Genomic DNA, 144,179 nt, shown 5'->3' with positions numbered 1-144,179 from the left:
TGAGGGACGTTGAATTTCAAGCCAGAATGCTTCTTCAGTTCCCAGAGGCCATACCTCCTAAATTTCAGTGAGTCACGTGTAATATACAGTTATTAACCCTGTAAGACCCAACCCATCAAAAAATAGCCAGAAAATTCAGATTTTTTTGGAACTGAGATGTTTATTAACCCTTTAAACAAAATCCACAAATTTGTTTTTTAACAACAAAACAACACGACAACAAACGTCATGTTGTGTATGATATACTTTTATTATGTATTTATTATATTTTTTTGTATCGCATTTGATACATTGGGTGTTTTGGCAACTTTTTGTTAACAACAATGTTAATTTTAGACAAAAAAAAGAAGAGTTTTGTCCATAACATTTAGAAATTATGGAAAGTATTGATCATGTTGATGAGATAGAGCTCCCAGAAACTCATGTATGATACAAAGGCGGTTATAGGGTTAACAGTCCAGCTACAGTGTTTCAATATTTAAATGATGCTTTGAATATGTTTAAAAGATAACTCTTATAATGTTTTTCTACAGAGCACAAATGAAGAACGCTCCTCTGACGGTCTTTCAATGGCAAATGTTCCACCAGCCGAAGGAGCTCTTTCAGAAAGTGTGCCAGTGGCTGACATTCCCTGTGAGGAACCCTATGCTGAGTCCAAATCCAGTGTTGAAGGCGAAGATCATAAGATCAAAGGATCTCGTTCGGAAATTGGGCCAGTTCCTGATGTTCCCTGTGAAGAACCTTTTCCTGAACCTGAATCCAGTATGAAGTCCAAAGACCTTCAGATCAAGAAGAAGAAGAAGAAGAAGACGGGCTTCTTCAAAAGACTTAAAAGTCTGTTCTGCTGTTGTTGCAGACCAAAAGACACTGACTGACATTGAAACTGAAATTGTCACCGTACTGAGTCTGCGGCCCAGTATTGGTGTTCCAGTAACTGTAAATATGTAAATAGTATGTTCCTTGATGATTGTTGTTCATGTTTTGGGGGTTTCTTTAGTTTTCAGTGGGCTGGGTGTTTTTTTCCCCTTCGTGTTCTTTACTTAATTTTTGTTCATAGTTCCTGATTTGTTTTCCTAGTTCTTGTTTCTTAGTTCTTGATTCCAGTTGAGTTTCTATATGAGTTTTGAGTTTTTGGTTTGTTTTTTGTGACATTTATCCCTTTTTTTTTTTTTTTTTTTTTTATGTCCCGTTTGGATCTTTAGCCATCAGAATTGTTGTCTTAAGGCCAAGAAAGATGCCAAGCGGATTTATTTTACCAAGTGGATCATCATGGCCTTGCCATATTGGTCCATTTGATTGACCTTTATTATAATTATGAATTTATTTTATTTACAGTTGCTACAAACGGGACAGACATGACTGGGGGATAGGACAGGGAGAAAGAATGAAAGAAAGAGAGGGAGAGAAAGAAAACCAAAGGGGAGAAGAGACGGTGAGAAGGGGGGGAAGAAAGAAAAAAACAAACAAACACCTGGGTCACCTGTATGGAGAAAAAAAACAGAAGAGAAAGCAAACAACAAAGAGCAACATAATAAAAAAAAAAAACGGCACCATCACAATAAACTAGCTAGCAGTAGATATCAGTAGATACTAAATAATAAACGATATTGTGCAGCACGCAAGATAGACAGTGCAGAATGTGCTTTGAGGCAGCAGCCAAGAAAGCTGTAGTCCGCGTCTGTGAATACCCGTGTGTACACCTGTGTGCATACCTGTGTGGATCAGCATGCTTGCATTCCAAAGGTTTCTCCATGTAACGATCTGCTAGGGAGTGTGGGGAGCCACAGCCCCGTCCTCCAGGGTGTGAAGCAGGTATGGAGGAGATCAAAACTCCAGACATCCAGAGGCCCCCAGAACACAAGAGACCAAGGAAGACCAACAGAGGGGCAGCCGCGCCACTGTCCCAGAAAGAGCTGAGGAGAGTCCCAGATGAGGGCTCACTCAGCAGCCGCGGAGCAGAAGCCAGGGGGAGTTGCAGTGACGCGCCCGTGAGCTCCGCCGGCAGCCAGCTGCGCCTGAGTGACCGAGCCCCAGGCCGAGAGGCCGGGGGCACCCCACCCCCGAAGTGGCCCGAGCGAGCCCCAGGCTCCAGGCCCCGATAAGCGGCCGCCAAGGAGTGAGCCGGTGTGTACCCGGACGCCCACCCCCAGACACAAAGAACCACCAACGCACCGACACCTGAGGGAGTCCGCCACTGGCAGGGGAAGTGGTGGTGGGTGGAGATAGGCCTCCAAACCTTGGAGGGCCTGAGATGTCCCCAGAGAGGTGGCGTCTGATACCCAACCTGACATATAGACACAGACATACAGGCACACACAGACACAAACATCCATTCCCACCCTCATGCTCTCATATGCACTTACTCCACACTCAACCAACGTGGAGACAGACATAAAGAGACGCTGTACACACGATCACACTCCCCAAGCGTACTCTACGAACCGGGTCTAGGTACCCTTGCCCCTGGAGGGGGGAACTGCACCCAGACCCAGGTGGTGTTACTCTTTCCCTGCGGTGGGGAGAGGCAGACCGCCCCGACTCCGCAGCAGCAGGGAGGCCCCACACTCCAGAACGCAGTCGGACGGCCAACTCCTCCTCCTAGCCCCCCCGCTCCAGCAGGCCGCAGAGAACGGGGGTGAGAGAATGGGCCGCAGAGAATGGGTGTGTGTGTGTGTGTGTGACATTTATCCCTAATGAAAATATTTTTCCGCAATAAAAGCTGCCAATTTAAGTTTCATTCCACATAAGAGTCCTATGTTTGGGTCCGACTATACCTGTCACAACACACCATGACAGAAATCAAACTTTATAAACTCATTCATATTTCTACATGAGTCTTCATCTATATTAAAGATTTTTTTCTTTCAAACTTTTGTAAGAGTCTCTTATGGTTCTCAAAATATTTATAGTCCAGTAGGTGTAGTCGGGTAAACATAACATATTGATGGTATTATTTTTAATACAATTTGAACTTATTCTGTTAACATATGAACAACAGTAACTGAAACTGGTATATAAAATGCATTTCCTGTAGAAAATGCAGTGTGAATGCTAATAGCTGAATAGTTTGAGTTGAATTTTGATAATTGCTGATATCTTTGGTAAAAAACATGTTCAATGGGCTGAAATACAGCGAAACATTCACCTGACAGCCAAAGCACAGAACGGAAATTCACACAGAAGAACTTGGAAACTAGCTGAACAGCTTGAAAATGTACATAAGAAAAACTGTCTAATGGCAAAAGAAAATCTAGAACTAGAATACATCTGAATGAATATTAATAGCTCATATTCTTTAAATCACTGGAAGAGTGGAATTATGTATTTTAAATGTCTAAACTCAACAATCTCAAATGAAAAAAACAGAATATTTTCAGAATATCTGCTGTGTGTGTGTGTGTGTGTGTGTGTGTGTGTGTGTGTGTGTGTGTGTGTGTGTGTGTGTGAGAGAGAGAGATCCAATTTTTATTCTTCGGGGGCAGCATTTCATTGGTGGATTCAAATTGAGCATTTTCAGACTGGTTGACTGGCATAGACACACGCAGGACACTCCATGCTCTGTGTGTGTCTCTTTGTGCCCCTGTCTGTGTATGTTTGTACGTCTGTGTTTATGTTTGCATCCATGTTTGTAAACATTGCATTCTGGATGTAGGTTATGTGTCACTGCATTTCTGTGTGGGTGTGTCCATATTTGTAAACATTGTTAGGCATGTCATTTTTGCCTTACCCTTGTGTATCTGCCATTTGTTCGAGGGGAATCCTCTGCAGAAATACACTGCAGAAAGCTTGTGTCTCTCTTTGTCTGAGTGTGTAAGGGCTGCAGCAGGTGCAGCTGTTTGGGCAGGAAAAAGTACACAGCCTCTCTGTTTGGTGGATTCAGAGTTCAGACTCATTGACTGGTAGGGATGGGTACCGGTTCTGACATAAACATAAACGGTAGTAACCAGACCAAAAAGTAGCGCACATTTCGGTGCTTTATTTCGGTGCGTTTTTTCCTGAGCTGTGATACACTTTAGATTCTAGCCAATCATTTTACGTTTCCGAGGATAGTAGGCGGGTCCAGGTACGTACGTTCTTTTAGAGCAGAGCTACAGATTAAAAATGCCCAAGGCAAAGCGGTCAAAGTCTGGCTGTACTTCACAGCAAAATATGCAAACTCAGCAGCCTGCAACAAGTGCTTTAAGCTGATACTGTGATACAGTCAAAGGAAGTAACACCTCAAATCCGATAAAAGCGTTTTTTTTTTAAGCCGAAAAATGCGCCGTATTTGATAGCTTGCTGCGAGACCTCACACCGAGCGCATCTACTGCGGGTGTGTTGCCTGTTATCGGACCGGAGTTAGCAACATCCCCCAAAAACACGAAGAGTAGAGTCCTGGCCCCTAGCCCTGCCAGTGTAGCAGAAATGATGACAGATGATGATGCAGCAGCTGCTGTTCTTCTCTGCGTGAGTAGCTTAATGTTGTTTGTATGTAATTTACATTGATAAGGCTAAACACGTTATTAAATTAACGCCTGTAAGGTGAACTAGCAAACACCGTCGTAGTTACATGCGGCTGTCTTCTTGTTTGATGGCAGATACTCCCTTCACCCTGGCCAAAAAGGCTAAAATGACCAAAGAAAAAGTGGAAAACAGCTAAACATGAGAGGTTTTTGGACAAAGTTTGTGTTTTTTCCACTGTTTAAGCACTGCTTCCAGCCAAGAGTTTATTTGTTTATTTGTTTATTTATAAGGAACCCCATTAGCTTCCACAACAGTGGTTGCTAGTCTTCCTGGGGCCCAAACCATCAAATACCACCAAATAAAATGATACACAATGAGTTGGATGCAAATTGTCCACATAATTTGGCTCTTACATCCACAATAAGGTTTTACAATTCTGAAAATGTAAACATGTGAATATTAAAAATTATATTAAAACAAACCAAAAAAAAAACCCAAAACAAAACACTCGAACAAAATACACAATTTCCATTACAAGTGACATTACCCTCTACAATTTTTACAAATAAATTAAAAACTGCCTAAATAGGCTTTTAGGTGATTTTTAAAATTATGAATAGAAGCCAATTCTCTAATTGCATAAGGAAACTTATTCCATTGAAAAGGTGCTCTAAATATAACAGTGTTTTTCAAAAAGTTACTTTTAACTCGAGGAGTTACTAAATTGTGGTTAGTTGAAAATCGTGTGGCATGATTATGTATTTCATCTGGATACTGCAACTGAGCATAAAAAAAGTGTGGTGTGTTTACCAGTATTGCTTTCTTTAAAAATACAAGTAAGCCATAGTATAATTTAGCTTGTACAGAAAGCCAAGAAAGTTTATCATGCATTTTATCAATACTTGTATAATATGAACACCTTAAGAGTGATACCATATATGCCCTATAGCTGCAGAAAAGGCTAACATTGTTATTATTTTACAAAAAAAACCCAGCTGAACGTGAGAGGTTTTTGGACCAATTTTGTGTTCTCCATTCTTTAAGCACCAGTTTGAGCACCGTTTAAGCACCGGCACCGTTTCAAAAGTACCAGTTTGGTACTGGTATCGGATAAAACCTTAACGATACCCATCCCTATTGACTGACATTTCTACTACGTTATACTATTATACTACTGTATATTAAGTTATACTGTTACACCACTTCTTCCAAGTTGTTATATGTGTGCTAAATATTAACATTTCTGCTTGATTACAATACTTCTGCTATGTTGTACTATTTCTGCCAAGTGATTACATTTTTGCTAAGTTGTTATGCTTAAGCAAAATGATTACAAGTTCAACTACTTTTCAAATACTGACTTCAGCTTCTTCAGCTATTTTCAGCTGTTTTCAGCAGACAGCTTCAGCTTTACAGCATTCACACAGCATTTTCGCAGGAAATGCAAATTTTTCTAGTTGAGAATAATGTTTCTTTTTACCTGAACTCAGTACAGAAAATGTATTAGTAACAAACTGAGACACTGACTTGAACCTGAAACTGAAACAGTCTGCGAGTGAAGAATCCAGTGGCGGACTCCCTCAGACATCGGTGCGTTGGTGGTTCTTTGTGTCCGGGGATGGGCGTCCAGGTACACACCGGCTCACTCCTTGGCGGCCGCTTATTGGGGCCTGGAGCCTGGGGCTCGCTCGGGCCACTTCGGAGGTGGGGTGCCCCCGGCCTCTCGGCCTGGGGCTCGGTCACTCGGGCACGGCTGGCTGCCGGCGGAGCTCACGGGCGCGTCACTGCAACTCCCCCTGGCTTCTGCTCCGCGGCTGCTGAGTGAGCCCTCATCTGGGACTCTCCTCAGCTCTTTCTGGGACAGTGGCGTGGCTGCCCCTCTGTTGGTCTTCCTTGGTCTCTTGTGTTCTGGGGGCCTCTGGATGTCTGGAGTTTTGATCTCCTCCATACCCGTTTCATGCCCTGGAGGACGGGGCTGTGGCCCCCCCACACCCTCTAGCAGATCATTACATGGAGGAACCTTTTAAAAAAAAACAAGCGCGTCCATGCTCACACGTGTACACACGGGTGATCACACCCACAAACTACACCCTTTTTGGCTCCTACCTCAAAGCACACTGTGCTCTGTTGATCTTATGTGCTGCACAATAATGTTTAATATTTAGTATTTACTGTCATATTCCCATATATCATTGTGATGCTGTTTATTCTATTACTCTTGTTCTCTTCTGCTTGTTTTCTTTTTTCTTTCTCAGCAGGTGATCCAGGTGATTGATATATGCATTTTTTTCTCTTTTTCTCTGCTCATTCTGTTGGTTTTTGTCTTTTGCCCTTCTCCCCCATCCCTCTTCTCAGCTGTTTCTCTTTCCCTCTTTCTTTCTCCCCTTCTTTCCCCCAGTCAAGTCTGTCCCGTATTCAGTAAGTGAAAATAAAATAAACAATAAAAGGTGAATCAAATGGACCATTATGGCAAGGCTGGGATGGTCAATTTGGTAAAGTAAATCCAATGGGCATCTTTCTTTGCCTTTAGACAACAATTCTGATGGCAAAAGAGCCAAACGGGACAGGCAAAAAAAAAAAAAAAAAAAAAAAAGAATCCTGTGAGAACATTTTCACCTTCAATTAAAACTCCATTAAATCTGCTGTTAATGATTAACGAGGGGTTACTGAAGTGTTTCTGTCCTTACAGATGTGGAGACAGAAACATGCTGCTGTTTGTACATATTTAATAATTAGCTCTGCACAGGAGCTGAAGATAAGTCCAGCCTGTTATTCTTGCAGTATTATAATAAAAGCACAATAATGATTGGTAGTGAGTGAGTAAGCAGCCTGGGGATTTTCTCCATTGTTCATGTTAACCGTTTCACTGCCTCATCTTCAGCTGTGAGTCTGAACATCCTTCAGTTCAGTCAGAGCAGCAGAGTTCATGTCTGAACTACAGCACTGACTTTAATGAACATTCAAGCACAGAGTGATTGCTTCAGTCAGGGTATATTCACTCATGTGCACTGATTAGCTACCTATCACACCTTGCACAGACAGCTAACTGCTCATCTTAGTAAGGTGGCCAAGGAGTTACTAATCAGCTTACAAGCACACATTTCACTTACCGAGAAAATGCGGTGCCTCAGGTCCTTCTGTCAGTTATTTCAGTTACTGCAGAGTACCTCACATTGTTAGTTTGAAACATATAGTCCTGGTCTCTCAGCGTCCCTGCTGTTCTGGAACAGATCTCTCTCTCTCTCGGGTTATGGACTGAAAGTATCAGTGACTAAAAATTGTGTTTTACCCTATTTTAGACCATTTAGCAATTTTATTTTATTTAATTCCTAAATCTCCATCTTCTGAGAGGGGAAAATCGCCCCTCGGGTTCTCTCGTCATATTAGCCCTGAAGCATTGCTTTAAATCATGTGTTGGATCACATTTTTACCCATGAATTGTGTGTGGAAACTTTGACTGTGAACTTTAATAACGTACTTCTTGAATTATTGGACTCTGTTGCTCCTGTAAAGAAGTTAAGACTTGTCCAAAGTAGAAGCTTGTCTATCTGCATTCCCTGCTTCTTAATGCTGATAAGACAGATTTGACAGCCATTGGACCACAAAAATTATATTACTACTACTACTACTACAAGGACTGCCTTTTATCACCTACAGCTAAAATCAGACACGTTTTATCACTTGATGCTGCAGAGGTTCTTGTCCATGCATTTGTGTCTTTGCACTTTGCTTATTGTAACACTCTTCGTTCTGGGTTACCAAAGAAAAGTTTTAGAGGTTTACAGATGGTAGAAAATGCAGCTGCTTGCACTTAAACCAAAAGTGAGAAATGTGAGCACATTACTCCAGCACTGAAGTCTCTTCACTGGTTGCCTTGTCAGGTTTGAGCCGATTTAAAGATGGCGCCGGTGAGGTCGGCTGCCGTCACGACTGCTCCGACCACTTTTTCTTTGTCTTTGTTTTTTAAGTTAGTTTTCAGCGTTTCTAAATCGGCAAAATCATCACCATTGGGTACATTAGGTATGACAGTGACACTCTTGTTTCTATTGGTATACAATGTACTCACAATTCGAAGTTTTTAACTCCGGATCCGAGCTGGCCGAGTGAGATCTCGAGGGAGAACAAAGGGAAGCGGCGGCGGCCTAGAGGGAAGCGAGCCGGCGTCAGGAACAGGCTGAGAGCTCGTGCACACCGCACACCTCTGCCTAGCATCCTGCTCGCCAACGTCCAGTCACTGGAGAACAAGCTTGACGACCTCAGGGCCAGGATAAAGTTCCAGAGAGACATTCGGGACTGCAATCTCCTCTGCTTCACCGAGACATGGCTGAACCCAGCGGTGCCGGACCACGCCATCCAGCCGGCCGAGTTCTTCTCGGTTCACCGCATGGACAGGACACGGGACTCGGGGAAGTCAAGGGGAGGCGGTGTGTGTTTAATGGTGAACAACAACTGGTGCAACAGTGCGAACGTTGTTCCTCTCACACGCTCCTGCACACCAAATCTGGAACTACTGTCCATCATGTGTCGTCCTTTTTATCTACCTCGGGAATTTACATCGGTCATTGTAAGTGCCGTTTATATTCCACCACAAGCGGACACGGTCACCGCCTTATGCGAGCTGCATGAGGCACTCACACAGCACCAGACACAACACCGGGACGCTGCGCTTATTGTGACGGGGGACTTTAATAGCGCCAACCTCAAACGCGCAGCGCCGAACTTTTATCAACACATCACCTGCCCCACCAGGGGTGAAAGGACACTGGACCACTGCTACACTACGGTCAAGGACGGCTACAAGGCACAATCCCGCCCCCCGTTTGGCAAATCTGATCACGCCGCCATCTTCCTCATGCCAAAATACAAACAAAGGCTGAAACAGGAAGTTCCGGTTCAGAGGAAGGTCGCGCGCTGGACGGATCAATCGGTGGCCACGTTACAGGACGCACTCGATGACGCAGACTGGGGCATGTTCAGAAACAGCTCCGACGATGACGTCAACGTGTTTACGGAAGCGGTTGTGGGATTCATCGGGAAACTAGCGGATGATACCGTGGAGACAAAGACTATCACAACGTTTCCCAACCAGAAGCCGTGGGTGGATAAAACCATCCGCGACGCTCTGAGATCCCGCACCGCTGCCTACAACACGGGACTCATGACGGGGGACATGGACCCGTACAAAGCCGCGTCATATAACGTGCGGAGGGCGGTGAAAGAGGCGAAGCAGCGCTACGGGAGGAAACTAGAGTCACAACTCCAACAGAGTGACTCTAGGAGCCTGTGGCGGGGACTAAGGACAATAACGGACTATAAAGCACCAACAACCGGTATGACGAACGCGGCCGTGACTCTGGCAGACGAGCTGAACACTTTCTATGCTCGCTTCGAGGCTGCAGCTAAGGTCTCCAACAATGCTAGTGTTAGCGGCGCTAACGGCTGCAGACAGGAAGATACTGCCAGCACCGGAAACGTGCTCGTCATCTCCGAGCATGAAGTAAGGAGAGCCTTCAAGAGAGTGAACACCAGGAAAGCAGCAGGACCAGACGGCATCCCAGGTCGTATCCTAAGAGACTGCGCATACCAGCTAGCTCCTGTGTTCACTGAGATATTCAACATCTCTTTATCTCAGTCGGTGATCCCCACATGCTTCAAAGAGTCCATCATTGTTCCTGTCCCGAAGAAACCCCACCCTGCTTCTCTCAATGACTATCGCCCTGTAGCCCTCACCTCAGTAGTGATGAAGTGCTTTGAACGCCTGGTCAGAGACTTCATCATTTCTTCACTACCAGACACACTGGACCCACTACAGTTCGCTTACCGTCCAAATCGTTCCACAGACGATGCCATCTCTCATCTCCTCCACACATCACTCACTCACTTGGACACTAGAAGGGGGAATTATGTTAAAATGCTCTTCATAGACTACAGCTCTGCATTTAATACCATAATTCCCTCCACACTCACCACCAAGCTGGAGCATCTGGGACTCAGCTCATCTATGTGTCAGTGGATCTCCAACTTCCTAACTGGCAGACCACAGGCAGTAAGGATGGGCGGACATATCTCAGCCTCCACCACTCTCAGCACTGGAGCCCCCCAGGGGTGTGTTCTGAGCCCCCTGCTGTACTCTTTGTACACATATGACTGTGTGGCCACTACCAGCTCCACCACCATCATCAAGTTTGCTGACGACACCGTCGTGGTGGGCCTGATCTCTGATAACAACGAGACAGCCTACCTGAAGGAGATTAGGAATCTGGAGAACTGGTGCCAGAGGAACAACCTCCTTCTAAACGTCAGTAAGACAAAGGAGCTGATAGTGGACTTCAGCACTAAGCAGGAGAGGAACTACCAGACCCCCGTCATCAACGAGTGCCCAGTGGAGAGAGTGGACAGCTTCAAATACCTCGGAGTTCACATCACGCAGGACCTGTCATGGTCCTGTCACATCAACACCGTGGTGAAAAAGGCCCGACAGCGTCTCTACCACCTCAGACGCTTGAGAGACTTCCAACTGCCCTCCAAGGTGCTCAGGAACTTTTACTCGTGCACCATAGAGAGCATCCTGGCGGGAAACATCTTAACCTGGTTCGGGAACAGCACCATGCAGGACAGACGAGCTCTACAGAGGGTTGTGCGGTCAGCTGAGCGCACCATCCGCTCCGAGCTCCCTGACCTGCACTCAATCTACAGCAGGCGGTGCTGGACCAAGGCCAGGAAGATCGTGAAGGACCTCAGCCATCCCAACAACAGACTGTTCTCTCTGTTGAGGTCAGGAAAGCGATTCCGCTCCCTGAAGACCAACACAGAGAGACTGAGGAGGAGCTTCTTCCCGCAGGCGATACGGTCTCTCAATCACACCACCACACAGTACTGACCCACACATATGGTTCTTACACACACACTGGACTTTCTGGACATTGTTTTTGCACAACACTGGTCACTATATTCTTCATTTCCAGTTAATACTTGTACAGCTGCTGTTATTGTGTATATATTTATTTATATTTAGATTTCTTCATACATTCTTATATAGTTCTATATTGTGTATTGTGTATTTTGTTGTAGTTATTTTATTTTCAACTTTAATTTATATATTTTATCTTATTCTTCCCAGTTAAATTTACCCTTCATTCTAATTTGTGTTGTACAGTTATTTCATTTTTAACCTTAATTTATATTTTATTCCTTCCTAGTTAAATTTACCCTTTTTAATTTTGCATATTTATTTCCTATCTTATTCATAGCCTTTCCTTTTTTTGTTTTCTTTAGGTCACGAGTAGTTGTCCAAGCATTTCACTACATATCGTACTGTGTATGACTGTGTACGTGACAAATAAAATTTGAATTTGAATTTTTAAGGTCCTGTTGCTCACCTACAAGGCTTTAAAATAGTTTTGCACTTTCATATCTCTCTGCCTTTTTGCACCCCTATATTCCATCCTGTGCGCTCTGGTCTCAGGATATTGGCCTTCTAAGGGTTCCTAAAGCGAGAAGAAAAACCATTTTCTTCTCGTGCCCCATCTTTGGGGCAGGCATGCTCTGTGGGGGGGTTTCAAAGCTAAGTTAAAGACCCACATGTTCACCCTATCCTATGTGTCTTAATTGTATGCCTAAAGTTTTTACTGGTTCTTATTGCTATTCCCTTTTGTTTTATCTTTTTTTTAAAGTGTAGTTTTCTTTTCGTGTTGTTTTATTTATCTTCAAATAGCTGTTCAGCACTATGTTTGAAAGCATATATATCATTAAGAATCTCTGCTTTGGGGTATTATTGGATCATTGCTACTTGTTTAAAAAATAAATAAATAAAAATCACAGTATCTTCAAGCATGTAAGGCATCTTTATTTAGGCTGGTACCATATATACAACAATTTGCTGATGGACGACAGATTAACTACATTCAAATGCCATTCGCTCAACTTAAGCTCACATGAAATCATGACAACTTATAGACTGAAGGTCTGAAAATGGAAAAGTTACTTGTGTTTTAAAATGTCAAAGGAAAACATTAAATTTCAATCACAACATCTTATGATGTCTCATGTATCGTTATAAATGACAGCACCTGCTGCTGCCCAGTGTCGTGTTTCAGTTGAATGCATAACAATCATCCCCCAGGCACACCAAGTACAAATTCAACATTTTCCATCTACTGACCTATTTGTCCATCCATGGCATGCATTTCAATTACAGAGTTCCTGTGGTCCAAAACACACTTTGTCTTTTTCAAAGAAAAGCGGGTCTCCACATTAATGGACAAACATCTAAGTGTGACAGCTGAAGTGCTGTTTCAGTCCCATTCATGTTTTCACTTTAGCCTCATAAAGCAGAGCTGTACTTTCATCCTTCTCTCACTTTGGCAGCGAGTGAAGCGTTCTCCTGTCGAATCGCTTTGTAGTCTTCCAGAATCCTCTCCAGGTTAGCCACAGTTTTGTTTCCGTTTTCTGTCTCAATCTAACAGAGAATAACACAAAATGACCAAAAGACCAAAGATTTTTTTAAAAGACATGTTGCCTGTGGTGACTAAAGACAAACATGGATAAAAATATAATTACTGTGTGCCTACTATGGACCTGCTACAGGTATAATGTAGCTTAGCAAATACAACAACAAACAAAAAGACCTCAGCAATCTGTGACTGTTGCTGGTCAACTAATAGCCCTCAAATTTCAAGTCTAATACTTTTTCCTTGTTGGTTTGTTTTCATAAATACAGTATTGAATAAAACTCTCAGCTAAGACTAAATATTTAAACTAAAGAGAAAAATCTGTAAACCTCTTTGACAGCATTGTCTGTGGGGATTGGTGGGTAGAGGTTTGAGGCAATAACCCACAGGAAGAACATCCTCGGGGAAAAGGGTGACCTGAGCAGGAGATTTCTAAGTTTATAAAGGAGAGGCAGCTACTTTGGGTCCAAATCAAGAGCAGGTTTTAACCTTGAGGAGGGCAGAGCGGATCCACAAGCACGGAAACAAGAAAGAGAAAGGAGCGGATGAGGTTCTTTCAGGACACTTTTTAATACGTGTAAAAGTCTACTGGAGGAGAAAAATAACAGAAAGCTGCCACCCAGCAGGACCTTGAAGAGCACACCAAGACTCAATTATGTGACCCTGAGAACACCCCACTTCGCACAAGCATGTGCCTCGTCTCACTGAGCCAGTCTTCAGGTTTGATACTGCGCCTCCCAAATGGTCTGAAATTAATCTTGTGGTAAATAAAGCTGCCTTGGCACCAGGACCAAATGGCATGCCTCATAAGGTGTACAAGAACTGTCCCATGGTGCTGAAGCTCCTCTGGAAACTGATGAGAATAGCCTGGAAGTCCCAAGCCATCCCCTCAGAGTACAGCCAAGCAGTCGCCACCTTTACACTTCAAGAGGCCACAACCAGCTGGCATCAGCTTGGAAAAGGCATTGCAATGGGTTGCTCAACCTCACCTATCCTTTCTACCACGGCCTTCAACATCCTGCTCATCGGGTCACAGTTAACTACATCCCGCAGCTCTTTCCAGGCTGGACAACTTTGACTTTTGATTCTATTCCAATGTAACACAGCAATCAACACTGCAGCAGTCGAACTATAAATCCTACCTGCTCCTCGAGATCTCGAATCTCTCTCAGGATTGTACCGGTGTCTTCAATGGTTTGGATTAGCTGATTACAGTTCTACAGAAGAATCAAAGATGATGAAAGCATTTGTTGTTGATAGTCATCAAGGGTATAGTAATATATGATACACAGACAAACAGTGACATACTTCATGCAAGGCTGCCAGGTACTTGTAGGATTTGCGGACGGTTTCGTCTTTTTTGGCATCCTAGACAAATCATACATGACAAATATTTATTGACAAAATAAACACAGGAGCAACTGATTTCTCTGGAAAAAAAGAAAACAATCAAGTCAGGGAATGACAAGATTAAAGAGCATCTATCCCATCGCTGGGAAGAACTCAAACCTCTTTTTACTAAACATTTGTTCAATGAAGAAAAAAAATTTGCTGAGAAATGGTAAAATGCTAAAAAGAAATCATCCTCATAATTATGCATAACATTTCTGAACAATGAGACAGAAGAGTTCCAATCCTGTGAAAATAAAAATTCTCTACTACCTTAAAGACCAGCTCATCAGTCACAGCAAATGTCCTGTCTAGTTTTCCAGTCAGATTATTGATCTCTTTCTGGAGCTCCTTAGTGTCTGATAAAATCTGAAAGGAAAGTGAACAGTGTTAAATCTGAATTTTTAAGGTGCAAGATTTTCAAATCACCAGGATTTGAACTTGTCTGAGATTTTAGCAGATGCACACATGGTGCGAATGTGAAAGTCCTACATGACTTCCCTTCTTGAGATCTTGCATTCAGAAGATTTTCAGAAAACTTGACCTCGACTGAAATTCAAACGTATGAGATTTTTAGTAGATGCACATATGGTCTGTCTAAGGAGCTTGGAAAGAAAAGAGTCTGGACTTCTTTAAGTTTCTTGAAGATGTTTCACCTCTCATCCGAGAAGCTTCTTCAGTTCTAAGAGCAACTGGTAGAGAGTCTCAGATTTTTAAGCCCTATGGGAGTGTCCTTACTGATCCTCTGCCTAGTCACACGAGCCAGGGTGTATACCCACACCCGTTTTTAAACCTTGGCTCGTGTGTGATTGCTCTTTCTACCAACTGCTCTTAGAAATGAAGAAGTTTCTCGGATAAGAGGTGAAACGTCTTCAAGAAACTTAAAGTCCAGACGCTTCTCTTTCCAAACTCCTTAGACTGCGATGACCTGGATGACTGAAAACCTTCACTCTAGGATTTTGGTACACGTTTCAAAATTTCTGCGTCGCCTCGTTCTAGAGTTATCGCATTCACAAACTTGAGTGTTCACGCCACCTGCCAGCCTGTACACCAGACCTCATCAACCTTTTATGGCTGAGGGGTAAAAACAGAGAGAAAACCCAAACAATCAAAAGACCTCATGAGGACACGGTGACTCCTACAAACCGGGCTCAGAGAGAAGCAAACATTTGCCATTACTTGTTGTGGGTGAGGGGAAAAGAAGAGAGCAGAGGACAAAAAGTACACTATGGAAGCAAGACAGAATTTAACTACAAAAAGTTGTATTTCCTGCGAAAATGCAGTGTGAATGTCTTGTAGTAGAAACTGCTAAAAACAGCAGAGGAAGCAGAACTTTCTGCTGAAAAGAGTTGTAAAAGCTGAACTGCTTGCTAAAGATGGCTGTATTTGAAAGGGTACAGTGAAGAGTGTCGAGAAAGCTGAGTGTATGCAAGCAGGCTAACATGTGTGGCAATCGCCACAGGTAGGATTCAAACCTTCGCCACGGCGGCTGCTCATACTACTGAGCCAAACCAGTTCTGATGCCAACCAAAGATATAATGAAAAAATCAATTTGCACTGATAAGAGCAGAAGAAACAAAAATTGTGCTGAAAAGAGGTGAACTTTTGAACTTTGTGCTGAAAACAGCAGAAGAAACAGAAAATTGTGTTGAAAATAGTGAAAAAGCTCAACTTTCTGCTGGAAAGAGTTGAAAAACTGAATATTCTGCTGAAGAGGGGTGAAGAAGCTGAAATTTGTGTTGAAAAGAGTTTAAAAAAAAGTTGAACTGTTTACTGAATTTTTTTTTTTTTTTGTCCTAAGCGGGATTTGAACCCGGGCCTCCCGCTCTGAGAACGGCTGCTCATCTTACTGAGCTAAAACAAGGCTCAGCTCAGCGAGCTAAGCTGGTGATCACACTGATAATGTGGTCCCATTCAGTAAAATGGGCCAAAAGAATGGCATAAAAAGCTTAATATCTCAAAAAGTATAAAAGTTATGAGTACCAAAAGATATAGCTGGCATTAGCAGAAAGAGCAGAACAGTTGAAAATTTGAATGGTGAAAATCGGCTGAAAACTGAAGAAGTAGTTAACCAGCAAAGGTCGGAGCAACTAGAACTAGAAAAAGTTGCATTTCCTGCGAAAATGCAGTGTGAATGCCTTGTACTGGAATATAAGAGTACACTAAGCAGTGTCAATAAAGCAGAGTACATGCAAGCAGGGAAGATGTGCAGCAAATGTCACATGTAGGATTTGAACCTGCGCCACTAGATCTCACAGCTGCTGCTCTTCCTATTGAGCCAAACCAGCTCTGATCTCAAACAAAGATATGATGAGAGAAAAAATGTTCACTGTGCAGAAGAAGCTAAATGGTGCTGAAAAGAGGTGAAAATGCTGAAGGTTCAGCAAACAAAAAAAGATAAGGAACCTGAAAATTGCGCTGAAAAGAGGTGAAAAAGCTGAAAATTGTGCTGAAAAGAGCAGAAGAGGCTAAAAATTGTGCCGAAAAGAGGTGAAAAAGCTGAAAATTGTGCTGAAAAGAGCAGAAGAGGCTAAAAGTTGTGCCGAAAAGAGGTGAAAAAGCTGAAAATTGTACTCAAAAGAGGTGAATCAGCAGAATTCTTTTGCTGAAAAGAGGTTAAGAAGTAGAACTTTGCGCTGAAAACAGGTGAATTAGCAGAATTTCTGCTGAAAAGAGGTAAAGAAGCTGAAGTTTGTGCTAAAAACAGCTGAAGAAGCTGGAATTTGTGCTGAAAAGTAGTGAAAAACTGAAAATTCTGCTAAAAAGAGGTGAAAAAGCTGAAATTTGCATGGAAAAGAGTTAAAACTGTTGAAATGTTAACTGAAGAAAATGTTGCCATAAGCGGGATTCGAACCCGGCCCGCCTGCTCTGAGAGCGGCTGCTCATCTCACTGAGCTAAAACATGGCTCAGCTCGGCGAGCTAAGCTGGTGATCACACTGATAATGTGGTCCCATTCAGCAAAATGGCATAAAAAGCTTAATATCTCAAAAAGTATAAAAGGTATGAGCGCCAAAAGATATAGCACGCTTCAGCGGAAAGAGCTGAACAGTTTAAAGTTTGAATGGTGAAAATCAGCTGAAAACTAAGGGAGTAGTTAACCAGCAAAGGTCTGAGCAACTAGAATAGTAAGGTAGAAGAACTAGAAAAAATTGCATTTCCTGCGAAAATGCTGTGTGGATGCCTTACGCTGAAGATTTCTGCTGAAAAAAGCAGAAAAAGTTGAAAAAACAAAAAACATTGCCCTGAGCGAGATTCGAACCTGGCCTTTCTGATCTATAGGCGGCGTCTCACCTTACTGGACCAAACTGATTCTTACAAAGAAGAGGTGGAGAGACTGACAATTCTGGTGAAATTAGCAGAAGCTGCTTAGTATTGTGCTAATAAGAGGTGAAAAGGCTAAACATTTAGCAGAAAAGAGGTGAATCAGAAGAAGTTCTGCTGAAAAGAGGTAAAGAAGCAAAAAGATGAGTTGAAAAGAGGTGTAGAAGTGCTTGCTGAAGATGGCTGTATGTGTAATGACACACTGGAGAGTGTCAAGAAAGCAGAGCGCATGCAAGCAGGGAACATGTGTAGCAACTGTCACAGGTAGGATTCGAAACTCTGCCCCCGGGTCTCACGGCAGCTGCCCTACCCTCTGAGCCAAATGAGTTCTGGTCTCAAGCAAATATATGATGAGAGAGAAAATGTGCACTGTGGAGCAGAAGCTCAAATTAGCAGAAAAGAGGTGAAGAGGAAGAACTTTGTTGTGAAATGAGGTAAAGAAACTGAAATTTGTGCTTAAAACAAGTGAAAAAGCTGAACTCTGAAATCCTGCTAAAACAGTAGTAGAGGCTGATATTTTTCAGCTACTCACTGAGCCAAACTGGTTCTCACGTAACTGAAAAAAGGTGGAAAAGCTTAAAATTCTAATGAAAACAGCAGAAGAGGCTAAGTGCACTGTGGAGCAGGAGCTCTAATTAGCAGAAAAGAGGTGAAGAGGAATAATTTCTGCTGAAAAGAGGTAAAGAAGCAAAAAGCCGAGTTGAAAAGAAGTGTAGAAGCAGAAGTGCTTGCTGAAGATGGCTGTATGTGTAATGACACACTGGAGAGTGTCAAGAAAGCAGAGCGCATGCAAGCAGTGAACATGTGTAGCAGCTGTCACAGGTAGGATTCGAACCTCTGCCACCGGGTCTCACGACAGATGCCCTACCCTCTGAGCCAAATGAGTTCTGGTCACAAGCAAAGATATGATGAGAGGGAAAATGTGCACTGTGGAGCAGCAGCTCAAATTAGCAGAAAAGAGGTGAAGAGGAAGAACTTTGTTGTGAAATGAGGTAAAGAAACTGAAATTTGTGCTTAAAACAAGTGAAAAAGCTGAACTCTGAAATCCTGCTAAAACAGCAGAAGAGGCTGATATTTTTCAGCTACTCATTGAGCCAAACTGGTTCTCACGTAACTGAAAAAAGGTGGAAAAGCTTAAAATTCTAATGAAAACAGCAGAAGAGGCTGAGTGCACTGTGGAACAGAAGCTCAAATTAGCAGAAAAGAGGTGAAAACAGCAGAAGAGGGTGAGATTTGTGCTGATAAGAGGTGAAACTGCGGAACCAATCAGAGGTACTGCTTCTGTCTGCTTCATCAGGCTGTGTACTTGTATGTATTTCTGCCATAGACTGTTAACCAGAATCTGAGGTCCATATTAGAAAAGCTGCTAAAATCATTAAACTTTGCAGAATTGTAATAAATTATCAATATGAATTACCGGTCTGTGATAGTGTATAAATTTGTAGTTAAAAAAAAAACATGTGGGCCAAGGTGGAATCGAACCCACGACCTCTGGTCTGAAGAGCGGTGTCATTACCAATCGCGCCACCTCTAAGGGGGCGGGCGCTTTGAAAAAAAGGGTGATGAGGAGTCAGAATTAGATCGCGGTGAGACGCGAAAAACGCCGTTTTTTGGAGTTACAAAACGTCGTGTAACTCAAAAACTAGGTGGGATAGAAGCATAATTCTTGCACTGGGTGAATCAGCGGACTTTGGTGTACTTTGACTGCGATTTACATAGCTCTTTGTATCTCCGTCGCGGAGATATGACGAGAGAAGAAACGGCTTCATTTTCGGAATTTGAAAAATGAGAGGAGGACAGATTTCCACCCCTCAAACAAGTCTAACTCATCTCAGAACGGTAATAGGTGAGAAAATAATTCTTGAATTGTGAGTGTCAGGAGTGTCTGAAGATATACAGGGACAAGCCTCATGTCTTAACTTTGCTTCGTTAAGGAGATATGACGATTTGAAAATGCCTTCAGTTTCAGTATTTCAGCTCTGAGTTTCACAACCTCCCCATAGACTTTGAATGGGGAGTTTTTAGACCATGTGTCACTTCGAGGCAAATTGTGAAAAAAACGTAACTCTCACAATAATTATAGTGACACTGTCTTAAAGCCAGCAAAAATACCTACGTTTTGATGTATAATTTGTGGAAGTTGAGTGGAAATTGAGCGAGTAGCAAGGAGTTGTTCAGACATGAAGAGAAAATTCAGAACGGACGAGTGTGCAGTGGGAGTTAATTGCATAGCAACCATAGCAACACATGTATTTTCTGAAAAATCACAAAGTTGTAACTGAAAACTTAAAGAGTCATTACATGAAAACGGTAACAGATATGAAAAAGCTGAATCACACAGGAATAGCCCAATCATCTGAGAACGTTTTAAAGTTTGAATGGAGTTTCTAGGTGAAAGTATGAGGAAGTAGTTAAGTTTCAAAGACAAGCAAGTTTTAGCAGAATTGTAGAAGTTTCCCATTCATTTCAATGGGACAAATTAAAGGAAAAAAGTGTAATATTTTAAAAAGTATAATAGTAATAAGTACCAAAAGATATAGCAGTCGAAAGCAGAAATAGCAGAACAGTTTAGAGTTTGAATGGTAAAAATCGGCTGAAAACTGAGGGAGTAGTTAAGCGGCAAAGAAACGGAGCAACTAGAATAATAAAGGATAAAGAATAAAGAGAAACAGGATCTCAATAGTGTGGATGCCTACGGCATCCACCCAATAAAGTATAAAGAGAAACAGGAACTCAATAGTGTGAATGCCTGTGAAGCATTCACACAATAAGGTAGAAGAACAAAGTTTAAAGAGAAACAGGATCTCAATAGTGTGAATGCCTCGAGGCATTCACACTATTATAACTAGATGAGTGAAGAAGAAATGGTGAGTGAGCCTGCAGCAGCCCAGGCGTACTGCTTCAGGGTTACCTGATCCAGCCCTAACAAGTACTCTGCTAGGGTGATAAGATATGGGGTGATATCTGAGGACATTAAGTTAAGATCGGGCCTGTTTATTCAAGATCTTGTATTATAGGGTGGCTGTAGCTCAGGTGGCAGAGCAGGTCAGCCACTAATCAGAAGGTCGGTGGTTCGATCCCAGGCTGCCTCCTGGCTGCATGCCAAATATCCTTGGGCAAGATACTAACCCCATGTTTGCCTACTGGTGGTGGTCAGAGGGCCCGGTGGCGCCAGTGTCCGGCAGCCTCGCCTCTGTCAGTGCGCCCCAGGGCAGCTGTGGCTACAATGTAGCTTGCCATCGCCAGTGTGTGAATGTGTGTGTGAATGGGTGAATGACTGAATGTAGTGTGAAGCGCTTTGGGGTCCTTAGGGACTAGAAAAGCGCTATACAAATGCAGGCCATTTACCATTTACCATTTGTATTATGTGCAAAGGACTTTAAATCCTAGATATCCCAGGGAGCCAATAAACAGAAGCTGGGAGAAATACACTATATTGCCAAAATTATTCACGCACCATCCAAATAATCGAATTCATGCAGCTCAATAATTTCTATGGCCACAGGTGTATAAAAATCAGGAACCTAGGTATGCAGACTGCTGGTCTGGTCATAGGACATGTAAAAATCACTAATTAAGATTCCTTCAGTTCTTGGTTTTAAACATACCTTTGTAATTTCCTCCTTCTGTTTCTTGATGTTGCTGACAATCTCTAGAATTCTCTGAGTGTACGCTGAGCGAGACGCATCTTGAGGAAGATTTTCTAACTCTGTTACCTACGTTAGAAGCAAACGGGGACAAAAGACCAGCACATTTATTACATTCAGCAGCCAAAACACATATTTTGCAAACTAATCCTTCCAACTACTTGCCATAACCATTATAAACCTTATATTACGAAACAAGCTTCAAAGAATGAATGACCTAATTTGATGTATTGGAGATGCACTACTTTAGAAAAGGGATCTGTGGAGCAAATTTCCTTGCCTTTTCTCATGACATTTTTTTCAGGCTTAGAAAATACAATTTTCACGTTATTTAAAGGTATATCAACCACTCAACGTTACAAATTAAAATCATTTTTAATGTTTTTAAATTTGTCTATGTCAACCCCAATAAAAATGTAATTAGTATCTTCAATACCAGCTGTTTGTATGCATCTTCCTTCTTCTTGGCCTCCTCTGTAGAAACACGGATCTTTTCATGCAAAGACTTGATTTCGGACAGCTTCTTGGATGATTCCACCTGCGGAAAATACACAAAAATGATCAAACTGTACATTTATTGTTAAAGAAAAGCAAAAGGCCTGTTACACGACATACATCTTTGCTGGTGCAGATGTCTTTGAGTCTGCGATATTCATCAACGAGTGGAGCACGGTGTTTCTCCCACTGAGATGCCAGGTTCACGACTCGCTTGGCACTGGCCTCTACCAGAGCCTGCAGAGAGGAAGGCACATATATATAGTGGATCTGTGAGACCTGCTTGGCTGGGTGACATCAAGCATCAGCTCCTACCTGAAGTTTCAGCAGGTTATTATCTGCATCTGGCAGAAGATCAATTGTTTTCTTCTTCACTTGGATTTTCTCTTCTTTTTCAGAGTTTCTCAGTTCTCTCTGTTTCAGCTCATCCAACACCTGCACCACACCACAAATAAATAAAAATGATATTATTATATGCATCTACAGGTTATTCTGTTACATCATTAGCCACGTCGCCGTGCATATTTGTGAATCTTGAATCAGGAAACAATCATTTGTGCTCATTTTGCTCTTTTCAGAGATTGTGACAATTCATATCCTCCACAGGTTCTTACATTTCTGTCAGCACCTTTCAGTATACTGTCACTTCTGTCTGTGAGATGAACAGACTGACAGTGTCAGGAGTAAAGAAAAGGAAGCAGAACAAGAAGTGGTAACGAAGAATTTACCACTCCTACGCATGTTGCAACCCATAACTCTCACCATGCTATGGATTACAGACCTCAAACCGCCAAGACAGATCTGTTTAACTCCCCTGACCTCTAGACTGGTGTAGACTTCCCATTGAGATGTTGCTGGGAACAAAGGAAATATGAAATATCCTATTTAGCCTTCTGCTACTGCAACCTGACTCCAGATAAGCAAAAGATTATAGAGAGAACGACAGATGGATTTTGTCATCCTTGTTGATCTTTGTCTTACTTTATAAATCTAGAGCAAACCTGGGCATTGTACGGCCACATTCAGCCCTTTGGTTATGTCTGACTGAACCAGTTGAGATCAATGGGAAGTATAGCTCATGCAGTTTGTCCAGCTTTTCAGCCACCAAACACTCTGATGCATGTTACATCTCATAATGACTCAAATTGTAATCCTTAAATACAGGAATCATCTCTCTACAAGCTTTACATCTGACGTCGTGTTAAAAAAAACCCTCTACACTCTCTCTCTCTCTTTAATGTAAGATGACATCATTTGGCCCTTGCAACTCGCAGGACTCATCAACGTCTGTTCCAACAGTGAGGGTTTTGTTCTTGGAGGTAACTGAATGTTTGGATATGCTCGAGCTGAAACAAGACAAACTGGGAAGTGTCATATTTTTCAAATTCTTCATTCCATACTTAGTGTTGAGTTGAACAAAAGTCCACTGCCATAACATTTTGGTGATTGTTAAGTTACGTACAGGCGACTTGCCATATGAAACAAATGCAAATGGAGAATGTGAAGTTGCTTTTACATGCACAGTGCCAGAGCAGTGCTCTCTGCCTGCCCATCTGTATAGCATTACTTGCTGGGTGTTGCAACATCCATCAATTAACGAATTCACGTTACGTTTTGATTTTGCATTTTATATAAGAACATTAGCAGTGGAGGTAAATAACTGTTCTACGCTTTCATGTTCAGAAATATAAATCAGCAACAATCACAGAGTGCAAGCGTCACTTCCCATCTTCTGTCTTGCTCGTTCGGTGTGGACAAGCTCTATTTTAATTGCTGCAATCAAATACGTATGTTTTATAGAAAGGCTCAACGTTATGATTCTATTATAATTATAATATAAAATGTAAATATGATTATATAATTACAGAATCCTTGAACAAATTTAAAAGGTCTAAGCATATAGTGTAGCAAGCCTGCAAATGAATGTACGTCCATGCTGCTCCCCCTGGTGGATACACAAGACATTACCGTCGACGTTCCTAGATGCTGCTTAGGGGCATTTAGCCCTCGTGATTACATCACCCACGTCACCAGCTTTTAAAGCCTACTGAAGACAACCTGAGAAAAACACTTCTTTTATTCCAAAATGCTGGGACAGCACTGAGGTACATGAAAAACAACTTAGAATAAAGTAAAAAACAAAAACAAAAATAAATTAAAACGCTTAAATGTCTAAGTGGGCATTACATAATTCAAAATAAAGGGTGACAAACGAGCTCTTTGGAGCAACTCTTTAAAAATCACTTACAAGTTTTGCCTTCTGTCCCTCGTTCCTCTAATTGAAACCTTTCACCAAATGTTTTCTATCATTAGTAGCAATACTTAAGTGAAAAAATGAAGTAAGATATGAAAGACACATTTGTAACATGAACAATTCAATCAACTTAGTCAATAATGACTTCTCCATTTCAGATAAGTAGGAAAAACAGCTATACACTCCAGTTTCCTCTCAGGAGAAAGAGACTAGAGTAAATGACATCTTTGCAGTGTATTCAGTTCTTATTTATGAATGAAAACGGGAGAAAGAGAAAAAAGTAACTATTGACTGCCACCAGTCCATCAGGTTCATCTTAGGTGAGCTTACCTGAGCGCTGGTAACACTCATGTGCTTCATGTCTGCTGCTAGATGGTCAACCTCACTGCAAAGCTGCTGGAATTGCTGCTGAAGGTAAGCCAACTCCTCCTGCTGACCCAGCTGTACATCCCCCTCTGACTGATGATTAGTCGGGATGGTTTTTGCTACTGGAGGCAATTCCTGTAGAACACACACACACACACACACACACACACACACACACACACACACACACACACACACACACACACACACACACACACACACACTTTAAGGGGGAAGTAGGTTACACCCTGGACAGGTTGCCCATGCTAACACAGAGACAAACAACTACTGACAGCTATGGGCAATTTAAAATCTCCAGTTAATTAACAACTACTAATTAACAAAAACATGTAGTTGGTGCATGTCTTTAGAAAAAACTAGGGTACCTGGAGGCACGGGGAGAACATGTAAACTCTACAGAGCAAAGGCCAAGTCTATTTGTTGTAACAATGCGTACTTTCACAGAACAAACTTTGCATTAAAATTTCCTGTTTGAATCTGTAAACATACGGAGTCACAGACAGGATCCATCAGGAAGTTGCTCAACTCAGGAGCTATTAGAACTACAGTGAAAATCTTTCTTGTTATAAGAAACAAAAGCAATTCTAAAGAGTTTTCAGGCACTTAGTTTGCAGCATTACTGAAATAAAACTTCATTTCAATTTACTGAGCCCAAAGTAATGACGTGTAAAGGTAAGTTTATTGTTATCTGTATCTAATTTAGTAGTGGAAAGAGAGGCTGTGTGGTAGAAGTAAACCACACAATCATTCAACTTTTAAGTTTCTTTTTTCAGTGAAATTTCTTACACAGGCTGAAGGATGTGATGTAGGCTTTGTGAGACCTGAGAGATACATTCAGGACCAAACTTACAGATTCAAAGACAGGATGTGTTAAATGCCCCACAAAAAAAGAATTCAAACTGTCAAGCAGGTTGTTTTAGGTTTGCTGAGGTGGTCAAACTTCAATCAGAATGCATTCATTTGTTGGACAAAGTGTAAATTAGGCTGAAAAAAATGTTTTCACTGGTTAAGAGTTTTGTGAGGATCAAACTGTATGTATGCAGTTGTTTTAAACAATGCTGAGGTCTCTACCTGTGTGAAGTTGAACTTCTGTGTGTGGGTGAAGTGTGTGCCCTTGGTCAGGATGTGGCCGGGTTGAACGGAGCCTTTGAAGGCCTGCAGGAGCTCACACAGGTCAGAGGTGGAGCGAGAAACACCAAAGGCACTATGAGAAGAGGGCAGGGCAGCAGAACGCAGTTGGTCCTCGATCCGTTTATGCAACCGGGTGAATTTCCGTAAGCAATATTCCTGTTACACAACATCCAATAAACATGTTCATACAGAGGTGTACAAGGAGTTAACACTTTCAAATTTGGTGCATTTAGACAGAGCATACTCAACAGGGTATAGTTAATACTATATCGACTCATGTGATTCAAAAGATTAGAAATCTGTGAAAAACCTTCATAGTTTCATTCAAAAAGACATTACTTACTGACTTACTACAAGCCAATAATGAAACAAAAAGGGCATGAATATTTTTAAATGTTGATACAATATATCCAAGTTAACTTTTTTGATTTAAATTACAAAATAATGAACTTTTGGACATTTTTTTGTACTGGCATTAGTAACATTAGGTTAATAGGAAGCAAATAACTCTAAGATTCAAATAGGACTGTGTGAATATTTGCCTGTGGAGTAAAGCGGGACAACAATCCCTGATTGTTCCACTCGTTGTCCCACTCCTGAGCAGCACTTATTTCAGCTGTGTGCTGCTCCAGTATGGACGCCACCACAGAAGCTTGACTGGAAATCTGGGCGGTGACAGGGGAGAGAACGTCCCGCTGGTAGTCCTTCACTTCTGCAAACACAGCACACCTTACATTTCACTCACACTTTCTCTTTTGTAAAAACTTTTCAGAAGTGATTTCACTGCAAGTGTGATGGCAAACTGAACATTTTCATTATTCATAATTAGTAGGAAAAAACACACTGTGTGTGTGTGTGTGTGTGTGTGTGTGTGTGTGTGTGTGTGTGTGTGTGTGTGTACAGTAAGAGGACTACCTTTTGTGTGCCTCTTGCTTGAGCCTTTAGTGCAGTTTGTTAGGCTGAGGGGCTGGACGTGGAAGCTGTGCATGACTCCTTGTCTCTATACATGTGAAAATAGAAGTAAAACATTTTATAAACAAAACTGATCTTTACCTGGCTGTCTGTTAACTCAGGAAACATAGCTATGTTTAGCTCCACTTTATTATTATTTATAAGAATATTATAAATTATTTCATAGTTTATACGTTGTACTGATGCCATGAAGACACAAAAAATGTAATTCAAAAGTCTCACTCACTGCCAGTCATAATTATACACATACATTCAAAAACAAAATTAAAACTATAGCATATAACAACGAGCAGAATGGGGCATTAGTTAACCTGTGTTTCACAGTTTAGTGGTAGTCTGCATTTTGGAGGCAGCCAAGGTACAGCAAGATGGGCTTTGATCGCAGCAGCTATGGTTCTCTCCAGTACCACTGATTTCCCTAAAGGAAGACAAAAACCAAAGCTTTGGGTGACTTAAATGCATCGTCCTTGATGAAAAGTGCCCCGGTCATGTCCACATCATGATCACATCACTTTTTTTAAACAATCCACAGCAGAAAAATGTGTCGTCTTCTACAGCTGTGGTTCCCAAAGTGTGAGCCAGGGCCCTTGTTGGGCCACAAAGTTACTACAGGTGGGTCGCAGAAATTCACTTTAAAATTACTCACTAGTACGTACAGTTATGTATCTATACAAACTAACTGGCATAAAAAAGTGAAATAAAACTGGTAATAGGAGGTAGGTAGTTTATGATTTTACTCGTGTTGAATTTTGCCCCGATCCACCTGCCAATCTCCCCTCTCTTCTCACATGAACAAGACAAGTTTACAAGATTAAACACAGTTCTCCACTTAACCTGTCCCCATCCAAGAGTGGGAGGGGCACCCTTTAGGGGCACCCTAAGAGTGTTATTTTAGGTTCTAATTCTCATTACTGCCACTTCCCACTCGACTACGGACCACTCCAGTACGAGCTGGAGGGGACCACCTGATGAAGCCAGCACTTCCACATTATCTGCAAAAAGCAGAGATTCTGAGTGGAAGTCTTCTCCCACTTGGCTACGCCTAAAAATTCTGTCCATAAAATTTATTATAAACAAATCCCTGGCAGAGTGCAACACCCACTGAGAACAACTCCAACTTATGGCTGACAATGCAGACCAAGCTCTGTACCAGGACCAAATGGTCTGTAACAACATGCCAAATACCCCTCAGAGGGTATCTCAGGGGGATTTGGTCCCAGGTTCACAAAACAGGTAGACTGGTTAGATAAACTCTAAAACACATCCTCGAATATCGTCAAGAGAATAAATAGCTGGTCTAGCACTCCAGGACCAGAATGTTCCTTCTAGATCTGGAGTTCAACTGACTGGACAAACTTCCACTCTCACTCCAGGACTCAGCTGCCACCAGTTACCCACAGTTGGCACCTTGGCTCACTCAATAATTAGCCGTCAGACATTATACAGGCCACAGATCCACCTGCAAGCATTGTTGCTGGTTATCTTTCCTGCTCCTGGTCCTGCTTTAATTTTGTGTGTGTTAAACCAAGTAGAGATATTATCTTTGACACTGAAGCCCGAGGTCTGTCCTGAGTAAAGGGGGCGTGTCCAAATAAAGCCCGTGTCAAGGCCCGAATCATTCTTCAGAATATTATATGATCAAAGATAAACAAGGTCCTGATTCTCTGAAATGACATGACTGCCTTGTTAAGTGATACAAGCTTTTGAAAAGACGCTGACATTGTTTTTTTTTGTGTGAACTGGACCTGAGGTTATTCTGAGGATTATTATGAGCTTGCAAGGAGATCGTAAGCACACTATAAATCCACCGAAAAAGATCAGCAGTCAGGGAGCATTTGGACATGATATCTCCAATAACAACTTAAATCAATCTCAGAGAGGATGGTTAGAGGTGTAATATAAAAAATGTAACAGTATACAGGAACAGATGTTTCAGCTTTGTCCAGCCACTAGCAGGATTTCTGGATGTCAGCCACTTCTACCTGCCGCTTGTCGTGCAGGGACCTGTCCTTCCATCATGGCTCCTCTTCTCTCTCTGGTGTCTGCTACCTGAGGTATTCACTAAGCACAAGGTCATTTGTGACCTTTCTGAACCTTTAATGAATACGTTATTGTCCCATCACATAGATCTGCAAACGCCTATTAAACCAGATATGTACGGTGGCCCCTGGAGACAAAGCACGTACAAACTCCAAAACACATGCAAATTCCAAAAAAACAACGGAAGTGCTCCAGGACGCTAGGGGCAGTGTTGAGCTTTTGTTACCTAGTAACATGTCTGTGAAGGTTCTCAGTCATCCAGGTCATCGTAGTCAACGTTACCTAGTAACAACCTACTACACAAGCCAGGAAGTACCAATGACCGGATTTGGGGTCTGCAGCCTTGAAGGCCGCATTTTAAGGTCACACATGTGTCCACTGTACCATCTGGGAACTCTTCTTGATTCGTAATAACACAAACACTAAATCCTCCTTCTTTTGTGCTGTTTTGTAGCAGTGTATACACCCGAGACTGTCACCTGTCTGTCTGTCCTGCACTCTCTCTCTCTTTTTCTTTCTCTCTGATTGTGGAATAAAAGTATGAACATGTATTTATAAGTTACACTTGTGTTTGAATCCTGCAGCTTATCACACATTTGATTTCCATGTGTGACAACTGCAAGTGTCCAGAGTGAGGACAGACTGAGGGACCCACTGCTGCACATCATCTGTGAGGCTTTGCACCCCTGATGATCCACCAGGACAAACTCAACAGTGTGTGAGGAAGAGGAGGAGGAAGAGCCAGCTGACAGATGGAGAGAATAGACAGACTGTTCCCTGTTTGTGAAGGACTGCTAGAAAAGTTTGAAATAACTAATTGTCTGTCCTGAATCAGTCTTATTAGGTAATGTTCAAATAATTATATCATTCCAGTGTTTCCAGTGTGGGAGAAAGTACTCAGGGCCTTCAAGTTACACACTATGAAAGGCAGCAACAAGTGTAATATTCAGAAACCTAAAGTATGTATCAGCAGCAGAATGGACCTAAAAATAAATGTTTGTTTCAGTTCTATGAAGCTTTGAGTATTTTGGATCAGTAGCACTGCTGTGTTTGCTGCATCATATTGCTGTAATTGTTTATATGCTTTATATATTCTGAGGTAAGTTGATCTATAGTGTTACATCATATTCTATAAGGATGTTATGTGTTTGTATACTTTCTGCCCAGTTTGACCCATTTAGCAGAAGCCAGCCTGTTTAAAGCTCTGATATCTATTCTGTATGACTTAAAGCAGTTATGACATGGTATGATTTTCTCACCCAATAAAGGAATATTTCATATATCAGTCTACTCTTCATTTTATCAGAAACAGTTATTACAGCCCGTACATTTTCTTTTTATAAATATATGTAAGCAATGAGCCAAATTTAGTAATGCCAACATACTGAAGGAACAACATTTGTCTCTTATATATGATACACCTATATACACACTGTCAAAGATACTTGTCTTTGAGTGAAGATTTAAGGTGATAAGACATATAAATAACTGCAACTTGAATCTGTACTGAAGCTCAGTATTTGGCACTAGGGCTGCTCGATTATGGCAAAAATGATAATCACGATTATTTTCACTGAAATTGAGATCACGATTATTTGACGATATTTATTTAACCCTTTAAGATCTACCATAGAACCAAGTCCGCCAGAGCTTATAATATTTTTTTTACATGCTGTAGTGCCATTTGTGGGAGCATTTCAAGTTGCTATACATCAATACAACTGTTATAGCCCATATTTTAAAAATGTGTATGTATTAAGTCCATAGTAACTACATTAATTGCAAAAAAGTGCAATAAACTACAAAAAAATTGAAAATCGTTTTTGTTTTTTTTACATATATTTCTACTTGGAGAAATTTAAGAGGCTTATCCCTCAAAACTTTAAATACAAAAAAGTTGCAAAAAATAGTTTACAACAACAGGAAATTTATTTTGAGTGTCTTCATAGTTTTATTTTTGGAGATACAGCAATTTTTATATACTGCAGGAAAAACAAAAAAACAATCCTATGATGCAAATTTGCAAAGAATGTGCATGTGCATCAAAATAAACTATTTCCAGCAGTGCAATTCGAGTTCTAAGGCCTACAAGTAAAAAACTACATTTTCCGCGAAAATGACGTCACTTGCGATAGTTCGCGTTGACGTCTTTTTCAATGTGGGAAGTGTTAAGAACAGCTGATCGGATCGGCAAAGCGTGTTTCTGGAATATTATGTTTTTGTTCCTGCAAGCGCTTTTTATGCAATTTTTGCAAAGCTATATGTGGAAGGAAACCGTGACCTAGGACAAGCTGATGGCATAAGATGTAAGTACAACTCCTCTGGTTTCATATGGAAAAAAATTTATTGTGCTAGCTTAGCGGTTCAGGTTCTACAGGGATTTAAAAATAGTTATACAAAACTAGCATGCTGCTCTGACCGGCTTTAAAGGGTTAACAATAACAATGTATTGAATAATTACTTTAAAAAATAATATAAAATAGTGTGCAAATACTGATAACAGTGCAAATGTTTGCAATAAAAGAAATAAATGAAAAATGTAAACTTTGCAGTGTTGCTCTGTGGTGCAGCTACGACACCATAGCAAAGTTTACACACTGTGTCTACTTGATCCACGTCTGACTCCGCGAACCCATAATGTTTCCACACCACTGAAGTTTTTTGTTTTTTTTTACCTCTCTTTTCAACCAACGGCAGTCCACTCCTCTCCAAATAACTTCTGCTTAGCTTTCCGAGCTTCCCTCGGGTCCTCTTAATTGTTGTGACGCGTGTTCGAAATGCAGAGCAGTGCGCTTGATTTGCCACACGGAGCAGCGCGAGAGTAAAGCATGAGGGAGGGGCTAATAATCGGCTCAGTCATTTTTAATGATCGTTGAAAGCCCAGATCGTAATCGTGATTAAAATTCGATTAATTGAGCAGCCCTATTTGGCACAGAGTTCATGTTCACTGCTGTAATAGCTAATAATGATTAATATAATAACTATAATATTGGCCATATTATATTTACATTACCAAAGTGATATGACTTTAGTCTCATGAACAACATCAGCTAATTCTTATTTACTAACTAATCTTAAATGACTGTTCAGTACAGAAATGAAGCCCAAAAATCATGTTTTACTGTCCTGTAGTCTCAGCCTCAGATACTTATCAAATCACACAAAGCTCTTGTAGAAACAAACAAACAAATGAACAAAATATGTTCTCCTTCATTTCTGTCAAACCAAGTTGTATGACACGTTTCTAGCGGTTAGTATCATGGTTGCTAGGCAACCTGGGAAGCGCGACGGAGACTAGACCGTCCCATACAGACAAACTTGCCGTTTATTTTGCAAATCGAGCTCAACACTGCCCCTAGTTGCAAGTGTTTTGGGGTTTGCAAGTGTTTTGGGGTTTGTACGTGCTTTGTCTCTAGGGGCCACCGTAGATATGTCCCTGTGTCTATATTAACCAATTGTTGTTAAAAGAGGAGAGCATGCTACACAGGGGTAAACATGGCCCCGTCCTAGCTTTTGATACATGCTACTGTCATCAATTTCAAATTGATCCAATATTCAAAATAAGAAAATGTAGCATTTCACAAATGAATCATTGAATTCCAGGATGCCGCCTGCACAAATAAATATTCCACAGTCAACTGTTTGTGGTATTTTAATAAAGTGGAAGCGATTAGGAATGACAGCAATCCCACCACAACGTAATAATGCTAGTAATAATCACAAAGGCTCAGGCAACCCCCCTCGCCCCCAAGATTTCAGACAGAGGAGCTAAAACAAGAACCACTGGACAGAAAAACAACGTTTCAAAGATGACAACAGGTGATGCACTCCACCGCCATGACCTGCATGCATGCTCCATCATGCAATACTCCACTGCTGAAGAAAGAGCACGTTGAAGCACATTCAAAGTTTAGACATTTAAACAAGCCTGTGAAATACTGGGAGCATATTCCCTGTTGATGGGACCAAAATAGAACTCTTTGGATGTCATAATATACCATAAAGTCTGGAGGTCAAACGACACTGCATATGACCCCAAAATGCCATACTAACAGTGATATTTGGAGGTGGGAACATCATGAGGGCTGTTTTTCAGCTACAGGATTTCACATAACTAAAGGAATGATGAATGGAAAAATGTACCAAGACGTTCTTGATAAAAATCTGCTGCCATCTACCAGGATGATGGAAATGAAACGAGGTGAACGTTTCAGTAAGATAATGATCCCAAACACAGCCGAGGAAAACTCGGCTAATAGAATGGCCCAGACAATCATCTCATCTGAATCTACTGAAAATTTTAAGAACTAAAGCTCAGAGTTCATAGAAGACTGGGCCAAAATCACACCTGAGCAATGCTGCAACTAGCCTCTCCAATCAGGAGGCATCTTGAAGCTATCAGCACCAACAAATGCTACTTTATGATGTATTCAATAAGTTTCAGTAAATTCAGTCCCTGTGTTATTTCTCATTATTACAGAACTTAATTGTTGGACATCTAAGGTTTGATTTCCTTGCATGTGGTGATTGGATGGGTTGTTACCAACATCTGGTGAGAATTCCATGTCAAAGTCACCTTTAGAAATATACTTACTTAGAAACTTGGCGACAGGGCAGAGCAACCAACCCTAAATGGTCTTTCTGCATAACCGTTATTCAAAGACCTCTTCTCGCTTCAGGGCATATCTCAGCCTTCTTAGGCTAGCTAGCTTAGCATTCCACAGAGTGTTAACTATTTAGCTATTTCCTGTCACTGGGCGCTAGCTACCTTTGCTCATGTCTCCCGAACCCAAAACTTCCCTATAGATCGGGCGTCATACCACTTACCCTCCAGTAAGGCGGTCCTATCTGCACCTGTATATACATATATATGTAAATGATTTTTTTTTTAAAAACCAAGATATGTTTGATCTCAAGAACAACCATTTTTTGTTTGTTTGGCTTTTTTCACACATATTTGTTCTTCATTACGGGTGGGAATTGATAAGAATTTGGCGATTCTGAGTCCATTATCAATATCATTTATCAATAACTTATCAATTAACAAATCAAAGATGTAAAACCAGAACAAAGACACTTCAAAGTAGGTGATTCTACTGTAGAAACACGACCAGGTAGAAACACAGGCTGCAATCTGTCTGCTCATCAAAAGCTGAAGTTGTGTTGCCACTATTTTTCTCCTCTGACACAGACTGAAATCAGCTGACTGTAAGAACCAATAAGTGGGATTGATATGCAGGCATATTAACAATTACAAGGAATTGGACTACTGGGAATCTATTTTTGTAGAGAACCAGCTCTCAATTTCCATCCCTAGTCCTCACAGGATCGCCACTACAAACGTGGTTTATAGATATAACAGCAAGGAAAATACTGGTGGCAGCCAGCAGTACCCCTCAGCCTTCTAGAAGATGCACCTATGGTATCAATTTGAAACTCCTCCGTTACTTAGTTCTCGAGTTATCGCATCCACAAGATTTTCATAAAACGTGACCTCTGAACCCTGACCTTGAGGTGGAGGTCACTGAGCTTCATACTTGTCAAAGTTGTATGTTCTAGCTATTAGTAGACAAAACTACGGCATCAATTTGAAACTCCTACATCGCTTTAATCTCAAGTTATCACAAACTGGGTTGTTTATGTCAGCCACCTGTCTGCCTGCCCGGCAGGATGACAACATTCAACAACTTGGCTGAATTGGCAAATCACTTCTGTTGTGGCTTCCAGCGAAATGTAGAATTAATTTGAAAATGTTATTAATAAGATATAAAGCCTTTTATGGCCTTGCCCCTGTTCATATAGCCTGTAGTGCCAAGACCTTATTCTATCAGTTCTCTTTTTAGCCATTTGATCAGGGCCTCGTGCTTTTCAGGCAGTTAACACAACAACAGCCTTTGTCTGTCCATCAGGTTGCCTGGGTCAGTGGGTTGTTTTAATGTCTGCTGAATGTCAGAGACATTTTCTACTCGAGTGTCTCAAAAAGATTTGCACTGACAGAAAAAAAATTCACAAAATAAGACCTTTGAATTTACCTGTAGCTGTATCTCATAATACTCTAATTACATCTAACATTAGAGGCTAAAGTAAAACAACAATTACTAGACAATATAGTCTATATCTCCAATATTATATGAAACTATGTGTATGCCAGAGATAAACTGTGTCAGTGCACCTGTCGGCTGGTCTGAAGTCTCAGCACTTTCTCTGGGCAGCTTCTCCACCAGAAACATGAGCAGGGAGCGGATCTCTGGTTCACTGCTGTACAGAAAAGTCTGGTATCCTAGCTCTCCTTTGTATCCAATGTCCTGAAAAATAAGAATTTACTTTGAGACAACAGAAAGCTAATTTTGTACTTTTCTAATAATACGCAATTTTGCTCTTATATCTTCGGTGAACATTATTTGCTTCATCACTCACTGAATTTCTCAGTTGTCATTAACAATTTAGAAATTTCACCTGATGAGAAAGATAAGCCAAAACTCCAGTACAGGCTATAACTTGTTAAGCTGTGCAATAAATCATTTGAAGCCTATATTAAATTTAAAATAGTACAAAGACAATACTGGCAGCAGCCAGCAGTACCCCTCAGCCTCCGAGTAGATTCACCTGTGGTATACTTTTAAAATCTTATGTCACCTCATACTCAAGTTATCGCACTCACAAGATTTTCAGAAACTTTAACCTCTGACCTTGTCCTTGAGGTCGAGGTCACTCAAATTCAAATTCATCTGAGATTTTTAGTAGATACACTGATGTTATCAATTTCAACTCAGACGGCACCTGATTCTCAAGTTATTGCATTGACAAACTTGGATAACCACGTCGCTCATCTGCCCAACAGGGTCACGAGTCGACAATACCCATAAACATCAGTGTTTTACAGCTGAGGTGAAAAACATCTTCTTTCATCTTTTATTTGGTAAATATTTACATCGCATGTCCTTCCTGATGGAACACTTCCAAGGATTCACGTCTTCATTCATAATGTGTTAACTACCACAGGAGACACTGAGGTACAAGCAACAAGGGAATTAAATTTGTGTAACGCTCAGCCAAAAATAAATAATGCACTCATGACTGGGTGTAAAAAGAGGATCCCAGGAAGGTAGAATCTTTCAAAAGTAAAGACAGAACAGGTTCATCACTCAGAAAGAAATAATTTCACAATTTAAGAAAAATATTTATTGATACAAATTTTAGTAATGAGAAGAATGAAAAATAGAAATATCTGTATACAACAGACAATGCTGACAAAACCAAACTCAGTGGGTTCAAGTGAGAAAAGATCATGTAACTTGGAAACTGTAAAATTAATCATTTATTTTATTAAGGATCCATTCATGAAAGGAAGGTCAAATTCAACCATGCAAGAAAAACCCCGAAAAGATCCACACAGTAACTAATTCTAATTCTTCAAGGACAATCCTTTATGAAAGGGGGAGAGAAAGCTCCATCCCACTGCAAAGGATCATCTGACCATTCATAAAAACATCAATAAAATAAGCATTTTCATTGTTATTCCTTTTTCATTTCCTGTCATAACTGCCTGATATATTTATATATATATAAAAAAAAAAAAACAGCCTGTTAAACTCACAGCTGAACATCATACAGCTGGATTATGGAGTCGTTGCTCCATAAAGAGCACAGACCGCCGTATAAGCTCTATAATAATGATCAATATTAACTAAGTGTGCTCAAGCATTATCAGTGTTCATCAGTACTGTCCATTGAAGTACTGCAGTCCTTAGGATTCATTCTATATCCTATGAGGCAAAGTGGGCCAAAATTTGCAAGGTGATCTACAAACAATGTGCTGTAGTTTACATACAAAGATGCAGGCAGTTCACTTCAGTAAAAACCAACATTCTCCCAGGAGCAGCGTGAAAAATCTAGAGGGAGTGTGAGGGAGCCGCTGCAGGCCTGCTAACCAAAATAATTCAGTGTAAGCTCAGACTTCACACAAATGTTTTTCTCTGAAAACAGTGCGTCAGCTCAGATAAAGGAAAATCAATATGCTTCTGATAGAAATCATTCCGCACTGAGCACAGGGTTCAGAGGATTAGGATTCAGGTGTGATGCAAGATTTATCTAAAGGAGGAGATTTTCCCTACAAACCTGACATCTATGTGGAACAGCTGGATTGTACAATATAAAGAAGAACCCAAAACTGTATTTACCGTCAGATCACTTATTGTGCCACATTTTGTTGTTACAGATTCAGCAGAGAGAAGCCGCTCAGTGTGTGCACAGTGCCGAGAAAAAGCTCATTTCAGTTCATTTCTGCAGTGTTTCATGAAAACTGCGGCATTAAATTGCAGTAAGTGGGGCTCACCTCACCTCTCAGCATGAGAAATGAGCGAAGAGTTTTAGGACAGAGCCAATGTTATGGCACTGCGCTCACAGCTTAGAGCTGATCACATTCTCGTTCTGATAACATCTCCCATCCTAAAAATAAACTAGCTCTGTAATTGGAGCCAGACTGGACACACTGGGGGAAGTGGTGGAAAGATGCACACTAACGATGTTAGAAGTCATCTTGAATAACTTTGATCAATCCCTTACTCACAGCATCTTTACAGAACAAAAAAAAACATCACTACTAGAAGATGACTCTTTCTCTCTTGTAAAACAAAGAGACAGAAAATCATTGGGACCCAGAGCTATCACACTTTTTAATTCTCATACAAACAGCAGATAAGCTATGGCATTAAAACCATCAGGGTCTATCACTGCGTTTTATTTACATTGAACTGTTTTGGAAAAAACTAGGTTGTCAGCTTTTTTCACATTCTTCTTTCCATGGTGAAAAGAGAAACAACGTGTAGGTGGGGTTCCTAATTGTACTTTCTCTACCAGTTAATGATTCCTGTTGCGAAGAACTAGTTGTGCACAAACTCTTTAAGTAGACAACTGCTTACAGTGTTTGTGTCTGAACACTGCCAATTGCCTGACTGGATTCAGCCAGTGATAACAGGGGACAACAGTTCCATTCAGATATCTTACCTGACAGGCCTGTGCCAGGCTCATGCCCACTCTGAAGCGGGCAGACATACCCGGAGGGAGGGAGGTGGCCAGCGTGCTGCTCAGACCAGGATCGATCACCCGAATACATCTGACCACCGCCTCTACTATCAGCTCACTACTGAACTGTTTCACGCTATTAATTTCTTCAGGCACTTCCCTGCGGGACACGAAGACAAAAAAAAATAACTCTTAGCTGCTACAAAGCTGGTCGTATCCACACAAGCTTCAAATAACCCACATACAGCATGATCATATGACTGGGGCTGGTTCAACACAGGACTGAGCGGAAAACTTCCCATTAGCCTGTAAACATGTCAGCTCGGTAACTTATGCTTACTTTTAAGATCACAGTGCACTGCTTGGCATTTATGAAACCCTGTTGTTGATACTTACGTCCCAACCTGTTTTAGGGCGTGAATCAGAATTTTATCAACTTCCTCCATGGCCGGAGCTTCTCTGAAAGAAGCTAAACTAGCTAACCAACTGGATAACAGCAAAGCATCCGGTGACAGTGAGGCGAAATATGAACATCGACTTCGCTGGTACTGGTTAAAGTTAAAGTATTAGCATCATTTCCATGCATAAAACACAGTTAAGGTACATTCCATCTTCTGCTAGCTTGAAAATAGAGACCAGTTACTTAGCACGACTGCCACTCCTTATATCGGCAAAACGCATTGTAATTATCCGCTGCGTTGGAGACCATTCGCTACAAAACAGCTTCTTTTGTAATTAGTTTTCTTCATTCCCTGCAAACTGAACCTGACCGGGGATTTCTCTATCAAACTAAATAAATCTGACACTTCTGTGTCTCCTACAGTGTGGAAACGAAGTACCAAGCCAATCGAATAATGTGTGAACGCGGTGTTTCTGGGAGGTTGAGTTTTATTCTAGACTTACTGTCAGCGAGAATGAATGAGAAATGAAAACTCGCCAAAATACAGTTCCCAGAATGCACCATAAAGACAGTCTCATGACTATGATAACGTTTTTTTTTCTTCAACTTTATTTAAAATATATATATCATACATAGCCGTGTCCCAATTCAGGGGCTGCAGCCTTCGAAGGGCGCATTCAAAAGCCTCGATGTGTAGCCTCCTTTTTCCTTCGTGGCCCAAACCATCCCAAGATTCACAGCGCGGCGGTGGTGGAATATTTTCTAAATAATGGCGCACGGCTCAAGAGTAAATTTCTAAAATTGATTACTGGGTTTTATCTAGTGAATGGCAAAGCGAGGCTTTGTGACACTCTGAAACAAAGCAGTTGTGTCGAAACTTTATTGAGGCTTCGAAACCCAACCCCATCCCCGCAGACATGCCCTGCACAATTTCAAGCAAAGCTACTTATTATATCAGACTGTCAGTAATTGTGATCAGCAGATGTTTTCATACAAACAAGGGGGAAAAAATAATGAGACTGTTAAAGACAGATCTGTGACTATAGTGATCGATGTGCTTCAGCAAATTTCTCCATCTGTTAATATTCCTGCTGCTCACAATAAATCAATTTATATAGTAAAACAAACAGAGAAAAGTCTGCGATGTTCACTGTAACGACCACACTGATTTACAGCTGTTTTGGGGCTCAGACGTTTTGTTTGTGCTCACAGCCCTGAAACTTTGAATGTGTTTGTTTGACTTTTAGGTTTTCTGGAAGTTCATGTCATCAGGTTGGTTTTACACTGTCAACCAAAGTGAGAAGCTGGCATAGCGTTAGCTTTGATTTTAATTAACTTAAAAATATACATTTAAATGAAAAGACTACATGTGTTTTCCTTCTTTATAAAAAAAAAGTTAACATTTTCATGGGATAATTCTGACCAATCGTAACAGTCCATTTCACGCACATCTTCATCCTCTGCTGAGCAGCCTCTGAACTATGCAGAAACTTTCCTGAACTTTATCTTGTGACACTGGCGTGATGTTTTACTGGGAGTCTGGAGTTTTGGTCATAGTGAACCTGCATAAGAAAAAGAAAAAAACCCACACATCTGTCATGAAAATTGTTAAGAAATAGATCGCCTGTAATTGATGAATTAGTTTTATTGGCGCCTCTTTTTATAGTATAAACATATTCTTTATGGCGGCGCATGTGTAAGTATACGGATTGTAGTGAGGATGAAGTCACTTAATGCTGCAAATGACATTTTCTGTTGAAAGCAGACAAAACTAAATGTTCTCCTTAAAGCAGGCGTATTGTTGTTATTGAGATCTTTTAATGATTTTACAGCCCAGTGTGCCGCTCGCTCTCTCGCTCTCTCTCTCTCTCTGCTGATAGGAGTGAATGGAGCTCACCCACCAGCCTCTGTCTCTCGCTTTCTCTCCAGTAATCATTAAAATAAGCTATTTATATATTATTTATAGATCTATATAATGTTTATTTCATTATCCTTTAGATTCCAGTGTTTAAGAGATTGGATAGTCTAGTCTTCACAATCCACAGCAAAAATAATAATGACAGAGACGGTATTATTGCGCATATAATTGAAACGGTAGTATCAAAAATATGAAGTCAATAATTACAAGCCTCAGTCCAAAAGACTGGGTATGGTACGCCACCAGTCGAAACTGGGGTACCAAAACCTGGGTTTGTCGTGGTCACGTGATCTCGGTGTTGTGGACCACGTTTTGGAGCAGTGTTTCGAAACATCTGCACTTCGGGATGTCGAAATGTCTTCTTGGAGCTTCCCATCTCTAGTTTTATCCTAATTTACTAAACTAGCGACACAAATATTCCAGTATCGAAGAACATGAAAAAATTACTTTTGGTCACATGTGGGCAACGTTACCTGACATCTCAGGTAAAAAAAAATCTGATCTTACTTAGTAACCCTCACACGACAAACAGTAAATGTCACTTAGAATCCCAACTTTATTAGAGAACAGATTTTGTTCTCTAATAAAGAACAAAATACTGCCTGCTGTTATTTCAGCGGTTGAATGTTAGGTTTTGTTTGACAACACAAACTAATAAATATATTTATGTTCAGTTCTGTTCTTTTTTATTTCAAACATATACATTCACCAACGTTTCATAAAATCATTCCATACAGTTGTTTGAAAAGGAGTAGGCAGAAGTATATACTTACTTAGCCCTACCCCCCCAGGTTTACATCCTCATCATCTAAATTTGAACAACAAAAACGTATACATCTCAAAAAAATATTTTCACATGTTCAAGTAAAACTATATTTAGATTTGCTAATTTGCAGAAGAAAATAAACACGTATAAACACACACACACACACACACACACACACACACATATATATATATATATATATATATATATACACGTATCTTGACAGAAGCAGATTTGGTGATATGAACTAGTATCACCAAATATCACAGGAGAATCCGTACAAGAATAAGGTTAACCACTGACACAGACCGTCCATGTTACATTTTAATAAGCTATCCAGTCATGAGGTTGCACAAAAACTCATAGATAATATTATATTGAACTACAGACACAAGCGCGTCTGTGTACTACCAAGGGGTTTTCACAAAGCGAGTGGCTAATTTGAGTACCCCGAACACCGGAACTGAACTGATCATTGAACTGGAAGTTCTTTCATTTTAGCTGAAGACTGAAAATTGTTTCCTTATTTTCCCACGGTGTCAGGCTGAAGACCAAAACCATTAAACGAACTCGTATCTGAAACTCACCCTGAAAGCAGCAGTGCCGCATGTTAATAGGGTGGGAACCTATGTCTTTAACAAATATCGTGCAGTTGACCAAAACATTAAACGTAGCTAAACTTGGTTTCTACCTTCAAAGAAGCGTTGCTATTACATCCCGAGAAGCTAACTTACCGTTAGCTGCCTACTGAAGTTTGATAGCTTCGGACTCATCAGGACACATTAAAGGTAACATAAATGTATCTTTGATAATTATGTATATCTTTTGTTTCGTTGTAATTTTTTTACTGATCTTATTACTGTAGGTAGGTGACGTTACAGCTTACATGAAATCATGACTAAATCGATGAGGAGTCACAACAAATAACGTAATTCATAAAGATCGGTGTAGCATTGTATTGCGTAATCTTTACATATTAGTGGTTATTAAGCTAGAGAACAATAACAGGGATGTGGCAATCATACGAAAAACAAACAAACTGCAGTTTCTTTAAATCTATTTAAATGTAGTTAGCTTTCTAGCTAACTTCCGTTTGGTACGTGGCTAGCTGTTAACCTGTTTTGTGGTTTGCTGCTCAGATGGAAGTGGTTCTTGTTTATTTTATTTTAGAAACTATTCAAGTGAGTTGGGCTCGTGAATTTATATAAATGCTAACAAGACTTTGAATTACAGTCGCCACAACATAAGCAGACATTTTCGTATTTGACTAGTGATTTATAATGCTTGTTGTTTTCGCAGGCATTGGGACCGTGATGTAACGGCCATTTATATTGATATTTTACTTGCATTCAGTCTGAATGTTCCCAGAATGCAGTATGGAATGTAATTGTCATTAAAGTATTTTTATTTTAGGTATTTTTAGGGTATGATATACTCTGTCAGAAACCCTTTTCCTTGCTTTGGTTTAGAAATTCTCATCTCACATTATCTCACCTAGTGGATTGCTTGATTGTATAAGTGAGGAAAAGTGAACATCAGATGTAAATGAAGGCGTCTGTGACATTAAAAATGTATGAAACCTCTAATAAAGAAAGGGAAGAACAAACAACCCAACATCTGGCATCTAAATAATTCAACTTTTTGTAAAAGTATAAAAGTTAAACTTTCTTATCTTGTCCGCACCCACAAAGAGTTGATGTTTACAGAATATGCAATCACAGGGGTTAGCAAAGCACATATTTTGTAAATGAAGAATGAACTGTAGTGTAAAATATTAGGAGAGGAAATAAATGTAGATTATATATTATACAGTTTAAGCGCAAGATATCTGCTGCAGCCCAGGTAGCGGTATGAGACGGCTGCTGGTCAGTAGCGTCACTCGGTCTCGTTCGTGAAAATTAAAACCGCCATTTTTTGAAACCCGGAAACAAGGGAATGGTTATAAAAAGGGAATGGTTATAAAAAAGCAACGGCGTGGTCCACGAAGCACCAGGCTTCTTTTTTTTTTTTTTTTTACACACAAAAAAGCAAGATAGTGGCAGGTTAAATGCTTGAGTGGCTGATAAATTTTAATTTCCACCCGTGACTGTAATTATGAAATGCCTTCCCAAAAGTAAGATGTGAGTGATCCTATTTGTTTGTTTGTATCATGTTAACGTTTGGTTATTCATGTTTATGTTCACTAACGGTAAGCTTTATCAGAAGTGCTTGAAAATTTATGTCTTTGTTCCTTTCCTTATTTGTAGTTCATCAATTGATTGGAAGGAGGAGTTGCAGGGATTCTCGCATCCCTCGTCACCATTGGCCCCTGAGATGACATCACAACAACCTCAACTCCCTAATGCTCTTATACCTCCCCAGCTTGCTCAGAACTCCAATGCTCAGCAGATCCGACCTCACATTCACCCGAATCAGCTGGAGTCGAGTCAGAGCAGTGCAAATGCTGGGCTTCTTGAACATAGGCCTCTGACAGGCAGGCCAGGCTGCCCTGGTGCTTTAGCCACTACTGGGGAGTTGGTCAACAGGAATGTTTCTGTTTCCTCCACCAACTCTAGCTTGACCAGAAGAGATGGGGGCTTTGAACCATGGCCCGAGGAAGCAGTGGATAACTCCCATGGGCTGTACTCACTCCACCGTATGTTTGACATAGTTGGAGCCCAGCTAACACATCGGGATGTAAGGGTACTGTCATTCCTGTTTGTTGATGTGATTGACGAGTATGAGCGAGGTGGCATCAGGAGTGGAAGAGATTTTCTGCTGGCGTTAGAGCGCCAGGGTCGCTGTGATGAGACAAACTTCAGACACGTGCTGCAGCTTCTAAGGATTATCACCCGCCATGACCTTTTGCCTTATGTCACACTCAGGAAACGGCAGGCCGGTGAGTTAATCTAACCAATTCCATGTTGTCCTATAAATGACTACAAAAATAAGTTGCACATTCATGCAGGAATTTACATTAGAGTGGTGTGAAGCAGGAAAAACTGGAAAAATGGATTTTAGTTAGGTTGACGAGGGCCAAATTGTCATAGGTAGACAACTGGATTGGGACATCTCAGTGCCCCAGTCTGCAGTAGGTAGTATCTATCAAAAGTGATCCAAGGAAGAAACAGTTGTAAACTATTGACCGGGTCATGGGCAGCCAAGGCTCACTGATGCATGTGGAAAATGAAGGCTTGCCCATGTGGTCAGATCCAACAGACAAGGTACTGTAGCTAAACAAAAAAAAAAGTGGACGCTGGTTTTGATAGAAATGTGTCAGAATACACAGTACATCACAACTTGTTGCATATGGGGCTGCATAGCTGCAGGCCAGTCAGGGTGCCCATGCTGGTCTCGTCCACTGCTAAAAGTACCAACAGTGGCCAAGTAAGCGTCAACATTGGACCATGGAGGAATGGAAAGCTGTGCCTAGTCTGATGAATTGCAATTTTTTTTACATCACATGTGCATCTCCATCACTAAACTGGGGACCACCTGGCACCAGGATGCACTATGGTAAGAAGGCAAGCTGGCAGAGGCAGTGTGATGTTTGGGTAATGTTCTGCTGGGAAACTTTAGGTCTTCTGGATGTTACTTTGACATATAACTTAAGCATTGTTGCAGACCAGTTCACTTCAGTAAGTTATATAGCACCAAGTCACAACAATAGTTGCCTCACAGTGTTTGTATTGTAAGGTAAAGACCATACAATTAAACAGAAAAACCACAACAATTAGATGACCTCCCATGAGCAAGCACTTTGTGATGGTGATAAGGAAAAACTCCCCCTAAACAGGAAGTAACCGCTAGCAGAACCAGGCTCCGGTAGGGGCAGCCATCTGCAACTCACCCCGTGTTAGCTTAACGGTGCACTTAATCCAAGACTGACACTGCAGTCGATGTTTGGAGACAGGATGTTTGCCTGACGACCACACAGGAGCAGTAATGACAGCCAGAGGCCTCAGGGAAGCGCTTGTGTGACTGTGTGCGTCATCTAGTGGGTTTTACTGTGGGATAATGCTACTTAAGGCCCAGTCTTTACTTCATTTTGATTGTTTAATATAAGTGTAAAAATAAATGGTATTTTTGATGTGGTGATTAAATAAGCTGTTCACTGAATTTACAGAAAATGCACAGAATTTTGTTATAATACATCATTATCGGGATAAGAAATTACTTTTGGTAATATTGCACAGCCCTAGCTCTATATAGTTTATCAAAAGGAAATTTTTAAGTCTAACCTTAAAAGTAGAAGAGGGTGTCTGTTTCACAAATCCAAACCACAGAAGAGGGCCCTGAAAGCTGAAGGCACCGCCTCCCATTCTACTTTTAAATACCCCGGTGACACAAGTAAACCAGCAGTCTGAGGACGCGTCCTGTTGGGGTGATATGGTACTATGAGGTATACCATATCATCCTAAGATAAAATGGGATGTGAACTCACTAATAATGCTAGTTTCTGATTATTTTTTTTCTTTTTTTCTGTTGCAAATATCATCTTTCTCTTTGCTTTCCTCTGCCAGCACAATAGACACCATGGGGAGAAGAAGTTAAGGAGACAATATACAGTAAATGCAGTAATGTTAAACAGTAATACCCAATGCTGTAATTTAAGCTCTAGCTTTAAAAAACAAAACAATCCAGCAGTCAGAAATATCATCCAGTGTCACCGGCTCACTAACATGAATTTCAAGCCTTTTTACTTTTTACATTTTTTTAACATGATTTTTTTTTTAAAATTTAATTCTGTTCCATTTTCATTCAAAGCCTTTGTTTATAACCATGTTGCTTGGAGTAAAGACATCATTCTAGAACCGTCACCTTATTTGTGTATTGTCTTAATGCAAACATTAAAATGATACATATAAAGCTAATTTAATCCGTTCTTTACATAAATGTTGATTGCTGCATGTCATCTTTGCATTATGTGTGACTGATTCCTGTAGTTTGAAGAGGATTAAATGGTAAATGGCCTGTATTTGTATAGCGCTTTACTACTACTAGGACCCCAAAGCGCTTTACACAACCAGTCATTCACACACACATTAGCTTTTGAAATAAAATAATATCAGAAATCATTTCTTTTCAGTGTGCCCAGACCCTGTTGATAAATACCTGGAAGAGACATCAGTACGATATATATTACCAAGAGGAAGAGTACAGAACAAAGACACTGTACCGTACAGAAGAACAGGTGGGTTCTGACATCTGAGTGCACGCTTATGTCTTCCTATTCACATTTTGTAGTACGATTCAGATGACTAAAAAACATAATAAAAATAATGTTGTTTTCTAGGTCCCCAGCCAGTCATTTGTTGTTCCCCATCAGCACCACACGTGGGTCCTACACAAACAAAGCCAACTCCTCCTGTACCAAACCGCAAACGGAAGAGAATTCACTCTTCGGCTGACTGCAGAGAGAAGCAAACATGCGGTAAGAAGAAACTGCATATACTGCGTTATCTGATTTGATTTGTTATACCTTTATTAGTCCCACAAAGTGAAATATCAGTGTTTCTATTCTACTATCTTATGTGTGTGTGTGTGCACACATACACCAAACATATCCAATCACAGCCCTGCATCGTTTTGTTTTGGGGTTTTTTACAAATATATATTCATTCTCCAAAGTTGAAAGAGCTGTCAATAGTCCCACTCAAGTTTTTATCAGATTCAAGTAGCCAAAAGAGGCAGCACAGTCTATCAGCTGGTTAGCACACCAAATATAACAATTTCTGTTTTGCTTTCATTAATGAAAATGACGAAAAGTATTGCTTTAACCAATTCATTAGGTTTTTAAGGCAGTTTAACAAGAACCGCAGTGAATATCATATGATTATAAATCTGGATCTCATCAGCAAAACGATGAAAAGACAGATTATGTTTCCTCAAAGCAAACCTAATGGGCCCAAAATAGAGGTACACAAAATAGAGGACCCTTGAGGTACACCGCAAGAGGGCAAAGGCAAATTTTAACAGAGAAACTTCTGTTAGTTTGACTTTAAATCAATCCAAAGATTCACCTTTAATGTCCACACGCAGTTCAAAGAGATAAAAGAGTAGAAACAAAGCAGTCTTTTGTATTAACTAAAGCAGTGCAATTAGTTTTGCAATGAAAGTCATGGTCTCGAACTACCTTTTGTTTTTTAATCTAGCCTTGTTGCTTATTATTGCCTTTCAGAACTTAACATTTTGGGTGGGATATATTTAAATGGTAAATGGCCTGTATTTATATAGTGCTTTACTAGTCCCTAAGGACCCCAAAGCGCTTTACAGATCCAGTCATCCACCCATTCACACACACATTCACACACTGGTGATGGCAAGCTACATTGTAGCCGCAGCCACCCTGGGGCGCACTGACAGAGGCGAGGCTGCTGGACACTGGCGCCACCGGGCCCTCTGACCACCACCTGTAGGCAACGGGTGAAGTGTCTTGCCCAAGGACACAACGACCGAGACTGTCCGAGCCGGGCTCGAACCGGCAACCTTCCGATTACAAGGCGAACTCCCAACTCTTGAGCCACGATCGCCCCTAAATAAACTACACATGTGGTTTATGAGCTCTGTAGCTCTCAATTTACTGCAAATTGCACTGAACAGAAAAAAGCATGTGGTAATTTGTAGTTGATATGACTGCTGCTTTTAGGAGTGTTGCTTTATTTGGAATATCAGGAAGGGTATAGTATAGAAGCGATGTGTGAGTTTGAAGCATATCTTCTGTTGTTTGTTTGTTTTAACACTGTAATGATTGAAATAATCATTATCTTGTACAACATTTACAAGACAATTAATGACAAAGAAGTTGCCCAGAATACTTTGACAGTCTCTTGTTTTTTGTGTTTTTGTTCAATCCTTTCAGATATTCGTCTACGAGTTCGTGCTGAGTACTGCCAGCATGAATCTGCACTTCAGGGCAACGTCTTCTCCAACAAGCAAGAGGCAGTGGAGCGGCAATTTGAGCGCTTCAACCAGGCCAACACTATCCTAAAATCGCGAGACTTGGGCTCCATCATCTGTGACATCAAATTTTCTGAGCTCACCTACTTGGATGCCTTTTGGAGGGACTACATCAATGGATCATTGTTAGAGGCCCTCAAAGGGGTCTTTATCACAGATTCCCTAAAACAGGCTGTAGGCCACGAGGCTATAAAACTGTTAGTCAATGTTGATGAGGAGGACTACCAAGCTGGTCGACGCAAACTGCTCCGTAATTTGGTCACAAGTGGAGGGAGCTCAGCAGTGGGTAACAAAGACTCTGTATCTTAGAAACATTCTCCAGGTGGTAGGGAGTAGAGTGAGATGTGATTGTTGTTTAAGGTGCCTGAAAGGAACTGAAGAACTTCCAGCCAACCCCATTAAATATTTGAGAACTAAGTTCATATGTTATCTACTTGGCATCCCTTTCCATAGCATGTACAGAGAAATGGAACTGTGTTGGCAAAAACAAAGGGGTGATGCAAACAAGTTGGTATTATTGTTCATTTTCTTCAAGGATGGAATCAAACAAGTGCATTGAATTTAACCAATTTCTTGTTTGTGGTATGTTAGCTCAGCTCATTTAAAACTTTTAACCTAAAGATACTGTTCAATCCTGTTTTAAGGTGAAGTTATTTTGAATGCAGGAAACACTTAATTCTCACAAGTTACTCCCAGTGGGAGATGTACTTATTTTTAGACTTGTTTTGTGGTTTTTTTCCCAGGTTTTTCCAGGTAGAATTGTTTGGCATACCCAACGAGAGAATGTTCTGTGAACACTTTTGCAAGGATCAAGCTTCTCTTTCCCTGTCACCTTTACTGTGCCTGGCATTCTTTAACACATTCTGTCTGCCAACAGCTGTGAATTCAAATTCAATTGTAAAGTCACTGCCAGTTTATGGAAACAATGTAAGAGAATAATTCTAATGTGTTCAATTATTTCCAGTGAGAAATGGACTTTTGTGGTGTTCTTAATATGTATGGATTTGAAAGTGTGTCAGTTCCTTTGTCACCCTGTACCTACTTGCTGTGTTAATTATGAAGCAAGACTGATGTTGAATAAATTTTATAATGACACTAAACACAAATCTGCAAAACAGCAGGGAAATTCACACCAGTATGTGCAGTCACGTCAGTAGGTGCAGGAAGCAAGATGCCAGACCAAAGTGATGTGGGTGACAGAGAGTCAGTGATTGTCTGTGATTGGTTACAAATCTCTCATCTAGCTTTAGCTTTAGAATTGGTATAAAGAGCAATCTCTTCTATGGATACAACATGAGCATGTAGTTAAACTTGTCTCCTCTAATAGTGCTACAGGAGGTGTTGAAATAACATCACATCTCATTTCATCCCATCCCTTAAAAAGCAGTTGTCACAGGTATGGTAACTTTCAAACAGAAAATAAAGCGTAAAAAAATAGCACTGTAGAAGCCAAAATAATATAATAGCAAGATGTAAAGCATGTTGATCCTCCACAATTTAAGTTGCACAATTATATGCTTCTAGTAGGAGGCTTTCACAGTGTAACATGAAACTAATAATGGATGGGTGCCTGTGAAAACCACATGTGGCCCCCCGCCCCTAAAATTATAACCACTTGTTATGTTTAATAAATCCAAGTGTAAGACAGGACTAAGAATGTATCAATGTCTGACATATACATGCCCTTTCATCACGCCAAACTATACTTTACTACTTTGCAAAGTAGGCCCTATTTCTTGCAGTGACATGTAATGTTAATGTTAGTGTTCACCATCAAATGTTGATATGCAGAATCATCTTTTTGGATGCAATTCATCAGGATAAATGACTAATTGACATTGATGTCAGGCCAATGCAAGCTCAGTTAGAAAATGTGTAATAGCAGTATATCGAGGATGAAGTAGATCGGAGGCTGAATATCATTTCAGTGCGTACTGTTACCTGGAACATCAATCTGTAATTCTGCTATTTTACATTTTCCTTTGTTTTTCTGTATGCCTACCCTAAAATCTCCTACGACATGAACAGGCCAGTACTCAAGAGAAGCAAATGTGTACTGTGTAATCAGCAAACTATGTTTTTAATGCAGTTGTTCACTTTCCAGCTTAATATTTTCTCTTAATGCATTACAGATATGCATTTTTTTTTTTTGTCAAATGTTGTAATGAAATTTTACTTGTGTTAAAAATGTAACTGAATCTTGTCTAGCTTCTCATCAGTTAGTTAAATGGTGACCTGAATTTAGCATTTGGTTTTATGTAACCTTATAAAAATTCCGTGTGTTTTTATTATGATTTTTGATCCTAGGAAAGAAAGAAATAAAAGCCCCGTATTGTGTTGGCCATAATGGCATCTTTTGGGACATATCAGAACATGCAAGTTTGACAGGCCACTGTGAATGATATAGAAGAGGCATACATTTTATATTTTTATCCAGTGGAATTTCATGTTAAGGTTAAAAGTTCGTATCTAGGAAATAGGTAGGTGTATGTTGACTGTATTTTATGGTAGTTGTTAAATCCAGCTTTTACATTAAATTGCATGCAACCTGTTATGGTGTCAGTGTCTCAAGTCACAATGTAACCATTTTGTAAATATTTTTGTGGGTCACATTTTCTTACTTCAGTTTTGCATTTCTTTCAGAAAATAGGCCTGTAGAAAGTTTTGATTTTACGTGGCACTGCAAATATTACAAAAAAAAAAAAAAAAGAATAATCCAAACTCACCCCTGAAGGCGCTCTTTATCCTTCGATCATGGGTCCTGTATTAGAGGCCTGGGAGTTTGAGGGTCTTGTGCAATAATTTTGCTGTTCATAGGACTGCATTCTTCTGGACAGAGATCTCGGATGTCGTTCCCTGAATCTGCTTGAACCACTCACCCAGTTTGGCGGTCACTGCCCCAAGTAATCTGATTACCACAGGGACTACTGTTGCCTTCACCCTCCGCATCTTCTCAAGCTCCTGTCTCAGCCCTTGGTTATTCTTGAGCTACAGCCATCTTCCTCTGCCTGTCCACTTCTACCACTATTCCTCATGGTTCATGGCTCCTGTTTGCTCGTGGGATTCCAAGGTACATGTAGCTACCTTCAATGTCTGCCTTCTGTTACTAAATGGCAAATTGTTCTGGTTCTTATATGTACTTTTCTACTCTTCATGCTTGAGAGTTTTGAACATTGTTGTTATGTGTTGTGTCCTTCAGCCCATTATGCTCTTCCAGTATTTCTGCATCTCCAGCCTTGGTGGGGCTGTTCTCATATCGTCCCCTGCCACTGAGAGTACACCTGGGATGGTTCATTGGAGAACATGTAGTTTATTGACCTGGCTTCTATCGCTCTGGTATCACAACCAGTCCAACGTTTGGACACACTTTCTGATTTAAAGGGTTTTCTTTATTTTGACTACTTTCTACATTGTAGATACCGAAGACATCAAATATATGAAGCAAGATATATGGAATTATGTAGCAAAGAAAAAAATTATAAATAATTCTTAATATGTCATCTTTTAGACAGAGCTCCAGTAGCAGACACATCTCTACATGTTCAGAGGAGACTGTGTGAATCAGGCCTTTATGGTCAAATAGCTGCTAAGAAACCACGACTGAGGAAAAGCAACAAGCAGAAGAGATTTGTTTGGGCCAATAAAAACACGGAATGGACATTAGACCAGTGGACATCTGTGCTTTAGTCTGATAAGTCTTTGTCTTTGTGTGACGCAGAAAAGGTGAATGATGGTCTCTACATTCATGGTTCTTACTGTGAAGCATGGAGGAGGTGTGAGGGTGTCAGGGGGCTTTGCTGGTGACACTGTTGGAGATTTATTCAAAATTGAAGGCACACTGAACCAGCATGGCTACCACAGCATCCTGCAGCAACATGCCATCCCATCATTGATTTTTCAACAGCATACCCATAGTAGTTCTTATTTTCTTCAATCAATCATCAAAAGCAAGATGTTCTAGCTTTACCAATGGCTTTTTTTTTTATAGAGCAGCGAATTCTTTTTCCAGGCTAAATGGTAACTTCTAGTGAGATGCCATTTCCTCTACAGCTTACAAGTGATCTGCTTTAACGTGCATGTTTGAAAGTTACACTGGAGAGGCAAGAACTTCTGATTTGAGGCTTTCATTTTCAGAGGACCAAGAGTATCCAGAGTTGTGTTAATAATCCTAAAATTATTAACAATATAATCAACATCTGTAGGAGTGGAGTTCAGTGAGCTGCTCTGCTCTGTTGGCACTGAAATTGATAACAGTAGATGAATTATGTCCTTAAACCTGTTGCAGCACTTTCAGAAAGACATGTACTGCGATTAAATCTACTCCCCACTGCTGTGTAATCCATTATTGTAAATTTAAATGTCATTAGGGATCGATCAGACAAAAGAGGGTTATCAGACAACTGTTTGCAGGCTTAATTTATCTGATGGACAGTTTCTTTCCATCATCACAATATAACTCAATTGTGCAGTGTGTGTGTTCATAAGGGAATGGTGTTGTTGCAATGTAATTTTTAAATTAATTATATTGCCTAAGATATTAAAACTGCATTCTATATTACAGGACAAATCAGGCTCATTCATTTGTGACTCATGTTTTTATCACACAGGATACAGACATGGAGGCTGAAAAACAGGGAATGGGGCTGCATGTGAGAGAGGAGATGTGCAGCCAGAAGACATTCAGTTGGAAAAAAGTGTCTTCATTTAAGCTGTGGTGGTCCTCACTGGCTCGGCTAGCACTGCACGGCTGTGGTGGTCTGCTGTTTGGACTTAAGTTACCCACCAGAGCTCATATACATGTTTTGATTTTTTTTTCTGATGGACACAAACTGTCATCTAATGCACAAACTCTCAAAAACAAGTTTGTGTGACAAGTAGAACAAGAGTGGCGGCAGCCAGCACCCTTTAATGTTAGGTTTAAGATAGTTATAATTAAGCTAGCATGGAATTTTTAAAAACATGTTTAGTCTTGGAAACTGTTGTGCAAAAGTCTTGAACCACCTGTTTATTTGCTTTTGCTAGGGAAATGGGTGCACATTTTAATAACATGGTATAGTAAGGTATATAGTGTATATTAAAATTATATGGTATACAAGACAAAAACAGTTTTTCACAATTCTAATGACCTTGAAAGTCAATATTTTGTATGAGCAGCTTTAGTCTTCAACACAGCCAACTTTCTGAGGCAGCTTTCTGCTAGTAACAAAGTGCCTACATATGAAGTTACATGTACAAATGAGTTCTTTGCTAAGTTGACTGTTATGTGTAGATTGGTTGATCCTTTGGACTCAAATAGACTGAAAAAGCAGCCAATATAAAACACTAAAGATACAAACACACAACCTGTAAAACTACTGCTCAAGATCACTTTTAAAAAATTACCTTTGGCCCACGCCGAAGGTGGGAGCCTTTGGGAAACAGAAGCAGTTAAATTCACCCCTCCACAGAGAGCGATAATGGAAACAGCCAGCTGTACAGATTCTCAGCACAAAATCACCTGTAACTACATCGTAGAAAAACAGAAAATGTGCTGGTAATTTTCTGCCAGGACGTTTTCTGTTTTTTTCCAGACGTTAACAGACTTTTCCATAAATGGTAAAACAAAAAATCCTGTAGATATAGAGTACACTCTCTGTTCTATTTAGGGAACAGTTCCTTCAACTCTAAAATGGAAAATTCATTTTTTTTTCACAGCATATTTCCTGTATTATTAATGGATATTTTGCATATATAGACTGAGGCGCCCAGACTGAGGAAGATCTTAGTCTGGGCGTCTATTGTCTTGTGTAGTCTGGAAGATGAGTGGGTGCAGTTTTCTCAGTGGTGGGGTCGGGTGGGCTGTCCCGGGCTCTGTGGGGCCGGGCGGCGCTGCTGTTCTGGGCCCCGGTCCGGATGGGCCTGGTGTGTCACCAGGGTGCAGGGGAGGCATCCCCCCGTCTGTCCCCTTCTGGCTGCCTGTGCCTCAATTTTATCTCACAACTTAGACATTCACATTACTCACACCCTCATTACACATACATATAGGACCTTGGGGGTGGGCACGCTACACGGAATACAAAAGACCATCAGGGTGTACAACCTCACCCCTGGTGTCGTTGCCCACCTCTCAATTTTAAATACATGTAGACATTGAGGGCTAGCAGGAGGGGCTATGCGCGTCCCTGCTGCTCTCTGGCAGGTAGCTCCATGCCCTCCTGGGTTTTAAAGGCACCTTAGAACACACATGCATCAACACTACATATGAGCGGGCGGAGGGAGGCTTGGAGTCTTCTCACACCCCCATTCTCTGCGACCTGCTGGAGCGGGGGGGCTAGGAGGAGGAGTTGGCCGTCCGACTGGGGTCTGGAGTGTGGGGCCTCCCTGCTGCTGCGGAGTCAGGGCGGTCTGCCTCTCCCCACCGCAGGAAAAAGGGTAGCACCACCTGGGTCTGGGTGCAGTTTTCCCCTCCAGGGGCAAGGGTACCTAGACCTGGGGCTTAGAGTACGCTTGGGGAGTGTGATTGTCTGTACAGTGTCTCTCTATGTCTGTCTCCACGTTGGGTGAGTGTTGAGTAATTGCATATGAGAGCAGAGGGTGGGAATGGATGTCTGTATCTGTGTGTGCCTGTTTGTCTGTGTCTATATGTCAGGTTGGGTATCAGATGCCACCTCTCTAGGGACATCTCAGGCCCTCCAAGATTTGGAGGCCTATCTCCCCCTACCACCACTTCCCCTGCCAGTGGCGGACTCCCTCAGACATCGGTGCATTGGTGGTTCTTTGTGTCCAGGGATGGGCGTCCAGGTACACACCGGCTCACTCCTTGGTGGCTGCTTGTCGGGGCCTGGAGCCTGGGGCTCGCTCGGGCCACTTCGGGGGTGGGGTGCCCTCGGCCTCTCGGCCTGGGGCTCGGTCACTCAGGCGCGGCTGGCTGCCGGCGGAGCTCACGAGCACGTCACTGCAACTCCCCCTGGCTTCTGCGCCGCGGCTGCTGAGTGAGCCCTCATCTGGGACTCTCCTCAGCTCTTTCTGGGATGGTGGCGCGGCTGCCCCTCTGTTGGTCTTCCTTGGTCTCGTGTTCTGGGGGCCTCTGAATGTCTGGAGCCTGGATCTCCTCCATACCTGCTTCATGCCCTGGAGGACGGGGCTGTGGCCTCCCCACACCCTCTAGCAGATCATTACATGAAGGAACCTTTTAAAAACAAGTGCGTTCATGCTCACAGGTGTACACATGGGTGCTCACACACACAAACTACACCCTTTTTGACTGCTACCTCAAAGCACACTGTGCGCTGTCGATCTTGCATGTTGCACAATAATGTTTAATATTTACTATTTACTTTTTTCTTTCTCAACAGGTGATCCTGTTGTACAAGACCAATTTCAGGCACTTTTTTTCACTGTAAATCAATAAATGTACTTTTTTATATCCTAAACCATACATTCCTATAATTGCTACCTAATATATCATTTGCTCAAAACTTCTTAAACTAAAACGTCTTAATTTAATCTGTGCCAAGTACACAACAACATTGGTACAATTAATGTTAGGCATTATTTGATTCTCCTCAACTCAAAAAAACGAAATTTTTATTGACTAAACAGCTAATACATACAACCAACCAAATAACTCACAATCTTTCAAATTTGAGCATTTTAATTTTCCATTAAATAAGTTTGTAGTCATGTAAATGTGTTCATGTATATAAGGGATGGGTATTCACTAACTGATATGATTCTGATTCACAGGGTCCTGATTCAAGTCAATTCAATTTTACTCAGACAGTCAAAAATATTATAATTCTGATCATTTACAGTACATATCCATATTTGTATATCTATGTATAAAAACAAAGCTGACACTGTGAGACTTCATCAGAGGTGTGAGCGTCACAGCAGATGCCTTTGTGTCAAAGTAACTGAGGATAAAACACAGAAAAACATGAAGGATTTTCCTGGCCTGGCTTTTTATAGCAGATAACCTAAAAATATTCTGCAGGAGATCAAAAACTGAAGAAAACCATGAATCAACATCTGAACATTACCTGATGCTGAAGTGAAACAGAGCAGACCTCTTGTCAGAGGTTATTTTTGAAAAAACAAAACAAAACTGTGGGCAACAATTCTGAACTGCAGGAAACCGATTTTTTATGGTGAGCTGGTTTTGAAGTACACTCAGAGAAATGACCTGCTCAGCATTACATAAATCCTATTTTCAGTATATGCTGGTCAGCTAGCTAAGTCTTTTCTTTACTTTACCTTTGTATTTCTCAAGCTTCTCGTGTTCCTTCTTCCTGATGTTGCTGTCATTGGGAACCGCTACATCGATCACTACAGCCACGTTCTTCTGCTTGTCCACCACTATGTCTGGTTGGTTAGCCACCACCATTTTGTCCGTCTGTATCTGGAAGTCCCACAGGATCTTAGCTCGGTCATTCTCCACCACCCTTGGGGGCGTCTCCCATTTTGACCTCGGGACTTCCAGTTTATACTCAGCACAGATGTTCCTGTACACTATGCCGGCCACTTGGTTATGGCGTTCCATGTATGCCTTGCCTGCTAGCATCTTACACCCTGCTGTTATGTGCTGGATTGTCTCTGGGGCATCTTTACACAGCCTGCACCTGGGGTCTTGCCTGGTGTGATAGACCCCAGCCTCAATGGATCTTGTACTCAGAGCTTGTTCCTGTGCTGCCATGATTAGTGCCTCTGTACTGTATTTCAGTCCAGCTTTGTTCAGCCACTGGTAGGATTTCTGGATGTCAGCCACTTCCTCTATCTGCTCGTGGTACATACCGTGCAGGGGCCTGTCCTTCCATGATGGTTCCTCCTCTTTCTTGGGTTTCTGCTGCCTGAGGTATTCACTGAGCACGTGGTCAGTTGGGGCCATCTTCGTGATGTAATCGTGGATGTTTGTTGTCTCATCCTGGACCGTGGTGGTGGTGTGGATCAGTGAATCAATGTCTCGTTCACTCTTGATGTCATCCATGTAGAGAAGGTGACTGACAACTGCTCCGTTCCGTAGTTGGTATCCGTAGCCAGCCTTGTCAATGATCTCACTACGTCATACCCAGCCCAGGGGCTCAATATCTTTCATGTTTGTTGGAGGTGATACTGAGCATTTTTGCCCAACCGCATGTCTGAAACCAAATTTTCACCAGACCTGACACGTGTGCAAAATTTCACGAGTTTTTGAACATGTTTAGGCCCTCAAAAAGCCAATTCATTTGCAGAAATGATAATAATAACAATAAAAGCTGCAAGCAGCGATGGGTGGGCCCTCGCACACATGAAAATGGCACAAAATGTTAACAAATTCCTGTTGCACATGGCTCCAAGAAACTTTTTTGTACATCTTGATAGCTTACATGTGGGTGCCAAAATTCAGACTCACAGATCAAGCAGGGGCTTCGGTTTTGAAATTGTCTAGGAGGAGCTGTGGATTTATTTTGAAATACTCAGTGAAAATGACCATATAACATGAGAGCCTTCGTCAAGTTGGAGGTCTGTGACAGGTTACATGAATTTTTTAAGCTTAAAGCACAAAGCTGCTGTAACTCCAAGACACATTTGTCCAATCTCCACCAAACTTCACAGGCATGGTGAGAGTCCAGCCCTGAACAGACTGATATGCAGTTTGTATGCAATACTGAGAGCGCCACCTACTGGGAACAGGAAATACTCAGACGGGTATAATCATAATCTAATTGAGACAAATTTGTCCCAGCAGTCAGCTAATATGACAAATTCTCAAATTTAGATAAATATAAGAACACATTGTTGACTTAAAATGACATTTTATTGGTATTGGGGTGAGTGTAGTAAACTAATAAGACAAATAGACGAGGAAAAAGCAGTGATGCTGGCACATTTGGGAAGAACTGTAACTTCAACTGATTGGTCATTTAACAATGATTTCCTTATCTGTTCATCTTTAATCTGACGTTATCATGGCAGTTTACCTGGTAAGAAGTAAACCATCTTCCTTACGTGGTTAACCCGTAAGGTTTATCCAAAGTTGCCTGGATAAGCCAAAATCCTGCTCTGTAGTATTTGGCTCTGGTGAGTCATTTCAACACGTTTATAAACTAAAGCATTAATTTCAGTTTATTAACTGTGTGTCTATCATGTCCTTCCTGATGCTGAAAAACAAACATTTTCCAAAGTACAGGGTAAAATTGCTCATACTGGAGATTTCAAAACCTTATTCTTTTAAAATGTGCATGCAAGTATCCAAGCTGGGTTTTTTCAGCAGTTTAGGTTGTTGGGTAATTTTCACTTTGTGCCCCCTAATACCAAATGATGGCTGCTTCCAGCTGGGTAAAGGCACCACATAGAGCACCTGTGGGAAGTGATTTGGTGGTTTTTTTTCTCCCAGCTGGATGGCAGGTTGGACGAAACACAGCGTAGCTCCATTAGATTATTTTTCAACAATGTGCCTCATACAGTATAAAACAGCCTCTTTAAAAGTATTAATGCTTGTACTACACTAAAAGAGCTGCAAAAGCACAACAGTAATCCAGCTGTTAAACATGTCATTCCAATTGAAAAAAATATTTAAGAACCAATCTGTTTCAATAGTCCCGTATGAAGAATAAGAAAAGTATATGAACAAATCACTTAACTAGACGCCCCAAAAATACTTTACGAAGAAAGGGCATTGTATCAGAATTACATACATCTTGCAATCACAGTTCACATTATAAGCCATGTAGGACAGTAATTTGGAAATGTGAGCAGAAACCCATACTAACATCATGAATACGCACCTCAGACCATAAATGATTCATGTGAACAAATGTCACACGATAAATTAAGTCTTTTTAATCAAAATATACCAGGGATGTGTATGAATAAATGAATGCTAATTCATTTGAGAAAACAATTTAAAGAGTAATTTGAGTAGGTGAACTTGGGCTGTAGCACCAAGTTTAACTTTACTTCACATATTGGAAGTTTAACAGAAAAAAAAGAAAAGAAAAAAATGCAATCAACTAATTTAGCAACGCAAGAATTATAAAAATAAAATAAAAATTAAGAACACAAACACACAGGCCTAGAGACTGCTCGACAACCCAGAAACCAGCGATCGCAGTATTCCCCAACCAGTCTGGGGTGGTCGCTGGCAGTAGTTAGATTTGTCACAAAGCCTTGTATAAGGCTTGATTATTATAGTTTACTGGGCTCCACTTGGTTCCAAGTAACATATCCTTTGCGAATCATATGGCGAGTGTGGACTTCAAAGAAGTATAACCAGACAGCTCAGCCATGATGTCTGCAGCTGTCCGTCTCCACAACAGGCTTTAGACTCTGACGGAGACGATGACTGATTACTTATTCCTGTTATACAGTCTGCTGCCTGGAGCGCATGTTAGTGCATTAAATTCTCCACAGACGAGTCTGTGTGGTCACAAAAAAAATCTGGCAAGTGCCCAGATGTCTGCTTGGCCCCCATCTGATGATGACATTTACAGAGCTCTGACCAATCACCTGTGGATAAGGTGATGCACTGAAACCTTCCTTGTGATTGGTCACTAACAGGTCTCTACAGTCTTACATCGTTACCTTGGAAGAAACAGAGCTGTCTACTAAAAGCAAACTACTTGCCAAGAAGCAGTGAAACTGTACAAGGGTGACACAACTTAGAACCAGACGTTCAAAGCAGAAGCTGCACCTTTGAAACATGTTTTAGCATTAAGGCACAATTTTTATCAGTTTTTGGTTGCGTCACATTTTTAAGTTTCACTAAGACTTGGTGAGTCGCAGTATGAACCAGGAAAGATATTTATATGATACACACTTTATCATGAACCTGGTTTTTGTTCTTATGCCTTTCATTTACACTTCAGGATAAATCATTTTGATAGTCTGATGGCACATGTGGTTAAATCAAAGCAGAATACAGTAAGGTCACATCATTCACAGCGGTTAGCAGCAAAGTTGGTGAATAAAACAAAGAAGGCTGATTGAATGAAAAAAAAAAAAAAAAATAGTGCTACAAAAATATTACCTAATTTCTAAAATAACTTCATTTTAAATCTCTGTAGTACACGAAGCATGACACTAAGGAATGATGACCACTACAGCTGTCCCGAGGCTTCTCAAGACCAAGTTACAACCCTGGTATTGGACCATACGACTCTTTGTGCAGTAAAAAAAAAAAAAAATGTAGAGCATTACATTGAGTGTCTCTCTTCTAAGACTGTGCAGTACTGAGTGTGGAAATTATGACAAATGTTAGAACTGTGTTTAGTAACTTGAAATTTTGATGTTTAAGAGGCTTAAGAGACTGATTTTAAGAGGGCAATACTGATATTTCATATTGTAGGATTTCTATTATTATTATTAAGACTAAGAGTCTTCAATCTACCAATTTGAAAACTGACAGCATTAGTGATTTAAAGGTCTTGAAGGAGTTATTTGAAAGCTGACTGCAGTTCTTTGAATGCGGCTCGTCTTTGTTTCTGCTCCTCAGCTTGCTTTTTCTTGACCTCTTGTTCCTGGCGGATCTCTGACTCAAATCGGTTGGATTCATTGATGGCCTTGACCTGTTCAACAGAAAAACACAAAGCTGCCTTAGTAAAGAAGTGAGAATCACAAAATAAAGAAGAGAATCCTCTGACCTCTAAACAACAGCTTTCAGGGTTTTCATCAATCTACTATTAATTTGTACCTTTAGTTTTTAATCAGTGAGTGAAACGCATACACATGTGACATAAATGCTGAGTCATGTCAAGATGAGGTGATAGACTCAACCACTGGAAAATATTCTACTTCCTTGCTTGAAATGCTTTTGCAGCACATCTTGGATTACTGCCAACACTTATTACCACACACCAGTGTGTGAATGGGTGGATGACTGGATATGTAAAGCGCTTTGGGGTCCTCAGGGACTAGTAAAGCGCTATATAAATACAGGCCATTTACCATTTATTACAAAGCACAGTCCAATCAGTAGCAGAGGATCAGTTTTTCATATTGGTGTGTAGAACTCACACAGTCAAACTCACACAGCCACTAATCACAACGTTGCATGTTAAGGCAGAGATCAACAACAAGGTCAAAAAATAAACACATTAAAAGTAAGATAAAAAAAAATAAAACAAGGAGAAATGTCTTAAAATGAACAACTACAGGAAGATTAATCTACACGAGGTCTGTCAGCTTTAAGCGACCTGAGGTACGAGGTAACGGCCTGAGACCAACTTCCTGAATTCAGATGACAAAACATGTCCAGGATGGATAATAAGGCAGAGGCCAGCCACCCTTTGGAGAAAGCTCATATCTGCAATCTCATCCTCTCAGTCACTACCCAAAGCTTGTCACCATAGGTGAGGGGCATAGATCGACTGGTAAATCCAGAGCTTCGCTTTTACTCAGCTCTCTCTTCACCACAAGAACCGATCCTCAATCGGTGAACAAGACTCGGAGATACTTAAACTCCTCCACTTGGTCAGGGATGAGTTCCTGCCCCAGAGTGGGCACTCCACCCTATTCAGCTGAGGACCATGGATATAATAATAATACTTTAAATATTTTCCAAGGGTCTCTTGTGTTCAATGTGGAAACAAGATTGCCCACAAATAACGCTCTCGCCAAATAATTAGTCTTGATTTCAATTATTTGTATGTTTTTAGGAGGTGCAATGCATCCCTGTTTCTCTGTGCCACTAATGAAATGATGTGTTTTTCACTAGAAAGTTGGGAATCATCTGGTTCAAATTTCTGTGTAGAGTTTGCACAGTTTCTCTCTGAGTTTGCTCCAGGTACTCTGGATTCTTCCCATAGTTTAAAGAAATACATACTAGGTTAATTGGTGATAAACTAAATTGACAAAAGACGTTGATGAAAGTTAAGTGCAATGACGAGGTGACATGCAATGATCAGAAAGACTAGGAAAATTCTATAGAATAAATCCTACTCTATTCCATTTCAACTTACTTTAGCTTCAAAAAAGGTCTTGGCTCCTTTGACCCCCTCTGTAGAGACGTCAATTTCAGAGAGGCGAGCAAGGGCACAGAGGCCGCTGTCCTCTGCCAGCTCTCCTGCTGCTGCCTTCCTGAAAATCAGTAGGAACTGTGGAAGACAAGAACAACAAACAGATACTGATAGAACAGGAACTTCGATTCTGACTTTTAATTTAATTTAAAAAAAAACTAAAAAAAAACAACTCTCTTGCTTCACCTCTCTGAAGCTGAGCTTGTTGTCGAGGTCTTCATCCACCTCTTTGATCATATTCTTCAAGCCGATGTGCGTCTGCGGAGCTCCAAGCTTCTCCATCATCAGCTTCAGCTCCATTAGGTCAATGTAGTTGTCCTTACCAGCATCATACCTTGACAGAATTAAACAGAAGAACAACTGTTGCTACATTTGCTGAAAGAGTTCATGCTGGTTCTGACAGAAAGATGACAGAATACGCAGTGCATCACAGTCAGGGAGGAAATTATTTGAACCCCTGCTGATTTTGTAAGTTTGTCCACTAACCAGTCTACAATTTCAGTGGTAGGTTTATTTGAACAGAAAAAAAATCCAGAAAAATGCATTGCAAAAAAGTCATAAATTGATTTGAATTTTCATGAATGAAATAAGTATTTGATCCCCCATCAATCTGCAAGTTTTCTGGCTCCCAGGTGTATTTTATACAGGTAACAAGCTGACATTTGGAGCCTTTTCAGCTCGTTACCTGTATAAAAGACAGCTGTCCATAGAAGCAATCAATCGATCCAGATTCCAAACTCTGCACCATGGCCAAGACCAGAGTTTTCCATGGATGTCAGGGACAAGATTGTTGACCTACACAAGGCTGGAATGGGCTACAAGACCATCGCCAAGCAGTTGGGTGAGAAGGTGACAACAATTGGTGCGATTATTCGCATATGGAAGAATCATATAATAACTGCCAGTCTCCCTCGGTCTGGAGCTCCACACAAGATCTCACCTCGTGGAGTTTATGATAATAAGAACTGTGAGGAACCAGCTCAGAACTACTCGGAAGGAACTCCATCAAACATGGAGGTAGAAACGTGTTTTGGGGGTGTTTTTCTGCCAAGGGGACAGAACAACTGCATCACATCAAAGGGAGGATGGATGGGGTGAGAACCACCTTCCTTTAGCCAGGGTACTGATAATGGGTCGTGGGCGGTTATTCCAGCATAACAATGATCCAAAACACACGACCAAGGCAACAAAGGATTGGCTCAAGAAGAATGTTAAGGTCAATATTAAGGTCTCGGAGTGGCCTAGTCAGTCTCCAATCCCACAGAAAATCTGTGGAGGGAGCTGAAGGTTAGAGTTGCCAAACATCAGCCATGAAACATTGATGTCTTTGCAGAGGATCTGCAAAGACGAGTGGGACAAAATCCCTCCTGAGATATGTGCAAAGAAAAAAAAAAAAAAAAAAAAAAATCTGACCTCTATGATTACCAGCAAAGAGGGGCAGCCATCTGGCATAGCCGGTTGAGGGTAAAAGAAGACAACCAGAGATTAATAATAAATAATTATTAAATGCAGAGTGGTGGATAAGCTAGGGATGTTCCTAGTGATCAATCACTTTGTCAACTAAACAAAGAAAAAAGTTTTAGTCGTCTAAAACTAGGAGGCACTCAGATATTAAGGTGCACTTGAGAACCGTCTAATAGAGCATATGAACAAACTAATAACCAAAGGTATTTAAAACTATTTATCACATTTTTCAGTAATGACTTTGTCGCACCGTGACTTAAATGAGGGGCTTATCTGGAGTCAGGTCCAAGGGGCAGCAGCAGGGAATGAGGCGACATTTGGTGAAATGCAGAGAAGGCTGGACATATTGCTAATCCATCACCCAATGAGCAAGTGGTTTGGTGATGGTGGGAAGGAAAAACTCCTTTTTAACAGGAAGAAACCTCCAGAACAACCAGGCTCAGGGAGGGGCGGGGCCATTTGGCGCAACCAATTAGGGATGAGGGGAAGAAGACAGGGGCAGCAGGGTGGCACGGTGGTTAGCACTGTTGCCTCACAGCAGGTCCTGAGTTCAATTCCACCATCAGGCCGGGGTCTTTTTGTGTGGAGTTTGCATGTTCTACCTGTGTTTGCATGGGTTCTCCCACAGTCCAAAGACATGCACTTAGTAGGGGATAGGTTAATTGGAAACTCTAAATTGCTCATAGGTGTGAATGCAGGAGTGAGCGGGAATGTTTGTCTCTGTCTACGTGTTAGCCCTGCGACAGACTGGTGAGACTTGCAGGCCATACCTAACCTTCCTGTATACCAGGGGTGTCCAACTCGAGGCCTCGAGAGCCGGTGTCCTGCAGGTTTTAGATCTCACCCTGGGTCAACACCCCTCAATCACATGATTAGTTCGTTACCAGGCCTCTGGAGAACTTTAGGACATGTTGAGGAGATCATTTAGCCATTTCAATCAGCTGTATTGGATCAAGGACATATCTAAAACCTGCAGGACACCGGCCCTTGAGGCCTGGAGTTGCCCACCCCTGCTGTATACTGTGCCAGCCACTTGGTTATGGCATTGCTAGGGACATCGTTACACAGCCTGCACCTGGTTTCTTGCCTGGTGTGCTAGAGCCCAGCCTCTATCAATCTTGTGCTTAGGGCTTGTTCCTATCTTTCATTCCAGCCATTGGTAGGATTTCTCAATATCAGCCACTTCTTCTATCTGCTGATGCTGCATGCCGTGCAGGGGCTTGTCCTCCTATGATGGTTCCTGTTCTTGCTCCTCTTCTTTCTCAGTTTCAGCTGCCTAAAGTATTCACTAAGCACATAATCAGTTATAGCCATCTTTCTGATGTACTCATGGATCTTTGTTCTGTGGTTCTGAACCCCTAATGTGTTTTAATTTGCTGTAAGAAGAGACATGGTGATATTCATAGGGGAGCACAGTTAGGGGGCAAGTTAAACATGCACTGGAGCCTGGAATAGGAGGTATGCCCACAGGGAGCAGAAACTGAAGGAGTGTCAGAAATAGTTGTTGACTAATTGACTTTGTTTAAAAATAATAATAAAAAAAAAAAAAAAAAAACCTGACAGATTAGTTGACTGCCAAACAATCCTTAGTTGCAGCCCTACTCTGCACCTTACTAAATATCCCCTAAATAAGTTAAAATTACATTGTTAATTTGTTGTACAACGATCTCATAAAAGCAACAAGATGAAACATGTTGTTAAAACAAAGGTTTTCTATGGAATTATGTTTCTTCACCCTGAGTTGTAAAAGAATTTAACTTTCTCCGTCTCCAAAAAGGAACACCGTTGATGATAACTGTAACAAATGTGCAGTAGGGGGAAGTGGCACACACCGTTTAAACTAAACACATTTACACAGCAGCTTATCAGTTCAAACTGGAATGTTTGAACTGATAAGAACTAATCCATTAGTTCTCACAGCTAGAATTACTCATGAATGGGGAAACGTCTTCTCAGTTTTTTAATCAATTTAGAGAATCCTGCAAACATGTAGTTGTTCCTTAGTGTGTTAAGAGGGTAAATACACTGTTAAATGTAATTAAACTGTTAAATCTTAAACTAACTGTTAAATTGCAGTTAATGTCAGAGTAGAACGCTTGCATGTACACGCCAGCCTCTATCAACTTGTATAGTGGGTGCAAGTTTTCTTCCTGCAACATACAAATGTGATTTTGTTTCAGGAGAATGTATTTTCCTTATGTTGATGGCATGAAAATGTTTGGACATTCTGCAAAATTACGTGATTTGATTACGTGACCATCTCACAAAAAAGCGGAACAGCACCCCCATCGTGTTTCTACGTCAGTACGTCCGGTCATTTCATGTCATTTTTAACCTTCATTGTAACTGCATCCAGTTAAGGAGAGCACCACTCTTTAAACAAAAATGTTTTTAACTCCCAAGACAAATTTACAAGAACAAACTGTAAAGCCCTGATGTCTCAGGAACAGTAAAGAGTTTATGCCGTAAGCAAAAAGCACTTAAGTGGCCTAGACAGGCCGAGACAAGATAGAAACTTGAAGAATCTGGGTTGGGCATTGCAAAGAAGCAGCCATGACTTGTGAACATGCAAACATTTCTACCCCGATCTGATTTTTACTGTACTACAAAATTCTTAAACTATGTTTTCTTTGTTCTTTTAAAACAAAGTAGCAAAAAACAAAACTTGATAAATGTTATGAGCTTGAAACAATCTTTGAATGTGGTGTTGGAATGACCATGTCAAGATTCTTCCTGCTGAGAATTTTAAATGTGATTTCTGGCATTTGCAGCAGGCAAATGGCATTTAGTTTAATTACATCTAAGAGAAGACGGACAGTTCTACACTACATTTCCAAAACAGGGCAACTCAATCAAAATCATCAAGGATTAACATTTCAGAGGAGGCTGCTGCAAAGTACATTTCATGAAGAAAGAGTAGTTGAGTTTACTGAAATTAAATGTTTGCAACATCTGGAAGAGGGTTCAGGCCAGCACACGTGAGACTGCCATGGGCTCCTGATGTCTTCCATAGGCAGAACTTCCTTTTTATTTTAGGTAAATCTCTTATTTGCAAAGACTCATAAAATGAGGACTGGTCTCCTAATACACCTCATAACGGTCAGACCTGCATGTAACAGGTTATTAACAAGACTCATGCAAAGCTGTGTTTGTGGTTTAGCCATTTATAGTCTTCTGTAAAACAACATTACCATTAACTGTAAATAACAACTAATTATCAGTCAGCACTATGTCAGACAACAACAACTAAAAATGAACTTCTTAACCTGACTTGAGTTGCCTCCATGTTTCTTCTTTACAGTGATGATGTGACATTTTTTTAATTGTTCTTTTGCAAATGTGTGAGTGTAGGCATTACTGTTCACCCTGGAAATCACATATGAAGGATAATGCAGACAGCCAAAGAAACAGCGCGCATATATCTATATCCATATTTATATCCATAGGGAGGAAGACAGACACAGTTGTTTATTCTGTCATTTGTAGTAGATGGATAAGGCAAGTTATTTCCTGTTTAATTACGATTTGAGCTACACCAGCAAACTGTCAAGTCAACTTCCTTAATCTCAGTGCGTAATCTCAATGCTACTTCCTTGAAAACCAGTGCCCAGTAAAATGACATTAAAATGGGGGCAGCGCTGTCTATAGGCATTTCCAAATTATAGCTCAATCTAACAGGGGGATATTGTGAAACACTCACGTTTTGAACAAAGTTTCCATATCTTTGATCTGCTTTCGAGAGAACTCCTTAAACTCAGTGTAGGGGTTGAAGACCTTCATGCTGGGTAGGGAGTGTTCACCAATCCCCTCGTTCAGCTCTTCTCGCCGCAACAGTTTAGCGCCCAGCTCCGAGTTTGCGTTGGCCGTATTCGCTTTCTCTTCCGAACCAGTTTGCTGTCCGGGAGCATCCACGGCGACAGGATCCTCGGATCCTTCTTCTATCTGCAGCCGACGGCTGAGTTTGGACGAGAGCTCATCTGTGGCCATTTTCAAACCAGGAAACTAATAATCAAGAGACGGACACATGTCTGATAAACGTTTTACAGCCAGAGAATACAGAAACAATACAGAATGTATGTCAAAATCACAAAAACACTCACCTTTCTTTATTTTTCTGTCAAATAATGCAAAGTTAACATAAATATCTCCACTCCAGAATGTACAGGACGCCAGATAACTGTTCAGTACGCTGTCACGTTTATCACCACACCTTTTAAAGTGGCAGTTAGCGTAGTTGTAGGACGGGCGTGTTTTCAGACTGTCGTGCTCAGAAGCCACTAAAGCCTTTTAAGCCTCGAATAGTGTCCTGAATTTTACAAAAACACAGGCAGCCCCTGTGTTCTTTTCTTTAAAAAAAAAAAAAAAAAAAGTAAAAGAAAAGAACATTAAAACACACCTGGCTGTATTTCATTATCTCACCATGTTGCTCCACTCCTGCGTGTCTTCACCTTTCTGCACTCCTAGTTATCCTTCTTATCTATGTTTTATTTATTAGTTTTAATAACATAACATCCGACAATGTACCACACCGGGAAAAGTCCCATAGTCCTTTTAACCAATGGGAAAAAATGACTTATGATTATTTTAAACGTAACTCAAGCAATAAACCAGTGTTGTGTTTACACATATAAACAACTTAGCAGAGAACCAATTTTGGAACTTGTAACTATGGTACTGACGACAAACAACACATAGTTGTTCCACTTTCTTTAGCTGAATGGTGTTATCTCTGGTATTTCAGTTTGACAGGCGTTAAACGGTATTTTTGCACCAACGAGTTGATTTACAAAAAGAACTTGGCATATCTCGGCCTGGTGTGCAGTGTGAGCTTAAAAGCAAAACTGCCCACTGCACACAAACAAATAAACAATAATAAGAATTGTAAGACACACCTAGACACAGTCAATATGTTCAAATTTGCTCATTTATTTACACAAGCTTTTCCACGGCACAAGCCTGTGAAATGACATTCACTACCCATGTGTATGCTTTGCACACTTTGTTTCTCCTTCGCACAGCATGTCCTGCTTGCGCTGTCACACTCCCACTCTCCTCTTCCACAGACCAGCTTCTGACACTGCTTTTTAGCCTCGTCATAAGCTGCTCTGCCACCTACTCTCTTACCAGATACTAAAAATAAGGGAGGCATGATTAGAAAGATAGTCCAATCTCACTCATAAATGTAGACATTAAAATACTTTGCAAAGCCCTTGCAAGAAGATTAGAAAAACTCACTCCATTCATAAATACATGCTGATCAAACAGGTTTTATCAAGGCAGACACTCAGCCAATAATACACAGAAATTAATTAAGGTAATAGATTATTGCTTTGATTCATTATTCATAAATTGGATCAAAACACTATACAGCTCTCTAAATACATCTGTTAAGACAAATTATGTTACATCCCAGAGCTGTCTAAATCTAAAGAGGTGCACCAGACAGTGGTCCATTTTCATCAAACCACTAGCAGCAGCAAAATGTAGATATTAAAGGAATTTAAACTGAAAATACAGACCATAAGATAAGCCTATATGCTGATGATGTATTGCCTTTCCTTCTGAAGACAATAACATTCATAGATAAGTTCTCATCCATATCAGACTACCCCATTAGCTGGAGTAGATCAACAGTTCTACATCTGAGCTGCGAATTTCAGAACACCTCCACCAGTCCACTACAATTAGGTAACATTAGATAATTAGGTATAGATTTTTCGACCAGGCTCTCACACTTGGTACAATTGAATCATATTCTCCCACTAAGAAGAAGAAGAAGATCCCACGCATTGGAATACTTTACTCATATCACTCATGGGAAGAGTCGCACCACTTAAAATGATGGTTCTGTTTCAAATAGACAACTGGTTCTTGCTGATCTCGAATAAACTCTTTACTGCCTGGTTTAAGTCACTAGAAAAAAAACATCACGTATAAGTTTGAAAACTCTATTAAAGCCAAAAAAACCAAAACAAACAATGGTGGTCTACAACTACCAAAATTGTATTACTCCTTCTTGACCAATAGATTGCTTTATCTTTCGAAATGGATCAAATCAAGCTCGCCTGTGGCTGCACCTAGAAGAAGCATTGTGTGGGAAAGTGAAAATCTCTAGTCTGCCTTTCATAAGCCTAGAAAGCATTAAGCATCATAACTGCTTTAAAAGCCTTAACATAAACACCTCTCTGACAGCCTGGTGGGAATTTTTAATAAATAGCTCATTCTTGACTTATCCCATGTAAACTAACATCTATTTAACAATCCAGACATCTGCCAGAAACTTGCTGGTCTGCGTCCTTTGAAAGCTCTGAGGAGGGGAGGTCCATGGAGGTTTCCAGAATGTCTGGGGTATAATAGCAGGCCAGAGGGCAGGCAAGCAGACAAGGAGGTGAAGCAGATGTCCAGGTGAGACCAAACTGTGAGAAACAACAACCTCTAAATTCAAGGAGAACAAGGTTACACAGGGAAAAGCAGGTAGAGGAGGTCTACAAGTCCAGAGGTTCTGGCAGAGGTTATGTGAAGACTATCCACATGGTTTAGTTGCTGTATCCCAACCTCACTGAAGCTGAGCATCTTGGCTGACGTAAGTGAATTAGATAGGGAAACAAAAACATCACATATAGTCCTTACTGCCCTATGCATTGCTAAGAAAATTATCCTCATAACTGCAAATGAAAAAAAAAAACAGTTTGTGTATTACTCAATGCAGAATTTTACTTCTAGATCACATTAGTTTGGAAAAAACGTCTGTCTCCTCGAAAAAACAAAAAAACAAAAAAACAAACTACTGGATGAATTTATTTCTTATTGGTCTGCACTGATCAGTTCCTTTACTCAGTTGGGGGTGGTCGGCTATAGTCACATTTCCCTGTGTGGCTTGCAGGTGGCTGGGGGTGAACTCTAGGTCTAAGGAAGTCTGGCAGTTTTCTGGGGTCCTAAAGGTTGCAGCTGCTGTTTTGTGGCATACGTATGTCTGCTTTGGTCGGTGGTGGTGGGTGGCTGTGAGGAGTGCTGCCTTGTAGTCTTGGGATGTGGGGCCTGGGGTGGCGGGTGGCTGGTCTCCCTTGCGCAGGTCTGGGTGCAGGGCCCAGGATGGACCAGTTGAGCGGATGGCGTCACAACGGGACCCACACACAGATTCAATCACAGACACCAAGGATACAGTTCTCACACAAGCTTTAGTGCAAAACGTAAAAGTAAACAATGGCACAAGGAGAGATTGCTTAATGTGCTGGGAGGAGAAGACTAGGGAGAATCTTGTGGCTTACTTGGCAGGAGGAGCGGAAGAAGCTCCTGGGAGAAGTAATATTGACCGGGTGAGTGTCCAGAGAGATGGGAGTGTGAAGTGAATCCAACCTGGTTTGTACAGTGATCCAGAGCAGTGGAAGGCAGGAAGGCGGTGAAGCATGATCCAGAAAACCTGAAGCAGCCTGAGAATTTCCAAAATGGTGACCAGCATCCGGGTAGAGATGCAAACTGCACACAATGTGAGAACAAGGTAAGTTAATTATAGACGTGACTTGTGAAGCAAAGGTGGCCTGTTACTAACACGGGTTAGATAACAAACTGGCGAGGAACAGATGTGGACATTGGTCTTAAATACTGCCTGTTGATACTCCTGGATCAATGACAGGTGAGCATAACGGCCACCGTGCAGGGGAAAGCACAGCGTTCGATAATGTCGACCTTAATATCCTATTAGAGCCATTAGAGCACGCTGTAGGTATTACAGGTACTGCGCTGCAATGGTTTGTATCATATCTACAGTGGGGCAAAAAAGTATTTAGTCAGCCACCGATTGTGCAAGTTCCCCCACTCAAAATGATGACAGAGGTCAGTAATTTGCACCAGAGGTACACTTCAACTGTGAGAGACAGAATGTGAAAAAAAAAATCCATGAATCCACATGGTAGGATTTGTAAAGAATTTATTCGTAAATTAGGGTGGAAAATAAGTATTTGGTCACCTCAAACAAGGAAAATCTCTGGCTCTCACAGACCTGTAACGTCTTCTGTAAGAAGCTTTTCTGTCCCCCACTCGTTACCTGTATGAATGGCACCTGTTTGAACTCATCATCTGTATAAAAGACACCTGTCCACAGCCTCAAACAGTCAGACTCCAAACTCTGCCATGGCCAAGACCAAAGAGCTTTCGAAGGACACCAGGAAAAGTATTGTAGACCTGCACCAGACTGGGAAGAGTGAATCTACAATAGGCAAGCAGCTTGGTGTGAAAAAATCAACTGTGGGAGCAATCATCAGAAAATGGAAGACATACAAGACCACTGATAATCTCCCTCGATCTGGGGCTCCACGCAAGATCTCATCCCGTGGGGTCAAAATGATCATGAGAACGGTGAGCAAAGATCCCAGAACCACATGGGGGGACCTGGTGAATGACCTGCAGAGAGCTGGGACCAAAGTAACAAAGGTCACCATCAGTAACACACTACAACGGCAGGGAATCAAATCCCGCAGTGCCAGACGTGTTCCACTGCTGAAGCCAGTGCATGTCCAGGCCCGTCTGAAGTTTGCCAGAGAGCACATGGATGATACAGCAGAGGATTGGGAGAATGTCATGTGGTCAGATGAAACCAAAGTAGAACTTTTTGGTATAAACTCAACTCGTCGTGTTTGGAGGACGAAGAATACTGAGTTGCATCCCAAGAACACCATACCTACTGTGAAGCATGGGGGTGGAAACATCATGCTATGGGGCTGTTTTTCTGCCAAGGGGACAGGACGACTGATCCGTGTTAAGGACAGAATGAATGGGGCCATGTATCGTGAGATTTTGAGCCAAAACCTCCTTCCATCAGTGAGAACTTTGAAGATGAAACGAGGCTGGGTCTTCCAACATGACAATGATCCAAAACACACCGCCCGGGCAACAAAGGAGTGGCTCCGTAAGAAGCATTTGAAAGTCCTGGAGTGGCCTAGCCAGTCTCCAGACCTCAACCCCATAGAAAATCTGTGGCGGGAGTTGAAAGTCCGTGTTGCTCGGCGACAGCCCCAAAACATCACTGCTCTCGAGAAGATCTGCATGGAGGAATGGGCCAAAATACCAGCTACTGTGTGTGCAAACCTGGTAAAGACCTATAGTAAACGTTTGACCTCTGTTATTGCCAACAAAGGTTATGTTACAAAGTATTGAGTTGTATTTTTGTTATTGACCAAATACTTATTTTCCACCCTTACGAATAAATTCTTTACAAATCCTACCATGTGGATTCATGGATTTTTTTTTTTTCACATTCTGTCTCTCACAGTTGAAGTGTACCTCTGGTGCAAATTACTGACCTCTGTCATCATTTTAGGTGGGGGAACTTGCACAATCGGTGGCTGACTAAATACTTTTTTGCCCCACTGTATCTAATAGACTCCAGTTTGTTGGAGAGTCTTCTTCACACACTGACGTTAATTATGGAGTTCCACAGGGTTCAGTGCTAGGACCAATTCTGTTTACATTATACTGCCTCGGGGAAGCATGTATGATCAGATTATTATGCATGCTTCCCATTAATGGCCTCATATTACCACATCACCCTATTAGAGCACATCACTCTCACACTGCAGGTTTCTTCTGTTAATTTGTGCATTTTACTCTGTGAGAGGAAGTTCTCACTCACTTCCTGTATTTATAGCTTCCTGTTTATTGTTGACTTCACAGAAAGGGAAAAGATGAAGAGAGGGAAGAAAACTGTTGTCATTTAATAGAAGTGCATTTTAGGGTTTTGTTTGCTTTAGTGTTGTATGTAATATTGTAAAATGTAATGTACACTTTAGAAGTGTGTGTTTTGTTGCTGGTGAAAAGTGAGTAAGAGGATGATTATAATATTTAGTCTCATGTATGTGTCTTACATGGATGACTGTATTCTATTTGTATGGACTAGCCCATTGGAGGCAATTTTGTTTGTATAGCTTGAGAGTATTTAAACAGAAGAACTTAGTTGTTCAAGAGACGAGGACCAGGTCAGTGTGCATGTGAGATTCATTTTGATTGGTTTAAGTTTAGTTATGTTTATTTGTCCAAGGCAGCTTTTGAGTTATTGATTCTTGTAAATATTTTTTGTCACAATGTTTGCAAATAAATCACCTGCTACATTGGACAGCATCTGTTTCCTGATCTTCTTCAGCCACTTTGGCCAAGCCATCTCAGTCATTTTGCAGAATTTAATTTCCTGCTCTTTTAGTTGTTCGGCTGTTTTGCAGGGTTATACAAAAATGTTTTCATGAGCTTTTGACTGAGATTCTGAGGTTTCTAAAGCTACGACTGATGTCTGTATTTAAAAAGACTTTGTGTCACATCATACTAAACCTGTTCCCAGGGGCAAGAGGGACTTAAGAAGTTAATAAGTTGTATTTGGGGAACTCCTGACTGAGGTTTCCCTGAGTCAAATCACCAAGAACAATGACTAAGGAGTCCCTGTTTCTCTGCTCCACACAGCATTTGCTGAGCAAACAAGCACTGGGCTTGAGGTTGCATGTACACACAGACCAGAATAAATTAATAAAACTCATGTGGGGAGATTGCAGTGAATGAAAAAAAATATTCCAGATGACTGTCACCAAAGCAGTTGCTAACAGGAAGTCATATGATTGTTGGGTTCTCTGTTGTATTACTGTAGGGTCTACCTTACAATACAAAGCACCTTTTGGCGACTGTTGTTGTGATTTGGTGCTGTATAAATAAAAATGAAACTGAGCTGAAAGCAGTGTTTCTGAATAACACTGAGCATCTTCTTCAGTGTTATTCAGTCCCATCTTTGTTGAGTCCTCCAGCAGTTCCTAGAAAACAAGTTAGATGCGTAAAGGTAGCATGTGTCAATTTCATGCTGACAATGTTTCCATCCTTGGCTACAGCTCTGAGAAGAGTCAAATCAGAGCCAACCCAGCTAAGGTCCAAGCAGTTCTGGATTGGCCAGAGCTAACCACTTGAAAACATCTTCAGCGCTGCCTCGGCTTCTCTATGTCTTTTATGTTGCTTCAGTTGTCCAGTCTTAGAATATACATTGGCCACGCATGTCAAAATTCACCTGTCATCCAGCCAAAGTTCAAGTTGCTACAATGTTGTCATATACAGACAACATTGTAGCAACATTTACCCATAATGTGAATCCTTAGACAAACAAAAGTCTCAGAGACGTCTGAGTGGCTGTCTGCCACCTGTCTTCAAAACAAAACTTCTCCCACTCTCCCAGTTGGTCTGCTGCATCATACCTGGAAGTGCCACGGGTCCCATATTGCACTGGATTTTGCTACCTGACTGCCTCCATCTGCAGGTAACACTGTCGTTCTCACAACTGACCGTTTTTCACACGCTGTGTACTTCATTACTCTCCCTAAGTTCCTCTCTGGCCATGAAACCCCCCACATCGGTTTACTTAGAAATAACTCAGGAAGTAAAAGTTATCAGCAATATTTTATTATCTTAGACAAATGCATTTATATGATATTCCGGTGCATACTCCATACCAGTTTTGAGTGTTCAAAAATCAGGCAGGTGGTAGTGTGCTCTGACTCGGCAGCTGTTCTTTCAAGTCTACAATCATTTTGTTCGAAGACAAGGCAGGGCATGCTGTATGCTATTCTGGAGACTATAAGAAGGATAAGGTGTTGTGGTGGCAATATTCACTTTCTTTGGGTGCCAGCTCATGTAGGGATCAGTGGAAATGAAAAGGTGGATAGGTTGGAAAAAAAGAGCGTTGACTAAAAATAGGACTGAGATGGCAATTACAAGCAGTGGATCTGAAGCAAAAGCTATTGTTTGGAGGCAGGTTGTTAAGGAGTGGCAGACGCGGTGGGACTCGGGAAGTAAGGGCAGACAATTGTATCATCTTAAGAAGGAGGTGGCAGAGAGTAGGTTGTATAGGGGTAATAGGAGAGATGAGGTGGTCATTACCAGGCTTAGACTGGGACATTGTGCATTAAATAAAACACTACAGATGATAGGAGAACATGAGACGGGGCTTTGTGGAGTGTGCCAGGAGGAGGTGGAGACAGTAGAGCATGTAATACTGCGGTGCAAGGGTTATGATGTGGAGAGGTCAGTTCTGCAGAATAGGTTGACGGAGCGAGGAATTGGGGAATTTAATCTAAAGAGTGTGTTGGAGGGTAGTAGGGCACAGGTGAGGGAACTGGTGGGGTTTCTGAAGGATATAGGTGTTTATGAAAGAGTGTAGGGTTTTTTTGTTTTTGTTTTTGTTTTGATACAAATTGTAAACTCACTGTCTGACCCATACTCCGGAACAGTAGGAGGCGGTAATGCTCCTTTACGTTGGTTGCCAACCGCCGTTAAACACAAAGAAGAAGAAGAAGACTCCATACCAATTGGTGGCGGTAATGCACCAATTCGTTGTTTGTCAACAGCCAATGAATACAAAGAAGAAGAAAAAGAATCAGCAGAATATCGTCAAGCATAGGAACTCGGCTGGAGCCACTTCCATCATGTCAGGATAGAAAAGCAAACAAACAGCAGACAAAGCTCGGTCGAACCATCCTTTTCCGAAACGGAGTCTTTACGATGGAAGGCGAGGAGGAGAGGGGTGTTGTTCGTGTCAAAGTCAAGGTGGGAGAATGATGGTTTCTTTGACTTCCACATAGGCTGCCAAAGACTGCTAACAGCGAGCAATCATATTATCGCATAGGTTAAATTGGCTGTTTAGACAGACACGCTCCCGCGTTAATGTTAAACATCGAAAATATGCACTCCGTAAACTGGATGTTTAGCAGTGTGCCATAACAGAGGGGGCCTCTTCTATTTATTTGGGGGTTTTCGGTAGAATTGCTTCTTCTCGATGCCGATCAGTCATTGTCCCTGTCAGTTTACACTGAGTAAACCTGTAATGTACACCTGACACGGTTATCGGTCATAACACGTTGACAATATCCAATGCAAACATCGGGCTGTCACAGAGGTGAGCTGACGTCACTTGCCTGCACAGAAAATGTGTGCGTATTGTGCCTGTAGGTATCCCCGGCGGTGTTGTTTCCCCTGCGTCGGGAGCACGTCCGGTTGACTCCGCCTCCATTACAAACAGCGAGACGTGGAAGTAGCGATGTTTACTTTAGTGCAAAACTGAAAGATGACTGTCGTTACAAACAGAAAATGATACATTTATTGTTCTCACTTTATGAGATTATTTTAACAAACCGACGACCTTTTGCCCGATAATCATTTTTATCCTCCTGTACCTTCACTGCATAAAGAGCTAAAACTCCAAAATTTCAGGAGTAGCTGGTCATTAGAAGAAGTGTTTGTGAACTAAAAATCAAGAATGAGGGAAACTCTTTGTCCGTGATTTGGAGAGCCCAGTGGGAAGTCTGCCGGGGATGCCGTGGCAGGACAGGTGCACCAGCATTTTTGTTGTGTCAATTGTTATCTGCATCAAAGACATAACAGCTTATAATGTTACGAACCTTTTTGCTGTATGTTGCACAATACTTCAAAGTTTAAAGGTCATAATATGACAAACTTCATGCAGAGGAAAGAAATGTACACTGTATACCCTGCATCATTTAATTATACTGTTAAATTAATGGCCTTTTTGTGACACAAAAGAAATTCATAATACTGTTATAGTTGCATAAATAAAAGTAGGGTAGAATGTGTAGAAACTAAAAAGCTAGTTTCTACACATTATTTCTATCACATTATCAGATATCAAAAAGGTTTAATATTCGAATGCACATTTGAACAAAATGTATTCAAATATTGAACCAAATAATAATGTTGATTGATATAAAAACCAGAAAAAAAATCCCTTCATCCTTCAAGCTCGAGTCCTCTACCAGAGTCTTGGGAGCTCAAGGGTCCTGCACGGTATCTTTGCTGTTCCTAGTACTGCGCTCTGCTGGACACCACTACTGTATCCGGTTGGTCAGCCATCACCAGTTTATCCGCCTGTATCTGAAAGTCCCACAGAATCTTAACTCGGTCATGCTCAACCACCCTAGGGGGCGTATCCAATTTTGACCTCGTGACGTCCAGGACATACAGATGTTCCTGTACACTATGCCGGCCACTTGGTTATGGCGTTCCATGTATGCCCTGCCTGCTAGCATCTTACACCCTGCTGTTATGTGCTGGATTGTCTCAGGGGCATCTTTACACAGCCTGCACCTGGGGTCTTGTCTGGTGTGACAGACCCCAGCCTCTATGTGCTCAGTTCTTGTTCCTGTGCTGCCATGATTAGTGTCTATGTGCTGTCACTCCAGCTTTGTCCAGCCACTGGTAGGATTTCCAGCCACTTCGTCTATCTGCCGGTGGTACATACAGGGGCCTTTCCTTCATGATGGTTCTTCTTGCTCCACTTCTTTCTTAGGTTTCTGCTGCCTGAGCTGTTCACTAAGCACACAGTCAGTTGTGGCCAACTTCCTGATGTACTCATGGATGTTTGTTGTCTCATCCTGGACGGTGGTTCAGACACTCACTTGCCCTCTGCCTCCTTCCTTCCGCTTAGTGTACAGTCTCAAGGTGGTGGATTTGGGTTGAAACCCTCCACACATGGTAAGGAGATTGATGTAATCTCTCCAGCATGTCTTGGGTTTGCCTCGGTGCCTCCGTCTGGTGGGCCGTGCCCAGAACACCTCACCCAGAAGGCGCCGAGGAGGCATCCTAATCAGATACCCAAACCACCTCAACTGGTCGTGCTCCTTTTCCAGCTGAGGACCACAACCTCAGATTTGGAGATGCTTGTTCTCATTCCCGCTGCTTTACACTTGGCTCCGAACTGCTTTAGTGCAAGCTGGAGGCAACCACCAAGGCCACATCATCTGCAAACACTGTTTTTCCCATGTGAGCGTTGAAGTTTTCCAGTAGAATGACAGAAACACTAGATGGATCACCCTAAAGCATCCCACTCAGTGACCCCAAGAAGGCTGGCTAGTCTGAACTGTCCATTGGTGCATAAGCACAGATGACAGTCAGGACCCATTCCCCGACCCAAAGGTGCAGGGAAGCAATCATCTCATCCACCAGCAAAAACCCCAGCATACTGGCAGCAAGGTGAGAGAATACAAGAATACCCATACCTGCCTACCACCTGTCACTGAGACCGGAACAGAGTCCAGCCCCAAGCTGTGCATTGAAGTGAGGCTACTGTAGCTTTATGTATCTGTTAACCTCAGGCTTCTTATTCACCACAGAGGTTACATTCCATGAGTGTGGTCCCATGACGCTTCTTTGGGCTGTGCCTGCCAGCACAGATGGCATAAGGCCCGACCCCCCCAGACGCTCACCTTTGAGCTCCCTCTCCAGGCCTGGTTTCAGGGTGAGACCCCAGTAACCCTTTTGCAGATAGAATAAACAGTCCCTTGATTTCTATTCTTTTCATAGGGGTCGACTTAATCGTGCTTTGTCTGGCCCCTCATCCAGGACAAATTTGCCCTGAGAGACTGTAGCACCCCCTAGGCAACCCCCCACCCCCCAACAACAGAGGATGATGTGGAGCATTATTCCATTAATTTTATGTGTTTTGTATGCTTTACATTCAAATAGACGAATTATTATGTATTTTGTTTTATAATTATTTTACAGTTATGGTCTAGTAACAATGCATTGTTTTTTATTTTATTATAGGGTGGTATAGTATCCCATTGACTTGGTTTGTATCTCTTATTCTCCTACCATGGTTTAACCACACCAAGAATGTTTGTATGTTTACATGTTTGTCAGTGATGAGATTGTAATATGATTTTTATTTATTTATTTATTTTTTCCCAGAAATGTGATGGGGCACTTCCTGTGGAGTTTCGCTCCTTTGCTGTTGATCCCCAAATAACATCGCTGGAGGTTTTGCAGCACATACTTATCAGAGCCTTTGATTTGAATGGGTAAGAATAGTCAGAATGGCCAAACAGACTTATAAACAGAGAAGTGCCCAAAGAATTTATCTAACATTGTTTAAATATCTTTCTTGAATTAGGAAGAGAAATTTCAGCGTTGGTTACCTGTCTCGCGATCGCAGCGGGGCTGAAATGTATATGTCTCTGGTCTCTGACTGGGATTTGGATGTTGCGTTTGTCAGTGCAGCCAGACCATTTCTGCAGCTCAAGATGGATATAAAACCTTCTGAGGACAGTAAGAACACCAGCAACTTAAATCAAGACTGAAAGCAAAAATGTTATAGATTTCTAATTTATGATGTAAATAATATAAATTTTAAAGATCAAAACTACAGTCTGTGGTAGAACATTTTGTTACCCATCACATCCAAACTTTTAAAAGTCTGTTTGCAGAAGAGAAATGATTACAACAAAGAATACCTCTTTCAGATTGAAACCAGGCATCAAAACGTGACACAGGAAGGACTAAAACACTGTTGCTGTTAAATCTGCTTGTCATTATTTCACTGCAGGCCCTGTTTTGGAAGACTGGGACATCATAAGCCCCAAAGACGTGATTGGCTCTGAGCAGCTTCTCACAGAGAAGACTAGATCCTTGGCATCTGCAGCTCTTCCCTTCACCCAGTCTCTACTGTCCCAGGTTCCTTTACCTTTCCTCACTCTGTTTAACCTAACCACACTCTCTGAGCCACGTTTTTGCTGATGCACCTGTTTCTATTCTGTTTAGGTGGGCCGGACCCTGTCGAAGGTCCAGCAGGCCTTCAGCTGGTCTTATGGGGAGGAGATCAAGCCTTTCAAGCCCCCTCTAAGTGACGCTGAGTTTCACAGTTACCTTAACGGACAGGGACAGTTGACCCGGCCTGAGGAACTCAGACTGCGAATCTACCATGGGGGTGTGGAGCCGTCGCTGCGGAAGGTTTAGCACCTGTGTTTGATTAATATTGTATATGAGCACCTTGTACGCTCTAAACAAAATAATCTGGTTATTATTTCTGGTTATTATTTAAACTGAACAAATTCTCGTGCTAATTCTAGCTATCCTGCTATCCTAGCTCTCCCTCTTGGCTGAGAGTTTTAACAGTCAGCCAGCTTGCAACCAGATTTGAACTGATACGTTCAGTCATTTGCGATTTTTGGATGAAAAGATGGAACTTGAAGGACAATTAAGAACATATATGTGCAATTATAGAATTTGTATTTTATGACTTACATTTCTCAAGGATTAACTCCTCTGTTGTCCTCTGTTGGGTTAGGTGGTTTGGCGTTACCTCCTGAATGTCTATCCAGATGGACTTAGCGGACAGGAGAGAATGGACTACATGAAGAGGAAGACGAGAGAGTATGACCAGCTAAAGAGAGAGTGGACAACCCGGGTTAGTCATGAGGACCTTGAATTTATCCGTGGAAATGTTCTCAAAGACGTCCTGAGGACGGATCGAGCTCATCCATACTATGCAGGCTCTGAGGATAGTCCCCATTTGACTGCCCTCACAGATCTACTCACCACATTTGCCATCACTCATCCACAGGTTTGTATTGGCGCATTATCTGGAACGCAAATCTTCTCCTGCAGTCTGAATCTCTTAACCCTCTGTATCCACAGAAACGCCAGAATCTTGGCTAAAAGCTCAACAAACAAATAGAAGAGCATGTAAACACAAATAACATAAACACAAAGCACGGATTCCCTGTTTGCAGAGTCGCAGACAAGTATGTAACATTGAAAGCCGGCATCTCGCAGATTCCAAAACTGCAAGTTTCATCACGCTCCGACCAAAATTCACTGAACCAGCAGCAAAAGAAAACCAGACCACGCTTCGAGTTTGAAAAATAGTAGCATGAATTTTGTCTTACCTTTGCTGTTTTTCATCTAAAACCTATTTTGTCACTGTTAAAGTTCATTAACTAAATAACTCCTTCTCCTACAATGCCTCAGAGAAGTTTTTCATCAAAGGAAAATCACAATTTTCTGCCCGTTACAGAGATTACTGTCTGATAGTGACGGCACGTATGAGAAGAAAAGGAACAAACCAAGACAAAATAACAAGGCTGATATTTTTCTTTAAGAAAAGACTGATTTGCATGACTTTAGCTTTTCTAATGGTTTGCTCAAAGCAATCCAGTTTTGATTCCTTTAAAAGTATTTTAATGTCGGCTGTTTTAAGGAAGAAAGACCACAGTCTTAAATGATACATTTGATGATTGTGACATGACATATAACGTGATATAGAAATGTGTTCTTTGTGCAAACTGTCATCTTTTGTAACGTTTTGCCATTGTGTTGTTTTTCCAGATCTCTTACTGTCAAGGCATGAGTGACATTGCCTCCCCAATACTTGCAGTAATGGACAACGAGGCACACGCCTTCATTTGCTTTTGTGGCATCATGAAACGCTTAGAAGGAAACTTCCGGCCAGACGGGCAGCTCATGTCTGTTAAGTTCCAGCATCTGAAGCTCCTCCTGCAGTACTCCGATCCTGAATTCTACTCTTACCTAGTGTCCCGAGGAGCTGACGACCTCTTCTTCTGCTACCGTTGGCTTCTTCTGGAGCTTAAACGAGAGTTTGCGTTTGATGATGCTCTAAGGATGCTGGAAGTTACTTGGAGCTCTCTGCCCCCAGATCCTCCTGAAACTGAAGTGGAGCTTCTGGGACCACCTCTGGAAGCCAACGAAACAATGTTCAGCAACTTTGAGGACAAGACGGTTGAGGACTACTTTCAAGATAAGGAACAAAAAGAGAAGCAGCGTCGACGGCACATGCTGCGACCTTCAAGAGAAGAAGCAGACATGAACATAAATGCCATCGCTGATGAAATGGACAGGCAAAGCGTGAGCTCGGACAAAGCAAATGTGGGTGACGAGTGTGATATCCCTCAGGTAACCATGGCAAAGACAGATTTGAAAGGTGCTCCCTTCGAGAGGCAGACTAGTTTTGGGGAGTTTAAATATTATACTGCCCGAAATGAAGACAGCTTTGATATGGAGGAGGTTGAACAGCATCCTCCATGTCAACAGGGTGCAGTGGTTTCAGAGTCGATAACGAGCATCCCGAGGCGCCAATCCACAACTGACACTGAGGAGGACACGGGAGAGCAAACACCACTGTTTAAAAATTTTGATAATGATGTTTCTCCACCTCTTTTCCCAAGCAGCCAACCCGTCTGGAAAACTGGCTCCTCTGTCTCTCCCATGTCTTCAGTGTCACCATCGAGTTGGCCTGGTGTTTCTCCAGACTCTCCTCCAAAGTCCACATCACTATACGTGAGCAACGAAAGTGAGGCCTTACCAAGAGCTGGCCTAAACGTGTCAGCTTCTTCTACTCAGTTGCCCAGCAGTACACGCATCAGTTCACCCACAACCCCCACTGCACGGACATCCGTCAGCTCTCTTTCTACTGCTCAAAACAGATCCCTGCTGTCTTCACCCATTTTGTCCTTTGGAAGAGGAACATCTTTGTCTGGTTCCAGGTTGTACTCAAACAGTCTCCTCTCACCTGGCAACAAATCCCCCAGCAGCGCTGCTAATACGCCCAGTTCTCTAAAAGCCGAGACCACTGGCATCAAGCCGTGCTCCTTGCCACCTCCTCAAGAGTTTGGTAAAGGCAACCCGTTCATGCTGTTCCTGTGCTTGTCCATCCTGTTGGAGCACAGAGACCATATCATCAAGAACAGTTTGGATTACAATGAGCTAGCCATGCACTTTGATCGCCTTGTGCGACGCCACAACCTGAGCAGAGTGCTGCAAAGAGCCAAGGCCCTGTTTGCAGAGTACTTGCAAAGTGAGGTGTGGGACTCAGAAGAAGGGGATGAGGTTAGCTCAGACTCTCCAACAACAGCTACTGCTACTCAGCACTCCCCTTCTTCAGCCATCTCTGCTAAGCCCATTTACAGCCCTTTAGCATCTCCACAGTTGTCATCTCCAAACTCAACCTATAATTTGGCAAACACCATTCCTTCTCTGATAGCTCAAAATTCCTTTTCCACCAGTTCCTGATTCTGTTGTACATCACTGGCCTCCTTTTCCGGACTGCTTAGTGGATTCAGCTCTTTCAATTCTGTCTCTAATTAAATACATATATTCCTTAAGGTCAGTGTAATATTTTTCATTTTTCTTGCTTGTTCTCTGGAAGTCGGGATAAAGAACCTAAGAAGCCTTTTTTCCATTGGGGTTGCTGATTCTTGAAGCTCAGTAATTTGGGGATCTGATATTTGACCCTGAGCCTGTCTGAATCATACACTTGGTGCATTTAACCCGTGTTGCCACTTTTATCATGTTTGTTTACAATCTGATTTCCTCTCCAGGAAGCCATGGAAGTATGTTAATTAAAACACGGGAGTTCAATTATTTAAAAACATAATGGGATGGTGGTTTCTTGAACTCATGAGTCAAGTCTTTGCTTTCACTCATCCCGAGTGCACGAACCACTGAATAATTGCAGAATTTGTATGTTTTGTTTTGTTTTTTGTTTGTTTGTTTGTTTGCTTGTTTATTGTTTTTTTTTTTTTAAAATAACCTCAAGTGTGACTTGTTACTCATAAAATAACATGCTCGATAGGGATGTGACCCTGTGACCCCAATAATTTAATCCGATAATCTAAATTCTTTTAGTTTGGATATTTTAAATAAGTGTGTGTGTGAACAAGGAGCCACTCGCTGACTATTGAGTTGGCATGTTGTTTCATTTCTTTGTATCTTCAAAGCAAACATGCAGAAAGGCATTTGCAGTGACATTCACTGTGCTCGGGAGCACATGGTACACCATCCAGGACTCATTTCTGCCTGAAATTGCTTCCTGTTGAAAGTAGGTTGTCCTCTAAAACACTCACTTGAGGCAACTAGTTGTGAACTGGTGCCATACAAATAATATTGAATTGAAAACATACTTGGCAATATTTGACACATAACACGACCATAGCTGCATACTTATTGGCCAGTAGTTCCTCATAGAGTAGCTATGGTCCAGATGAACTGGTTTACTTATTACAAACATATAGCTGCTGCGTATGGTCCAGTCTCTGCTCTTTAGACGTTTTCCAGTCAATTTCTAGTTCTTTCTAATTCATCTTGGAGTTGTAAGACTAGCTCACCATAACCACAACCTACCCTATACTGGAGCAGACAGTATGAAGGCGTAGGTTCTGATGTTGAAACTGAGATGGGGCCGCTGTCTCTGATCCAACCTCTGCTAAGCCGCTGTTAAAACAAACAGCTGTGACGTCTCTTTAAAACATGTTAGCCCAGGACAAAAACTGGCTGCCATGCTGTGAACATCAGTGTGGTTTCAGTCTACTTTGTACAAATGCCTTTTTATTAAGAGACCTTGTGCTGGGGTCACAAATTAAAACTACATCAGTAGTAAAGTAAGTACTGCACACTGTAAATGTGTTTATTGAGTAATGTTTAATTTTAGCACTTTGCTCATTGCTCTTTTCCAAAGACAGTGTTTTATGAATGTACAGCTCGCATCTTCTTTTGTCCTTTTTGGAGGGAAACTAAGATCTCACAGAGTGAACGCGACTAACAGCAATCAATCAAAAAGCAGCTGAAAGCTGTCAGGACACGCCCAGGAGGATTGGCCCTATTTTGTTGTTTTGGTTTTTTTTGAGTTGATTCACAGATTTATTGATCACATTAGATATGTGCCTGTGAAATCAAAGCTTGCATTGTGCTAGCTCTGATATAAACTCCACTTTAACAAAGCTTACATTCATCATTTTCTGTTATTGTTTGTGTCAAAGCAGTTATGCTCATGCTGTGGTTATAAAAGGTGGTGATGATATTCTGGTCTTATTTTTTACCAGCTCAACATAGGTGAAGGGAAGCAAAATACATATTTATGTTTTAGGCCATGACACTGTCAATAAGCTGGGCAGCTGGAGAAATGCTTACTCTGGATGGGTTTTGGCCCCGGTCACATGAATCCATCCTTAGACCACATGCTCGACGTTCCAGACCTCAGCTCAGTTGTGTGCCATCTGTTAGGGATATGAAGGCACAACTACAAATTTTGGGAGTAGATCTTAAAACATTCTTCTTCTTAGCATGGTTTACCTTACCTATTCTTACTTTTTAAGGGATAGGTATTCTGCAAACACAGTACTCATGCAAAAGTAACGCTTATTTGAGAATTACCTTCTGAGGACTGTTTCTGTTTAAACAGAATTTGAAGTGACTGATATCGTTGGAGAAGCTCGTATGGTTCTGATTCTGGGGTTCTGTTTTGCCTCCTTTTGTATGTCAGTATTTAATATCAAAATAAACCAATCTGAAGTAACTGTACTCACTGGACTGTGAGCTAGCAATATGTACATTTATTTAAAAAGATTTATCTCAAGTTATCTATGTAAACAAAAGTTAAAACACAATGTTACTGATTGTATATTGGACACAAATAAATATTCAGTGCAGCTGATTGCATGGAGGATGATTGTTTTTGAACTGATTCATGAAGGCTACAAAAGTCCAAGTGTAGAATTTGAAATACAATCCTGTTCTCAAAACTGCCTCAATTTTAATTTTACTTGGGTGGATCTAGTACTTCTTTGTTAATTCATTTAAAGCAATTAAGCATTTTAAGAAGTTAGTCTAACTGATGCACACATGAGGTTCACGCCTGATTATAAATTCTGCTTCACACCCACCATCTGATGACAAAGTTGAGTTGTAGACACAGTAGGGTTGAATTCGATGTCAGCACATCCGTTGCAGCTGTAACAGCATCAGCTCTTCTTGGAAGGCTTTCTACAACGTTTAAGAGTTTAATTATGTCAATTCTGACCATTCTTCCGAAAGCACATTTATGAAATCGGACACTGACGTTGGACCAGAAGGCCTGGCCTATTCATCCCAAAGGTGTTCTGTCAAGTTGAGGCCAGGACTCTGGCGTGGAAGAGCTTGACTAGCCAGAACAAACTCCCTCATATATGTCTTTGACTTTGATTTGTACATTGATGCACAGTCATGTTGGCACAGGAGGGGCCATCTCCAAACTGTTCCTACAAAGGTGAGAGCATGAAATTGTCCAAAATGCCTTGGTATACTGACGCATTAAGAGTTCCTTTGACTGGAACAAAGGTGCATCTGACAGTTTGCATTAAGGTTTGGATGCAGCTGCTCAGCCATGGAAATCCATTCCATAAAGCTCTGTATGTGCTGAGCTAATCTGAAGGCCAGGCGAAGTTTGCAGGTGTGTATCCATTTACTCTACAGAAAAGCTCCGTGTTGCTGTCATTCCCAGTTGCTTCACTGTTATATTACCTGTATCAGTTGACTAAGGAATTTTTAATGAGGAAATTTAAGATCTGGAATTGTTACACAGGTGGCATCCCGTGTAACAGGGTACTGCTCTGTCACAAGGAGCAGTCTGCAGACTTAGGTCCTTGCTTTTATACACCTGTGGCCAATGAAGTGATTGGAAAACCTGAATTCAATGATTTGGATGGGTGTGTGAATTATTTTGGCAACAGCATCATTTATATTGCTCATGTTATGTTTGAGCAGGGGTAGCTTGTCGGCTATCACGATTGGCTTTCTACCTGCAGAGAGTGTTGTCAGTGGAGGGAGTGTGCAAAATAATCAGCCCACCGCGTCTGTGGGCTTCACTTCCTGTTGTTGTAGCCAATTGTAGACATGAGCAAAGTTGTAACTTACAAAAGAGTTGAAGTGAAATCAAGTGGAGGACTATACAGGAGCACATTTGCAGTGGTTGAAAACATGTACATGGACCCTATGACAATGACAGATTTGCAGGATCATAAACCTTTAATACTTATTTTATGCTTGAACATGGATAGTTCAAAGGTAGCCTGTCGGCACTCACAGACTGATAAAAACGTAATACATCTGGTCTTTAGGCTACTCGTAATTGTTTTTGTCGGTCCATCAGCAAACTGCTGAGAAGATTAAAGTTATAACTTACAAACAGCTCAAGTAAAACGGAATTTTAAAACAATAAAAAATGGTCATTGCAGCTACTGTCTGTTATTTCCATCCTTTATTTTTCATCATTTATGATTATTTTTACATTTCAACTCTCTTCCCCTTTCAGTGTCACACAGTCAGCATTTTACTGAAAAATAGATGATCTGCGTCCAGCAACATGAATGCAAAACTGTTGAAAACATGACAAAATCAAAGCTGAAGAAATGTTTTAATCTTGGGATTTATCAAAGAACATTAAAAAAAAACAAAAAAACAAGCAGAGGACGAGGCTGTAGTGACAGATGTAGCTGTACTGAATGTCAGCAGCGTCAGGAAGAAGGAACACGAGAAGCTGGAGAAGAACCAAGAGCTGAGAGGAGAACAGGGAGAGCTGTGGAGCGTGTAGGGGTATGATATGGATCAGCCAGTTTGTGTTAGCGCTCTTTTAATCTTAGCAAACAAAATAGTTAAAGCAGATTAATGAACTTGCAGATATGCTAGGTGGTTAGTGATGTGTGGAACTGTGTATACACACGTAAATGTTGCCTGACATTTTTTTCCGAGTGTCATTTCGGTCCACACTCCATCACAGTTGGTGGCGGTAATGCAGCGTTTCGGTTTTTGGTAACCGTAAACAAAAAAAGAAGAAGAAGAAGAGTTGAAACCGTAGTTTCCGGTTCCGGGCTAACAGTATCCTTCACAAGTGGCAAAATGTTGACCCGAATTTCGCGGTTTGGGCTGACTTTGCCCCGGTTACTTTATAATCCACCAGCCCGGTTGGTCTCCCAGTCTAAAGCGAACAGTGCTACAGGCTCAACCGCGGTGACGGAGCTCCACCCCGAGGTCCAGCATTCTGGTCACGGTGAGGTCAGCCCGTATGTCAAGGTGAGTTCTGCTCGATCAGATTTGAGGACAGCATGCTAATGTTATTTTTACACAGTAAAGGGCTTTACACACCGGACGCGTTCAATTCTGTGGTTTAAATTATTCTCGGACACCCCCATTAATGCAGCCGTTCACGCCGACCGCGTATTTTCACTGGACGAATTTACGGCATTTATTTTTTCCCAACCAGGCTCGATTTTTGCGGTTCTTCAGATCCAAATAAACCGATCTGATTGGTCAGATCGGTTTATTTTGCAACAAGTGCGCTGAGAGTTTAAATTGCGCACCAGTTCTGAATATACAATAGTATCGCAATGATTAAAAATAAAAATTCATTGATTAAAAAATACTATTTTTACCGCAGACATACAGCTAGCCTGCTCTGGCTCAGTCGGTTCTCTGAAATGATTTGTCTGCCCGTGAGATTTGATCAGGTGTTCGTTTTGTTTCTGTTTGTTTGTTTGTTTTGTTTCTGTTTGTTTGTTTGTTTTAAGCAGTGTATTTTGTGTGAGAACCATTGAATCTTACAAGGCCGCTATTAATTTAAAATAAAACACGAATATGCCTATCAGAAAAACAATTAATATTTCACAAATGTGTAAATATCAAAAACTGTCCATAATATTAGACTGATTTTAAAAGCTGCTTTAAGCTATTCCCTGTCAGAAGAGGTCACCTGATAATGCAGGAAAATGTCTGTGGGACATTTAAGCGTTTGCAAATTCTTCAGTTTATTCCTCAGGTTCAACTTTCCTCTGGCTTGTCTAGATGTAGTCAGATAAGGCGGTTTTAAGTCAGATTCTCCTGAATAAAACAAAGAACTTTAGTTGTTCTGTTAACATACAAATCATATCAGAAAGTGTAGACAGGCCAGTATCATCCTTCCAGTACTGACTGAAAACATGTTGGATACTTAAACTGGTCCCCTTTTGTGGGTTTTTTTCAGAATCCGGAATACCATGGCTTCTCCAGCGATCCAGTGGAGGACGAGTGGAATATGAAAGTGGGCTTCTTCTTCGGCATTTCAGTTGCTCTCGTCATTGGAGGAACTTTTATCCACTATTTACCCGACCATGGGTGAGTTCTCAATTTATCTTTTCATATCAGCTCATTTATATGGTGGCTAGACTTAGCTATGGTTCTTTGTCAAAGGACAGAGTGAAAATGTCAGATGTCTTGTCCTAAGTTAAAATAGGATTATATACACTACTCGTCAAAAGTTTCAGAACACCACAACTTTTTTCTTTTATTGAAAATTATTCAGTTTAATGTCTCATTGCACTCTGAAATGAAAGCATGCTACAAATAAGTAATTGGAGTTTAAAAAACAAAAAAACAAGTCATGGAAGCAGTTTATAGACCAAAATTCTAAACCTTTACTCATCAAAGTAGCACCTGATATAACAGCTGAACACACCGGCTGCATTCTTTCTACAATGGAAATCAAATATTCTCCAGAAAGTTCTTCCCATATTCCCATCTTCCTTTTTTCCCCAACATAGTTCTGGCACAGCTTGGACTTGTGTTTTGGGTCATTATCTTGCTGTAGGATGTATTGCACTGCAGAATGCTGTTGTAGCTGTTTTGGTTCAGGGAGCCTCTCACGCTGTACAAGTCACTGACCCTGGATCCAGCAAACAGCCCCAGACCATTACACTTCCTCCTCCATGTTTGACAGACGATGCCACACACTGTGGAACCATCCTTCACCTACTCCACCGCAAAGATTCTGTGTGATGAACCCAAGATTTCAAATGTTGATCCATCAGCCCATAATACCTTCTTCTTCAGTAGTCCAATGGTGGTGTTTCATGTCCCAGCCAAGCCTCTTTGTCTTATTCTGACGTCTGGCTTTCTTGCTGCAACTCGTCCTGTCAAACCTGCAGCTCAAAGTCTTCTCTTCACAGCTGAAACTGAGACTTTCTTACTACGACCACTATTAAGCTGCTTGAAGCTGTTGTCCTGTGAGCCGCCTATCACACAGCTGTTAACTTGGCCTCTGATTGAGTCGTGTCTTTGGGTCTGCAGACCTCTTCCTGTCACAGTTTCTGAGCCTTTGGATGGTGAAGGAAACTGGACTCACTGACACCTTGACTTTCTTTTCAGTTTCTCTGTAGGACAGACCGACATTTATACGTGTTATGATGGTCTGTCTCTCTTCCATTGTTAATCACCTTTTTTTCACCATTTGTGTACCATCACACTGCTTTCTGCAGTACAACACTGTTCAACTGATGCTGACGAGCATATGATACCACAGTGTGTTGCAACACTTCTTTAATGCAGACACAGGGGGAAGTAATCCAGAAAAGTCGGAACAGCTGTAGAAATTAGTAGCACCAGCTTTCAAGGCTTGATCAAGCTCCATTGTTGCAGAACAGATTAAATTTTTAATCTGTTTTTGTATAATTCTGAAATGTACATGATATTTCCCCTTTTTTTTAACCTCTGGCAGTTCACCGCTTTGTACCATTTCAAGCTATTTATTGGACTTGAATTGCAATAAATAACTGGATAAATGTGGGTGTTCTAAAACCACGCGTGTGTGCGTTATGTGTGTACACGGATTCTCTGTCACCATACCACCAACAACGGCGGGCTCCCAGCACACAATTTCAAAACCCCTGCTGACCCTGACCTCTCAGCATAGGTTGAACTTGGGATATAATTCAGTTTTACTAGAGTAAAAATAAAATCAGCTTAACACCTGATTTGATTGTGGCCCATCGAACCATTGACCCAGTAATGGCCAAGAAAAAGACTAAAGGCAGCGAGGTGTCCTTTCAATGTAAAGGTATGATCAATAATTGTCGGCACCACCAAGACTTATATCCAAGTTCATTTGTATGCACTTGTATGTTACTGATATATTAAGTGTGATTATATTTCAGTATAGTGGTGTGCAATTCTTTACCAGTTTGTACCAGTTCCTACTTGGAAAGTCCACTGGTGTCTGCTCAGATCTGCAAACACTTTAAACAACATTCTTTTAGTTATTATCCTGAGAAATGTGTGTTTTGTTTTGGCTTTTTTTCATGTTTTTATTTTTTTATTTTTGGTAAAGCGTCATGGTCAGAGGACGCTCCAAACTAGTAGAGCAGGGCGATATGACCAAAAATATTTATCTATGTCATTTTCTTATCGTTGCCCGACATTATACCAGTATTACCGTGAACGGTATGGCCCAGCTCTACAAACTAGTCACCAGTTCTTGAAATTGTCCCCATTTTGGCCTCATCAGAGTACCTTGGGATTAAGAACACTATGAATGCTGCAAAGTGAGCCGTCGTTTCTGAGCCGTGGTTAAGCCAGCCGCTTACATTTTCTCACCAGGGTGGAAATTGGCACCTGCCGCTGGCCAAATGTGGGTAAATTTCTGAAGTGGTGTGTAAATGTGAACAATGCACAAGCCACTGTGGTGGGTTTCACAGGAGGCTGTTGCTAGCATCAGCCTTGAAGAAGTGCAGTCCCTATAAGAGAGTGAGGAAGATGAAGGTGGAATTCACGTAAGAAAATCGACAATTCGGGCAAAATGAGTGGCTGCTTTGAACATGAGCCACCCTCAGTATCTAAAGTGTAGCAATTAATCCCCACATGCTGCCCTGCTGAGGAAACTAAGATGTCCTAACCAAGCAATAACTGTACCAGCCCGAATAAAAAGGAAAACTTTCAGTAATCAAACAAAATGAAATAAACTTATGTTTGCATGATGGCTTGATTCATAGTTAATCATCCAGGTAAAGAAATCCCCACAATGTTGATTCTGTTTATCTCCCCCTGAAAACACTACATCCAGTTGAATGAACTTCCTGTCATTAAATGTAATTGTTTGAGCGATCACGAAGGGCCGATTTTATTTTTGTTTTTGAATCCCCTCCCTGATCAGCTGTGTTCTTAGGACTGTGGTTAGAGGCGTAGCTGCCACTGACACGTTACATGAAAGGACTTTGAAATCTTTCTGATTCCATTCTGGCCCCTTTGAGCGCGTCCGTACTCGAGGCTCGTCTGTTTTTAACAGTTCACATCATCTTTGTCGCGTTCGTGTAATACAAAGCAGCAGAGGAATAGCGTGAGTGAAAACACTTTCTACATCCTTTTTGTGAAAATGTTATTTTTCACACCCTCCTGCATACACTCAGTATTTTGTTCTCATGTATTTTTTTTATTTATTTTTTTGGGTTAAAAATACAACTGCTTAGATCATCTGTGTTCTTGTCTCGTAGTTTGTGTGTGAGCACCCGTGTGTACACCTGTGAGCATGAGCTAGCTTTTATTCAAAAGGTTCCTTCATGTAATGACTGCTAGAGGGTGTGGGGGGGCCACAGCCCCGTCCTCCAGGGCATGAAGCAGGTATGGAGGAGATCCAGGCTCCAGACATCCAGAGGCCCTCAGAACACAGGAGACCAAGGAAGACCAACGCTTATCAATATATTAATAAGCAATACTTGGGAGCACAGCAGACGCTAACTGAATATCAAGTTAATAACACTTTATTTTTTTTTAAACAGTGACTTGAGATTAAGAAACTTAAATTTACAGTTGGAATATTTTTAAAATGTAAATAGAATGAAAGTATTTGCGAAACTCTTTAGAATTGCCTCACATAGAGGATTTAAAGTATAACATGAGGCTTGCAGACAGCAGCGTTTGTAATTGTAAATTCATGAAGGAAATTGTCCCTTTTCCAATCAGTTATTGTCATTAATAACACAGTAATTTAAACTGTGGCTCTACTGAAGCAAGGTGCGAGCAGCATTATTGTGCATTAGTGATTTTGCATTATATCCATTCAAACAGCATAAATTAAAAGTAGCATGTATGTAACCAGATCAGTAATTTTCCCCCACTGTTTGCATCGGCAGCTGCTCTCCTCCTTAGCTGGGTTGTACTGGATGGCCTTTTTGTTTTTGTTTTTTTTGTAATTTTCTCAAAAAGAAGTTTGTTTCCATCTTTAGCGTGAACGGTTTTCTTGCATATTTTACAAAGTGCTGCTTTGTTGGAGGCAGCTGAGGCAGCTGAGGCAGCTTCCTTTTTAGGTACTAGCTCATCGTAGGCTGGCACATGGCTCTTACTCTCTGACATGCTCAGGTTTGTTTCTATTTTACACTAGAGAACAATAATGCAAAACCTTACAATAGTAATGACATCACTATGACATTTTTATATTGCATAAAAACATAGACTGATATTATTGTGGACAATATGATATAGGCACAGCCCTCGTCTATGGTACATCACTAAAACATCCAGACGGTCTGGACAAATCTCATCGGTCTTTGTTCTGCTGGAGATTTTGTAAATGTTCTTGTTCCTGTTGTTGTCAGAGTTTGTCCATAACAAACACAATGTCTGAATCTGAGTGTGTTCTTAGGTTGTCCAGGAGACTTGTGCATTTATGTCGCAGGTTGATTGATTGATTTTTGTATCACTGGATCTGCGGCGTGTGTTCTAGACACTCACGTAAAGAGAGAGGGTGAGCTCTTACTTGATGACTGCCCGGTGGTGAGCTGGATGGGTTGGTGGGGGAGGATCCAAGACACCATGCAAAGAAAAGATCCAAAAATGTACCCATCAACTCTGATTTAACATGGACGGATGAAAGTTGTCCTGTTGACAAAACATCACAATTGAATATTCTTTCTGGAATTCATGAGGGTCTAAGTGGAATAATGAAATGTTTACACCTAAACTTGAGTTAATTATTGTTTAATTATAGGTTTCATTCTGATTTTCTCACCGTCCATATCTGGTGTATTTTTGTGTTCCAGCATGCGGCAGTGGGCCAGAAGAGAGGCCGAACATTTGATTCAGCAGCGCGAGGCCGATGGTGGCCCTCTCATAGAGGAGAACTACTATGACACAAACAAAATCATTCTTCCCACAGCTGGAGGACAGTAACCTGTCCACTGTAATACCTGATTATTGTATTTCACTGATAAAAATAAAATATGTGTGTTGAATTTTGTTGTTATTTTTTGTGGACAGTGATGACGTACAGTGGCATTTTACTCAAAGCCCTGCTTGTGTCGTGGATGTCGATTTAGATGTCAGCCAGTCGTCACCTCTGTTTTTTGTAATGGGATTGTTATGTACTGTAAGTATTGTAAGATGGTGACAGAAATCTTACAGTAGGAGGTGTAAGACATATTAATCCGAGCCAATAAAAACATAGAATATGTTTGACCGTACCTGTCAACCCTCAGCCTCTTCTATTTAAAAAATACACTGTAACTTCAGACACCACATATCAGTATGTAACCATAATAACTGGGTACTTCTACGTTACATGACTTGTATAAAGCTCCTAGCCTGATATAATTCTGAAAATGAAAGACAATGAGGGAATATAATAACTACTCTGAAACATTTTTACAAACAAACCACTCATCCATTGATGAGAGTAATCGCACTACTACACATATTACACAAGTCATAGTTACTGTTGGGACCAAGTAGTGTTAATTATATTAATATTAATGAAAGACCTGAAATAAAACTGTATTCATGAAATAGACTAGAACTTACAGCTAGAGTTTCATAATCTGCATCTTATACACTTTGTTCACTCCACAGACATGCAGAGTGAACTAACAATGTCAAGCCTTTGTGTTTTCCCCAAACACTAAGGATTTGAAAGAAAAGCTCTTTCCATGATGACTTTGTAGTCACTTTGGTGTACTAGTGAGTTACACGATTTGTATAAAAGTCTTTGCCAAGAGGGCAACAGAAGTCACTACATAGTATAACACATAACAATATTCAGTACAGACAAGTGAATCAACGCAATAGCAAACATTCAACATTGTTACAGAAGAGCGATTCTCTCGCTCCTTTAACCTGGACCTAAACTCCCCCACTGTGGCGGCCCAACACTCCCACGTTTTGTTTAAACGTAAGTACTGAGTGTGTAATCCATGTTTTGTATAAATACATTTGACAGCACGGGTAAACCTTTACACAAAGTAGCTATGTAGCCGTCACTCACACATCACGGAGCCGTTGGTATTATGGTTTGTTTTTGATCATAGTGAATTTCATCACGCAAGCAGTTCATTAGGCATAAAGAAAGCTCAGACAGGACCACTCGAGCTACAATTCGAGGAGACTTGTTTATACCCCACAGACGGACAGCATTTGGGCAGAACGTCCTTTCTGTCCAGGGTGGCCATCTGTGGAACAGTCTTCCTCAACCCATTAGAGAATGCTCGACATTCAATTTGTTTAAGGCAAAGGTTAAAAACTGGTTATGGACAAATCAAGTGTGTGATGTATGAGTTGTATAGTTTTAATGTTTTATTTGGGAACAGAATGGTGTGTATGTGTAAGTTTGGTGATGGAGTTTTTATTATGAATGAATGATGAATTTTTATGAATTATTATGTCTATTTTTATGCTTAAGGACAACAGATGGAAATTAGCCCTTGGCTATAATCTGGTATGTTTACATTCATGTAATTTTCTTTTTTACATTTATGTTCATTAACATGCACTGTCCTAAATAAATAAATAAATAAATCAGTCTGTTAGTTAAAAGTGGATTCTGAAATTAAGTAAAAAAAAAATGCTGGCCAAGTTTTGGGGGGATTGTTGAGAGAAGATGAAGAGTTCAGCAGATTGGTGAGACACTGGAAGAGCAGAAAGATGAAGAAAGTGTGAGAACACCTGCTTTAAGGAGAAAATATAGTTTTGTCTGCTTTCAACAGAAAATGTAATTTGCAGCATTAAGTGACTTCATCCTCACTACAATCCGTTACTTAAAGAATATGTTTATACTATAAAAAGAGACGCCAATAAAACTCTTTCATTAATTACAGGCGATCTATTTCTTAACAATTTTCATGACAGATGTGTGGGGTTCTTTTTCTTATGCAGGTTCACTATGACCAAAACTCCAGACTCCCAGTAAAACATCACGCCAGTGTCACAAGATAAAGTTCAGGAAAGTTTCTGCATAGTTCAGAGGCTGCTCAGCAGAGGATGAAGATGTGCGTGAAATGGACTGTTACGATTGGTCAGAATTATCCCATGAAAATGTTAACTTTTTTTTTTATAAAGAAGGAAAACACATGTAGTCTTTTCATTTAAATGTATATTTTTAAGTTAATTAAAATCAAAGCTAACGCTATGCCAGCTTCTCACTTTGGTTGACAGTGTAAAACCAACCTGATGACATGAACTTCCAGAAAACCTAAAAGTCAAACAAACACATTCAAAGTTTCAGGGCTGTGAGCACAAACGAAGCCGTCTGAGCCCAAAAACAGCTGTAAATCAGTGTGGTCGTTACAGTGAACATCGCAGACTTTTCTCTGTTTGTTTTACTATATAAATTGATTTATTGTGAGCAGCAGGAATATTAACAGATGGAGAAATTTGCTGAAGCACATCGATCACTATAGTCACAGATCTGTCTTTAACAGTCTCATTATTTTTTTCCCCTTGTTTGTATGAAAACATCTGCTGATCACAATTACTGACAGTCTGATATAATAAGTAGCTTTGTTTGGAATTGTGCAGGGCATGTCTGCATCATTGTTTCACAGAAAGATGTAGTGATAGCCAAATTGGTCAGTAGATGTCACTGTGGAGATGAGTTTCAGATTATTTTAAAGCCTCGCTCATTTCCTTTGCGGCACTTTTAGGTACAACACCGGCATCGACGCGCGTTTTGTAGTCCATCTTCTGCACGTTGTAGTTTTAGCGTGGCAGACATCAATACTTTGGAGACTGTAAAAAGTCGTTGCGATTCTCAGTGCACTGCTTTTCTCCTTATGAGTTATCCTACCCATTTTCCCCGGACCTGCTCACTTTTTCCATTGAAGGCGAGAAAAGTGGTTTAGAAAATTAAAGGTTGTTGTTGGAGTGTTCAGGATTCCGTGACCCTTTGAACGCACCAGTCGTCAGCGTCACAGTGCGCATGGGCAAGTTAACAGAAAGCTGGCGCGAAACAACAAGAGTTGGGAACTCCTTTCTACTGAGTCTAAATGAGCCAGTGTTAAAAGTACATTATACCACAGTTCAGCCATTTTAACGGGTCAAACAGTAGAAGGGACTACAGCGCTAGAAGAAGTACCTCTCTAAACAAGAACAACTACTCTTGCTGCTGCCGACTGACGCCAGATGACAGAATGCCTTCACTGACTCTTAGCGGAGTGGCTGTAAATTTCCCTTTTTCTCCCTACGAATGTCAGAAGGCATACATGAACAAAGTGATCGAATGTCTTCAGAAGGTAAGAATCGACTGACATGTGTATGTCTGTTAATGGAAACGAGCTGCAAAGGGCAGTACTGAGTAGCCACAGCTATGCGGCCACCATGCTCACCGTTTGCCGCATGACAGAAGTGATCTCGCATCTGCTCGCGCAAAACGCCGCTTCCCAGAAAGCACAACGGCGTATTGCCGACATATATCTGCTGTGTCTGTCGGGATAGGCGCCGTTTCCTCTTTGGGAACAGGTCGTTTAGTGCTGCTTTGCCTGCGTTTCAGGTGGCAGTCGCATCTACGTATTGCTTTAGCGACTTCCTCCTGCTCTCTGTGCCATACTCATACAGGCTGATCTTCTCACTCAGGTCGTGGTGTAATGTGTGCATTAAAATACAGCAAGCATTCCTATATTCTTTAGTGATAGAACAGAGCCAGACAGATACACACGTTAGCTGTTTACATTCCGTCTTCTTCTCTTTATTATCCTATACCTGAAGAAGTTACACACACACACATAACATGGCGTGGTGCCCACTACTGGCGATAGCTTTTATAACACACAATATACCTCGGCTCATACATAACATTATGAATTAAGCAAAAAAGAAAAGCACGTGGATACTTAGTTCCTTTCTAAAATTCAGTGTAGACTACTGCAAACATCTGCTTAGGAATGAAAAGTGATCCAGGCACATGTATGACCTCTTTTTGAAACCTCAAAACACATTGAAGATGACAGAAAGACAACATATCCTTAATAAAGGTGAAAGTAATGGTTTTGCATCTTGATTTATTTTCAACATATACATTCATGCACAGCAAGACTGTGACTGAAGAAGATTCTGATGCAGCAGATTTAAAAATAAAGTAATCGAGTGCAGCTGAATGCACAGATATCTTTCAGGACTGTACAAATACACAAAATGAATGCATTTTAAACAGCTTTATCCAAGAAAAGACATTTCAGCAGGTCCAGAGTAAGCAAGACTTTACATCTTCTTCTTGCAGAAGATTTTTCATCATCTTCAGGTGTGTGTGTTTTGATATGAATTTTACCCCTAAGATTGCAACCATTAGAGGAACTGATTGTAATCAGAATCCACAACATTCAGCTAAAGAGGTTTCCTCCAGGTGAATGTGTTAATGGAGTTACCCTTTGGTAAAAAACAAAATGCTGGAAAATAATTTATTTTAATATACTTTGACTTTTATGTTTGAGGAACGCTGGCATGAAATGTGTTATCTGCCCAACATAGCAGCTAAGCACAGTTTTCTAACAGGGCGCCATCCGCAACAGGACATAATCATTAGGCGATCGTGGCTCAAGAGTTGGGAGTTCGCCTTGTAATTGGAAGGTTGCCGGTTCGAGCCCCGGCTCGGACAGTCTCGGTCGTTGTGTGCTTGGGCAAGACACTTCACCCGTTGCCTACTGGTGGTGGTCAGAGGGCCCGGTGGCGCCAGTGTCCGGCAGCCTCGCCTCTGTCAGTGCGCCCCAGGGTGGCTGCGGCTACAATGTAGCTTGCCAGCACCAGTGTGTGAATGGGTGGATGACTGAATGTAGTGTGAAGCGCTTTGGGGTCCTTAGGGACTAGAAAAGCGCTATACAAATGCAGGCCATTTACCATTAGCTAATGTTAGTAAACTCTCTGTAGTTTTTCAGACAAACACGTTAATATGATATGAAAATTCACATTATTTTATGTAGATGACTGTTCATCTTCTGTGTCTTCTATTTTCAAACTGTTAGCTTCATTCAAAATCCACACTCTATTTTCAAGACACACTAAATCACCAGGATGGATTGCCCGGAGAGTTAAAAAGCGTTGGTGAAATGGGGGTAAATTATGTTGGCAGTATGTCGCTGTGCTATACTGGATGAAGTGTGATTTATCGAATACGTTCCTATGTAATGCTGGTGTTGCAGTGATGTGCACCACTGGATTTTTGTAACCTCTTCCATTGTGTTGCTACAGTTACAGCTGGTTGAAGAAATGAGTGTACAATCATATTGGTTTTTAATTCAAGTTCACTTTTATTTATACAGCACTAAATCACAACAACAGTCACCTCAAGGTGCTTTATATCGTAAGGTAGACCCTACAATAATACAACAGAGAAAACCCAACAATCATATGACCCCCTATCAGCAAGCACTTTGGCGACAGTGGGAAGGAAAAACTCCCTTTTAACAGGAAGAAACCTCCGGAAGAACCAGGCTCAGGGAGGGGCGGGGCCATCTGCTGCGACCGGTTGGGGTGAGAGAAGGAAGACAGGATAAAGACATGCTGTGGAAGAGAGACGGAGGTTAATAATGATTCATAATTAACAGCAGAGTGCCTAACACCACTCATCACAGTGAGTCAAAAGGGGTGAGAGATGTTGAAACACAGTGCATCATGGGAAGCTTCCAGCAGCCTAAGTCTATTGAAGCATAACTAAGGGTGGATTCAGAATCACGTGACCTAAAGTCAAAAGTCAAATTTATTTATATAGCACATTTAAAACAACAACTGTTGACCAAGGTGTTGTACAATTAAGATAATTAAAAGAAATAAAAGCATAGGGAGATATGATAAGAGTTAAGAAAGAGAATCACGAAATTAGAAGATTTGAGTGAGAAAGAAGATAAATAAAAGTAATACAAACTCATTCTGATTTAAAAGCCAAGGAATAAAAGTGTGTTTTCAGACGGGTTTTAAAAGTGTCCAATGTTGGGGAGGTCCTGATGTGAAGCGGCAGTTCGTTCCACAGTTTAGGAGCAGTCACAGCAAAGGCCCGATCTCCTCTTTGCTTTAATCTGGACCTCGGGACAGCCAGGAGCAATTGATCCGCAGACTTCAGTGATCTTGCAGGAATGTACCAGTTTAAAAGATCAGAAAGGTATGAGGGTGACCTAGCCCTGACAAAAAAGGAACCTGACTTTTTAACAGTGGCACCAAAAGGCAGCACACACAATAATGTGTTTCAGTGTGTTGTTTCACGTAAACCAGACACTAATTTTCAGCATGCCTCCATAATAAAAGAGATTGGTGATAAACTGACTTGCTTATGGTCCAGATCTGTTTTAATACTTGATGGGGAAAAAGACATGACAAAGGAGGCTTCATGTCATGGGTCTGTCCTTACAATTGCTGTATAGTTTCTATGTAAGAATAAATAAATAAATAAAATAAATAGCACTCTGGTGACCTGTCTGGGGTGTACTCTGGCTCTTGACTGCTGACAAACAGCTGAAATAGCCCCCATGTTAAGTTGAGAACTGATTTTAAAATCAATCTTGAATGTTTTTGAATGATAACATATTACCCAAGCAGGGCATTTTGCTCTGACAGTGAAAGCTTACTTGTGCTTCTTAGTCTAAATTTACCAGGCTCTTCTATTATTGAACTACCTCTAAGTTTGGGTTCTGGAGCCAGACGCCTTCCCTGCTTTTAACATTGGGCTTCAAACAATCCTCTTTGAACTGGATCAGGTGACCCTGAACCATCCTTAGATTAGGCTGCTGGGGAATGTCCCATCTTTGCACTGAACATTCTGGTTGTCTAGTTGCTCTGATAGTTTGCTTTGTGCCATGGCGAGGTGTATGTCTTACCGTTCAGCTGATCTGTGCAGATAACTGCCCTGATAACTGAACCTGGTTCTGCTAGAGATTTCTTCCTGTTAAAAGGGAGATCTTCCTCCACACTGCCAAGTGTTTGCTCATAGAAGCATAGTCTAATACCTGGAAGTCTCTAATACTGCAATATTGTCACTATCACAATGTGGGGTTTTTCTGTTTAGCTTTATCTGTCTGGTTATTTCAGAAAGTCAATGGTGTTCTGGAGAGCCCCACAGGCACAGGTAAGACTTTGTGCCTACTGTGCGCCACCCTGGCCTGGAGGGAGAACTTCAAGGACACCATCTCTGCTCGGAAGATAGCAGAGAGGCTGGGCAAGGAGATGTTTCCAAACACACCTCTGTCTTCCTGGGGGACAGCTGCCACTGACGGTGACAAACCAAGTATGTTTGTATCATCTGCACATCACGAGTCATTTCTAATTTTACCGGGCAGAAAAGAATAACAGATGCATATGCACACATACAGACATGCTGTGTGCTACATTACTGTGCAAAATAAAATGAGCTGGCACTGATTTCTTTATATTTTGGTAAATGGACTGTTTCCTATGTAGTGCTTTTCTACTCTATTTGAGTGTTCAAACCACTTTATATTTTGTTAGGAAAATAGGATTTAACAATTTACTGAAACATGTATATGTGTCCAAACATACACAGAAATATTGTACATAAGGCAAAATCAGCATTTGTACAAGTTTAACAAGGTGGAAGTCAATATTTGGTATGATGACCATTATTCTTCAACATCGTCTAAACTCCCTCTTTGTGATTTCTTCAGGAATAGTTCCTTTTGACTTTCAGTGGATGTTCCAAAGCTGTTCTTTGGTTGTCGGCTACTTTGTGTTCCATTCCCTGTCAATATGATCCCACACTTTTGAGTTATGGTGAGATCTTGGGAGGTCAACCATGACTGATGGTCTTCCATTGTGACTTTCTTCTATTCAAGTATGCTTTTAAAGCATTGGCAGTATGTTTGGGATCATTGGGAATGGCTTAAATTTTCATAACCAGATGTCTTTAAGATGGGATTGCATGCTGGAGCAAAGTCTGTATTAGAGCAGGGCGATATGACCAAAAATATTTATCACGATATACATTTGAAAATTTGTGATAACGATATAACTGACACTAGATAAAATACTTTACAACTCCACAACTTTATTAGTGAAAAAAAACATCTATGTATTTTCACTTAAACAAGCAGCTGTTGTTTTTTTTTAATGTGCATTAAAGTTATATAAAATTTAACAGTGCAAATGCAAATTCCTTGCTCACAGTTTAACCAAAAGGCATTTCCAGTGGAAATTGGCCAACATATCCTCAGCATAACCATGTATAATATCCACAAAACTTAAAAAGAGGTTATACACACACAATACGGTAATATTATGTTGAAGCACAGTACGTATCACTCCGCCAGGCTCCTGACTACGATAGCTGTAATGCTCCGACAATCCATCAAGCGGTGCGGGTTCGTAGCTTAGCAAAGTCGTACTAAAACATTTGACAGATTTTCGAGCGCCGTGTACATAAAATCGTTTCGAGGTCAGTAAACACAACCAGAGTTCATACATAAGGCCCATTGGATTATAAGGGGCACTGTCGATTTTCAGAAAAATCAAAGGATTGATTTTAAGTGTGCCGTATTTTCCAAAGAACACGGTAATAACGACAGCCCACTAGCATGCTCTACCAAAAATAGTGCTTTGTTGTGTATCTGACGGACGAAAGCCAAACCAGTTCCACACTGAAGTTGCAGCATTTTTACAAACCAATTCTGGTTCATCTGTTTCATTCAACGATTTGCTTTTTCCGACATGTGCGTATGAAAACAAAGGCACTGCGCATGCGCGTTTTACCCATAATCTATCGCAATATTTCATTTTGCTATCGTTGCCCAAAATTATACCGGTGTTACCGTGAATGGCATGATATGGCCCCGCCCTAGTCTGTATTCATAAGTTCACCAGTTCTGACAAAAGTCCAACACCACTTGTTGAAATACAGTCCTAAGCCATAAAGCCTCGACTGTGCTTTACAGATGACTGTAGACTCTTACGTTGTACTTCTCTCCTGACATCCTCCAAACATATTGACAATAATTTGAACCAGAACTTTGATATTTTGATTCATCAGACCCGTCACCATTGATTGTCATTGATTGTGTAATTTGGAATACTTTGTCCTTTTCTCTGTATCATGTGTACACAGAATGTAGTGTAATTCAGTTCAGTTTTATTCATATAGCACCAAATTACAACAACAGTTCCTCAAAGTGCTTTTTATTGTAAAGACCCTACAATAATACAAGGAAATGGAGAAAACCCCAACAATCACATGACCCCCTATGAGCAAACACTTTGGTAGGGATGGAAATGGATAAGAATTTAGCAATTCCAGTTCCATAATCGATATCACTTATTGTTTCGATTCCTTATCGATTCTCAATGGCTCTACTTTGAGGAATATATCAAAGACCTTGCCTTCATGCAAATCAGTTACATCCTGCATGGTCAAATGTTTGTGCATGTTGGAGATATTTGCTCTCTTTGCTGTGATCAGTGTTGGTGTCATTACTCCAAAAGAGTAAAGTTAAAAAAAGTTACTACACAACACTTTTCGTAAAAGTAATGCAGTACCTTACTTAATTACACCCAGGACAAAGACATTTGTTATATTACTCTGTTACAGTCGTACAGAAGCTTTGTGACCAGGCTGCTGACAGTAATAGCAATCGAGGTTGTACCTTTGACTGCAATGTATAGGTTTCTTACCACACCTAGGGTCCAAGCTTTCAGCACTAGTTGCCCATGGAGGTTTTACCTCCACAAACCTTGGTCTCCCCACAGTTACAGTGGGGCAAAAAAGTATTTAGTCAGCCACCGATTGTGCAAGTTCCCCCACTTAAAATGATGACAGAGGTCAGTAATTTGCACCAGAGGTACACTTCAACTGTGAGAGACAGAATGTGAAAAAAAAATCCATGAATCCACATGGTAGGATTTGTAAAGAATTTATTCGTAAATTAGGGTGGAAAATAAGTATTTGGTCACCTCAAACAAGGAAAATCTCTGGCTCTCACAGACCTGTAACGTCTTCTGTAAGAAGCTTCTCTGTCCCCCACTCGTTACCTGTATGAATGGCACCTGTTTGAACTCATCATCTGTATAAAAGACACCTGTCCACAGCCTCAAACAGTCAGACTCCAAACTCCGCCATGGCCAAGACCAAAGAGCTTTCGAAGGACACCAGGAAAAGTATTGTAGACCTGCACCAGACTGGGAAGAGTGAATCTACAATAGGCAAGCAGCTTGGTGTGAAAAAATCAACTGTGGGAGCAATCATCAGAAAATGGAAGACATACAAGACCACTGATAATCTCCCTCGATCTGGGGCTCCACGCAAGATCTCATCCCGTGGGGTCAAAATGATCATGAGAACGGTGAGCAAAGATCCCAGAACCACACGGGGGGACCTGGTGAATGACCTGCAGAGAGCTGGGACCAAAGTAACAAAGGTCACCATCAGTAACACACTACAACGGCAGGGAATCAAATCCCGCAGTGCCAGACGTGTTCCGCTGCTGAAGCCAGTGCATGTCCAGGCCCGTCTGAAGTTTGCCAGAGAGCACATGGATGATACAGCAGAGGATTGGGAGAATGTCATGTGGTCAGATGAAACCAAAGTAGAACTTTTTGGTATAAACTCAACTCGTCGTGTTTGGAGGAAGAAGAATACTGAGTTGCATCCCAAGAACACCATACCTACTGTGAAGCATGGGGGTGGAAACATCATGCTATGGGGCTGTTTTTCTGCCAAGGGGACAGGACGACTGATCCGTGTTAAGGACAGAATGAATGGGGCCATGTATCGTGAGATTTTGAGCCAAAACCTCCTTCCATCAGTGAGAACTTTGAAGATGGAACGAGGCTGGGTCTTCCAACATGACAATGATCCAAAACACACCGCCCGGGCAACAAAGGAGTGGCTCCGTAAGAAGCATTTGAAAGTCCTGGAGTGGCCTAGCCAGTCTCCAGACCTCAACCCCATAGAAAATCTGTGGCGGGAGTTGAAAGTCCGTGTTGCTCGGCGACAGCCCCAAAACATCACTGCTCTCGAGAAGATCTGCATGGAGGAATGGGCCAAAATACCAGCTACTGTGTGTGCAAACCTGGTAAAGACCTATAGTAAACGTTTGACCTCTGTTATTGCCAACAAAGGTTATGTTACAAAGTATTGAGTTGTATTTTTGTTATTGACCAAATACTTATTTTCCACCCTGATTTACGAATAAATTCTTTACAAATCCTACCATGTGGATTCATGGATTTTTTTTTTTTTTCACATTCTGTCTCTCACAGTTGAAGTGTACCTCTGGTGCAAATTACTGACCTCTGTCATCATTTTAAGTGGGGGAACTTGCACAATCGGTGGCTGACTAAATACTTTTTTGCCCCACTGTATCTATAGGGAGCTAGGTAACATTCAGCCAGATTTGCAGCTTCCTCTTCTGTCTTTGGATTGTTCTCCTTCACCCATGTGCAGACATCTGGATGAAGCATGTGAAGAAACTGCTCTAAGATGACGGTTTCCGCAATCTCTTCTTTACTCCGACTGTCACGTCGCGTCCATCGCTTATAGAGCCCCTTTATCCAGTTGAAGGTTTCTCTAACACACAGTTCCTCTGGTGCTCTGGAACTGGTATTTGTAGGTCTCCTCTGCCACATTAAAATTAGATAACACTGCAGCTTTAATAGCATCATAAGAGTCAGACTGTTGTTAATCCATGTCAGCATAAGCCTCAAGGGCTTTGCCATCCCTGTGTTTTAGCTATGCGTTCAAATCGTACAAAGAAACTTTCAGGATGCTCACCTTCCTTAAAGTCTGGTATTCTTGTTGAGGCTGTGCACGGAGTGGTTGAGATGGAGGAGGGAGCTCAGCTTGGTGCTCAGTGGCTCCATGAGGTGGCTGCACAGCTGATAGCTGAGGCAGCTGTTGTAAAAATGTCACTCTGGACAGAAGGTCGATAGAGAAGTTCAGAATAGACATCATGTTGCAGCTTTGGTATGTTATTGCTCAGCTGTTTAATCTGTTCAAGCAGTATTGTTTTTGTTCTTTTGGTCATTGAATGAATTCTCTAATTTCATCAAAGATATCAGGTTCAGAAAGTTCTTTACCACTGGCTCAAAATCATCCTTGTCAGCCATCGCTCCTTCTGTTGGTGGATCTAGCTTATATGTTTTTCCACCTTCTCTTTCTTCAATGTCAGGAAGGGAACTTTTCCTTGTCCCACGGGTTTTTCCACATCTTACTGCTCTCATTTAGTGTGTTTTCCTCTTTAATTCACTTCTGACACCACAGTTACGCAGAGAGGTCTGGTGAGGATAACAGCAGACAGCACTCTGACTTAACAGAGAACAAGGGTAGTTTATTGGCCCATCTTTGGCACACACAGCAACTTCCTAAATAACAGCCTATCCATCTCTCTCTCCCACATTCTGCATCCTGAAATATATTTGTTTAATCTGCCCATTGAAGTACATATCTTGTTCAAAAATGACTCCAAGATTCCTCAGTGTTACCGGAGAAGAAGATAATGGCATCTGGTTAGACACCATATTTTCAGAGCTGAGTACACTGAACTCTATTTGATCTGAATTTAGAAGCAGAAAGTTAGAGGTCAAGAGGTTAACTAATTGGTGTGTGTTATTTGTGGCGTTATTTTTGTGCCACTATTCTGAGCGCACGTAAAAAAAAAATTGCAGGTGCAAGTGTTGCATTTATCCGCACACACACACACAATAGCAGCCCCTCTCGCTCAGTTTTTGCATTTGCGCTCGCTCGCAATGTGTTGCTCGCGCTCTCAACATTTCTGCCTGTGCGCGTTCAACTCTTTCTGTACACCGTTATATTTGTGCCACAAAACCAGCCAATCACAGACTTGGATGCAAAAAAATCTGATTGGCTGTTTTGGTCTCCAATCAGCTCAAAATGATGAAATGCAATATCCCAGAATCCATTTCGTCCAAAAATCAAACGAGGCAGTGGCGGAGGAACACAGCGTGGTGGAGTTTGAAATATTACTCTGTCTGGGTCACAAAATAAACTTTTAAGATATTTTCATGCGAGAATGGTGCTGTGTAAACTTCAAATATCTGCTTGATTTATCAAGACATCACATATTTGCATAAGTTAACGTTTTCTGAGATGCCTGTTACCCACCAGCTGATCGCATAGCTGGACTGGCCATTGGGCATAGTGGACATTTGGCGGTGGGCCGATGGTGATTTTTCATTTTTATGTTTGTTTGTTTGTTTTTCTAACGGTATAAACAATGAAAGGTGGTGGATTAGCCAATTGGTCATGATCAGCTCTGGGCTGGACCAATTACAATACATCTGTATTGAGGGGAAAAGGAACGTGATTTGTCACGTACTTCAGCGAGAATGAAAAAGACACAAAGCTGGAGTTATTCTGTCTTTACGCTGTCAGCTGCTTCTTCTTCTCTCATTCTCTCCCCTCTCTCTCCTGTTGCTACTTCAATCATGAAACTGCTTAATGATCAGCTGATCGTCTCTCTTGTTTGTTTATCGCCCACTTTGCGCCAGAAAGACGAAATCAGCGGATGTCGCGCTAAACAACAGTAGCACGTTCAAGCTTGATAAGCTGTTAGAATTTATTTTATATTACTTTCTAGGATCAGCTTATGTTTGCTGGAGCCACAGCTGTTAAAGCTGCTGCTCATGATATCGGTTTGGATATGTGGTGAGAGGGAAACAAATACATATATACCAACAAGACAGTGTACATCACTGTCACAACAGCGTTTGTTTTAGTTCAAAGGCTTTATGGTTTTTCCTGTAATACCTGGTGGTGTAGTCTGTGATTTATTTTTTTATTTTTATTTTTGTCAGTTCAGCCTTATATATTACATTTAACCCGAGTGACCACCCGGTCAGCTGGTGGGTAACAGGCATCTCAGAAAACATTAGAGCACTTATGCAAATATGTGATGTCTTGATAAATTGAGCAGATATTTGACGGCAAAGTATAACTGATTTGCAAGATGGCGCCGGTGTGCATGGCTGACCGTCTCCGACCACGTCTTCGCCTTGGCGTTGTACTTCTCGTTGTTTTATCTTTGGTTTTATGTTCTCTAGGTGATTGTACACTAATAACTTATGACAGAGACACGCTCCTGAATCTTCGGTTTTCCTGTTCTCAACGACCTGACTGCCTTGGGACCGCCGGTGCCGCTATCCCCCTGATGCCTGTCTCCCCTACCTATGTGACCTATCCTCCTCTTCCCATGCTCCGTAGGAAACGCTTCAGGAAACGGGGTAGGAGGAGCGGCGTCCGTGTCCGCGTTAAGGCTTATATCAGAGCCATGGCTATGGACTTCCCTTCTACAAGCCGTGAGCTATCCTGTTTCTTCCACTATCTCAGCAGCCACTCTGCGGCTAGATTGCTAACCCACCGTTGGATTTGCTCCGTCGGCCTTCAAACCTACCCTGCTCGCCCAGTGGCTTACCACTCTGCCCGATTTTGGATAACACCGCCTGGCCGCGGTGTTCAACATAACAACCTTTGCTCCTTGCGACGGGCTACTACAAAGGTCCTGGCCCCCCGGATTCGGATGGCCTTATTTAATGTCAGGTCTCTTTCAAATAAGGCCTTCCTCCTTAATGACTTTTTTCGCACCTTGGGACTGGATGTCCTATTTCTAACGGAGACCTGGACTTCTCCGGGTGAGTTCATCCCCTTCTCTGAGCTTCTACCTCCTGACTGTGCCTTCTTTAGCTCACCTAGGCTAACTGGTAGAGGTGGTGGCTTAGCCTCGGTTTTCAATAATAAACATGATGCACGGCTGCTATCCTCTCCAACCTATTCCAGTTTTGAAGTTCAGCTATTGGAACTGACGGGCTCTCGGACCACTTTGTGTGTCGTGGTCTATCGTCCGCCTAAATATCATAAGATGTTTATCTCTGAATTTGCTGATTTTTTTGGGATCCGTTCTTTTTAAATATGATTCTGTTACTGTTTCTGGAGATTTTAACATTCATGTCTGCTGTATGAATGACCAATTGGCTAAAGACTTTCTTGTGCTGACTGATTCTTTTAATCTTATTCAGTGGGTGAATGAGCCTACCCATGTTCAAGGCCACACCCTTGATTTGGTTTTTTCATTCAATGTGGACATTTGCATTAAGGAAATCAGGAATACTGGTCTCTCTGATCATTCCCCGGTCATCTTCGATGTAGACCTGGGTGATACTGGACAATACCTAAACTCTCCTCTTTATCCTACGCGCACTATTAATGCCAATACTGTGGTCAACTTTACTACGTCTTTTGTTAACTCCCCATTTAGTATGCTGGATTGTTCTTCCCCACACACACTTGAGAACTCTACTAATACTCTTTTTACCACCTGTTCCTCGATTCTTAACATTGTTGCACCCATCAAAATGAAACGCCCTAGAACTTTCTCACAATGCTGGTTAAATGATTCTGTTCGTGCCCTACGACGTATATGTCGGCGTGATGAGAGGAAGTGGAGGAGTGATAGACTTCAGTCTTCTTATGATATTTTACGTATTAGCCGCTCGAAGTTCCAAACTGCTGCCAGAACGGCTAAAGCGGCTTTTCTCTCTAAAATTATTACCACTAATGGTGATAATCCACGAATTCTATTTAAAATTTTTAACTCTGTGGTGAACCCCCGTCCCTCTATGCCACTGCTGTCTTCCCCGGGTCTTTGTGGAAAATTCTCAAACTATTTTTTAGATAAAGTTTTATCCCTTAGATCTACTCTTCCTCTGGTGACTGATTGTATGTCTACTCCTGATTGTTCGGCCACTTTTTATCAATTTGTACCCGTTTCTCTCTCCACTCTGAAGCGTCTAATTGATAAACTGAACAATACTAACTGTGTACATGATGCTCTCCCATCCCGTATTGTTAAGGATTGTTTCAGTGTAATTGGACCTTGTTTATTATCCATATTGAACTTCTCCTTGCTTTCTGGCTATGTACCTTCAGCTCTCAAGCATGCCATAATCCAACCTGTTCTAAAAAAAAGGAACCTTGAGCTTAGTGATTTTGCCAATTTTAGGCCAATTTCTAAGCTTCCCTTTCTGGCTAAAATACTTGAGAAGGTGGTTCTGCTCCAACTGCAGACCTACCTTGATGAGAATAATATAAATGATAAATTTCAATCGGCCTTCAAACAACATCACAGCACAGAATCAGCATTGCTTCGTGTTTTCAATGATCTCCTACTAATGGCTGACAACGGACGCCCCTCAGTCTTAGTGCTTTTGGATCTATCATCGGCATTTGACATGGTTGACCATAATATCTTATTAGAGAGACTTGAGCACACTGTAGGCATCAAGGGCGCTGCCCTGGATTGGTTTAAATCCTATCTCTCCAATCGGCTCTCTACGGTACATCTGGCTACATCCTCTTCCTCGGCTGTACCTGTTTGCTGTGGTGTCCCCCAGGGATCTGTGCTGGGCCCTACCCTTTTCTCATTATACTTGCTTCCTTTAAGTGCCATCTTTGAGAAATACCATATTGCTTATCACTATTATGCAGATGATATCCAGCTCTATTTTGAGCTAAACGACGATCTTGCTCTGTCTCTGAATAGCCTCCGAGAATGCATGTCTGAGGCCAAGAAGTGGTTGTTGTCGAATTCTCTTATCCTTAATGAGAAGAAAACCGAGATTATGATTTTTGGTAGTAATGCCCTTCGTGCCAAACTCCGGGATGCCTTTGGTTTTCTTAGTTGTTCTCTCTCTGATACTGTCAGGAATCTGGGTGTCTTATTTGACAGCTCCTTTTCACTTGACAAACAAGTGTCTGCTGTTGTCAGATCTAGTTTTTACCAGCTTCGTCTTATCTCTAAGGCTAGGCGCTATATCCCGCATAAAGATCTCGAAAAGCTCATCCACGCCTTTGTAACGTCGAGGCTAGACTATTGTAATTCACTTTATTGTGGTCTCCACTCTTCCCTTTTACAGAGATTACAGACAGTTCAGAATGCTGCAGCTCGCATTCTAACCAAAACCAGCAAGTTTGCCCACATTACTCCTGTCCTTGCCGATCTGCACTGGTTGCCTGTCAAATATCGTATTCAATTTAAAATTTTGTTGTTTACTTTTAAAATTACTAACAACACTGCACCCAGCTACCTTAAGGACCTTTTAAACCCTTATGCTCCTGCTAGGGCTTTAAGGTCATCGTCACAGTTACTGCTGGCTCAGCCCAGATCTCGACTTAAGACTAGAGGTGATCGATCGTTTGCTCTTGTTGCACCTGTGCTGTGGAACAATCTCCCGATTGGCATCCGGGCATCTGATTCTATTCATTCTTTTAAATCACAGCTTAAAACATATCTTTTTAAACTTGCCTTCTCCACCTTTTAATTGCTGGTTTGTTTGTTTGTTTGTTTGGTTGCTGTGACCTATTGACCTCTTGTATTAATTCCCTCCTATCTTTCTATTGGTGTCTTTTATTATGGTGGTACAGCTTTTATCTTGCTATTACCCATGTGCTGTAGTCATTCTTATTGGTAGCTTTTATCTATGAACATAACTCGTTATTTTTTATTTATCCGTTATCAATGTTTGAACCTTTTATTGTTTTATGTAAAGCACTTTGGTATGCCCAAGGCTTTTAAATGTGCTCTATAAATAAAGATTGTTGTTGTTGTTGTATACACAGCACCATTCTCGCATGAAAATATCTTAAAAGTTTATTTTGTGACCCAGTAAGAATAATATTTCAAACTCCACCACTCTGTGTTCCTCCGCCACTGCCTCGTTTGAGTTTTGGACGAAATGGATTCTGGGATATTGCATTTTGTCATTTTGAGCTGATTGGAGACCAGAACAGCCAGTCAGATTTTTTTTTGCATCCAAGTCTGTGATTGGCTGGTTGTGTGGCACAAATATAATGGTGTACAGAAAGAGCTGAGCGCGCGCGAGCAACACGTTGAGAGCGCGAGCAACACGTTGAGAGCGCGAGCAACACGTTGAGAGCGCGAGCAACACGTTGAGAGCGAGCGCAAATGCAAAAACTGAGCGAGAGGGGCTGCTAGTGTGTGTGTGTGTGTGTGTGTGTGTGTGTGTGTGTGTGTGTGTGGATAATAGCAAACACTGAAATACAGTTTTTGCACGCAGCAATGAATTTTGTTCACTCAAATTTAGCTTTTCTTCGCTCAAAATAAATTTCTCCTCAAAATGCAACACTTGCACCTGCAAATATTTTTTACATGCACTCAGAATAGTGGCACAAAAATAACGCTATAGTTATCTGGCTTCACGGAGAGATAGAGTTGGGTATAGCAGTGAAGATGTATGCTATGCCTTCTAATGATACTGCCTAAGGGAAGCATGTATAATGTGAACAGAATTGGTCCTAGCACTGAACCCTGTGGAACACCATACTTAACCTCAGCTTGTGAAGAAGACTCTCCATTTACATGCACAAATTGGAGTCTATTAAATAGATATGATATAAACCACTGCAGCACAGTACCTGTAATACCTACAGCGTGCTCTAATCACTCTAATAGGATATTATGGTCGACAGTATCGAACGCTGCACTGAGGTCTAGCAGGACAAGCACAGAGATGAGTCCACTGTCAGAGGCCATAAGAAGATAATTTGTAACCTTCACTAATGTGATTGTTGTACTGTGATGAGTTTAGAAATTTGACTGAAAGTCTTCAAATAAACTATTCCTCTGCAGATGATCAGGTAGCTGTTTTACCACTAATATTGTTTGTTTTGTTTTGGTTTTTTTATTTGTTTTTTTTTGTTTGTTTGTTTTAGATAAAAGGAAAGTTAGAGATTGGCTCATAATTAGCTAAGACCTCTGGGTTAAGTGATGGCGTTTTAATTAATGGTTTAATCATTGACACTTCTGATGAATAGTTGATAGAACAGCTGAAGGGCCAGATGCAGTTCTGCTGTGTCCTGTACTAGGTCTTTGATGGATTTCTTTCCCATTTCTCAAGGACATGACATTTAAATATTCTTAATATTTAAACGCAATGGAGGTGCTGAACATGGTCCACTCGGACTGAATGTCCCCAGTCTCCTCGAAATGCTGTCTAAGTTCAGATGCGGCAGGCTGTTCCAGCAACACCCCTGCAGGTCTCGTTGCCCAGTAGGATGAAGAAATTCAGAAACGAAAATACTGATAAATCAGATCAGTGCGTGAAATGTTCATACACACGATTTGTGCATACACACTGTTAGTAAATGATGCCTAATATCCCAGAAGTTTGACTTGATGCTATACGATGTTAATAGGTGTTCTATTAGGTTTTTTCAGCAGTGTATAAAGCCCTAATTGTCTTTTCTTCTTGTTCTCAAGCTTACTACACTGATGTCCCCAAGATTGTATACGCATCGAGGACACATTCTCAGCTTGCACACGTTATTAGTGAATTAAAGAACACTTCATACAGGTAAGCATTTCTAAAAACTACTGGATATAAGTTTTTGATTATGCATGATTGTCTGAATTAGAGCTGTTCACAATATAAAACAGTTTTATTTTATACAATTTGGGGAGGAATTCAAAACAGCTGCAAATTTCAAGGTCATCAGTTCTTGAAACAATTGTACATAAGTAAGTTATTTGTCACTGCTGGCAAGACCCTGTTAAAACGGTTACCCTCCGATGAGAGGAAACTTGGTTAGGATGGACAACCCAGGAACCACAAAAGCTGGAGCCTACCATAACCTGGAAACTTCTACAGCATCAGCTTCACTGTTCAGTGAAGCGACTTTTACATTACCATGCACTGAGGCTGTCAACCAATATGCTCTTAAATCAGCATTTTCAAGCTCATCTGCAATTTTCAGCTACCTACATAGATGGGTCGAAACCCAAATCCATTTAAATTGTACATTGCACAAAGTTACAAAATTATCAACTTGCTAAGTGGCATTTGACCAAATATTAGTGGGGCTTTAAAGGGTTATTACATATGCTACAATCATTTTGAGGCCTTACTGAGTCCAGCACCTCTTGTCTGTTCTGGTTTTGTTGACTATTTATGGTAATTCAGTTCTCCAATGTCTCTGTTGATTCAGGCCAAAGGTGTGTGTGCTGGGCTCAAGAGAGCAGTTGTGTATTAACCAGGAAGTCATGCGTCAGGAGAGCAACCACGTCAAAGTAAGTTATAAATGCAGTTATAAAGATATAAATATAATGGGATGTTTTAATTGTTATGTCCAATGAATTGTATTAAACACAAAACACTGAATGTTTGCAACCTCACTACTGATTTACCAAAAAATATCTACTTTTGACAGACTCACAAAGACCAAACATCAGTTGTACCAACTCTACTCTATTGGACTTACGCTCAGAACAGTAGCTTCACTCTTGTTCTGCTCAGCGGCCTAAAACTATAGCATTACATAAACCAGTTCTCCATCTGCTGCAGGGTCTGGTTGGTGTGGGCCAGTGTGCAGTAGATCTCAAGAACAGAGGTGCTACTATCACCAGCTCTAGTTCAAGACGGTGGAGTTGCATTATATCTGAGGCTGCTCAATGAAATCAACGACCATCTCAACAGCAACTTTAGATAATCTGTAGATAAGCTTTGTTGTCACTGTTGCAGGAAAACTGAAAAATAGTTTCTTTGTTCAAACTCATTGTTGGATCTCTTCAGTTTAGCATCATGAATCCAGAATAGAAGATGATGATGAACTTTTATTTTGGACATATAAAACAACCAAAACAATATATACACATACACACAGATACATGCATAAACAAAATCAAAATGACATAAAAATACCCACTCATCATCAAGTCCAACCCCATTATCAACATTCTATTCACCATATTCATCATTACCCCCACTCCCCCTCAGATGGCTGAATACACTTGCCCCACACAAAAAAGAGGGGAAAATGTAAGTATAAAGATGGGTATAATAATAGATATGATTCCAATCATATCTATTATCAATGTCCAGCCTTGTGGACATTGATCCTGCTCAGCACCGCTCCTACATCGGTGGGGGAGAGAGTCAGACCACCAACCTCTGACTCTCTCTCCCCCACCGATGTAGAAGCGGTGCTGAGCAGGATCAATGTCCACAAGGCTGCAGGTCCTGATGGCATCCCCGGGCGTGTTCTCAGAGCGTGTTCTGGGGAGCTTGCAGGAGTGCTCACAGACATATTCAATCTGTCCTTGGCCCACGCTGTGGTACCGGCCTGCTTCAAATCCACCTCCATCGTCCCAATACCCAAAAACTCCAACCCATCTTGCCTCAATGACTACCACCCAGTAGCACTCACCCCCATCATCACTAAGTGCTTAGAGCAGCTGGTCCTAGCACACTTCAAATCCTGTCTCCCCCCCACCCTGGACCCCCACCAATTCGCATACCGCCAGAACAGGAGCACAGAGGATGCAGTCTCCATCGCACTGCACTCTGTCCTCTCACACCTGGACAACAACAACACATACGCCAGAATGCTGTTTATAGACTTCAGTTCAGCATTCAATACAATCCACCTCTCACAACTCATCAGGAAACTGACAGACCTGGGTATCAGTTCCCTCATCTGCAAATGGTTACTGGACTTCCTGACCAACTGCCCCGAAACATGTCCGGCTGGATAACCGCTGCTCATCTACAATCACGATGAACACCGGTGTACCACAAGGCTGTGTGATGAGCCCTTTCCTCTACTCCCTCTTCACCCACGACTGCAGACCTGCTGATGGTTCCAACACCATCATTAAGTTTGCAGATGACACCACGGTGATTGGCCTCATCAGTGACAACGATGAGGCCGCCTACAGGGAGGAGGTGGATCGTCTGGCTGAGTGGTGCGACAGAAACAACCTGCTGCTTAACACCGAGAAGACCAAGGAGCTCATCGTGGACTATAGGAGGAATGCTGACCCACATCCACCCATCCACATTAAGGGGACGGCTGTGGAGCGTGTGAGCAGCTTCAAGTTCCTGGGAGTCCACATCTCCGAGGATCTCATCTGGACGATCAACTGCTCCAAGCTGGTCAAGAAGGCTCACCTGCGCCTCTTCTTCTTGAGGACTCTGAAGAAGAGCCACCTGTCCTCAGACATCCGGTGAACTTCTATCGCTGCACCATCGAGAGCATCCTGACCAACTGTATAACAGTCTGGTACGGGAACTGCTCTTCCTCGGACCGGAATGCGTTGCAGAGGGTCGTGAAAACTGCCCAGCACATCGCCGGAGCACCACTTCCTGCCATAAAAGACATCTACAGGAAGCGGTGTCTGAAAAGGGCTGGGAAAATCATCAAAGACCCCAGTCACCCATCACATGGACTCTTCACCCTCCTGCCCTCTGGGAGGCGCTACAGGAGCCTCCGGACTAAGACCACCAGGTACCGGAACAGCTTCTTCCCCACAGCTGTCAGACTCCTGAACTCTGCCTCCTGACATCTGACCCACGTTAAACTCATGGACTGAACATACACACACACACACACACAATGGACAACTGTACCCTCAAACACACAATAATAACATGGACTGAACCACCACTCACAACCACTAGCACTTTATATAGCCTCTGTAGAAATTATCCACACCCTCACTTATCTTGACTGCACTACTGTATAGCTCTGTGTAAACAATCATTCTGTACATATGATAATTTTTAACCCTACAACTGTTTACAACTTGCATCGTTCCCATTTCTGTATAACTGTATATCTCAGATTTCTGTATAGTTTTTCATATTTATATCCTGTACATAGCTTGTACATACTTATAGTTATAGAATATTCACAACATACTTCATACCGTGTACATTATAACATACCATAATAGACCCATTTCTGTAATATACTTGCATATCTATATTATTGCTAATATATATTGTAATATATCTATATCACTAAAGCACTTCTGGATGGATGCAAACTGCATTTCGTTGCCCTGTACCTGTGCATGTGCAATGACAATAAAGTTGAATTCTATTCTATTCTAATATCTATTAGCATAGTTGTATATAATATCAGTCATCAGTGCCATTCATTTCATAATGGCACAGATTTTGTAATCTATTGTTCCATCAGCTTTGAGGGATCACCTGATGAAGGCAACAGAACCACATCATCTGCAAAAAGCAAATGAGGTGACCTCCAAATCTGAGTCCATGTTATTCAGAAGGAAATGGGTGGTGTGCCCACTCCGGGTCAGGGACGAGTTCCTGCCCCAAGTGGAGGAGTTCAAGTATCTCAGGGTCTTGTTCACAAGTGAAGGAGGAAGGGAGATCAACAGACGGATTGGTGCTGCAGCTGCAGTGATGTGGACGCTACACCGGTCCGTTGTGGTAAAGAGAGAGCTGAGTGTAAAAGTGAAGCTCTCAATTTTATTGGTTGATCTACGTCATGAGCTGTGGGTAGTGACTGAAATAACGAGATCGTGGATATGAGCTTCCTCCGAAGGGTGGCTGGTTTCTCCCTTAGAGATAGGGTGAGGAGTTCGGCCATCCAGGAGGGGCTCAGAGTAGAGTCACTGCTCCTCCACATCAAAAGGAGCCTGTTGAGGTGGTTCGGGCATCTGACAAGGATGGCTCCTGGTCGCCTCCTGGGTGAGGTGTTCCAGGCAAGTCCCACCGGGACGAGGCCCCGGGGCAGACCCAGGACACGCTGGAGAGATTATATCTCTCGGCTCGCCTGGTAACGCCTTGGTGTTCCCCTGGATAAGCTGGAGGAGGTGGCTGGGGAGAGGGTTATATCATCTGCAGACAGAGAGAGAGATGAAACCTTGTTTTTCCACTTAACAGTCACATGAAGATTTACCTTCCAAGGCCTCCCCCCGGAGGCCCCCTCACTCCCAAAGGTCAGAGAGGGGTCTCTTCCTCTCCAGTGTCTAATGGTGCCTGGGTGTGCCAGTCCACATCTAACTTACAATAACTGTGTGTGTAAAGCATAAAACACAAATATGATGCTATCCTTTCTATCTCTAACTAATATCTCTATACGTATTCTATTGTAAAACACATAATCAATACACTAAGGTAAAAGAAATTTCCATCAGAGTACCAACGTGAAAAAAATATACAATAGCAGATCATTAAGAGCGACAATACAAACAGTCACACTGCCTCATGGTAACCGTTCCTGACAGTTTCAGTTCCTTCTGCAGATTATTCCAGGAAACTTAATTTGAACTTATGGACAGAAGTCATTAGTAGGTTCCTATTTTTACAGTTTTTTTGTTTAAATACTTCTAATGCTTTAATTTGTATTAGCTAATATTTTTTTTCTTTCATTTTTATTCTGACAGTCCTGTTGAGTAATGAAAAAGATTTGATTATTTTCAAATTCGTAAGTTTCCTGGGTCAATCTATCTATCTTAACACATTAATTTGCTGCACTACGTTGCCAGCGATCTAGCTGGTAAAAAAAAAAAAAGATAAGTAATGGGTTAGGGCTAGATGGTTAGTGGTTTGTCTTAATGTGGAATCATTTTTTTGTTTTTCAGGTTCATATGTGCAGAGCCAAAGTTTCCACCAGGTCATGTGTCTACTACAACAACGTTGAAGGTAATGGTCTAACAGAGTGACTGTATCCGTGTAGCAGAACGCAGTCTGGAAAAGCATGTCCTGTTACCTTTTTATGTTTTACTGACTACATGTATAATTTAAATATTATATTATTTGACACTAATAACTCTCAAAGTATGGCACAACCTCTGAGGAAGCACTACTGTGAGAAAGTTTGGAGTCCAGGAATGTCCAAAATGTGCATATCAACAAAATATCTACTGCCTGCTTTCAGTTGATTTAAAAAGGGGGAAAAACTGTTATGTTGAGAATCTAGTCCATGCATTTGTTACTTTGATGACAGACTATTATAATTATTTATTATCGCGCTGTGTCAGCTGTTTTTCTTGCTGTGGAAAATGAGATAGGCTTTCAGTGACTCCCATTATAACTGAAAATGATATCCCAAGGATCTGGTTTCATTCAAGAAGTCTGACCTTACCTCACTACTGAGCGCATACACTTCATGTCCCTGCTGGTCCGCAGCCTTAGTAAATTAATTTTGCCCTTGTATTGGGGCGACCGTGGCTCAGGGGTTTGGGAAGCGTATCTGTAACCGGAAGGTCGCCGGTTTGATCCTTGGGCTCTCTGTCCTGGTCGTTGTGTCCTTGGGCAAGACACTTTACCCTACTGCCTACTGGTGTTGGCCAGAGGGGCTGATGGCGCGATATGGCAGCCTCGCTTCTGTCAGTCTGCCCCAGGGCAGCTGTGGCTACATCCGTAGCTGCCTCCACCAGTGTGTGAATGCGCAAATGAATGAAGAGTGGCATTGTAAAGCGCTTTGGGTGCCTTGAAAAGTGCTTTATAAATCCAATCCATTATTATTATTATTATTATTATTATTATTATTATTATTTAATTTCCAGCTGCACCACAGGATACTTGTGAAAATCCCCATTCACACACCTGATCTCCACCCACTCTGCCTCCAACAATGCCCCCGTCCAAACCAGGTTTTGATGGGCCGAGCTCTGCCGCGCAGCATAGTTTGGAATCTACCCCTCTGGTACCCTACAGGAACGCTGTATGGCCCTCCAGAAATTGGGGACACAGAACACATGGCCCATCTCAATTAACAGACACTCGGAGGTTGTGCAACTGCAGCACTCCTGCCCCGACATCTGAGTGACCCATGGTAAATCGGGTGCAGTCGCCACCGGAATCATGGGGAGAGAGAGGGAGAAGAAAGAAAAGGGTCAGTAGGTCACCACAGCGGTCCCTCAGTGACTGGAGGTGATAGGACGGAGCCAGGAAGCTTCCCCATTGGGGCCACAGGGGGTGTAACTGAAATACAGACAATTCAGTTCGCATTTCTGTGTTTACAGTGATTAGTCTTTACCCGTTTTAACGTCCACAATTGTGGTTCCAGTCGTCTTGCTGCCAAGCTTGGCGTCACGTCTTGTTCCTCCTCTCTTCCCAGGTCTTGGTGCAATATTAAAATACACAATGAATGTTTGGAGGTTTTAATGTGAGCTGTGTTTGCTAAGTTCACCTGGTAATGCCACCAACTGATTGAGTGTCGGAGCTCAAAAGTAAACATCGAGCATCCACAAATACATCAAGATGATGTCTCCATGTGTGCGTCAGGCACCTGAAAACACATGGTGGTGAGGAGCCACCATGTGTTTTCTGTTTTCTCCTCTCTTTTTGTCTTTCCCGTGATCCCCCAACCTGTCATGGCAGATTTCCCTTTCTGAGCTTGATTCTGCTGAAGGTTTCTTCACTTGATTTTGTTTTATTATTGTGATTTTTCTCCTAAATATTGTAGGGCTTTACCTCGTAGAATGACGCACCTTGATGTGACTGTTTTTGTTGGTTCTATATAAATAAACATGAAGTGAACCAGCTCCTGTTTTGAGTTCAGGCCACAGACTGGTGTGTGTCCGCTCCTGAACTCTACATGTTTTTAATTTAGGCTTCAAACTTTAATTTTGGATAAAGCTTGTAGTAGGTATGGAGTTAGTTATGCTGCTAGTTATAATGACACTCATACATTCTGAATGTTTTAGCATTGTAATAGTATGTATAATTAATTACACTTTATATTTTGATTACACTCTAGCCTTCTGTACATAGTATTTGATTTATTATAGTCCTTCTAGGAAAAAATCTGTTTGAGTCTGAAGGTTTAGGACCTGCCTGACCTGAGGCATCGTCTGGAGGGCAATGGGTCAAACAGGTGGTGGGTGGGATGCAAGGGGTCACCTGTGATGGCCCTGGTTTTAATCACATGTTTCAGTGATTTAGTATCCTATAAATACCAGATCTCAAGCTTGATTTTTCTTCTTCTTCTAGATAAGAGCACTGACAGAGATTTGGTTAATTCTATCCTCGATGTGGAAGATTTGGTCCAATTTGGCACCAAACAGAGGTTTGTAGTTCATGTGTTCATTTTTTTTGTAGTTGTCTGTTTCAGTCTCTGTACTGCACTTTCTTTCTTTGGTAAGAAATAATCATTGGTAACATTGGCGGCTGGGTGTCTCTGTGTGACACCAAACTAATGTCTTAATATTTGATTTTTCTGCTTCTGATTCAATCTGTGGAATCATTTAAAAAGTAGTTAAAAACTTTTCTGTTTAAACAAGCCTGCTGTTGATCAACATTCTTTTTAAAAATACATTTTTATTTACATGTAACCTTTTGTATTGTCTATATTGGTATGTTTATTTTAACTTTTGTGTACAGCGCTTTGTGACTGCACTCTCTCCAGTGTGAAACCTCCATTGTGATCCATCTGTCAGTAATCTACAGATGGTCACAATTTAGAAAGCTGAAGTCTTGATCAGAACAGTGAAGTGATCCAATAAATATGTGACCAAATATGGGCATTTCATTAGAGTGGGTGAGTCTGCTTATCCACTTAAAGTGGGGATATTAAACATGCAGCAAGAACTAGACTTCCAAAGGGTCCACTGTAGCATCACCTCTGCAAATTAGGAAAATTGCAGATTTATTAAAAATATTTTTAAAAAAAACAACACACAAATTTTTTTTCGATACTCTTGTTTAGTTACAAAATACTCGTGAGTGGTTGGGGGGAAAACTGAAGTGTACAGTTAGCTTCATAAGCATTTAGACAGTTATTAAATGTGCCATACAGTAGATTCTCACAGTCAACAATAAAAATGTGATTTAAGTGTACACTTGCAAAGTGAGTGGGGTTTAACAGACATTAAGTCTTAATTGTTTCAGAATTGCAGCCATTTTTAATGCATCGTCCTCTATTTTTAGCAGTTTAAAGTAGTCGGATGACTGACTGATAGACAGTTTCATGGCCAGGTGAGGACTGTTCTCTCATTCCATCACATATTAATCAGATAACAGATCTAGAGTTGATTCCAAGTGCTGAATTTGCATTTTGTAGCAGTTCAGTAGAACTTTCATTATGAGGTCCAAAGTCATATCGAAGTGAAGGAGAACATTATTATGCTGAAAAACCCAAATTACTCTAAAATAGGAGTGGTCAAATCAACAATCTACAAGTGCCTGAGTGTGAAATAATAATAAATAATAAATATGATTTATGAAATAATAAATTGGCCACTAGAGGATATGTGGGCCACTGATATCAGGACATGAAAACTCCTCACGATGTATAGAGATCTCCATCAGACGCCCAGCACCACAGGCAACAGAAAGAGGCGAAGTTACAATGCAGGATGAAACACTGAGCATCCATGAATTCATCAGCAAGATGGGCCACCCGAGGTGAGCTGCTCCAAGTATGCCAAAGACATGATCAGGAACCATCATGGACAATCCCTGCAGTGGACGTACCATCAACATATCAACATGTTAGCTAGAAAAGGTCAGGTTAAAGGACAGCAGAGTCCTTAACGGACAGGACCCAAGTTGCAGACTGTGCAAAGGTTCCCCGGAGACTATCCAGCGCATAGTAGCGGGATGTAAGATGCAAACTAGGGCAGGCTACACTGAGAAGGACGATCAAGTGAGTGGGATACAGGAACATCTGTGCTGCATGTGTACTAGAAGTCCCCAGGTCCTGATGGGAGACAACACCAAAGGTGGTTGAGAAAAATTGGGCCTGTGTCCTGTGGGTCTTTCAAGTAACAGAAAACCGCAGCTGTGATAGAGGGGACAGCAACATCAGGTAGGAGCACAAGAAAATAGAAAAGTGCTAAAATAGAAAATGGAGAAGGGCTAAAGTAACAACTGGAGCAGATTTGAAATGAATGAAAGGGCCTTATCACAAATGAGCCATTATCATTTGAAGGATGCTTTTTGACTTTCTTTCAGTAGTTGTCCTGAAACTTCACTACCAAGAAACAGTACCAGAAGCATGATGTTTTTTTTTTTTCATTTTAATGTCTTTTTAACCCTTCAAATTCTGAGTCAAAATGCAACAGTCATCTGAGCAATAAATCTTAAAAGTCTTAACAACCACCTCCCCTAACAGTGCAGCAACTCGTCCAAGAACCACTGAAACTCAGTAACTGCTGGGCTACGTGGTCACAGGCTAGTGGATGGAAACTATACCTTTTGTACTATGTTATCTCTTTAAACAGCTATCAGAATGAGTCAGTTTTTCTGTAAAGTTCACGTATTTGATTTCGCATTTGCAAATTTTTCCACAGAGTCTGTCCTTACTACCTCTCCCGTTCACTGAAACAACAAGCAGATGTCATTTTTATGCCATACAACTACTTGCTAGATCCAAAGGTAAGCTCTGTCATACACATTACATCTGAGGCTGACATATGTGACCATAAATGAGCATCAACAGAGACTTTAGTGTTGTGATTGGCACTGTCATTTCTAATCTCTATGAATGCTAATATTCAACTGCCTCTCCCTCCCTCTCTCATTCCACAGAGCCGCAAGGCACACAATATCGACCTGAATGGAGCGGTGGTTATCTTTGACGAAGCTCACAATGTGGTAAGGTTATATCTGGTTTCCCCTGTTAAATGTATTCACTAAAAATTGGCATTGTTGTATATAAAAGCTTCAAAGACCACAAGTGACCCACTACTAAACGGGGATGGTCTACACTAGAGGGTTTCAAATTCATGTTAACTTGCAGGCCACATCGGGCCTAATTTGAAATCAGAGGGGCTGGTCTACTCAAACCATGAGGACATATTAAAACCAATGTTTCCTTTGAAAACCAGATATTGAACTAATATCTTCAGAAAATGTATGATTTTTACTACATCCCATGTCATTACTGTGCATTATAATTTATAGATCGCAGTAGATCTCGAGTATTTTGCAAATGAACAAGTATTTTCTTCTATGACCTGAAAAACCTGTCAAAGCATATATTCTCCTGTATCATCATGCCATGTATATAACTTGGAGATTTCACAGTGTAATCTTCACATTCTGTCACCAAAGCACACTCTCTTTTGATTCACCCACTAATTATACTCACAGTATTCATTCACTGTATCTTTAGGAATTTGCTCACTTCGATTGTAGCCGACTCTCTAGCAGCACGGCCTCTTCACCTGTCCCTCCTCCACATTCCTGCTCAGTATGTCAGAGCTTTAGTTACTCCTCGGCCCTCTTTAGTAATAACGATACTTGTAATAAATGTAGCCTGTTTACAGCTCTGGAGTCCCGGGTTCACCTGTATCTAGCCAGGCCCATGTAGCAGGTGCAGCCAAAGCTAGCATAGCCACCGTTAGCTTTCACCCAGCATATTGTCCCAAGCAGCCGGGAAAACGGGACAGCTGGGTGACAGTCAGCAGGAAGCGTAGTCCTAAACCGAGGCCCCGGTACACCACCACACCTGTCTATGTCTCTAGTTGTTTTTCCCAACTTGGTGACACATCCTCTGAGCAGCAAACTCTAGTAATTGGCTAATCTGTTTCGACACATGTGAAGCTCGAGACATTTTCTTATTACATTTAAATTTACAGTTAATGCACAATGCAAGGTGCTGCATATTTAAGGCATGATTCATCATTGAAGAATGTGATAAATATGTGACCATGAACTCAGGGTCAAGGTCAGAGGTCACGCTTTCTGAAAATCCTACTTACCCTGATGCTGAGGTGTAGCACTGGTGCCTGCCAATGTTATAATATTTTTTTGGTCAATCATTTCAGTGGTAGAGAGCTAAACAACATATTTGGGATTTTTGCAAAGCAACAATCTAAGCATATGTCATTCTTGATTAAAGCTAATTTGTTATGATTATTAATGTGAACACTGTTCTGGAACATGCTCATCCTGTTATTTTCATCTATTTATTACACGATGGCCACTTTTCCTGACAAAATCTCATTCAGCTTAATGCAACAAATGTAACTTGAGACAAAGGACTCGTTGGTTGTGATGGTCTAATGCCAGTTTGCTCCACTAAAATCTATGTTTTTGTGGACACAACATTCTCAGACAAACTCTACATTTACATTACCTGTACTATCATTCTTTGACATGTAGTAACTACACACCATTTTCATTTCATTCACCGGGTTTAGAGGTTCTATATAAATAAAGTTACTATTTACAAAAACATTGGTTGCACAGACTTATAATAATGTTTAAAATGAATATTTGTTATTTGAATTATGCTGATAATTACTTTTGTTGATACTATCCCACCTGATCTGATGTCTTTTTTGTTTGCAGGAGAAGACATGTGAAGAATCAACCTCGTTTGATCTGACTCCCTATGATGTAGCCTCGGCCATCAATGCTGTGGACAGGCTGCTTGTGGAGCAGGCTAAAGAAATCAGCCACAAAGACTCTGTGAGTGAAGACGTCAACGTGGAATCCCTCAGCTCTGGTAAGAAAACCTTCGCTTATACACATGTTCCTAACAGAGTTTTCCATCTAATACTTAGAGTGTATAGTTGTTTATGAATGTCATGGTACTTTGGGCTACTTGTATACTTTAAAAGTTTGGATTTACTTCTACTTTACTAGCCTTAGTTTTGCCTTGGCCTTAGTTTCATTATTACTAGTAATTTTAGTTTATTCTTTAGTAAAGCAAGTAAAAGGTTGTCAGCTGCAGGTCTTTTGATATTTTGTCTTTTGTTTTGTTTCAGGTTTAAAGTTAGATTTGTCCACCATCGCTAAAATCAAACGTAAGTATTGTGGAGTCGGTCGTCCTGTTGGTTGGTGATTGGAGGTCTTTTTCTAAACTTGTTTTTTGCTTTAACAGAGATACTACTGGATCTGGAAGCTGCCATTGATTCCTATGATGTTCCAAGTGATAAAGGCATTACTAAACCTGGAATGTAGGTGACAGCAGTGCTGAGCAGGCTTTCAAAATAAGAGCGTATGGGTTGCCCATTAATAAACTGATTATACAGTTGTTCCAAACATATGAAAATGAATAAATAAATCTCAAAGCACACTTGATGAGAGCTTGTCCAAGAAAATAATAAATATTGTCAAAGCTTTTCCACCTTCAACAATGCAGGTTTGAAATATGATGGCATTAAAATGTTTGCGTTTTAGCTTCACTAAGATACACACATCCTTACAGAACAGATAAGAACATGTATCTGTTCATGTTTATTTTGTTGGTTCCCTGAATGCCGTTAAGGTCATGTGGAAAAAGCAGACAATGTAAGAGAGAAAGCTTCTAAGGCAACAAAGCCAGACTTGAAGTGCAGTCAGTGTAAAACATCAGTAGGATGAGGGCAAGAAACAAGACTTTAAGTGATGACATCTGACCAGGATGAGAGTAAATTTTATTTTAAAGGCGTCAATTCGTCATTTTTCCAAAACAGACTGTCGACATTTATTTCCACACACGTCTGAGTCGGTTCTGTTCCATAGAGTATGGTTCAGGTAAAAAAACACACGTCACAGGTTGGTGTGTCGTATCGCTCGTGTGTGTTTTATGCATAGATTTGTGCGTTTGTGCTTCGTATGATGTCTGTTATGTTTAAAGGCTGTCTACATCCAATTTTCATTCATGGGAATGCCCTGAGAACTTCCTGACATTTAGCACGTGCATTTCCTCTCTAACCCAAAGGTTATATGCAAACTCAATCAGAAATCATAAGTGACACGTACGAGTTCACGCTTTGACCCCTGCCTCACTCGGCTCCGCCTCCTATGTACTGCATGTATCAAACAAAAGAAAAATGCCAAAATTAGTCTTTTAAAAAAAGGCTAAAACAATGTGGCCTCAAGAAAAACACCTGATTATAACTATTATTATAGATACATTGGTTCTTATATATAATGATCATATCTATTGGATTATAAGTGGAATTTATGGAGTGATTAAGACAAATTGAACATTGGTGACATCCTACATGTTATATACACAATGTACAACATTGTTGTGCAGAAGGAAAAACTGAGATATCACATTTGATTTTTAGCAGCATGAAAAATGCTTTTCTTTTACATCCATATTTGAAATAATTGTCTATAATGTTTTGTGTGGATCAGTGTTAACTGCATACAAAAAACATTTTTTTAAAAATGTACCTTAGTCAATTTAACCGCTGTTAAAATGGACACACAGCAGAACAACAACAAGCTCTGAGTCTGAGATCAGTTTTACTTATATTGTCATACTTTATTGCAGGAAACTGACACAAATGTTCCCAAAGTATTTTAGGGTAGTGTGGTGACACTGTGACAAATCTGTGGTTGGAGTCATGTATTTAAAATAAAACAAGAAGAAGAAAGTGGTCAGAGACTGTGTGGATAGTCCTTAGACTACCGTGACATAAACCCTAGTGGGGTTCTTCCTTAGGTGGTCAGAGAATGATTCTGAATGTTAACTGTTATAATAAACCTGCACTGCATGTCTCTCTGTTGTGTCTTAGTTTCATCTATGAGGTGTTAGAAAGAGCTCATCTGACCTACAGCAACAAGACGGCAGTCTATGAAGCTCTGGAGCAGATCAGTGGATACCTGGCAGGACGTAGGACACATTATCACTTCATTTATCATCTGTAACATTTGCTGGGTGTATTATACAGATCATCTTAGTGCTACTAAGTAACAAGTGACCTGTTTGATGCATGTTTCTCACCAGAGCCCGGAATATTCCTCAATACAAGTGGACTCCAGAAGCTGTCTGATATCATACAGGTACACTTTGTATGGATATTAAGCTGTCAAACTGCTTCTTTGTTTGGGTTTTTGGATTGGTCCCATAATATTTGTGTGATTGAGATCATTCAACAAAATGATAGACTTTATTACTATTTATTGCATAAAGAGTAATTATTTAATCACCTCGTGGCGTGTTTGAGCGATCCCCTCTGTTCTGGTGTTTTCAGCTGGTATTTTGTGGTGAACCGTCAGAAAAGGACAGACAGCACCAGATGGAGACCAACACGGCTCATTTTAAGGTGTGTTTTTGTACAGTTGTGTTCATATTGGAACCAGCTAACATATCTTTGCCACACTTGATGGAGAAGTAACTGAAACTGTAACCATTGTTTCGGCATCTTAAATGTTTAATTTCTTTTTTTCTTCTTTTTTTTTTTTTTTCTTGAAATGAAATGACTAATGATGAGCTTGTGTCATGTGTTTGGCTCAGGTTCACATCCATCGGGACACCAGCGTTCACAAAAAGAAACAGAGTGTTGACGTGTGGGCTTCATCTTCATCAAAAAAACAAGGTAACGATGCACAGCGTGATGCGTTGGTGGGTTACATGGAGTCACATGAACTGAATGTAATATCATGATATTTTCTTTTTACATTTAGGTCAGAATGTGAACCCTGTTATGAGTGTATGAACTATTTGTACTGTAAGTAAATGTGATTTGTTTCTCTGCATATTGCAGGCAATATTCTGAGTTACTGGTGCTTCTCTCCGGGCTTCAGTATGCAAGATCTGGTGAATCAAGGCGTTCGCTGCATCATTCTGACCAGTGGTACCCTCTCTCCCCTGTCGTCTTTCACATCTGAGATGAGAATGTAAGTTAGCTGTCACTCTGACTGCACAGTTAAATTTTTCCCACCTGAGTAGCAGCTCATTAAAATAAAACAAAAACACAATGGCCTTTATACCTGTTTAGGCTGAACACTGTCCAGAGTGAACTGTTCTTAAAATGTAAATCTTTGGTGATTTTTGTAACTCACCATGAAAGTTAATGATTCGTTTTAAAGCCAGAAGTATCAGCATAAAAAGTGGTCTTTAACATGGATAAACCAGGAATGCTGATACATTATGTTGCATTTATCTGTCAATAATTAAGAATGACTCTGACATTAGACAGACCTGTGTTTACTTGTTAGCATCCAAAGGCAGCATAGCACCTGCTGATGAATTACATCTAAAACATGTAACATATAGGTTTTTGGAAAGTTAATGTGTTTTGAAAATGTTGTAACCACACCTGGATTTTAAATTAAACAGTCAGACTGTCCAAACCAGGGGTGCCCAATCCCGGTCCTGGAGAGCTACCGTCCTGCAGCTTTTAGATGCATCCTTGTTCCCACACACCCGAATCAAATGAATGGCTTGTTATCAGGCCTTTGCCAAACATGATGGCATGCTGAAGAGGTAATCAAACCATTTGATTCAGCTGTGTTGGAGTAGGGATGCATCTAAAAGCTGCAGGATAGTAGCTCTTGAGGACTGGGATTGGGCAGCCCTGGTCCAAACGATTGCATTAACTGTTCAGAGGTTTCAGGCAGTTTTTACCCCTTAAGGGTGTGATTGTCCCCCAACCTGGCAGGTGGGTGGTGTGGACACACAGGTTTGTGAATGTGATAAATCATGAAGCGGCTGGTGTATGACTTTTAAATTGACACCGTAGGTGGATTTAATAACTCGTAACTTTAGTGTATTCACTTGATTGTCAGTGCAGCCCCTAATGAAACAGTGTTATGCATGTATCTGGGCCAAATATGTTTACTGTAATACATCTCTATATGCCAGTGAGTTTCTGCTCCTGCTGTTACAGAGAATTCCCAGTACGTCTGGAGAACAACCATGTGATTGAGCGGGACCAGATCTTTGTGAGCATCATTGCACAAGGGCCTGATGGAGCGCACCTAAGTTCAGCGTTTGATCGGAGGTCGGTATTCTTTTTTAGCGTATGATTACTTTCTAACAGGTCGGTCAAGTTTTGCCATGTGCCTAAATACAAATGAAGGTGCATGGCAAAACTCATTTAGCTCATGGTAGTCTCTGACCTCTGGGGAAAAGTTGTCAAACCATATTTTTTCTCATCTTTTGATTTATTAGAAAGTCAAGTAAAATCCTGCTGTGTGTGTGGAAGACTTCAACTCACTTTTATATAACACTAGTTCAGGAAAACTGTCTTCTTAAGGCACTTGATATTATAATGAACACTCCAACAATCAAACTGTTGTGCATTAGAGGTAAACTGTAAATAAGCTGATTCTTATATAGAGCTATTCAGAGATTATTAAGCTAAGCACATAAAGTGGAAGAGTCATAGTAGCAATAAAATCAGTGTTCACAAGACATGAGATTCCAGATTATCTACTTTGTTTCTACTATATTACCAAAAATGAAAACACACTCACTGAAACACACTGAAATAAACAACTCGGCTACATCTGGAAAAAAAAAAAAACAGTTGCATCAGTCAGACAATTGCAGAATATGATCAATTGGAACTGAGACCATTTAAGTACATGGATCCAGACTAACTTGCAACTGCAGCATTTATTCAATGAGATAACTAATGAAATAATTAAATCGAAGCTTTGGCTTGATAAAAACAAATTGTCATTAAATTTGAATAAAACTAAAAATATGTTATTTGGAAATAGCAGTTTAACTACAAATGTTAAGCTTCAAATAAATGCTGTTGATATTGAAAGAGTCAATGAAAATGGATTTCTTGGGGTAATAATAGATCAAAGACTTAACTGGAGAGCTCACATAAGATATATTCATTCCAAAGTATCAATAAGTATTGCAATACTAAACAAGGCAACGCAGGTATTAGACTGGACATTACTTCTACTGTTCACTGGTTTCACCTTAATTAAGTGGTGGGATTAAATAAGTTTGCATTTCTTCAACTTCTTTTTGATATCTAACTGAATCTTTGCTAAATGAACTTTTGTATATACATATACATGATCAAAATAAAAATTAGCAAGAAAACAGAACAGCAGGTTAAACTTATTACTTATTCAGACATTCTCATAGATGCAAATCTGAAAGTGCTGCTGAGCCTTCACCTGTTCAACTTGCCTTTTACATTAAACCAGACATGGTCAGAACTGCTGTCTCTTTTCTCCATCATAGTTACAGCTTTCCTTACTAATGTATTAAAGGCATTATTAACATTATTAACATTATTAATTTTTCACATACTTTGGTACGTTTTAATTTATGTTTATTTTTAGATTTGATGAAGAAAGCACCACTTTGGCTTTCTTGTCCTGACAGAACACTACAGTGTTCAGTATATCAGAACACCAGTGATGAGTTTAAAGCTTTTGAGGGAATCAAAGTGTTTGTAAGTTCAAGCCTTGGTCACAACCAGTCCAATGGACAAGGTGACAATGCAAACAAAAAAAGAAGCTGCTAAGGCAGTCACACCAGGACAAAGGAGATCCTTTTGTTGTAATTCTAGAATGCTAGCAAGGAAACACTACTATAATAATAATAATAATAATAATAATAATAATAATAATAATAATAATAATAATAATAATAATAATAATAATAAAAAAACCCAACTACCAGATTTATGGTTAGGATATACAAGAGGGATACCTGGAAGCTAGCAAGCATTCTGGAAACGCATGAGTAGCTAAGATATTTCAGGATACACACAAAAAATGAAGGGAGTACAAGAGAAATGGGAATTGAGGAAAAACAGAAACAAGCTTGCTGTCTGTGGTTGGACAACAGGTTGTCCTTGCAGGAAGATGAGTCCTACAACGACAATAAAGGCTGTCAGTGGCATTGAGCTATTAGATCCACATTCACAAGAAGGAAAGATCAGTGTCGCAGCAGGATACATAATAAAGAGATACATAACACTTATAGTGAACCGGGTCAGGGAGATGTATGAAAAATCCTAGGAAAAAAATCCAACCTTATTTCCTGTTCCATAGAACGTGTTTGGTTGATAAGAGTTTAAGTAACTCTTGGTTAAATCGAAATTTTGTAACTGGAAACTGTTATCTTATTATGAAAAACCTTTCAATATAGTGCTGATTCATTTGTAAGACGTTAGACAGTTTTTGTTTGTTTGTTTGTTTGTTTGTTTGTTTGTTTGTTTGTTTGTTTGTTTTAAATAAAAAAAACCCTGATTTGTTAACCCCTTAAAACCAGTGGGAGCGCTCCTGTAGGGTTTAGGTCAGACTTTTAGATCAAATTACCATAACTCTTAAAACAATGGGGCAATCAAAAAATTCCAGCAGTTTCTGAAAGTATCACCTTTTTCAGTTATATTAGGGTCATTATGGTAATCCCAGGCAGGGCACCACATCTAAATCTCAGCAAACAACACAGAAAACAACAAACAGCAAAACGGTAAAAAAAAGAACCCAGATGCCCAATAAAATGTCAGTTTTCTGTAGAGCTTCATCACACTCACTCCCTCTCTCTTCTCTCAACCAACCAGTCTTTTGGGACTGCTGCAGCACTGTGCCTGGGTTTAACGTTATGACCCAAATATCACTGTATCGCTGCTTTCAGGAACCACGAAGTCTTTCAATTGAACAGATGGGAGTTACAGATGTTGAAAAACCTGTCTGATATCAGCGACAGGCTAGGCTTTAGAGGGCTAAAACAGGGGGTGTAATGTGTTAGAGAGATGTCCCTCAGAGGCACCCATACACTTTTCAATTCATGGAGGATGTGTCACTAGGAGATAAGAGCTGTTGTGGCTCAGTAAACAATGATGCTCTAAAACAGGGCTGGGGAACTCCAGGCCTCGAGGGCCGGTGTCCTGCTGCCTGATCTGCCTTATTTGTATGACACAGACAATCCCTTAGCAGTAGCAGTTGGTGAGAGTGGGAAGGAAGAGCTCCTTTTTTATATGTTACCTCATATATATTTTACTGGTTCTGACTTTGAAGTTGTTACTTGAGTGCTAAACTCAAACTGTAAATTTGTGTGGCAGGTTTGTTCCTGAAAACATGGCGTCTTTAGGCAACACCATTGGTAAGATCACAGTATACAGCATGGAAATCGTTTGATTGTGCTAACATCACCAACATTGTTAACTTTTAGCTCTGTTGTTCATGGTGATGTCATATTGCTTATTACCTTTTTGATATTGTGTTTAAGAGTAGCACTTTTTACTACAGCTTGGCAATAACTGGGTCATAAGGTAGAAACAGAAGGTACTCTTGTACCTGTGCCTATGAAGCAAAACTAATGACTGATAAGAATAGCAATATATTGATTAGACTTAATAATACTACTAATACTGGCTGATGCTGTGACATATAACATATTACTATTTCTACACTATATTGCCAAAAGTATTGAAGACAAGTGTGCGATTGTTTTTATCACTATTTTAATGATGGTGCTCGTGTTAATTTGGTCGTTGGTTGTTGATCAGTGGTCAAGACAATCATGACCGCTCATTGTTCCTCAGTGCTGCTGGTTTCAGTCATTATGCAAATGTACTGTTTATAAGGTTGGGGAAACCTGAGCTGAGACAGTCACCTGGTAGAGTGACGAAATGTCTCTACTGCTGACAACAATACATCTGTATGAACAGGATTAATGTTTTAGGACTGTCCATAAATTTATTTGCCAGTGATGTAATAAAAAATAACCATAACATGATTATAACATTTATATTTAACACACAGACATGTTTTTCTTCTGTTCTGTTTTTTAATTATAGGAAGTATACACACAGATTGTGCAGATTGTTTAATGGTGTACTAATACGACACATTAAATAATATTTACATTGTTACCTTTAAACAAAGAGTAAGGTTGTTAACACAAGGCAGGATTAAAATCCAGCATTATAATACAGAGTATCCTACTTTTTAACCATTAGTTACTATTGCTTTGTTATTATAAGGTTAATGTGAGGGGCCAGTATATACATATTCAGATGCACAGATATAGGAAGATTATTATTAGCAGGTATATGTCATATATGATATATATCATATTGCCAGTATATTACTGTAACTAATTGGTTTTGCCTCATAGGCATACGTTTTTCTATGTTATTACACCCAATTTTGGCCCGTTACCACAACTCGCCTATAACCAATGTTGATACGAGGTAAAAAATAAAAACTGCTTAGATATTATTCCGGTGATTAAGTTGTAGTAATTTGCTATTTCCATATTATTACATTTTTGGCTTTTAATGTCTCGTTATTACCACATTACTGCTGAGCTATCATAGGAAGTGCTACCATGTTGGATTGTATATGGAGTGTGAAATCTTTTGTTTTGATTGTGATATATATTTGTAAGTTATACTCACATATATTTGTAACTTGTGTTCTCTCCTCAGCTAACCTGAGCCGTGTGGTTCCTCACGGACTCTTAGTATTTTTCCCTTCCTTCCCTTTAATGGAAAAAACATTGGAATTCTGGAAAGTAAGTGGAAAGTCAGCAGAGTCACCTGAGGAAAGAAATAATAGTTTGGGCGCGGCGTTTTTAGCTTTTCTAGTGACTTTTATGTTGATGGGGGTTTTTTTCCCATGAACTATATTTTGTATTTTCTAGCAAATTAGAAATCAATTTACTGGAAATTTAATATGGAGACGACTATGCCAATGCTTCTGCTACTGGTTGACTTGTCAGCAGCCAATAAGAGGTAATGGGATGTGTGACAATTGTGTCACACATCCTGTGGAACCAGGACCCCAGTACAGGAAGTCTGGATCAGGTCTCTCTGTTTAAATAGTCCAGTCTCTGAGCCTACGAGTATTAAAAATTGCAGAGAGCTTAGATGGAGCCAATTGATGAGGGGACTCGTCCAGTTCCAACTGCCTCTTAGCCTCCCGATGTCTACTCTGCCTACCCGAAAAACCAGGGCTGAGTAGCCTTGCAGTGCAGAACACCTCACTCAGGAGGCATCCTTGTAAGATGCGCAAACCATCTCAGCTGGCTCCTTTCGATGTGGAGGAGCAGTGGCTCTACTCTGAGCCCCTCCTGGATGGCTGAACTCTTCACCCTATCTCTAAGGGAGAGGCCAGCCACCCTTCGGAGGAAGCCAATTTCCACGATCTCGTTCTTTCAGTCAGTACCCACAGCTTGTCACCGTAGGTGAGGGTAGGGACCACCAGTAAATTGAGAGCTTCGCTTTTACACTCAGCTCTCTCTTCACCACGACGGACCTGTACAGCGTCCGCATCACTGCAGCCGCAGCACCAATCGTCTGTCGATCTCCCGCTCCCTTCTCCCATCACTCGTGAGCAAGACCCAGAGACACTTAAACTCCTCCTCCTCCTGGGGAGTGAGAAGCGCTGGGAATGAGGTGCTGATTCTCATTCCCAGCGCTTCTCAGTCGAACCATTCCAGTGCAAGCTGGAGGCGATCACCCGGTGAAGCCAACTGAACCACATCATCTGCAAAAAGCAGAGATCAAATTCCGCGACCATAAAACCGAATAATCAAATCACTTGAACTATACTTTTTCAGTTAACCTACTCGGAGCTAATGCTGATTCTCTTCTGATCTTTGAGAGGAGAGGGTTTGAGGAGAGAAAGAACCAAAGAATGTTAAGCCAAATTGTAAGTCCATAGTTTGGGCAGCAGTTGATCCCTCTGGCGTCTCTGCTGGAACTTTCAACTGTGAACTATGAGATCCAATTTTTTTATTTTACTTTATTTTATTTTAACTGCTCATCTTCTAGATGACAGATGGAAAACCCTTTATTTGTTCTGCACTACAGTATTATACTTGGTTATCCTTTCTCCCACCTCTCTTCCTGGATGTCACATCTTCTGAGGGGATGTCTGGGCTCACACCCATTGTGGCATCCAGTCACTGTTGTTGGCATTTAATCACTACACCTTACCATCCTCCCTGTCTGTTTCTCTCTGTGACCTTACTTCATCATGAATTTAAGCATAGTTTAAACTTCCAAATCGCTTTAACATTTTTTTATTTTCTCATCATTATTTCAATTACATAAATACTTCTTCTTATACTAATTAGAAGCTAAGAATTGCTTTCTGAAGTGTGCAAGAAATACATAAGAAATGCATATTAAAAAATAGAATGTAAAGATATCAAAAGAGTTAATCATTAAGTCAAAAGCCTTGTAACCTGTATGAACCAATTTATTTATGTTACGTTTATGTTACTCCGCAGTCAAATGGATCATTTATAACAATCTAAGATGCTGCTGTAAATCATTTCCTGCATGTGTGTCATCACCAGGCTAACGGACATGCAAACCGCATTGAGAACATAAAGCCTATGTTTGTTGAACCTAAAGGGAAGGGCACCTTTAATGACGTGAGTGTTTTTTTTAGGTACCTAATCACTTGGCTGTAAACCCCTCTATTCACATTTTCACATCTAAAAATATTTCCTAAGTTGCTTATAGTAAAAAAAAAAAAAAGAAGTAAAGATCTGATTAAACTTTAGCCTCTGTCTATTCCCAGGTTATTGATGGTTATTACGGCAAAGTCAATGATCCAGCATCCAAAGGAGGATCCTTCTTTGCTGTGTGTCGAGGGAAGGTGAGGAGGCTGTCCATGAAGTCTGTAAAAGTCCTAAAATGTTTTCTGTTATCATGTTTCACCTCAAAACTTCAGCTGTATACAGTGAGTATGCAGTTGTAGTCAGAAGTTTACGTACACTCATCGTGAGCATGAATGTACAACAGGCAAATCATCCCTCTGTATACTTGATAGTCGGCGCGGTGTTCTTAGGTTTGAAGGCCTCACTTTTACTCGTCCAGTCCAGTTTTCATTGTCTGTGAAGGTCTGTGAAGTCATCCAGGTTATCATAGTCTAAGGAGCTTGGAAAGAAAAGCATTTGACCCTAGAACTGAAGAAGCTTCTCAGCTGAGAGGTGAAACGTCTTCAAGCAACTTAAAGAAGTCCAGACACTTTTCTTTCCAAACTCCTTAGACTACCTGCTCATTGTCAACAACAACACAGTCGTTGTCTTGTTTGTCCAAAAAACTTTTCTCGAGAAATCATTTGCCTTCTCTGTGTGGGCAGCTGCAAATTCTGTTGGTGTTGAATATCCTATTTTCTCAATCTGAGGCTGACCGTTTGAGTCTCCTTCCAGAGCTTGATAAAGTGGTGAGACATCTGAGTAACTTGTATTTACTTAAATAGTTTGAACTGATGATCTTGGAATTTGCAGTTCAGAAATGTTCCAATTGGCATAAATCTACAGTTCTCATTATTAGCTCATTACTGAGTTCCTTGGATTTTCATATTGTTCTGAGTATTGGTCAATCCAGACAAATCTTGTAGTTGTAATGGATCATGATCACTAATGAGTTTATAGGCCTTGACCTCATCAAGTTAAAAGACTTTATGAAAGATTTTAGCAGATGTATGTTAATATTTGAGTTTATGCTTTTGACCCAGTGCGAATAAGAGAAAATCTCAATTAATTTAAAGTTGTGCACTCAATTTTGTGAAAGTCATAAGAGATGAGTGCTGTAACATCATTCCACCCTGAATAAAGCAGTTGGAAGAAATCATTAAAAGCCCCAAATAATCATGACTTTTATACCAAGTAAACCTCTGACCACACCTGTATATGATATTCAAAGGACATGTTGACACGAGAGGACAAGGGTGCCAAAGATGTGACATCTTTTTTTTTTCTTTTGTTGACACACTGCATAACTACACAATGTTTTTGTAATGATGGCTCGTGAGTGTGAATGGTTGTCTCTCTTTGTTAGCAGTTTTATTGCTTTTCCAGGGTGCACGCTACCTCCTGTTCTGTGATGCTGGGACTAATTGGATAAACATTTAAGAAGATGCATAGACAGATTTTCTTTCATGTTAGTGTAGGGTTACACAAATAGCCGTTCTGTAATGATATCTTCTTGTGCTAGGCGAGCGAGGGTCTGGATTTTGCAGACACCTATGGTCGGGGTGTTATCATCACTGGCCTTCCTTTCCCTCCAAAGAACGACCCTCGAGTCATCCTGAAAATGCAATTTTTGGATGAGATGAATCGAAAGAAAGCTCCAGGGCTCAAGGTGAAAGAAAATTAACTATTGATGTACACTAAAAAGTTGCTCTGTCGTATTACGGTAGTTGGATCTCTCTGTCTTTGTGCGTGTAAACAGTACTTATCAGGGCAAGACTGGTACAAACAGCAGGCTTTCAGAGCTGTGAATCAGGCCATCGGTAGAGTGATTCGTCACAAGGAAGACTATGGAGCGATCTTCTTGTGTGATCAGAGGTCAGAGCTGGTTTACTTCAGTAACATCACATCAGAGGGAACATCCTCCACTATACCACACAGCAGCACACAAGCTTCAATTAAGTGCTTCGGTCACCTTATTTATTATTTATTGATGATAAAAAAATGATTGTTAAACTAAAGGAAAACTTTCCCCACAGATTTAAAAGTGCCGATGCCCGGGCTCAGCTTCCATCGTGGGTGAGGTCGTATGTGCGCCTCTGTGACAGCTTTGGCAACGTGGTCCGTGATGTCTCGCAGTTCTTCAGGATTGCACAAAAAATGGTGAGTTGTCGCACCTGCATGGTTTATACAATGCAGCAAATTCTTGCATTATTCAGTTTTGTTAAAGAACCAGCTCATAGTACTGATTCTGATCTGGAGGGAAGGTTTTTTTATTTTAAGCACTGAAAAAATGGAAAACTTTTTGATTTAAAACACAAAAAGTGAATAATTACCTGGAGTGTTTCCATTAATGGCTATGACACTGTTCATCGTGCTGAAATATAATTTGATGTCAAGTGTTTTCTGTGAGTTTCTGTGGAATAAAGGTGAAGATAAGAGTTTTTTTAACACCATGTCAACCTTATTACTTTCATAATAAATGTCTACTAACATATCGTTTATCTGGTTTTCATTCATTGCATGTGCAGTAAAGGTGTGTAGACACTTGGTTACAGTTCAGGTTGTCAGCTTATACTCACAGTTTGTGCATTATACATTTAAGAGGCCTGTGGTTGAGAAGAAGGCTCCAGCAGACAGCTGTGCGGCTGTGTGTTCATCAGACACTCAGTCCTCCAGTTTCACCTCTTGCTCCTCCTCACAAACGTCTCACACCCAGAAGGCCAAAGTGCTGGACACCTGCCTTCCCAGCCTGAAGAGGAGGAGACTCGGTGAGTACACAGATGATGGATGTGGTTTGATGTTTTGCTATTAAAGATGAAGGTGTTCTTTTGCTATACTAGATACGTTTAGCAAAGGGTTTCACAGGAGTGTCTTTAGAATTCATTATGCAGTTGAAATGTAGAAAAACTACAGTAGAAACACAGACTTCAATAATAAATGGTAGAAATTCAACTAAGAGCCAGTTAATCCTAAACCTACAGCTGGAAGCACTAGTTTTAAAATTTCCAGCTACAGCTACTCTAAAGTGAGTCCTTGATGAATTTTAACCCTTGTTTTTGTGGTCAGATGAGAACAGTGGAGCCAGTGGAATGGCCAGGATCTGCCTTGAGTATGAGAGTGAGGTGCAGGACAGTCAGAGGAGACCAGCCAACCTGCTGGATGCTTTGGAGCAAGGCAACCACGGCACTGGAGAGGACAGTGATTTTACCATGGGAGAGGAAAAGGTAGCTCGTTTTATTAACTCACATCGTGTGTGTGTGGGGGGTGGGGTGAGGTGGGGTGTTACACTATAAAACAAAAAAGTTTAAATACCACATTTTCCACTTGTTTTGCTTTTGAAGGCAAATCATTTGTCCACACTGTCTCTTCAATACGATAAGAGGATGGAGGATGAGTTGCGGGGTGGAAAACGTAAAATCAAGTTGGTCCAAGAACAGGTAAGTGGTGTTCTAAACAACACACAGCTGGACTCGGTGAAAACGTCTTTTCTGACTGTTGAAAGTTGGGGATGAATCGTTAAAGTTTAAAGGGTTGGGATAATTATGTTTATCTGTGGCCTGCTGTTAACTCAATTTGAACTTTTAAGCAAATATTTATCTAATAAACCTATGGTGCACACACCTGATGAAAGTGCAGACAATTAGTAAGAATGATGTGAAGAGGATGAAAACTAGAAAAGCTGTTGGTCCAGATGACATACCTGTAGACGTACAGAGATGTGTAACAGAGGGCAGTGAACTTTGAACCAGATTGTTTAACATCATTTTGAATTTACACTGCTGCTGAGATTATCTTTTCCTCCATGGTTATTGAAGAAGCCGAGTGTCTCTGAGGATTTGTCTGAAGAAGGAAAGGCGAGCAGGGCTAAGAAATTCCTGGCGGACATGAAGAAGTCCCTGAGTCAGGTCAGCTTTGACCGCATCATACGGGCTCTGCAGACCTACAAAAAGACCGACAACCTGGATCACCTGCTGACTGAGACAGCAATTTTAAGTGAAGACACTAATACTCAGAGTCTCCTCCATGGTAAATCTTCTGCTCTAATAAACACAAAGCGACCTGAACATTCAGACTCGTATCTGAGCCTCAGTGTTGCATGTGGTAGCACTGCATGTTGTGTACTGATACTAGAAGGTACGGCAATACACTGCTATTAAAACGATAAACACCACACATAGTTAACACTGAAGAATGACAGTACGCTGCCACCTATAAAGTATACCTGCTTTGCAGACGTCTGAACTCTACAGAACACGTTTTCTTAATTTATGATTAGACATTTTACGCTCTTTGTAAAATGAGTCTAACTAGTGCAACTATTTACAAATCCGTTAAAGTCTTTGCACTCTTTTCAATAAAGTGTTTTAAATTATTTTAATATGTATAATTAGTATGTTTTAAAACGTACACAGCACGATAGTTTGAATATGTGCAGAATGTATTGACAAGCAGGGTTTCTATGAAGATCACATTTTCTAAACTGCAACGTTCAGGTTGTTTCATTTGATATACAACAAATGACTGTGCTTTGTTGCACTCGAGCACAGTGCAAAATTGTAAAAGTTGTGTCTCTGTTCACATGGTAAGGATGAGATAAGCTTTAATTCAAAGGGTTTAAGTATTGCTTTAACTGTTAAGGAATTATAACATGCATTTTCAGAAGCTCAAAGTAGTTAGACAAACCAACATAATTTTAAATAAAGATTGTTTTTAATAACTGGGTGAAAATCTCTTGCAGTCAATGATTGCCTAAATTGCCCATGAACATTGCCATATTTAGATACAGTGCAGATCATAGTCAGTCAGTATGAGTTTTCAGCCTTGTGTCTTACAGAGATTTCTCTACAATAATAGAATCGTTCTTTGTAGTTTGCCCTGTTTTTTCACAGTAGTGTAAGAACACCTCACCCAACGTTACTTTTGAAAAACTGAACATAACTGTCAACATTATTAGTCTTGATATCTACACAGGAATAATATCAATGTCAAAGTCATGATTTCAGTATCAGGGCACCACATTAACAGTGTGTTAATGCAAAACGGGTTGTAGTTGACTGCTGTTGCTGCCTTGTGTCACAGGCTTCTACCAGTTTGTTCGCCCACATCACAAAAAGAGGTTTGATGAAAATTGCCAGGAGCTGACAGGGAAGGGCTGTGGATACAAACCTGATCACACTCTGTCCAAGGATGAGAAGAAGACTGTAATGCTGCAGAACGGTATGAAACACGCTCTTCATTTTGTTCTTGGAAATGTGTGTGAGATACATGGATTAGAAAAGAATGTCAAGGAAGAATTTTGGAAGAATAACACAATATTCCATTTTAAACATGAAAGACGAATTCCAGGCCATACTCGGTACAGATGTTCCTGTACACTATGCCGGCCACTTGGTTATGGCGTTCCATGTATGCCCTGTCTGCTAGCATCTTACACCCTGCTGTTATGTGCTGGATTGTCTCAGGGGCATCGTTACACAGCCTGCACCTGGGGTCTTGCCTGGTGTGATAGACCCCAGCCTTAATGGATCTTGTACTCAGAGCTTGTTCCTGTGCTGCCATGATTAGTGCCTCTGTGCTGTCTTTCAGTCCAGCTTTGTCCAGCTACTGGTAGGATTTCTGGATGTCAGCCACCTCCTCTATCTGCTGGTGGTACATACCGTGGAGTGTTCTGGCTTTTGTTTGTCTCATCCTGGACTGTGGTGCTGACACTCACAGTCCCCGGCCTCTTTCCTTAGCTTAGCGTACCACCTCAGGGTGCTGGACTTGGGGTGAAACTGTCCATGCATAGTCAGGAGCTTCCTGGTCTTGATGTCAGTGGCTTCTATCTCCTCCTTTGGCCAGCTTATTATCCCAGCAAGTTACCTGATCAGGTGTTGATAGCCCGGATCTTGTTCTTACTGTTCAGCTGACTCCTCAGGACTTACCTGACCCTCTGCAGGTACTTGGTGGTTGCAGCTTTCCTAGCAGCTTCTTCATGGTTCCCATTTTCCTGTGGGATCCCCAGGTACCTGTAGCTGTCCTCTGTGTCTGCAATGTTGTTCAGTTCTGACTACCTTAACTCTCTTTGTTACCATCCGACTACACTTCTCCAGTCCGAACGACATTCCGATGTCATTGCTGTATATCCTGGTGGTGTGGATCAGTGAATCGATGTCTCGTTCATTCTTGGCATACAGCTTGATGTCATCCATGTACAGGATGTGGCTGACAACTGCTCCGTTCTGTAGTCTGTATCCGTAGCCAATGATCTCACAAGGGGGTTCAGGCCTATGCAGACCAGCAGCAGGGACAGAGCATCTCCTTGGTAGAGGAGATCAACAAGTCACCTTGGTTGATGGTGACTTGTGCTATGGGCTTGAAGTTGGCCTCTAGTGTTGTACGCCACATTCCCATTGAGTTTCTGATGAAGGCTCTTAGGGTCCTGTTGGTCTTGTACAATTCTAGGCATTCCAGGATCCAGGTGTGGGGCATTGAGTCATAGGCCTTCTTGTAATCAATCCAGGCCGTGCACAGGTTGGTGAGCCTGGTCTTGCAGTTTCAGCTGACTGCTCGGTCTACCTGTAGCTGATGTTTTCACCTATTCTCTGCATATTATGCTGCATTTTTGTCAAACAGTAATGATGTTTACTTAATACATACCCATACAAAAAACTTGTGTCATGTAATGTGTGTCAGTGATGGTTAAGCATAAAACTATGTTGATCAGGTTCTACATCAAAGAATGAAGTCCACACTACCTTTCTGACTGATGTGAAAAAAGCTCTTGGGGCAGAGAGATCGACACAGCTCTTTCAGGCTATTCACACCTACAAAAACACAGACAACTATGAAAAACTGGTGACCACAGCAGTGAACTTATTCACTGAGAGAGATGAGAACTTCGGCCTTCTTGTCAGTAAGTGTTCTTCCAGATCATGAGATGTTCTCTGCCATCTTCCTGTAAATGTTTGTGGTTTGAAACGACTTTCTTGTGTTCCTTTTCTTAAGGATTTGGTATGTTTATTCGTCCTAACCACAAGAAGCAGTACAAAGACATGTTGGATGGCTTGATAGGTCAGCCAGTCTCTGCTCCTGATGTTCCTGTTATGATTGAGGAGCAGCAAGAACAACCTGAAGGTAAATCCCTGTGGTCTAGAAAAGTGTGCTTTACCTTGTGACTAATCATTCTCATTCATTCAGTTTTATTTATATGGTGCCACTTCACAATATACTGTGGGCATATAACTTTACCCACCCCGCAAAACTGAATATTCAGTTCTCGTTTAGTTTTTTATTTTTTGGTTTCTGTCAGCGCCTTAACACATGACAGATACAGATAACTCTTTATTGTTATTGCACAGTCATACATAGAACAACAGTACAACGAAATTGGAAACTTTTTTCCATGTGTCATCCTGTTGTGTGTTTGATGTCATGTTTTTTTAAGTAACGAAAAGGATTTGAAATAATAAAATGAACACGACATCTGACATATAAAACTTTCCTTTTGCATTTTTTCTTTGTTTTCCAGCTTTGCTTTTGTCTCCTTTGAGGTCCCAAAGCAAGATTTCCAGTTATTTCTCAAGCAGCCAAAGAAGATAGAATGCAAGTGAATACTAAATGAATGGTCCAGAATTCCTTATTGAGTTCAGGGTATCATAGTTCAAACTAACGTGAGTTAAATTTCTGTCTGTTGTCTTCAGTGACCATCCCAGGAACAAGTCTGTTCCTCTGCTGAGTGGATCTTCTTTTTTTAACTTGTTCTTGATGTTTGATGTTTTGAATGTAACTGTAAAGAAATTAGCTTTTTTCCCATGTGATGAAATGTAAATCTGATATGGATAAATAAAATCTTTTTCATTTTGTAAGATAATTGAATTGATGAAATATTCTCATGACCTGAGTTTCATTTGTACGTCCAGCAATGCTCGAAGCAATAAAGTGTAGCTTATTGATTTGTAAACAAGTCATACACCAATGAAAATAATTAGTATTAGCATTACATTTATAGAAAGCGGAGACTGCCCCCAACACACACACACACACACACACACACACACACACACACACACACACACACACACACACACACACACACACACACACACAGTTTCACAAGAATAAATCAGATCAAATCATGCCTAACATACATAACAAATCATTTGTGCTGCCTGTCTGAACTCTACATTCCTAAGTTAAGTAAATATTTCCTATGTTACCAAAAATATTTGTTATTAGCTGAAAATGTCAAGTAATGGAAGAATTTTTTTTCAAATCATTCTATTAGGAAAAGAATCAGGAAAAACACTGTTACAACTCAGTACACTTAAAACTGTATTATTGTAAAAATGCAACATCAAATGGACTATTGTCACTGCTGCATATCTTTGACACGTGGATTGAAGTTGAAATCATTTAAAATATTTTATATTTAAATTCCAGAATCATATTGGATAAAGTGTGTGTGTGTGTGTGTGTGTGTGTGTGTGTGTGTGTGTGTGTGTGTGTGTGTGTGTGTGTGTGTGTGTCCAAGTATATATTAATTTTAAAAATCAGCTTAATTACAAGACTTGAGCAGCGTGACATTAACTGTCCATATCTGCAGGTTGGATTAATCATGATTTTAAAGGCTGTAGGTTGCAGTCATCACTTGAACACTGTATAGAAATGTAAGGGCTCAGTGCTGATTCTTATAGTTGCATCTGCTTCAAACTGTAAGAAACATGCGAAACATCACAATA

The 144,179-nt window shown here is 41.0% G+C and overlaps 7 protein-coding genes across 10 annotated transcripts in view; 5 read left to right on the top strand and 2 right to left on the bottom strand.

Moving 5' to 3' along the window:
- Positions 1-875, top strand: part of LOC146645625 (uncharacterized) — a 1,587-nt gene extending 712 nt beyond the window's left edge. The window contains exons 5-6 of the mRNA XM_085392590.1: positions 1-67; positions 536-875. The exon at positions 1-67 is cut by the window's left edge and continues 28 nt beyond it. Of these exons, the coding sequence (XP_085248716.1) occupies positions 1-67; positions 536-875 (407 nt within the window). The remainder of the gene's footprint in view (positions 68-535) is intronic.
- An 11,393-nt stretch (positions 876-12,268) lies between these two features.
- Positions 12,269-38,427, bottom strand: ccdc22 (CCC complex scaffolding subunit CCDC22). Its single transcript, XM_085393148.1, has 16 exons — positions 37,951-38,427; positions 37,537-37,714; positions 34,703-34,835; positions 26,802-26,908; positions 26,434-26,518; positions 26,061-26,230; positions 25,459-25,674; positions 24,331-24,501; positions 22,062-22,181; positions 21,867-21,983; positions 21,688-21,789; positions 21,213-21,320; positions 14,556-14,651; positions 14,202-14,261; positions 14,036-14,110; positions 12,269-12,901 (listed from the first exon to the last, which is right to left on the bottom strand). The coding sequence occupies exons 1-16, from the start codon at positions 37,998-38,000 to the stop codon at positions 12,788-12,790; spliced, it is 1,902 nt and encodes a 633-aa protein (XP_085249274.1). The 5' UTR covers positions 38,001-38,427; the 3' UTR covers positions 12,269-12,787.
- A 2,708-nt stretch (positions 38,428-41,135) lies between these two features.
- Positions 41,136-50,121, top strand: dedd (death effector domain containing). Its single transcript, XM_085394230.1, has 5 exons — positions 41,136-41,426; positions 42,885-43,516; positions 45,707-45,811; positions 45,914-46,051; positions 47,480-50,121. The coding sequence occupies exons 2-5, from the start codon at positions 42,952-42,954 to the stop codon at positions 47,884-47,886; spliced, it is 1,215 nt and encodes a 404-aa protein (XP_085250356.1). The 5' UTR covers positions 41,136-41,426; positions 42,885-42,951; the 3' UTR covers positions 47,887-50,121.
- A 9,349-nt stretch (positions 50,122-59,470) lies between these two features.
- efhd2 (EF-hand domain family, member D2) lies at positions 59,471-67,271 on the bottom strand. The gene is made up of 5 exons (XM_085394416.1): positions 67,115-67,271; positions 66,715-67,016; positions 61,737-61,884; positions 61,494-61,628; positions 59,471-60,101 (listed from the first exon to the last, which is right to left on the bottom strand). Exons 2-5 carry the CDS (start codon positions 66,999-67,001, stop codon positions 59,970-59,972), a joined length of 702 nt encoding a protein of 233 aa, XP_085250542.1. The 5' UTR covers positions 67,002-67,016; positions 67,115-67,271; the 3' UTR covers positions 59,471-59,969.
- An 8,139-nt stretch (positions 67,272-75,410) lies between these two features.
- On the top strand, positions 75,411-83,351 carry tbc1d25 (TBC1 domain family, member 25). 3 transcript variants are annotated; one of them, XM_085394398.1, is made up of 8 exons: positions 75,426-75,581; positions 78,161-78,285; positions 78,738-78,847; positions 78,940-79,094; positions 79,372-79,499; positions 79,587-79,775; positions 80,113-80,388; positions 81,153-83,351. In XM_085394398.1, exons 2-8 carry the CDS (start codon positions 78,187-78,189, stop codon positions 82,851-82,853), a joined length of 2,658 nt encoding a protein of 885 aa, XP_085250524.1. In that variant the 5' UTR covers positions 75,426-75,581; positions 78,161-78,186; the 3' UTR covers positions 82,854-83,351. The 3 variants fall into 3 exon arrangements, with proteins under 3 accessions (XP_085250526.1, XP_085250524.1, XP_085250525.1); XM_085394399.1 differs by lacking the exon at positions 75,426-75,581 and adding an exon at positions 75,588-78,020; XM_085394400.1 differs by lacking the exon at positions 78,161-78,285 and having other exon boundaries at positions 75,411-75,581.
- Positions 83,352-87,432: 4,081 nt separating this feature from the next.
- ndufb11 (NADH:ubiquinone oxidoreductase subunit B11) lies at positions 87,433-93,625 on the top strand. The gene is made up of 3 exons (XM_085394311.1): positions 87,433-87,665; positions 88,612-88,742; positions 93,434-93,625. The coding sequence occupies exons 1-3, from the start codon at positions 87,492-87,494 to the stop codon at positions 93,561-93,563; spliced, it is 435 nt and encodes a 144-aa protein (XP_085250437.1). The 5' UTR covers positions 87,433-87,491; the 3' UTR covers positions 93,564-93,625.
- Positions 93,626-96,362: 2,737 nt separating this feature from the next.
- On the top strand, positions 96,363-143,547 carry LOC146645619 (regulator of telomere elongation helicase 1-like). 2 transcript variants are annotated; one of them, XM_085394396.1, is made up of 32 exons: positions 96,364-96,892; positions 100,671-100,866; positions 112,877-112,970; positions 113,602-113,683; positions 118,010-118,070; positions 120,366-120,441; positions 122,666-122,750; positions 122,904-122,969; positions 124,671-124,827; positions 125,090-125,128; positions 125,206-125,281; positions 126,836-126,933; positions 127,048-127,103; positions 127,295-127,366; positions 127,558-127,639; positions 127,808-127,940; positions 128,933-129,046; positions 132,086-132,126; positions 133,457-133,542; positions 135,334-135,411; positions 135,561-135,638; positions 136,982-137,128; positions 137,219-137,334; positions 137,496-137,619; positions 138,062-138,227; positions 138,526-138,683; positions 138,801-138,896; positions 139,275-139,485; positions 140,539-140,676; positions 142,166-142,354; positions 142,447-142,575; positions 142,970-143,547. In XM_085394396.1, the coding sequence occupies exons 1-32, from the start codon at positions 96,791-96,793 to the stop codon at positions 143,038-143,040; spliced, it is 3,417 nt and encodes a 1,138-aa protein (XP_085250522.1). In that variant the 5' UTR covers positions 96,364-96,790; the 3' UTR covers positions 143,041-143,547. The 2 variants fall into 2 exon arrangements, with proteins under 2 accessions (XP_085250523.1, XP_085250522.1); XM_085394397.1 differs by lacking the exon at positions 100,671-100,866 and having other exon boundaries at positions 96,363-96,892.
- Positions 143,548-144,179: the final 632 nt, after the last annotated feature.

This window comes from Rhamphochromis longiceps, linkage group LG20 (genome assembly GCF_057381845.1).
Source record: "Rhamphochromis longiceps isolate RC_006_pf linkage group LG20, R_longiceps_female_GT1.1, whole genome shotgun sequence".
Lineage (NCBI taxonomy): Eukaryota > Metazoa > Chordata > Actinopteri > Cichliformes > Cichlidae > Rhamphochromis > Rhamphochromis longiceps.
The sequence above is the reverse complement of the archived record's forward strand: the minus strand, read 5'-3'. Positions and strand labels throughout refer to the sequence as shown.

Coding starts and splice junctions, on each gene's coding strand:
- ccdc22 (XM_085393148.1), bottom strand. CDS start 38,000: ATGGAGGAAGTTGATAAAATTCTGATTCACGCCCTAAAACAGGTTGGG. Junction 26,909..34,702: donor GACTTCAGACCAGCCGACAG/GTGCACTGACAC, acceptor GTCTTCCTTTAG/GGAAATCAGTGGTACTGGAG. Junction 24,502..25,458: donor AGAAGTTCAACTTCACACAG/GTAGAGACCTCA, acceptor TGTGTTCTACAG/GAATTGCCTCCAGTAGCAAA.
- dedd (XM_085394230.1), top strand. CDS start 42,952: ATGACATCACAACAACCTCAACTCCCTAATGCTCTTATACCTCCCCAG. Junction 43,517..45,706: donor ACTCAGGAAACGGCAGGCCG/GTGAGTTAATCT, acceptor ATTTCTTTTCAG/TGTGCCCAGACCCTGTTGAT. Junction 46,052..47,479: donor CAGAGAGAAGCAAACATGCG/GTAAGAAGAAAC, acceptor CAATCCTTTCAG/ATATTCGTCTACGAGTTCGT.
- efhd2 (XM_085394416.1), bottom strand. CDS start 67,001: ATGGCCACAGATGAGCTCTCGTCCAAACTCAGCCGTCGGCTGCAGATA. Junction 61,629..61,736: donor ACAAGCTCAGCTTCAGAGAG/GTGAAGCAAGAG, acceptor TGTCTTCCACAG/TTCCTACTGATTTTCAGGAA. Junction 60,102..61,493: donor AGACCTTTTTTGAAGCTAAA/GTAAGTTGAAAT, acceptor TCTGTTGAACAG/GTCAAGGCCATCAATGAATC.
- tbc1d25 (XM_085394398.1), top strand. CDS start 78,187: ATGACGCTTCTTTGGGCTGTGCCTGCCAGCACAGATGGCATAAGGCCC. Junction 78,848..78,939: donor AGAGCCTTTGATTTGAATGG/GTAAGAATAGTC, acceptor TTCTTGAATTAG/GAAGAGAAATTTCAGCGTTG. Junction 79,095..79,371: donor TATAAAACCTTCTGAGGACA/GTAAGAACACCA, acceptor ATTTCACTGCAG/GCCCTGTTTTGGAAGACTGG.
- ndufb11 (XM_085394311.1), top strand. CDS start 87,492: ATGTTGACCCGAATTTCGCGGTTTGGGCTGACTTTGCCCCGGTTACTT. Junction 87,666..88,611: donor AGGTCAGCCCGTATGTCAAG/GTGAGTTCTGCT, acceptor GGTTTTTTTCAG/AATCCGGAATACCATGGCTT. Junction 88,743..93,433: donor CACTATTTACCCGACCATGG/GTGAGTTCTCAA, acceptor TTTGTGTTCCAG/CATGCGGCAGTGGGCCAGAA.
- LOC146645619 (XM_085394396.1), top strand. CDS start 96,791: ATGCCTTCACTGACTCTTAGCGGAGTGGCTGTAAATTTCCCTTTTTCT. Junction 132,127..133,456: donor GTCTTTAGGCAACACCATTG/GTAAGATCACAG, acceptor TTCTCTCCTCAG/CTAACCTGAGCCGTGTGGTT. Junction 137,620..138,061: donor TCAGGATTGCACAAAAAATG/GTGAGTTGTCGC, acceptor TATACATTTAAG/AGGCCTGTGGTTGAGAAGAA.